At 37.5% G+C, this 123367-nt stretch overlaps 3 protein-coding genes and 1 long non-coding RNA gene across 6 annotated transcripts; 2 read left to right on the forward strand and 2 right to left on the reverse strand.

Moving 5' to 3' along the window:
- Positions 1-820: 820 nt before the first annotated feature.
- On the reverse strand, positions 821-6621 carry slc39a1 (solute carrier family 39 member 1). Its single transcript, XM_081359682.1, has 4 exons — positions 6257-6621; positions 5310-5440; positions 4922-5227; positions 821-3193 (listed from the first exon to the last, which is right to left on the reverse strand). Exons 1-4 carry the CDS (start codon positions 6369-6371, stop codon positions 2840-2842), a joined length of 906 nt encoding a protein of 301 aa, XP_081215808.1. The 5' UTR covers positions 6372-6621; the 3' UTR covers positions 821-2839.
- Positions 6622-11866: 5245 nt separating this feature from the next.
- Positions 11867-27637, forward strand: LOC308687273 (stereocilin). Its single transcript, XM_081359666.1, has 30 exons — positions 11867-12003; positions 12360-12504; positions 12588-13721; positions 14543-14567; positions 14668-15163; positions 15633-16505; positions 16621-16683; positions 17170-17295; positions 17650-17816; positions 17900-18086; positions 18170-18285; positions 18365-18497; positions 18578-18760; positions 19455-19493; positions 19568-19738; positions 19853-20002; positions 20546-20604; positions 20804-20927; positions 21300-21382; positions 21467-21602; positions 22737-22933; positions 23072-23162; positions 23241-23400; positions 23478-23647; positions 23729-23884; positions 23975-24117; positions 24209-24357; positions 24463-24560; positions 27199-27346; positions 27528-27637. Exons 2-30 carry the CDS (start codon positions 12441-12443, stop codon positions 27614-27616), a joined length of 5730 nt encoding a protein of 1909 aa, XP_081215792.1. The 5' UTR covers positions 11867-12003; positions 12360-12440; the 3' UTR covers positions 27617-27637.
- On the reverse strand, positions 14590-31499 carry LOC308687285. Of its 2 annotated transcripts, none has more exons than XR_014029723.1 (4): positions 31206-31499; positions 28408-28482; positions 27104-27250; positions 14590-16451 (listed from the first exon to the last, which is right to left on the reverse strand). It is a non-coding gene; the product is annotated as an uncharacterized lncRNA (long non-coding RNA). The 2 variants fall into 2 exon arrangements; XR_014029724.1 differs by lacking the exon at positions 14590-16451 and adding an exon at positions 22531-24364.
- On the forward strand, positions 29663-120638 carry furina (furin (paired basic amino acid cleaving enzyme) a). Of its 2 annotated transcripts, none has more exons than XM_081359676.1 (16): positions 29663-30159; positions 34065-34389; positions 71704-71802; positions 79485-79580; positions 83941-84069; positions 84152-84228; positions 94935-95023; positions 99658-99830; positions 102623-102835; positions 106391-106491; positions 106856-106959; positions 107214-107331; positions 111471-111650; positions 111741-111865; positions 114185-114313; positions 117311-120638. In XM_081359676.1, exons 2-16 carry the CDS (start codon positions 34213-34215, stop codon positions 117928-117930), a joined length of 2430 nt encoding a protein of 809 aa, XP_081215802.1. In that variant the 5' UTR covers positions 29663-30159; positions 34065-34212; the 3' UTR covers positions 117931-120638. The 2 variants fall into 2 exon arrangements, with proteins under 2 accessions (XP_081215802.1, XP_081215803.1); XM_081359677.1 differs by lacking the exon at positions 29663-30159 and adding an exon at positions 31589-31634.
- Positions 120639-123367: the final 2729 nt, after the last annotated feature.

Below are 123367 nucleotides of genomic sequence, written 5' to 3' on the forward strand. Positions count from 1 at the left end.
TGGTACTGCACCCAAACAAAGTCTTACTGAAAGCTAATTTTTGGAGAAATCAACTTCAAATTTGGAGGACAGCTTGTTTAGATTTACAGCTTTGATAAATTTAAACAATTTTTGCTTTGTTTTGGAAAATATATATTTCAAATAAAAAGGAGCACGCCGACTTTTTGGGACTTTAGCTTATTCACCGTATTCCCCAGAGTTAGATAGTTCCATACATACCCTTCTCATCTCCGTGCGTGCCGTAACTCTGTCTGACGTATCCACCGCTAGCCTAGCTTAGCACAAAGACTGGAGGTAAACGGCTCCAGCTAGCCTACTGCTCCCAATAAGTGACAAAATAACGCCAACATTTTCCTATTTACATGTTGTGAATTGTATAGTCACAGCATGTATAAATAACAAGGTCACATGAGACACAGACATCTTCTAACCATATACATACTGGGAACTATATTCTCAGAAGGCGAAGATGTGGAAGGGTAGAAAGGAGCTGAGGAAGTATGGAGGCCATGACCATATTTACTTCTACTTGGGCGGAGTGATTAGCGCAACACCTGAAAGCACCGTTGTTACTTCCGTCAACAAAACCAACTTGACTAGCTAGCTAGTAGCGAGCAAATCACTCCGCAGAAGTAGCAGTGCTTCGCCTTCTGAGAATATAGTTCCCAGTATGTATACGGTTAGAAGATGGCTGTCTCTTGTGATCTTGTTATTTGTACACGCTGTGACTATACAAATCACATGTAAATAGGAAAATGTTGGTGTTATGCATAATCTGCCAAGTGTCGTCTTTAAAAAGAGACCAAACTTAAGTCTGTGCTCCAAAGCATTAGATTTATGATTTATTTAAGTTGGAAATTTCATTTTCAGGTCCATGCACAAAAAGTGAATTATAACTTAAGTATAAATAGAATTTAGTACAATAAAAACCCCTAAAAATACTAAATATGAAATAAAAAAATATTATCAAACTAAAGTATAGGACAATCATTTCATTGAAATAATTTTTTTAACAGTACCAGTGGGTCAAATAATTTTTTTAATTAATTTTAAAAAGTGCGACTTTTAGACCTATAAAACTTATGAATAAAATCTTAAACCTATGTTTATAATAAATATACATTTTTCTAGTTATGCCAAGCTCCACTTCATCAATATATTTATAAAATATCAAGGGGCCTGTGTTTGGAATTGAATACTAGCATACTGCACAGTATGCAGAGTATTTAAAAAATAGTATGTGAAACGGTATGCAATATGCAGCCATATGCTAAACAGTTGTAACATAATGAGTGGCACCCAGTTATCATCTGGATCTGGAATATAAAAGTTGCATTTTTAATTCAGTTAAAAAAAACAACCCAAAAGAGATGTATATATTATGGGTTCATTCATCACACTGGGAAAGGTCGAGCACACTACATGGTGGGATAGTTTCTCATGCAGTATGTTCAGGATGTATGCTGTATAACTCATTGCATACTGAAAATTCACATATTGCAATAAACATATTATATACTGCAAAAATAGTACTAGTATTATAACATTTTTAAACAGTCAATACTTTACCGACGTATGTAGAAGTCTATCTAGACTAGAGGCTAAATCTTGTATTGCAAGATAAAGTCATGTTTGAACCATGTTTCAGATCCTATATGCTTTTCTGCTACTCCTAACAAAGCATGTTGAGACAGAAAGCAAAAAAAAAAAAAAAAAAAAAAACTTCTCTCAGTATACCTAAACATTAACTTTCAAGATTTGGGGGTGTTCACACAGAACTTGTTTTTCCATTCCACTATTTCCATTGTTTTTCAATGTAAACGCGTGCTAGGCGAACATGTTTTTTCATCTTTTGCAGCATCTCGTGCATCACTCTGCAATCTAAAAGCAGCGCTCAAGTTAAAATAAATTCAACTTTTAAAAACACGTCTTTTTTCGTTCCACTGCCCTTAGTTTATAACAGCAAAAACACATTCTGTGTGAACCGGCCCTTAGTGTTAGTGTTTGGTAATGACATTTTAAGCACAGAATAAGTAGCATGTCATTTGTTATTTCTCTTTCTAAAGGCACAGTAGTCTACAGAAAGACATCTGCACTAAAACAGCATGCTATTTCCACTAGTTGGAAATGCATTATTTAATGGTCTAAATATTCTTCATAATCATACATTTAATATGGTTAAGGAACATATACATGTGTGTTCTTTAACGAACACACCACATTTGATCCCATTTTACTGTGGAATCTCATAAAAATGTTTTATATGATCAAACTGTTCAAACATTTGGCTGTCTGGAAGATTTACTGTGTACAAGAAATGTGGCACATAAAGGGGGAAAAACAGTGTGTATACAGTACACAACAATAATAAAGATTAAGAAATATGGCAGTTAATGTTCATAATGTATGAAAATAGTATTTTAGTATTTAAGTATATATACATGTATAATAGTATTTGATCAGACAACTGGTGCTTTTGTGGATAGTGTTATGCAAGTCAAAGAAAAAACAATTCCACTGATAAAATCTGACCAGTTAAAAAAGTTAAATCAAGTTAAAGTAAAAATATTTATAAAAGTCCCAATTTGCATGTGAGATACTGTTCTTCAATGCTGAAATCTGGTCAGCAAAATCATTGTTCTCCACTATAAAAGTCATTTAAAACACTTTTTTAAATTGATTGTAAAATGATCTGGTAAAAGTAAAAAACTTTTCGCTTGTAAAAAACAAAAAAAACAACAGACTCTCAGTTCCTCTATAAAACAAGCAAAGTGAAGCTTTCATTTTCTTGAAATCATGCGCAGTTTGGGAAGTCTCATTTCTGGCCACAGGGTGTCTTTCAACCCAGAAAACTCAAACCAGCCATTATTGAGAAGCCACAGAGGATGAAGAAAACTTTGAGCAGTGGCCGCTCAGGGGAGTTCAGTTCATGGGGAAGGATCTCTAAGAAGGTGATGTAGACAAAGGTCCCGGCCGCCAATCCCTCCAGCACGGCCTGGATAAAAGCACCGTCCTCCAGCCGAGCCTCGATCACTAGAATGCCGATGGCAATGCCGAGAGGAGACATCACAGCGAAGACCGTCACGTAGAGCAACACCCACATGGGCTTGACCCCGCTCTGAACCAGCTTCACCGACAGACTGAAGACAATGATGCTCTTGTGAACCAGGATAGCAATGCAGATCTCCAACACCTGAGCAGAAAGAGGAGTGGAGAAAGTGAAACTTGTCTTTGTTATATATTCATCAGTATACATAATTCTAAAAGACTTTCCTTTTTGGCAGATGTCACCAAGCCCTCTTATTTTATAACAAACCTCTCATATTCGGACATTCTGTTACATATTACAAAAGTAAAATGGGTTGGGAATTCTGCCTTGTGCTGACTGCTGACTTTGTGAAGTGTAATTTCTATGCACCAATTACTAGAAGCAAAAAAGTGACAGACAAGCACAAGCTTAGAATAAAACAGAACGATATCGATATCGAAGACTAAAACTATTGGTAAAAAAACATTTTCGTAAACTGAAATAAAATAGACATTTTCAACACAAATAAAAACGAAACGAAATTAACAACAGTTACTGAAAAACTAACTGAAATAAAATAATAATTAGCATAATAATTTGCATAATTAATAAGCTCTCATCCTGTACCGTTAAATCATGTTTTTCCATTCCACTGCGCTACTTTATTTTTCAATGTATGACCGTTGCGCTCGAGTCTCGCGTCTTTTGCAGCGTCTCGTTCATGACACGACGCTCTAAAAACGCGACAAATGTACATCTATTTGTCTTGGCCTAGCATGTCTAGCCCACAAATAGATGTACATTTGTCAGAGTAGACGTAAACTAAATGTCTGGGCTGAATAGAATACATGAATATGAGTATAACTATGAGTATATGATATTAAAAGATGCAATAGACAAAAAACATTAATAGAATCTATGAATAATGTTTGAAAGGATTAATCATAAACCATAAAATAATCATATGCATATTTTTTTCTTTTTCTTATACGCCACATTTAACGATTAAAGATTTCATCTTTAATATGAATGAGTATGAATGACTAATTTTTACTTTTAAGTTTGTTCGGTTCTTTGTTCGATCTCAAACAATTATTTTATTTTTACTATTAAGCGATTTGTACAAGAGTTAACTGTAAACTGCAAACATTAAACTGAAATAACTGGAATTAAATGTCTTTAACTGGAGGTGTTCTGTTAACTCTGCTAAACTAACACTGAAACTAAAGAACCAAATAGAAATGTGTTCAAAAAATAAAAACTAAACTATAACTAACAAAACCATTAATGAAACTAACAAAAACTAAACTGAAATTTATAGGAAATTTGAAAATGATATTAAAATAAAAACTATTTTAAAAATGCAAAACTATAATAACCTTGGTGTGGACGTTAATAAAGTTATCTTTATAGTTATCGTTCTTGGTGTGAACGGACCTTAGGAACATAACATGCTCCAAAAGTAAGCAGCAAATTCTGCTCCTTATTTTAAACTTATTTTCCATATCTGCTCTGAGTTTGGGTTGCTTAATATTGTAATTTTACATTTGTACTGTATATTTTCATATATTCTGTACCTTTAAATATTATTTTGTGTTCCTAAGATAAAAGAAAAAGTTAGTCATACAGGTTTGGAACAACGTGAGGTTGAATAAACGATGAACGAATTTTTATTGGGTGGGTGAACTGACCCTTCGACATTTATCCAGAGATGTGGCATCGTAAGGACATATCAGGACAAAACCCTACAAACACAGCATGATTTTGAGTCGCAATGCTAAACCGGACTGTAAACCTTTGAACCTAAAACTTTATCAGTTTTCTAACAAGGTCAGCACAGTGACTCAACACACGGAGTTGTCTTGTCAAACAAAACTAAACTCAATAAATCACCTTAGTGTCTGTGGTCTGCAAGCCAATGGCCAAACCCTCAAACACAGAGTGTAGAGAGAGAGACAAGAAGAGCATGAAGGAGCGGAAGGACGAGTGCGCATAAAAATCCACGTGGATGTGGTGACCACTCCCCTCCACATCATTCAGCGAGGCCTGTCCGTGGGCATGACCGTGACCCGCGGGAGCTAAAAGAGGAGCCGTCTCCTCATTTCTGCGGCCCTCTGTGCAGCTCAGAACCATTTTCTCTAAGATCAAGACGGTGAAGAAGCCACACGCCATGATGAACTCTGCAATCGGGAAGCCCTCCTGCAAGATGGAAACATGGAATCAACATATTGATTTTAACAGAACAACTCCATAACTGATATAAATAATTCAGTGAGCTCACATCAAGGCCTTGTTTTTGTAGCACTACATGAATGTCGGAGAGGTAGTCAGGGATGATGTCTAATAAACAGGCGGACAGGAAGACGCCTCCTGCGAAGCAGCTCACAAAACTCAGCACGGCTTTGTGGATTGCTGGAAACAAAGAAAAACACCAATCAAAGTCACGTTACATTGATTAATGGTGCCGCTGATTGACATGAATGGTGCAATATTTCTCTAATCACTCCTTTTAGCTTATCAGTCAAAGTAAAGCAAGATTCGCCATAGGGATTTTAATCAGGAGCCCAGAAATAATTAAAAATACATCAGCTGATCATTTTATTTACTCACAACCTAAAGTTGCATTAGGCAGAGCTTAGTCAAGAGTTGATGACATTTCACTCAACTATAATTCTGATAACTCATAACTGTGTGAAAACCACATCCTTTTCTGGTTGCACAAGCAATTAATTGTGACAGATGTGTCTGAGGTAAAGCCTGCAATCAAAAGAATACATATTTAACAAATTCACAACACATTTGGGTTACTATAGATCCCTGTGGTCTAAATTCATGTTTAGTGGCAGTTTTTGCTTGTTTAAGCATGTTCAAACACCAGTTTCACTTCCACTCTTATGTAGCCTACATCTGTAATATGCGAGTAAACTGATATGTACGTTTAGAGAAAACCTCAGCTGACTCTCATGTGTTTATTGTATAAAGCTGAGCAAATGCCTAAACATAAGTAAAATCCTTATGGTTTGGTATGTGTATTGAACCTATAGTGAATGGGCATAAGCATTCATACATAAACACACACTTATCTACATGTGAACAGATTCGTGACATGCATACAGTACATTAATACATGGCTGTGCTGCGATGAGGCGACAAATGAAAGAAAACATCATGAATAGGACAGTAAAAAATCGATGACAACACCCCAAAAGGACTTAAATGATTATTTACCTGTTCCACTAGTGTCTTGAAACCATTTCATCCGCGCTGGGATGAAACCAAAAAATAGAGTTAAGAAGAGCAGCCCAACCAGCGCTCCCACTTTCACCTGTAGCAGGTAATCCATCTCGACAATGTAACTCAAATGAAACTAAATGTAAACAAACAGTAGAGAGAGGACAGGCGCCTCTGCCAAACTCTGATAACTAAAATATTGGTAAATGTTCTAATGTATAGCGCTGAATGATGAACCCCATCATTTTGATGTTCATGATAGTTTAGCGGTTCATTCTGATCAGGTTTAACATCACACGACTTGCCAAAGCATGTTTTATCAGCCGTTCGTCCCGCCCCTTGTTTTTATGACGTATACTTCCGGCTTGATTAATCGCTCAACGTTCAAACTGAACGTCTATAATGCTACTGAAATATCTAGATATATTTAACATTTTAAATAAAAGTATGACTATTAATGTATACATGTCTAAAATATAATATCTGAGGGCATTAAAAGAGCGTAGTTTGTTTTTTGAGCCGCCGAGCGCCCCCTGTGGGAAGATTATGTTACTTCACTACGAGAATATTTAGTTATTTCCACTTCTTCCAGTTCAGTGCTTAGACTGCATGGCATGAGCTGCGGTTGCCGGTATGACTAAACCACACATGACTGCCTTGTGACTGAAAAAAAAAAAAAAAAAAGTCATATCAGCATTGATGTCAAATTAAATTGCTGCGTGAGTCTTATATTTATTTTACAGAGGAAATAGAGAAGTTGCACAACTATTTTGTTTGTCAAAGCCTGAGTTAGTTAGAACAGTGCTCTTTCAAAATTACCTTAGAATGGCATGGCCTTTGGGGCCCAAATGGGGCCATTGCAGGCAGCCCACAGTGGGTTGCCCACATCAAAGGAGAACTCCGGTCAATTTTAACATTGAGCTCTTTTTTTTTTTTTAATTTGGAGTGCTGTCAGTACAGAGAACAACGACAAAAATCGGTGTTGCTTACACCGTGTTATCCTCTTTTTAAAATTTGCACCCTGTTGACTTCAATGGGGCAAGTTTTAAACCTGCTTTTAGCCTCTTAACATCCTTGATGTGCCATTACAAGTGCCCAGCCATTGTGAGTGATTCCTTCAGAGTGATCACGGGTGAATCTGACTGCAGTAGATGTGAAAGATATGAATAAAAGTGATGTTAATTCAGCCAGCACACATACCTGTATTTACATCCTGTTTTCGGTCGAAGTCCACAGTAGTCGATTGTCGAGTTCACGCGCGTGATCAGGTACTAAACCTATGCGCGTGGACCACTGATCTATATAGAATGACATTATCATATCATAATATCATTATATAGATCAGTGGTGTGAACTCGACAATCGTTCACTCTGAAGGAATCACTCAACACTTGTAACTTGTAATGACACATCAAGGATGTTAAGAGGCTAAAAGCAGGTTTAAAACTTGCCCCATTGAAGTCAACAGGGTGCAAAAAAAAAAAAAAAGGTTAACACGGTGTAGGCAACACCGATTTTTGTCATTTTTCTCTGTACTGATAGCAGAGTTCTCCTTTAAATCCTCATGGAGACCCAAACGGGCAAAACTGCTATGGGCCCCGCATGGGCTAATCAACTGGGGGCCTGTGTGGGCTTTCTGTGGGCAAGCCCAACTGTGGACTTGTCCACAGAAAGCCCACATGGGACCCCCAAAGGGTTTGCCCTTGCCCACACTGTCCTACAGAAAACCCACACTGGGATGTTTGCTGGGAAATGTATTTTTAGGCTACAATATTTCTGGTCATCGAGTCAGAGCAGCGCTTCCACAGTGCTGAGACTTATATCGCTATTCAGTCTGTGCATAATGGTGGAGGGATTTTTTTTCTCAGTAACTCTACATCGATGTGCCAGTAGGTGGCGACAAGTGACTGTTTCTACGAGTGAGTCATTCTTTGTGTGAAGTGTGAGTGAGTGAAACTTTACGACTGTGTCCGAAATCAACAGCCTATACCCTCATTCACTATTCTTTACATACTTCACTAATATAGTTAATTGAGGGAGTGAGTAAAAAACGAGTGAATGAATTCGGACACTGAAGCTGCGTCTCAATTCATGCATCCTTCGAAGGACTAGGACTTCGAAGGGTAACAATTGCGCTTAAAATGTAAGTTGCTCAACATTTACTTGTTTATGAAGCTGTTGAATAGAAGCAATATAAAAATTTTAAGTTATCAAATATTTTCTTATAAGAACATCTTAATTTTTTTAATTGACAGGCCCTGGTGTCTGATTGTAGCTAAACGAACGAGAATGCTTTGTCAATTCAGAACTTTACTGATTGAGATTTTACAATGGGAAATCTTAATGATGTCCATATTAACCCATTTTAAGTAGCAAACAGAGATCCTTTTATTGAATGTAAAGTGTGTGATATAATGACATTAACATTTACATAATATGTTTTCTTAATATAAGCATTTACATAATGTTTTCTTAAGAGAATGTATTATGTAGCCAGTGTTATGTTGTAATAATACTTAATATTTTAAACAACCCAACAAAAGCATTGTATACTTTTGTGGATTTAAGACAGATTAGTCAAGACGTTAATCTTAACTTTCGGAAGCTATTTGTGATATTTTTAAGAATTGTAATTCTTATTAAGTTTGTATAGCTGTCTTAAGAAAACAAATAAGATGCTCTTGCTTGTGTCATACTATTTAGTAATATTATTTTATTGAATTTTCTTTCTTCTGAAAGTTAGTTGATCTCTTTCTGAATGCCCAAGTTTGACCTACAATTGCTTGAAACCTCACAAACGAAACATATAGAACCTACTACTTTTCCTGTAATGCGCTAAAGTTATGAAATACATTACCTGCATCTATCAGGGATGCTGCTTCTGTGGATTGTTTTAAGAGACTTCTTAAGACACATCTTTTTAGTCAAGCTTTTTTAATTTGTGTATTTTTTTATATATATATATATATATATATATATATATATATATATATATATATATATATATATATATATATATATATTTATTTTTTTTACTGCAATGTTTGATTGTTTGACTTTTTTGTTCTGTATGCTGTAGCGCTTTGAGTATATGAAAGGCGCATTATTAATAAAATTTATTATTATTATATTACTACTAGCTTTTGCTAGCTAACTTGCTAGCTTTTTTCCACAATGGAAAAAATGGTGCTAGAACAGGCTTTTTAAAGTATTATGTAAGCAGGAATTAATTGTCTCAACCAGACATGTGATTCAGAGATGTAAAAATAAGGACCTACACATGCTGGCACATGCTGTTTGTCTGACAACACATTATTTTGGGGAACAAAAATATGAGATGCAGAGGAAAATTATATTTCAATGCTTTTGCATTTGATTGCAAAATATTTGTTTTCCCAAGGAGCTTCGCTCGCAAAGGCATTGAAATAGGCTATAATCTTTCCTTCCATCTCAAAGCTTATACTTTACATGACCATATTTACTTGATATTTTCCACATTGGACCAAAAGATGCTTTAGTACAGTTAGTCTCCCACATGGAAATAACCTATATAAACATATATGTTTTAATATAGGTTTTGATATAGGTTTTTAATATATGTGACATACAATTGGCCGTTTTCATATTATATGTACATATATGCACATATGTACATATATGTGTGCATACATGTACCTATATAGGTACATATATGCACGTATATATGTGTGCATATATGCACGTATATATTCACCTATATGTTTACCTATATGCACCTATATGTTTATCTATATATTAGTAAAATTATTCAAATCCATAGCTACTAGCAACATAAATAAAAACCCAAAATGTAGAAATTTACATTATTTATTTACTTAAGAACAACCAAATAGTACAAGAACAAAAATAAGACAAAAAACTGAACAGAAAAAAAAATAAAAAAATCTTTTTGATCTTCTCAGCTCCGTGAGCTTCGATTTGATAGATGTGCCTATCTGAGCTAGGCATCATGTATGACAGTTGCCAAAGTGAGATATGAGCTACAAAATGACCAGATCCTGCCATGAGCTATATAGGAGACATATCTTGTATGTACATATAGGGCTTATATGTGGATATAAAGAAGCAATACAGGAGACCTATATGGCCTGTATATACACATATATGCACCTCAATTTTGCCTATATGTGGCATATATACGCATATAGGCAGCATATATATTATCATATATGTATATGCAGCATATATGTGCATATAAACTGCATATAGGTTTCATATATGCGCATATATCCTCATATAGGTTCTTTCCATGTGGGCTAACATGCCTGAATAAGTTATGATAGACTTAAGCCTTGAGTTTGTCTACATTAGATCTGCGAGCTCTTTTAACTGTTTTTATTTTTTTTTACAATTCACAGTTATTCAGTTAGACAGCATGCAACAAATACTTTTTTTCCCCTTAGCTATATTTTTGAGCTTTGTTTTTAGTCATATGCATGTCAGAGCAAACAAACAAGCTGACTGCTTTGTGCGATTTGAGTGGAGTTAGTCAAAGGCATGAGGAGTAAAGTTTCTCATTTAATATTCCTGCAGCCAACCGAGCTCCATGCTGCCGAGTGACCGCCGCTCCCTCAGGCATCAATAATACAAGAGGAAGTTATTGTTCCGCTGCAGGCGACAGCAACACAGAATTAAAAGGCTTGTGGGGAGGCTGTGCTAGGCCTTTCACTCAACCCACTCAGGTTTCAGATGCTGTAGACAGGCCTCGGACAAGAGAGAGATGATTTCAAACATCAGTGAAGGGCCTGATTGTGTGGCCCTTAGGGACACTTTTGTTTTATGACAGCTGTAGGCGACCTGCTGGCTGCCACATAAGAAAAACAATACCCATGAGGACAAGGGTACCATTTTATGTCAATGTTGGCGCAGGTGAAAATTACCTCATGAGATGTCAGATTGAGCAATAAAAAAACGGCGTGTAGTGATTCAGTCATGATTAAGTGCTTTATGTAAGCTTTTAAGCGGAAAAAATGTTGATACAATTTTAAAAAAGCACATCAAATTACTAAAATTTTAATGGAAACTGATTTTAAAGCTAATTCAAAATATTAACAGATACATTAATAGTAAATAAATAATACTAAAATAACACTGGCATGTATCATTATAACCATACAGAATAAGTGATATACATTTTTTGGAATATCACCATCAAAAGAACTATTATTCGATTGATTGTTTATTATGCAGCCAATGTGCATTATCTATTGTATATCTACTGTGCTCCATTTTAGCCTCAGTCAAAGTAATGACCTACCTTTGTTACTCCTTTAATCTTAATTACTATGAAATTGCCTTGTGATACAAGAGTATACCCTCTTAAAGTTCCTTGGCCTTTCTCTTTTCTCATATTACATGCCTGAGCCTCTGGCCTCTCACTCCAGCACACAGTCAGCTGGCACATGATGGGACGATGTCGCTGAAACATGAAGCTTTAGCTTTTGAGGATCCAATTGAATCTCAAAGACTTGGAGGGGGAGCGGATCAAAAAGTGACAAATGCTGAGAGAGAGAGAGAGAGAGAGAGAGAGAGAGAGAGAGAGAGAGAGAGAGAGAGAGAGAGAGAGAGAGAGAGAGAGAGAGAGAGAGAGAGAGAGAGAGAGAGAGAGAGAGAGAGAGAGAAATTAGCTCACACTCGCAATCCTAGAGACATCCAATCTATTTTCACAGATACGGACAGGATTAAACAGACACAACAGCTTATATGTAAGTAGCTACTGAAAAAAAATCTAAAAGTGTTTTACAAATGTAGACAATGTCAGAATTGAATGTTTTATTTTTCAAGACTAAATGCATTTAGATAAGTATTACAAAAACCTTTTTAAGTCTAATTTGTGATATCCACATTTAATTATACTAATTAAACGTCTTGTTTTTCAAGACAAAACTGAGAAAGAACAAATTGAAAATAATTGTTTACTATTTATTGTTTTAGACTTGGTTTAGACTTAAAAGTGGCAAACTTTTCTTTGTGAAAGTTTAGCCAAGTGACAGTGGATAGTCATTAAGATTTCATGTGCACTCCACAGTGTGACACTTTACTCTCTGAATGTCTCTGTCAGCTCCTAAAGGAACATAAATGCAGTCTTACAAGGACAACAAAATGACTTTGTCCGTGCTAACTTGAGGCAAAGGAACTTAGGATGGGCAAGTTGGGAATTGTTGTGATTTTGCTTTTACTGGAACAAGTATCAGCCATTGCTGGAGGTAAGACAATTCTGGCTGTTGTTGGTACAATAAAATCAATTTGTTTCACAGTCTAACTTCACTGAATTTTCCTCTCATGTTAGCGAGCAAAAAAGAGGACCAGAAGGAGGCGATTTTAAAAGAGCTTGTTGAGATATGGAGGAAGGGTGGAAGATGGAGTCCACACCGAGCACAGCCACCAGTAGAAATCCAAAAGGATCAACAAATTCATTCCATAGTGAGGAGCATTATGGGAGGTCTCAAGTCTCTAGGTGTCCTGCCAAGGAAAAGCACAAGTCTCCCATCTTTAAACAAAGCCTTCGATCGAAACAGGCTGTCAGGATTCCTTTATAACATCTCCATGTATCTGCAAGAGATGAGCGCAGAGATAGATGATCGTCAGCAACCTTTTAGTGATGACCAGTTTTGGGAGAACCTGCTCTATTCTCTTCTTCAGACTGGAAGGGAAACATCTCTTGGAATATGGGATGGGAAAAGTCCCCCGCGACCCACCTTCAGACTCCAGGATCTGTTTCTGTCGCTCAGGGGAAGCCCACATTGGGATGGACTTCTTGGGTTGGTACAGAGCATTTTGACCCTCACTGAACGCCAGCCTCAAAAACCCATCTTGACTTTTGTTTCTCAGAATTGGAAGACCATCAGCGCCTTGCTTGAAACTGTTCTTCAAGCTATGGTCAGTGGGACGTATGGCCAGGCCGTCGCAGGTCTCCAGGGTTTCATCTGTGTCCTGAAAGGACGAAATGATTGTGCCTTTAACCTAAGCTGGCTTGAGCAGTTCATCAGCTTTATGGAGACCAGGAACTGGAAACCTGTGGTCAGTCTACACCCTGTGAGTGTGGAAAACAATCAAAGAGATTCCACACTCTCTACAGGGCGTTTTAAACCCTTCTTCGTGCCACCCGAGGTGCTTCGTGAGGAGCAGCTCTTGTTGAACAAGTCGGGCACTGATTCAGAGAGCCTTGCTTCTATGCAGGCACTGCTTCTTCAGGCTTTGTCAAGGTCAAACGCAGGAGAAAGGGCAGCACAGTTCGCAGAGCGTAATCCCGCCCTCCTGCAGGGCTTGGATAACCTCAGACATGGATTTCTGCACAATGTTGGCCGCAGTGTGTATAGTAATCTGAGAAGAAAAGTGTCACATATGACCAAGGCACTGCTGGATGATGTAAGCATCATGGTGGGTGAATCACAGTACAGTCATCATGGAAGATGTTCCGTAGGCAAGTATAGTCCGGCTGTTTTTTTAGCCTTTAACAGGCTCTAGCACAGGGTTTCTCAAACTCGGTCCTGGAGGGCCACTGTCCTGCACAGTTTAGCTCCAACCCTGATCAAACACACCTAGCTGTGAGTTTCTAGTGATCCTGAAGACATTGATTAGCTTGCTTAGGTGTGTTTGATCAGGGTTGGAGCTAAACTGTGCAGGACAGTGGCCCTCCAGGACCGAGTTTGAGAAACCCTGCTCTATGGTGCATGTAGTTAACCTGTAACATTCATTATCTAATGAACTTGGATTCATGATCTCCCTATCTTGTTCTGTCTGCAAGGCCTATAAGCCTTCAAACATCAAAACTTTCAAACAAGACTTTAAGCATAATTTTAAGTTCTTGACAAACTATGCTTATCGAGTTAAAAATTACAGCCATCTTTCCATTTCATTTTGATTCTACTTTTCTACATACAAATTCAAATTACAGTTCTGCATCCTTTTTGCTACTTCAATTCAAACGTAAGTCATTTAATTTTAAAAAGCAATCTCAATTATATTCTAAACGTGGCACAACCCTGACTGAAATCACAATGGCATTGTTAGTCACTAACCAGATCTTCTATAGCCTGGATAATTTCCTCTGTCTTTTATGCTGGTAACCGTACTCTCCTGGTATTATGTGCACAGCTATGCTGTTACATCAAGGCCAATTGTATAATACAGTGCGTGGCTCTCCATTTTCCTCAATTAATCAAGTGTCAGTGTTCAGCGATCATCTGTGATTTGTTTCAATAATCTATTCACCCATAACTTTTCCATTGTTTCTTTGTAAAGGTGACCTCAGGCAGCTAATATTGTGGTAAGTGTCACAAGAATCAGAAACATTTCTACTCATTTATTTCTAAGTGTATAAAGAAGATTATCATAAATTAACAGAGTTTTTTGTCATCTTTGTACAGGGGAATTAGACATAACTTGACATGGAACGCTCAAGCGATGGGTTTCAGGTCAGATGGTTTACCCAGAATGCCGTCTTTAATGACCTGCCCCTCTCCAGAAGAAGAAACAAGGACTTTGAAACCTCAGCACTCATCTAGAAGGCCTAAACTTCACAAATCCCAGCTAAAAGTCCATGAGCAGAGTGATTCAAACCCCTCACTTTCAGCAGAGATTCTAGAAGCTGCCTGTAATGCCTCTATCCCTGGTCTCACTGGGGTCTCAAATTTTACCGTCTTCCTCTACTGCAATCTTTTTGATGGAGAGGGTGGCTCAGAGGACTCTGAAGTCAACCATTATGGGGTAGACCTGCACGCAACCTGCTCCGATGCTGCTTGGTACCTCTCGGCAGCTGAGGAAGATTTTCTTTGGGCTCACGTTTGCAGCGAATACTTCACTCACGAATTTAACAAAACAGTGTGTGCCAACTCTACATTCTGGCTGCAACATGCACATAAGGTAAATTGAGCTACATTTAGTTTATGTTTCCGGGAAAATTCTGTCATCGTTTACTCACCATAACGTCGTTTCAAACCCATAAGACTTCGAAACACAAATTAAGATATATTTTAAATAAAACTTGTCAGGTTTCTGTCTCTCCATCGAAAGCACAGGTAATCCAAAACGGTTTTGTGGTCATTTAGCGGTTTAATCCAAGTTTTGTGAAGAGACACGACCCCTTTATATGATGAACAGATTTAATTTAGTCTTTTATTTTCATGTAAACAGTGTTCAACACACATACATAAAGCACTTCACATATAATAAACATGGAAGCTCAAACGGATTTGCTGCGTGAGAGCCAATGAAGTTTGTTCTAGTGTGCGACACACAAGCTGTGTTGGTGCGCTCAATGTGTGTGTGTTTATATGTGATTAAACACCTAAATTAAATCTCCCTGAATTGCTTTTCTGTGAAATTTTCTCAGGTAGAATCTACAAGGGATTACCATTACCTCAACCAGTCAAGTATTGATGACCTCTGTCTTCAGCTTTCCAACGATGTTTCTGGGGGATCTCCTCCAGACGCCACCGAGGATTGCTTAGCACTGCTAAGCAGCAAAACTCTAACTGCCCAGGATTTTAGAAGGTGTTTTCTGCCCAATAACACAGCCCTTATTGCCTCTTTGTGCGGAAATGAGTCATCTCAGATGCCTCAAGATGGGAGCTGGGCGGCGGAGTACTGCTCCAAAGTCTCTTATGGTGTCTACATAGACAACTGTGACTTCTCAAACTGGAAGGCAGAGCAATTTATGAACTTCACCGCCCTTGAACTTTGCAGCAGTAAAGCTGGTTTGAAGGACTCTATTTGCAAAAACACCACACTGTACCTAACATTAGTTCTAAAGCTGCCTTCGCTCTTAGATTACTGTTTGAACTCTGAAGAAACACAGGGCGCCAAGTGTGTCCTCCAGAAGCTGTTTGACATGCTGCCAGCACCATATGACTTTGACACTTCTCAACTTTGTGTGAACCCATTTCCCGTTCTACAAGAAGCCATTCATAAGCTCACTCTATGCGAAGGAGTAATGGATGAACGTACGGGTTGGTTGGCTACAGTAAGCTATGTGCTTCGAGTGTTGGACTTTGTGGTAGGGCTCTCAGCGGGTTTGGAGGAGGGAGAACTGGAGGTGCGTCAGGGCCTGGGTCAGGCCATTCTTCTGTCCAGCCTCCAGGACAATGCTTCCTTCTGGGCCACTCTACGGCCAGACGCATCCTTAAGTGTCCTTCACACTGTTGCCGTCTACCTGAAGAGAGAGCAAAACTCTACCTTAAAAGAAGACCTTTTAAGCTGTTTCAGTGTATGTCTTGCATTGAAAAGTTGCATAACTTCCAATGCTAGTACAAGTAGTATTTTATTATCATATTACCATGCTGCTTGATGCATTCAGTTTCAAAGTCTTTTCTCCCCAGCAGCCTGTCCTGTGGGATCTTATTCAGAGGGGAGGCAACTCTTCTGCTTTAAGATTTTTAATGCAGGTATAACTCATTATCTTGGATGGTAACTTACCTAGTCAGTTCAACCAAAGGGGTTTCAAACTTTTTTTATTGCAAGAGAGTCCTAAATGTTATAATCCCCATTTTTAAAATATGAAGATAGCTATAAATATGTTCATGTAAAGACCTATTTTTAATATGTGAGAAAATTGTGTGTGATATAAAGACATGTTGACTCCATAATTATCATTTTGCTAAAACTAGAAGAAATTATTAAAATATAATAAAATTTCAATATAGTTATTTTACATTTTTCTGCATAACCAAGTTTGAAAACCCTTGAGTTAAACCCAATTAAGACCCAACATATAAAATATAGTTCTTATCACTTTCCATACTGTTGTTTCTTGAAGCTAGTTTGTAAGAAGTTAATAAATTAAACCCTGTTACAGATGTTTCTTGCAAAACTGCACTATTTTGTCAGTATACATTTGTCAATATCTAATGCTGACATTTATATACTCCAAGGAGTATCTACAGATGCCTAGAGAGAGTATTCGCAGTGTAGTTCTGTCGGCAGAAAAAGATGCTGTGAAAAGATTCCTTTCCCAAGTTCATCAGAGTTGGGATCAACTTCACGTGGAAACTATACAGGTGAACAAAAACATTATTTTACATGATTGAGCTCATTTTAGATGTTATTCCAAAAGAGTGAGATCTGGACGAAACTGATAAGCTGATAATTTTCATGTTATGGCTGAGATAAAGTCATATAATGTTCATTTCAAATTCAAATGATTTATGAAGTGAATTAAAATTCTGGCCTATACTGATAATTTGTTTTTTGACAGTAAAACAGTAAAAACCAAAATCAAGTAATTTTTTTGCATTGCAACACTATAATGAACAGTATGACTTAACCAACAGTATCAGTTAACCAATATAATACCAATTTATCATTTATCCCTACTTAGGAGTTTATGTACATTCAACTGGTGTCATTCACAGGTCTCTCCAAAAGAACAAGAGGCCATGGAAACCATGACAGCTGCTTTCATTCACAAGTTTCCACGTGTCACACCAGAACTTTTCATCGACCTTTCCCAATTTATACCATACATGTCTGTCTCTGACATTATGACCTTCCCTGCCTCTCTCATGGTCAATGAAAGTGTGTAAGTGGATCATACAGAAATTATATCCTCATAATTCAGTTCTCCACATGTTCATGATTTCAACTCTTGTTCAATCGCTCCAGACTGATGGCTATTAGGGATCACAGCTCTGAGATGAAGTCTCCACAAAAACAAGCCTTCGTAAAGCGCCTGTTGCAGTCCAGCGAAGCTGGAGATGTCCCTACATGGCCTCCATACTTCCTCAGCTCCATTCTACCCTTACTTCCACATCTCCCAGTCAGTCACTTTCAGCAGCTCACATCTCAACAAGTAAGTAACGGCTCCTTCAGGGAATCCTACTTTTTTTCCTTTTACTATTCACATGCTGAAAGTTACATCTGAATGTTTGACAGCTCATGCCCTTAATGGAGATGCTGGGGAACAGCAGTTTGGATGCCACAAGGGGGCACCATGTACTTCGTTCTGTCTTTGGCAGGGGGAAGAACCTGACGAGTGAGAACATAATGAGGTACAGATTCAAGTTCAATATCATTTGACATTAAATAACAAGTACAAAACAAAACAAAACACCATGTTTCTCACAACAGGTTAGGAGTTCTTGTATGTTACCTTGACTCTGAGGACTTACAGCTGCTATTGTCTTCATCAAATCTCTCACCCATCCTGTGGCAGCAGCTGGCTCGATGTGTGTCAGAGGGACACGTCAGTGGAAGTGGCAGAGTGAGACTTTATTTTTTAGATGTAATGCATTGAATAATAATGTTTGAAGTGTAATTTATTTAGATTTATTTTATCTGCAGCTGTCTCACTGGCTTGGAATGGCCCTTAAATCTTTAAATGCCAGCATCTTATCAGCTTCGGCAATGGCCTCATTACATGGTATGTTGCCACAAATGGGCGCAACATTTTTGGAGCCGTTGTCCTCAAGCGAGTTGTTGGATCTGGTAACTCTGCCAGACATGCCAACTTTCCCACCTGCACAGGTAAGCATATTAGAATGCAGGGTTGTGCAATATTCAGAAGTGAATTGAGAAGGCCTTTTAAATTCCAATTCAATTCCTGAATTTGAACAACAGGCAGAATTGTAGAATTATATAAATTTTTAACTTGACAAGCAAAGTTTGTCAAGACAGATTGAATTATGGATGAAAGACAGATATATACAGATAGAATGACAAATAGATAGAACAACTAAATGATGTATGGATGGATAGATAGAGTTCTATTCCTTTTCAAATTCCAACTCATGAATGAACTCTTCACATTTTCAGAGTTTTCAGAGAACGGAAACTACAACAAATATTAATTTTGCAATCCCATTTGATCCAATTGCAAAATTTTAATATCTAAAATAGCATTTCTATGACTTTCCAAAAGTAGAAAAAAAATACAGAGAGCTTGATTACGGTGGCCATGGTAATATAACGCAATGTATATTGTTATAAATGTACATCGAAATTTTTTTAAAATATTAATATAACTTTGCTAGATTTAAGATGTTAGTAACTGTGCAAACACATCATCACATTCTGTGAAAAGGGTCCATTGGGCAGATGCCAATTTCTCAATTCTGAATTTTGCACAACCCTGATAGAATGATATTGTATTTAGTCACTGGAAGTGCATTACATAATTTCACCCATATATTATAACTATTTTCCATTTCTTTAAATGCAGGCATTCCAGATACTGAACAAAATAGCAGAAGAAACAAATGTAAGCTGTATACCAGACTAATTATGATACTTATTTTAAGTGAGTCTTGTGTTCACAGTCTCAATCCTGTTTAGTTCAGTGCCAACACACTCTGCAGATTGAAGCCATTGTTCCTGGGTCTGGGGCCTTCTTTCTTGAGAACGTTGGTTGTACCTGAGTCTACACCTGATTGTCGGTGTTGGAGTTCCCTGCTGTCTGACCTGCAACCTGCTCATCGAGCGATGGTCTATTTTGCACTCCAACAGGTTTGAACTTCTGCTTGTATTTTAGACTAAACAATCTCCAATTTGCCATTTGTGCGTATGCATTAGATTTGGTTTGGTCTGTTGGTGCATGAAAACATTTTCGTTTGTTTGAAGGCTCTGGAACGCACATCTGTACATATAACACAGCAACTGCAGTGTCTTCTTCCATTCGTCTCATTGAAGAAATTAATGTCAGATCTAAATGGAGAGACAGTTCTTCAACACATATCTCTGTATAAGCATATGCCCTGGTCTCATCAACAGGTACAACCCTAATTTCATACCTTTGGTTTTAGCAAGCTTGCTTTTTTTCTAGTTCACAAACTCTTGTATTGGATGTATGAAAACAGACATTTTGTAAGCCTTCAGCTAACACTGTCCAGAGGCATCAGACTTTGGTAATGTTAAATGTAAATTAAACATATTTGATTTACATATATGTATTATTTCGCCCCTTAATTGCATAAAAGCATTTTTAGGAAATGATGTAAGCACTTGGTGTTCAGTTCTAGCACACTGTACATTACATTCAGTGCCCTCTACTGTGCTTGCCAGACAAAGCTGATCTCAAGTTCTTTGATGGCTTATTTGTCATGCTTCAAAGGAGCCTTTCAGTAAATTAATAATCTGAGCCCCTCTACTGTCATCAAGCAAATTGATTTTAATGTGGTACAATAGCCTCCACCAGGCAATATAAATTAATAATCACCCACATTAAAGAGACTTTGTCTCAGCCAAAAGTGTATCAGATACTACCTTGAGGGCGATCCAGTTTCTCAGACTCACTTGTTGTATTTGACACAACAGGCTCAAATGCTGTTCAAAATGATTCAGCAGACCGTAAACATCACAAGAGAGACACTACTGTAAGTCATAACAAGCATTACTAAACTTTATGATTGTTGAATGGTCAACTAGCCTTACCATCTATTTGCTTTGGAAATTCATGCTGGTCTTTAGTCTGGAACTAAACATCTATAGCACAGATATTATGCATTGTCTTTGGATTTGGATTGTTTTGAAATGTAATAACATTCTTACAAAAATGTTTATTTCCCACTGAAGAGATTTAGGTCGTATTGCAGGTGGGATGAGCTGTGATTGGCTGAAGCTATGGGTAAATGAGTCAGGCTTCTCCGAATTGTTGCAGTTCCTCACTAAATTGCCAGGAGGACTTCGATCTGGTTTGGTAACTAAGAATATGAGAAACAATCTTTTTAATATACACAATACCATTAAAATTTACACAATACATGACCATCAATGTAAAGCAACTTTAAAACAATCTGTATTGTAAAAAGCGCTTTATAAATGAAGGTGACTTGACTTGACTTAAAAGCCTTTGCTGTCCTAATGTAAAATGCAGAGTTTATAATATTTTTGATTAAGTAATATAACTGTATAATCAAATGATTTAACATCGCTCATGGTACTTTAAGTAATTTGCCTCATTTATGTTTTTCATTATGAAAGCATATGACTCAACTGAAGGAACATTACCATGTCTGTATTAGACATGCAAATGGAAAGAAAATAAAGAATTGATGTTATGTTTCAATAGAGGAAATGCATTGTGGTGGAGCTACGGAAACAGCCCGATATTGATCTAAATGACTTGGACCCCTCATTTGCTGCAAGATTACCGTAAGATCAGCAGTTGATTACCCAGCATCTCATTTGTTCGTTCTTTTACTTGCAGGGTCTTATTGATGTATTTTTGTCTCACAGGTTGACCATGATGGAGCACCTGTCTAACTCCTCATTCTTAAGTGTTCTAGACTATGTTCAACAACACTTTATTGACTTTCTGCAGCTACCACGACACAAGCAAACGGCCTTAGCTGAGAAAGCTGTCGATGTACTCGTAAGAGCGAAATCATTGCAGTTGTTCAAAATTTCATGACTGAATCCAATGCAGCGGAGGAGTTTTTAAAAGCTTCACAGTGACCCAGATGAATGTGATCTCATCCAGTTACTGTTTTAGGTGGACAAAAGTCACCAAATGATTGTTTTCATTTTCAAATAATTGAAATCCAATTTTATTGTTGCAAAATGCAGAAATGCATTTCCAAAAATGTGGAATATATATGGATGTGGTTTGGATGGCTATTGACTACCATTCAAAAGTTTGGAGGGGTTTTTTGTAACATTTTTGAAAGAAGTCTCTTATGTTTGGAAGTTTGTTACACCACTAAATAAGTTTTGAAAATTGTACTTTTTATCTCACAATTCTGACATTTTTCTTGCAATTCCGATTTTTTCCTCAGAATTGCGTGACATGAATTCACAATTGTGTTATAAAGTCAGAACTGTGAGATATAAACTCGCAATTCATAAACATAAGAAATGTTTCTTGAGCATCAAATCAGCATATTAAAATGATTTCTGATTGATCATGTGACACTGAAAACTGGAGTAGGCTAATAGCTGTTTTGCTGTTTTATTACAGAAATAAATTAAATCGTAAAAATAGAATAAAATAGAAAACAGCTATTTTAAATTGTAGGACTTTATAACTTGAAATTGCAAGTTTATATCTCACAATTCTGAAAAAAAAGTTAGGATTGCAAGTTATAAACCCGCAATTGTGAGTTATAAAGTCCTACAATTTAAAATAGCTGTTTTCTAATTTATTCTATTTTACGATGTAATTTATTTCTGTAATTGCAAAACAGCTATTAGTCTACTCCAGTTTTTAGTGTCACATGATCAATCAGAAATCATTTTAATATGCTGATTTGATGCTCAAGAAACATTTCTTATTATTATCAATGTAACATTGTCAAAAATTATAAATGTCTTTACTGTCACTTTTAATAAATTTGATGCACAATATTGCGTAAATGCTTAATATTTCAAAGAAAATCTTACTGACCCTAAACAATTAAACAATAGTGTAAATCAAGTAAAATATGCCAAATAACCATGTTGTACAGACTTAGATAATATAAATTGTAATCAAAATTCCTACTTTCCATCCTTTTGTCTCCATTGATAGGGCATCTCTGAAGACGGTCTCACTGGGTCCTACATTGACATGCTCGGCCCTCTTCTGCCGTTCCTGGACAGTGATGTGTTGTCTCATATGGACAGAGAGGCCCTTAAACTACAACTGGAGGAGCTAAAACAATATTGCTTTCCCTCTGACACCTTCACACAAATATCAGCTTTACTTACAGAGAGGAGCATGCTGGGGTGAGATAAAGTTGTTCCATTTTCATTTAGTTGACAACCTCTTTGTTCTGTCTTCAACTGCAAAAATGTAGTTCCTCATTGAGCAAGCAAAATACATCTTTATTGGGAATTTGACAAAGTCCCTGTTGTTTGCAACAGAGAACCAAAAACATGGACCGTTGGGGATGTTGAGCATGTGGGAAGACTTCTGTTCACCCTTTCACCTCAGCAGATAAGATCCCTACCACTGGTAAAGGGAAACACATGCCTATCCATTCGACCAATGCTCAGCTTTCATCACATTGATCTTCAAAATTTTTCCTTCAAGGTTGATTTAGGTAGAGACACAGTTGAACAGGTTCTGATGAGCCAGTGGCTTTGGAAAAACAGTGAAGTGGGAAAGGCTTGTTTGGACCTGAAAGGACTACGAGAAAAGATGAATGGTCTCCTCCACAGGATCATTAAAGGTCAATGGTGGATGAGAAGGGGTGAGTTGTGTACAGAATCCATCTGATGTTATTTGTGACCTCTTCGGATTGGTAAATCATATATTGTTGCTTACTAGGGCCCATCCCAAGCTGTGCAGACATTAAAGGGACATTTCCCTCGGCCTGGAGGTCCTATCAGCTGAATCGAATGAAGAGGAGGGAGCTGAAGACATGTGTTGAGTTCATTGGTCAGGATGACACACTTGACGCAGAACAACGTGAAGCACTTTGGATGGAACTCAGACCAGTTAAGCCGCTTGTGCTTGTCCAAATGCTGTTGTTCAATGATTATTCAATGTTTTTTTTCACACAACAACTATCATCTTAGGTGTATAAACCAGTGAAGCAGCTTAAACCAGAGCAGGTGTTGGAACTGGGTTGCATAGTGACCGAGATGGGGGAAAGAGAGCTACAGGCTGTCAACTTGTCCAGTCTGGCGGTGGTGGCCCATCTTGGAGACCTCAATGGGTGGAGCACAAAGAAAGTATGTTTTTACAGTTGTTCGGATTAGCCTGATATCATAAACAGGGAAGATACTGTACTTAACTTCTATTTTTTATTTTTTATTTTACAGATGAGAGCAGTTGTCCTTGGCATAATGAAGCGATTTCAACGGAAGCCTGAAGAACTTGATGTAGTGGAGCTTGTTTCCCTTGGACATCTGCTTTGTGGCTTCAGTTCCTCTGAAATTTCCCGTCTAGATCCTTTCAACCTAAGGTCAGTGGACAAATCTATGTACACAATCCAAAATGTAATATGATTCACCTTAAAATCTTTGAAAGCATTGTGTTGTGTTTGTGCCCATTAGTGTGGCCGCTTTGTTTCTGAGGGAGATGGTACTGCCGTGTTCTGAGCAACAGACCGAGGCGCTGACGTCACGCCTATCCAATCCTCTGGGCTTCGGTCCAGTCAGCAGCTGGGGCTCTGAGGTCTTCACTGAGATTGGAACTTTGGCAGGTACTGACTGTGGATTCGATTACAATCGGTTCAATGGACAATATACACATGCCAAAATGGGCAGGCTCCTAAAACGAATAAGACAAATTGATTCTCTGTCCTCAGCTGGTCTGGAAGATATGGTATTGTCTGCACTTATAAAAGAGCAAGTGGAAGGACTGACGCCAACAGCAATAACCTTAATACCTCCAAGAAAACTGTCTGTGAGTGATGGATATTTATGCTTTCATTTATTTTCTTTCATTTGGCATCCTTCTGTCCATTGTTACACTTTAATAGTTAATTAATCATCTACAGTAACAACCTTAGTGAGGTAGACTACTTTATGTATGTTTTCTCTCATATTTGTCGTATCTGTCTATTGTCAATAGTTTAGAATTGTTTGAAGCATAGATCATACAGAAGTCACTTTCAAGCAGCTTTTTCTTGGGCAACGAAACAAAAACACACAACAACCCTTTGCGAAATCTGCATGGGGAAATCCTAATGCGCAATTCTTAATCGCATGGATTCCTATTAAAATGACTGTATTTCATCCGCAAAATTCACAGAAAAACGGTAAACACTTTTAGAAAGTTTGTACGTTAAAACAGTTCAATTCTTCCCATCTACAGCGCCCCTGCTACAGCCATATACATTCAGATAAATGTTTAGGCCATGGTTTCACATAAACTCTTTCCCCACCATTGACGAGTTCTGTCATCTTCTATGAGAAAACACTTCCCTGACATTGATGAGATTTTTACGGCTAATACTGTTATAAGGTAGGGGGCGCTATTACACATCTCCTAAATGAGTACATCTCTCCAGATCAAAACACAGGCAAAGAAGCAGCAAAATGAGTGATCTCATATGTAAGCAGATGAATATGAAAAATAATGCGATCATCAACAATAAACAGCATAAATTTCTGAATGAAATGTCATCCCAGGAAGTTGTATAGGACTGTGCAAGGTCTAGGGGTGTTGATGGACTCGATCTACTCCATCTGTGTTTTGATCATAGTAATGAATCTGATCCAGGTGTAGTCTTTGACAAAAACGTGACTTTCTCAGCTTTTTGCTCAGAATGTTGCTTTTTTATGAAACTTATGAAATATTCATAAAACAATATATTCTGGGGGCCATGAAATTTTTGTGAAAATGACCCAAAATGCTGGCAACTTAAAAAAATAGAAATGCTAGCTGGAAAGAGTTAGGATGCCATGTCTGGATTAAAATAGCCCCACAGGTCTGGAAACTCATGCATTCTGTTGTTTTTGAATGCAGTTACGTCTTATGAAAATACCCCCTAAGGCCCTATTTACACATGGTTTACTACGATGCGTTTTGGGCGTTCGGATCACAAGTAGACGAGGGAGACACATTTCCGTTTACAACTGGTGTTTTAATCTCTATTGCCCACTTTCAACCACTTCTGTCCTGATTTCAAGAGGAGGGTCTATGGGTGGGTAAATCTATGGGCTTTTTCCGATCTTTTGATCTAATGGACAAAATTAGCTTGCGTAATTTACATATGAATACACGACCAGAGACAATGGAAAAACATGCAAAGAGCAGCAGCTTTTGTTTCTGTTCCGATAGCCGCAAAACCACAGTGAAGGCGTGTTAGAAATCAGGAATGGTCAGAGAACATTGTGCTTGGTACCTTTTTCGTCTTCAAACCAAACTTGGGTCTTCAGCCGACAAAGTTTAAATCCCATGCTTCCCATCATGTTTACTCATTAAGTCCGTAGGTGGACTTTTGTGTCTGTTCCTGTTCAATCGCATTCGACCACATGAGCGTCTACACTACAAAGCTATCCGATCTAATGCGTTTTCGACTACCTCTGGAAGTGGTCGAAAGTTTCAGACCCCATTTACACCTGTATTTAGCGTTGTCCACCTGTGATCCGATCAACGAAAACGCATCTTAATACCAGGTTTAAACCGAGCCAAAGAGAAGCATCTGAGCAGAATCAGGTGAACCCCAAACCAACATAATTGTGGAGGTCATCCTCCAGTTAAAGGAGAACTCCGGTCAATTTTAACATTGAGTAAATTTGGTGTGCTGTCAGTACAGAGAACAACGACAAAAATCGGTGTTGCCTACACCGTGTTATCCTCTTTTTAAAATGTGCACCCTGTTGACTTCAATGGGGCAAGTTTTAAACCTGCTTTTAGCCTCTTAACATCCTTGATGTGTCATTACAAGTGCACAGCCATGTTGAGTGATTCCTTCAGAGTGATCACGGGTGAATCTGACTGCAGTAGATGTGAAAGATATTAATAAAAATGATGTTATTTCAGCCAGCGCACATACCTGTATTTACATCCTGTTTTCGGTCGAAGTCCACAGTAGTCGATTGTCGAGTTCACGCGCGTGATCATAGGTAACTAAAACTATGCGCGTGAACTCAACAATCGACTACTGTGGACTTCGGGCACTTGTAATGACACATCAAGGATGTTAAGAGGCTAAAAGCTGGTTTTAAACTTGCCCCATTGAAGTCAACAGGGCGCAAATTTTAAAAAGAGGATAACACGGTGTAGGCAACACCTATTTTTGTCGTTGTTCTCTGTACTGACAGCACTCCAAATTTACAAAAAAAAATTAAAATTGACCGGAGTTCTCCTTTAAGGTCAATTACTCGATTAGTTGGTTGGTGGGTTGTTTAAGCGACCCAGCTGCTAGCTGTTTTTTTAAAAAAAATATACAATATTTGTACTGGGCCTTAAAGGGCATTTATGTTTCTTAGATGACTTACCTGAAACTAAGAGCTTCCAACCAAAGATCAACGTAAGTAAGATCCCGAATCTCTGCCAACAGTTGTTCATCAGACATGCGTCTCATTATTTTCAGGTGGTATTCAGTGCCACGCAGCTGTCTTGGCTGAGCTCTGAACAAGCGTGTGCTGTGACAGAGGAGCAGTGGGCAGAATTAGACAGTGAACAAAGGCAAGCACTTGGCATGGCCCAGTATGAAGGCGAACTCATGCTTGAGCACAGAGGTAAGCAGTACCGTTCTAGTTCAAACCATTCTTTTCAGATGATCTTAGAACAGCTTAACCTCCTGTCATGCAGTTATTTTAATCCTTAAATAAATATATCTTGGTAGTTAGAAAGGATTGCATATAGTTGTCAGTAGTCATAACTCTGTCATTTTACTAACCAATATATTTGTCTCTGCAGGCAGGAACCAGGCTCCATCGTTATGGTTTGCCAGCAGCTTTACAAAATGTTTATTACTTTTTGTCTGCACATTGTGGATTCTATTATAAAGATTATTACCTATAAGGATATTTATTTGTTCCTCTTTATTGAATTCTTACTTTTATAATTAAAGGTCAACTCAAGCACAAAACTAACATTTTACATCATTTACAAATAAATTCATTCGTGCATGTTTACATTTTTTTAATGTTTTTTTTTTTGACCTCACAACTTTTTTTTTTTTGAATTCACAACTGGTCCTTCCGGTGAAACCGACAGACTTCACTCTGATGATATATGCAAGACTTTTCCAATAATTTAGTCTCTTGCATGGTTCTATATACACAGATTCATCTGATTCAGTAATGCACAAATAAACAAGCCAGATTCTCTTTTTTTCTGTGCACTATATGAAAAAATGCATTAATTTTAAGTTTATGTCCAAGACTTTTCCAAACAAATCTAATAAGAATGTTTCTTTTCATAATTGCAGACAGAACTGTAGCTTTTAGATAAAGGGCAAAATCATTTCAAAGTTTCTAATGCATTCATAATGATATACAGTTAGCTACGAACTGTCCATCTACATAATGAATTGTCAGTCCATTGAATTGCCTTTCACAAAGATCACTGACAAATAAAACAGCTTGACCTTTGGTCAACAAAAGAACGATGCTTGAATATTACAATTATGACAAGCAAGAAGGGAAATATGAAATATACACTTTGAAACGTGATCCCAGTTGACGTGACCATAATGAGTTTGGGCTTCAGGAGCTTCATTATCTGGATCATTAAGTCAGCTGTGGTTAGATGTTCCAAATCTAATTGATGGGTGCGCGAGAGAGGAAGCACTTACCCGCCTAATTTGCATTCCAACTTGAAGGGCTGCTTTTCATCATCGTACTCAAGGAGTGGTGAGACTGCTGTTGTGCTTAATAAGAAAATTAACATATTTAATTTTTGTAAAAAAAAAATTAAAATAAAAAAATACTCAAGAGTTCCATGATCAAGTTTATGTTAAAATAAAGAAGAATTATCAAATACCAGTTGTGGTCTATTCTGCGAAGTTCGAACACAATCCAACACGTTTTAGGTTTTAATGTGAACTGCGCATGCGCGTTTACCCCCGCAAACGTTGTAGCATAAAACAGCACATCCATACAGAATAATTTTTTTTTATATATATTTTCCCTTTACAGCTTCCCCAACCTTCCAGACTACACACACACATATTTCTGGTTTACTATCCTTGTGGGGACTCTCTATAGACGTAATGGTTTTTATACTGTAAAAACTGTGTTCTATCCCCTTACACTAACCCTACCCCTAAACCTACCCATCACAGAAAACTTTCTGCATTTTTACATTTCTAAAAAAACTCATTCTGCATGATTTATAAGCTTGTTTACCCATGGGGACCTCAATTTAGGTCCCCACTGTGACACGAGTCCCCATGAGTCTGTGTGCATTCAGGTTGAAGTCCCCACCGGGATAGAAAAACAGGTACACACACACACACACACACACACACACACACACACACACACACACACACACACACACACACACACACACACACACACACACACACACACACACACACACACACACATATCATTCCTATGTCTACATTTTTCATGTTCCTATCATCATACATGTAATATAAAATCAATCAATTAAAGCATGAAATTATATTAGTTGGTTTTCTTTTATCAACATACCACACTTAAGTAAACACGGGGTGCATTGGGTCACATGGGGATAGATGGTAGATGGTATAATTACATAACGTGAAAAACTATCAGTTTATTACTTTTTTGCAGTGAATGGTTTATTATGTGCTTCGTTTTCCTTAGATAGTAGGCTAAAACATAATTATGTAAGTTTACTTCAATTTGAATGGACACAAACCAGCAAACTTTTAATAAACATGATATAAAAATTACATTCAAATCATACAATATTTATATTGTAAGTACTTTGATTTTTTATGTATATTTTTTTAATATCGCGTTTTTAAAGTGAACTGCGCACAGGTTTCCACTAGATGGCGCCAGAAAACCAAACACCGCGTGACGCGCTCAAGTGGACGCGTCCTGACGTCGCTTCTCATTGCGTATGTGTGTGACGTATTTCCTGAGAAGCAGTACGTAGACATATCTCCAGTACAGTCCCCTGGATAGATGTGTATTTTTTTTTATATCTTGTTTGTTTACTTGATTCCGCCGTTTTGAAACGTTCCAGCATGCGTACGTAACTATGTTGGCGTATCGGCCCAAAGGTGGCACAGACGAACCGGGTCTCAGTGATGCCTTAGCGTCGCGTTACGTGCGACCGAGCGAGCAAACCTATCGCAAAGTTTCCCTATTGTACAGTAGATGAGTGCGCGTGGAGTTTAGGACAGTCCAGGTCGTCAGGACATTTCATTCTGTCCTCTTGACAACACTACTTCGTCGGTCTCTTGAGTTTGGCTTTGTTTTTGGGACTGCATTTGTCGTCAGTCAAACACGGAGGACTTTTCGTCTCGTCGTGTCCGTGGACAGGTTTTACGTTAGTGGATTTACGTCGTGTCCTAGGAAACGGAAGATTAGACGCTGATGCTGTTGAGGTGAGATATTCATTCAGTAGTAGTTATGAAGTAAACAAGAAGGTGGTTTAGGCTTGTGACTTGTTCCGCACTAGAGTAACGTTAAGTAGTCTACAAACTTACGTGAACCACATACGATTGTTTTATAACTAACTAACTTACCTCTTTGAATGCTTACCTTCGTCTGAAAACAATATCATGTTCTATTGTATAGACTTATTTTTTAAAAAGACACACAGCCGCTGCATACATTTATAAATAAATTATAATATCTTTATAAATTAAACATACAGTTCCACCTAAAAGTATCTGGACACTTAATAAAACGTAATTTCATTGCGATATGGATATTAATTGGTTTCATATTTTATTTATTTTTTAAAACAACACGAACACATTTTACATTCAACACATTTCTCAATTTAATTTATAGGTTATTTAGATTTTAAATGAGGACAAAAATAAATGATATTTGGACAAGTTATGTTAACATTTTTGTTGTCAACCTCACTAGTGTTTGCACACCTAAAATTTGTGCATGCTGTTTTTGTGCTTTTTTGCTTTTTTGTCTAAAACTTGCATTACAACTTTATATTTTTATCATTTAGACTTATTTACTGCTATTCATATTATTCATTTATAGCTGTCTTGTTGACAATAACATGACATGATTGTTTTTGACAAATAAAACAAGAATAAAACTAATTAACTAAGAGTTGATTTTGATACCTAAAAGTCCAGTTGAATAAAAGTTAAATTACAAAAATGTCTCAGAAAATTAGTTCTGAGAAAAGCATAATTTGTTTGCAGATACCAACTGGTTTGATCTTTTGCTGTCTAATTCAGTTTCACTCTTTTTTTAAGTGATTATATACCATTTGGAAATGGTCACACAGTCATTTATAAATGTGTGCTGTTGTTGTAAGGTGGAGCGTTCAACTTTTTAAATATAATTTAAATTATTTGTATCAAAGTAAAGTGCTGTGATCCCGATGTTAAAGTTGTCCTGTTTCTCTTTTTATTTTATTCTATTAGCCAAAAAAAAAGAAAAAAAAAAGTGATCATACTTGCATTCTTTTTCCTCATGAGACTAATGTTTCATCCATTACCAATCCCAGTGTCATCCTTGCCAGGAAACAAAAGTTTGCCTCTTCTTTGGAAAAAGCATTCACTTGTGTTTTGAAATGAAGAATGGATTGCATATGTACAGCTGTCAGATAACATTTAGATTCCCTTTAATTCTCAGATAAAATGGGCTTCTAAAAGTCCCACAAGTTGCATCCTGTCTTGAGTTTTTCTTTCCCAAGTGGTCCGCACTTACTGTCAGTCGTCTCATTGCCGGTTTCCTCTCCCTGTTAAGTGTTAACCATGTTGTGATGTCATGAGTGGGTGTACTTTGAGATCAGGGCTGGCACAGCTTTAAATTGCTGTCAGGAAAGTTACGCACTTCTTGCTTAACCTACTTAATCTGGGTTAGACACACGTTCAGTGCTCAAGTGAGTATTGTTTTATTTTCTTCTCTTCACCTGATAAAAACATTGTGTAGGGAAATGTGACCTGGAGTCGATTGCTTAGTGATAGAAATTTACCGTCCATGTGAAGAACTTGCTTGTAAACAGATTTTCGTGTGAATATTTATTTATTTTTTCACTTTTTTTTCAATAACTGAAGGTTTTGGCAAAAGGTTGTTTTATGTGAAATACTGGTCTTAGAATATGAAGACTAAATTTGTTTATGCATGTGTAGTAAATTGATCTTTATTTGACTCGGTTGTCAAACATTTTGTAGCAATAGTTTTGTGCTCTCATAAACAGTGTTTGGTGATAAAAAAATCTGCTAGCTGTTTACTTTACAGTAATGCTCAATTAGTCTTACCAAACTCGTAATACAATTACAGGCTTTACGTATAGCCTGAATTCTGTCATTTGGGTTGTTTTTCTGTGTTGTGCTTTCAAATCTGAACAAAAAAAGAGAAAGAAATGCAGATTGATTTACTAATATAAGCATATTTTTAATGAAAACATTAAGGCTACTTAAAACAAGTATAAAGGTTTTATACAGCATTTTGATTTTTAAATTGCAAAAGTGTTTTTGGGAAATCTTGTGCGTTTCAGAATTTACAGTATAATTTATTTCCTGATGGTAATGAGCAAATTTGTGGTAGAACAGGTAGTGCGTCTGACTCTGGATTTCAGTGAAATCTACTAGTGTAACCCAGCTGACTGCATTCTTTTGACATTGTTATGGTGGGAATGACACTGAGAACCTATCAAAAAGCAGGTAAATGGGGACATGTCATTTGAGTCAACGTGGAAATGTGCTCCACATTTGTTAGGTAGAATAATAGAGTAAAATCTCTTGTTGTTGTTTTTTTTTTTTGCCTTGACGTCAAACAGAATGAAAATGTGAGTTGTCTTATCAGATCTTGGGACAAAATTTCAATTGCCCCTCGTTTAACACAAAAAGAAGACATATTGTCTAATGAGACTGTGTAACAAGTGTTTATGTGATTTGTAAAATAGGCCATTAAGGGTGTGGACAGAATCGCTCCACCTACATTTACTCATCATATAGTTCTGCTGAAGCGAACCAGACTTGTTTAGAGCAAGCAAGGGTTTTTATTCTTATTTTTTTTTGGGTTCAAATAAAGTGCAAGCCAAACTTATCCCACCAGTCACTAAAAAATGGTTTCCGAAAAAAACTTTTCTCTGCCTTTAGACGAATGAATGGACAAAATGCAGGGTGAACTGAGTACGTTGATTTATTCCCTAATGAAACGGTAAGTTTCTAGCAAGTTGAGCCTCAAGTCAACAAGAATCTTGCATCAGAGTTTGCTTAGTCATAAGAGAGGAGAAGCAGAATGATGGTTTTGAAGTGAGACAACAGTCGGTCACTGAACATGGACGTTGATTAATATTTCTGTGGAAGAATAAGTCAACTGTGCTCCCTCCCATCTTTGGATAAGTGGTGGCTTACCAGCAAACATGATGACTTGGCAGTTGGCACATTATTTATGGAAGTCAGAAAGCTTCCATTTTTTTTTTCGTTTTCAGCGAAAATACTTTGTTGGCTTCTTTTGATGATTGTACAGTATTAATGTCTTATTGGATCTAAAGGGGAGTTGGATAGCGATTAAATCACTGGCGGTTGCAGAAATATATTTACTGTTGCTTATTCACAGGCATTCATACTCGACTACAATCCAGCTGTACCAGGCGGCAGATCATGTGACATGATGCTGTATAGTTGCGTAAATTTTCTGTTGCTCAAGTCACCTCAAATTGTCAACTCTATTTGAAAACAATTACCTTGATCCCTCCAAATCTCTGCGTAACAGTTCGTTGTTATGCGAAGGAGGCAGCGGGAACCGGCGAACATTGAAGACTTTAATAATAAAATAAACAAATACAAAATGATTTTTGTCCTGCTCGCCACACTCTGTCAGTGTGAACACCTTTTAATTTTCACTGTCAGACTTTTTTGGTACTCTGGAAAGGTTTTTGGAAAGACGTAGATGTTTTATATCTAAACTTGGACACAGTCACCTTTGATAACCGATCACTCTAAATTGTAATGTAGACATGCGTTTTACTTGAAACAATATGTATTGTGAATAAATGCGAATTGAATATTTTGTCTACGATCTCAGGTAGACATAGAAAAATATATACTTCACTCCCTCACAGCCTTTTTTACATTTGTATTTAATAAAATATATGACTATTTAAGTCCTTTAACTGATTGAAATGAAACCCGTGCATTTTCACCGGAACATTTTGTTTGGGTGTCCTGTTAATTTTTAATCTAGCCTAGTTAGTCAGTTCCACAGTATTAAAGCTCATCTGTGATTCATATCCTCAATTATTCTCTTGCACCTGCAACTCAAATGACTCATTCTGCAATCTTCCATCTTTTTCTCTCCCCAGGTGATTCCTGAAGCGCTCCGAGTCCATCTCTCTTCCCCGGCTCCGTCTCTGCATGTGCCCGGGGCAGCACAGATATAGCAGTGGGCCGCTGTGCTGACGGACTTGGTGACATTAGGAACTCCTGCCTTGGTTCCCTCCATTGTGTCTAATGGATCTCAGGCTTGCCTCATTGACGCTCTGTACACTACTGATTCTCGTGACCTCTGGGCCACAGCCATCCATTGGAGAGAAGGTTTACACCAACGCATGGGCCGTCCACATCACAGGGGGAGAGCAGGAAGCTAACCGGATTGCCAGCAAGCATGGCTTTGTAAACCACGGGAATGTGAGTGTTATGTTCAGACAAGTAATTATTGTATGTTTGGCTCGCTTGGGTTGGGTGGCTTGCTCATCTATGTGCATCCATGTTCCTTTTTGAAAATGAAAGGCGTTAAGGCCTATTGAACTGCTTTTATTTTTAATGATCAAGCCGTTTGGATTTTCTGAGCAATATGGTGTCATATTGCTCATGCTCCGTCCACAACCACTGACGGACTGTCCCGTATTAGCATATATTTCCTCTCTCGGCCATTTGTGTACTTTCAGCCAAGGCATCACTTTACCTGTCTTGTGTCGACACCCCCCACAGAAGAGAGGGTCTCAAACACTGACTGTCCACTTGACTTTGAAGAGAACTTTTAAAGCTTGCTGCCGCTGCACCATGAGATTCTAATTAGTAAAGATGCAGATTTGTCCTTTTCTTCCTCTCACTTCTTCCCCCAATCTGTAGAACTCATGAATTTTTGAATATTTCCTGCATGTTACGTCTGAATGCTCTGACTCTCTCTGAAGGAATGCATAAAACATCTTCCTCTTTCTCCGGTTGTCATTTGATATTCTCAGCTTGTAACATGCCCTTGACTTGACTGTAGACTCGTGTGGAAAGCGCTGCCACCTCACTTCCTGACCACGATACAATTTTTTTTTTTCACATGCAAAACTTATAGGTTTTGTTTCGATTAGACAGTTTTGCAACTTCCTGCTCTTGAACAAAACTGATCCGATTTTTCATTTACCATAAGTAATTGAAAGCACATTATAGTAGTCGGGAGTCAATTCATTAGGTTAGATGATTAATTTAGATGTATATTACAGCCCACCCTCTAGTAATGGGTTCACTTTAAAACGCAAACAGCCCTGTGTCCAGATGGTACTGTAAAGCCAGGTGATGAATGGATCCTTGCACGCATTGTCGGGAGCACTGAATATGCTGCGGTTAGTAATTGCTGAAAATGAATGCCTCAGGGTCCACGCTGGCATTCAGTCCTGTATCTCTTGAGAGATGAACTAATAACGCTGCCATTTTTAGTGTTGCGAGGCAGCGTGTGTGCGCAGCTTTAAAAATGCAGCTTCTATGCTCAGGTTTATTCATGATGACTTGTCACTGAGGCTGTGTTTACACTGCAAGTCTAAATGCACAGATCTGATCTTTTGACCATATATCCATTTCCACTTTTGTGGTCCTGCCTGTTTACCTTCACTTTAACACATGACTGGTATCTGATTTCTGTTTACATTAATCCCCACCCAAAATGATTCTGTTGGTGATCGCTTTACTCTGCGACATGGTTGACTTTCAGATTTTGAATGTCCTTACTAGAATTATTTATATAATGGTATATAATAGTTGATTGGCCATGATTATTTACCAGCATGGACTAGTTAAAATCTGACTGAACGGATTTAGTCCGGAAAATATTGGTAATTTTCGTTTGTTTTATCTACAGTTCGTTTAGATTTATATTTCTCAGCAACAAGGAGATAAATTCAATGTATCTTATCTTTCAGTAGTGAAGCTGTTTTATTTATAAAATTCACGAGGCAGAGGTTGAAAACCAGTTTCTATGCTCCTGAATGGTTCTGTGTGCGTGCAATTTTGCAACCATATATAAAGTTTCGACCTCAAAAAAAAAAGCTGTGAGTTTTAGTGCGAGCGCATACAGGCTCTCCTGCTTCATAATGTGGCATTAAAAAGTTATCTTTGTGGCAAATGCGTCGCCCTCGCCTCTTGTGGTGTCTGGGAATTCCAAGGGGAACCGGGTGTACGTGTTTAGACGCAGGTCAGATGTTCTGATATCTGATATGTATCTGATTTAAAACCACATTTGGAAGTGGCTCAGAACGTGCCAGTGTAAACGCAGCCTGAGTGATGGTTTCGCAGCTGTCAAAGTGCATTACTACAGGCATATTTCTGCTTTTATCATTGGTAGAACTGGAGTTGGTTTTGTAGGACCAGCCAAGGCAGGCATTACTATTTATTGCCATTATTATTACTATAGCCTACTATTTAAAAGCTTAGTGTGTCCATAAATGGGTTAAAAATCCCATAGACTTATATTGAGCCATAGAGACTAGAAAGTCATATAGACTTGTGCATGGAAGTTTTATTTTGAAATCTGTTTCTGATGATCTTCATGATTTTCTTGGAACTGGAACCAGAACCCTTTGATTCATGTTAAAGAACTAAACATGTAATTTTGATTTGCATTATCATTACATTTAGCAATTTATTGCCGGAGCTTTCTTTGAAACTGTTGGTTATAATCGTAAGAAGGGGAAAAACTTGAAGCCACAGGATGCTTTTGAGCTTGAAACGGAGAATGTTTATGTTGGACTGTCGAGCTGTTATGGATCACTGTAAATCACCTGTGATCTTTTATAATAAGATTGTAGCATGGTTTTTCTCACTGTGAGACCGCTGCAGCTCCGCAGAACAGAAATCACACCTGGCCGAGCCCCAGACCCACATTGTGTGATGAGACATGCTGACAGCACTGTTGGCAGAGTTTGAAAAGCGTATTGTTTGGTTACACTAGTGCCGTGGGCTTAACGTTTTTAACATGTCTCATTTGTGTTCCAAGTGGAGGATTTCTTCTACAGACAGAGAAAAGCTTCTGATTTATCCAAACAGTACCTGCTCTTTTTCTTGTGCATTTGAAGATGCTTTTGTGTAGTTTTTTCCTCTCTGTTTTTCTTTGGTGATGTAATGAGTGGTATGAATAAGCCGTTGATGTGCTCTCGAGTGTGAAAACATTTAACTTAGAAAAATACTTTAGAATTTCCTTTCGAATTTTTTTCGGTTAAATATTTAAAGGGATAGTTCACCCAAAAAGGAAAATTACCCCATGTTTTACTCACCCTCAAGTTGTATGACTTTCTTCTTTCAGACGAACACAATCAGAGTTATATTAAAAAATATCTTTGCAATATCATTCCAAGCTTTATAATGGTAGTGAATGGCGGTCCTGATTTTGAAGTCCAAAAAAGTGCAATTAAAAAAGGGTTAATAAAAATAAAATAAAAAAATAGCTTGAATGTAACTACACCTTGCCTCATTTCGTATATGATTGATTACAAGGTAGTTTGCGACGCATTTTTGAGAGTCTTTGGTTCAGTGCAGTTTTAATTCAGTTTTAATGCATTTGCGGTTAAATTATAAACACCACATGGACATATAAACAACATTAAAAGCTTGATTTTCAACACAGGGGGACTTTAAGTGAGGCGATGTGACTGAGGGAAAAGAGTGAAATAATAAATGAGATGACTTGGCTATGTTATTGAGGGGTGCCATTATTAGATTTATGAAGAGAAGCTGTGAGCACGGCAAAGTCTGCAAAGAAAATGTGGGTTAGAGGTGGATCCCTTTAGGTCCTGGACACCATCCAGATACATCATCTCATTATTTTCCTGGTTGCTTGGTCAGGATACATTTTGTTACCTCCCCTGTGTTTGTAGTTTAGGCAGCCGTTGTGACTCGATGGTTTCACGGTGAAGTCTTTAGGATTGTCTGAGACATCTGTTCCATTTTAGTTATCTTTGCTTTCATTCCCTCATGATCATAATTCACAGACGCTCTAGGGCCAAATCATGGTGGAATAGTTTTTTTTTTTTTTTTTTTTACTTTTAATGTAGTATGTTGTAGATGGCAACTTTCCCATGAAGACCAATTATGAATCCCACCCAAAATCACTTTGAATTGTCTGTGAGAAATTCCTTGTTCCATTTATTTTATTATTATGTTGATGGAAAACAAGGGCTTGGATTACCAGAAATGAATTTGTTTGAAGGATTTCACAGCTGGGAAACCAGACGGATCCTTGCAGGTGTTTGCGCTGATGTGGAGGGAAAGCAAGATCCTGGGCTGCAGCTGAAGTTTTATGGCACGCAATTGTGCCAGGACTACAAGGCAGTAGATTTGCTTCAAGGCAGAAGTTGAATTATAGGGACTTGCTCAATATCATGATAATGTGCCTCTGTAGTTGACTGACACAAAATGTAAACAAGTTACTTTTTTAACTTCAGTAATGCTGTTTAAAAATATTGGTAATGCCCTTAAGATGATGTCGGATTAAAGATGATGTCAGAAGCATGTATGAAATGAATTGATAGTCAGAAATGAGAGAAGTGTTCTAGTTTGTGAGTTTATGAGAGTCTTGCAGTTGCATTTAGTGCCTTGCCTACTAACCTACATCCTGCTAGCTTACAAATTAATGTTCAAAGCCAAATTTCACTAATTCATACATACAGTCCTGCTGTTTGCTTTCTTCTCCATGTTGTGCTTTTTACCATTACTAAGAGACTCATTTAGTAGTTCCCGTTACAAAGGCTGTGTTGTTTTTCTAAATGAGGAGGACAGCTGATATTTCTAATGTTTTATTTACAGACAGCTTTTTAGTCAAGCTAGCACATCATAAGCTAACAACAAGAGAACTTTTGAGTTTGATCAGTTGTTTCTTGATGAGTAGCCTAATCATCAGATAAAGGATAGAATTGAACTGAATTGAACTCGGTTCAGTTTGAATTAATAATCAAATGAGAAATACTGAATTGGTGTGCTTTGATAGTGGTCAAAACTCTGACCCAGTTTGTTTGCTGGCTTCCATGACTGCAATGCACTGGGTGTCGAAACACTATTGGGAAAATTGGCAGTGGGCGGAAACACACAGACCAAAAAAAAAAAAGACATTCTGATATGGAACGCACATTTCAAAGTAATTGTACAATAGCATTGTTTTTCAGAGAAGCCAGTTTGTGAACTTAGCATTTTTCCTAAATATCTGCTAACATATTATGGTATTCTTATGCTTTAGAACAGTCAAAAAATGACAAAGCACCTCTAAACATCAAATATGTTCAAATTGGCTGCCGTTGTGTGAAGTCACGCAACGTTCTCCCTTTCAGTGTGTACAGACCAATTAGTTGTCGTTGGGAAATTGTCTTGACTTTTCCAGACTATTTTTATTCCATGTCACTTGAAGGCTTTCATATAATGATGATTTTGTTCTCGTAATGTCTTGCTTGTTTGCTTTAACCTTATTTCTGTGTCTACAGCACAAGATGCAGGTTATATTGCATCTGGATGCAAAGGTTATTTTACCCCATTACCTGGTTTACCTTCCTAGAAGCTACTTCATAAAGAGAGGATTGCGGAACTTTAAAAACAAATCTTGTCTTTTGTCCTCACAACCATAATACTATTTTGCAAAAGATTTTTTACTTGCCGTCCCAATGATTTATAGCTTTTGATAGGTTCCCATGCCTTTCTTTGGAACTGTGGGGATCTTGAGTCAGAAAACAGCACTTGCCACATTCATGGGAACCGCAAACATGTTTCAAGCTCGCTGTTTTTTTCTCAGTAGCTGTCGTGGTGTTCTACTGTGGTTCATGTATCTTATTTAACCCTTTTTAGCTTGCTCAAATTCCTTTCACTCCCTCAAAAATGTTACAATGAAAGATAATATGAAGGCTTAAGGCTAAAAATTACCCAGAAGGAAAGAGGAAGAAAAAGCGCATAATTGGCCCCCAGAGAGTTTAAGCTGTTGAGAGGAACTGGCTCGTCGTAGTCCATGATAGTCCAGACTGACACTCTTCAATAGAGTTGTCCAGGTATTTCCTTTCCTACTCTCCATTTTATCTAAACCGTTTATTTAGTGAAGTGGTTTATACTAGACTTTAAAAAATAGATTTCCATTTTCTCAGAAATCCATTGTTTTTCATCACATTGGTTCAAAGAGGTGTCCTTACAAGATAAATATTGCATCACAATTCACTGTTTTGTAACTCAGCATGTTGGTGCAAGTGATTGTTGATAAGTTTTTAACTGTCAACTTGCCTTCTCCGCAAAGCACAGCAGAAAGAATGAACCCTTAAAGCTAGGGTGTTGATTGCTCTTGATTTGAATCTTTTTGCCTTTTGTTTTTCAGACATATAAGAGTGTATTATTCCACTCCATAGAGTCTGCTTCATTGTCTTTATGCCTGTTCTTTCCCCTATGGCTCCCCACCGCTCCCTGTAGACAATCACACCACAGTTGGATATTTCTAATGAAAGCTATAATGAGCTATGAACATTGACTTGTCTTTTATGATAGAGGAAGAGTGAGAATTGAGGGTGAGAATACTCTTTTGACTAGTCAGGTTTTTCGGGCACCGCAAGCATCAGTCTTAACTCTGGTTGATTTTCTCAAGACCACAGTGCAAGATCTTTAACTCCTCGAGTCGATAGACATTGACGTATCGATCTACATGCATGTGACTAGTTTTATTCATTTGTTGTGCTTGTAGAAACAACCTCTTTTTCCTCTGCTTTTTTTACTCTTTGATTAGAATGAAGTTCTAGCCTAATTAAAATGTGAATTTTTTTTGGTTTCTTGTTTTGAAAACTAAAAATATTTACATACTTGAACGATTACCCATTGATAACAATAAAGTTTAATTTTATTTAGTTGTCTAATTAAATGACTTTACATTTTAAATTAAAATGTATAACCAATTTAAATTAAGATTGTTTGCCTGGTTGCGCACAAGCATTGAAAGATGGAGCAGAACATCAGAGAGATTTTGGGGTGGACTCTTTCGACTACTTAGCCTATATGATTAGTCAACACTTTTCTCTAGTTAGGTTGTCGGGCCCAACTGAACACTTCAGTTTCAGATCATATGATTCTGAGCAAGTTGTCATGTGCCATCCCCCTCCCTGACATCAGCTGGTTGTATCATATAAACTAGCTGTGGAAAGCAGTCTACTTTTAAGTGCTTCTAGTGCTACCTGTGTAGTTCAAGCTGAAGTAGCCATAAAGCCTAAATGTTCTTTGTAATAAAGATCCCACCTCTTAAAGAGTTGGTGTTTGTTTGAAAGCCAGCTACATTTCCAGACAGTATAAAAAGCCAGTTTGTTTTATAATGTAATGACGTAATGCAAAACTCAGTGAATTTATGTTCTTGAGCAGCCTCGGGTGGTGTGTTCCTGTTTGGAAGGCTTTCTTACATCTGTTGACATCTTTTCACACATCTTAAGCCCAAGCGTCCTGCCAGACTGTTAAAGACCCACAACAAGTCATCTGCAATGTGTCTGCTGCTGCTCTAGTAATTAATCGAGTTCCCCTGAGCTAACGAAGGACTAGAAGGGCATTTTGTTTTGTTGATCATTTATTAAAAGTGTGTTTTGGTATTTTGTATCATTTTTTTTTTTGTATAAAAAAAATTAAAGAACCCATGCAGTTTTTCTTTTGTGTTGACTCATCTCCTATTGAACACGAAGTTTGCCCATGACTTCTAAAATTAATCAGAAGTTTAGTCTCAGTAACTTGTATATATAATTTATAATACTGCAGAAGATTTCTTTTTAAATGAATGCTGTTCTTTCAGATATCCAGGTTTCCACAAAAATATTAAGCAACAATAATGTTTTCAACAATAACATGTCTTTTGATCATCAAATCAGCATATTAGAATTATTTCTGAAGGATCATGTGATACTGAAGACTGTTCATTTTTAACATATTTGAAAATAGAAAACTCATTTAAAATTGTAATAGTTTTTCATAATTTTTGTGATTTAATTTTTTATTAAATAATTGCAGCCTTGGTGAGCAAATTATATTATGGGGGAAAAAAACATTAAAAATGTTACTGACCCCAAACTTTTGAATGTGTATATTTCCTTATTTTTCAAAAAATACTATTATTTGCATAATATTTGTTTGGTTTTTAACATATAGGACAGGCTATCGTTGTCTCCATTTTAAATATTTAGAGCTTTGATCAATGCAGTCTGTGTGTTACCAAGTTGAAAAATGATCTGACTTGAATGATCCAGCAAGACACTTTTAATATGTAGGCTAATGTATAAGACAGTATGCGTGCACTCTAATTAAAGTTGGCTAATGTTGTGATTTCAGAATGTTTGATTGTCTTTTGTATGTTTGCTTCTTAAATTTTTTTTTTGTGTGTGTGATTTCAGTATTTAATGGATGATTGGATTTGTCTAAATGTTTTTCAACACTCCAGATTAACACTGTTTAACTGGTCAAACATTACAAAGTTTATCAAAGATTTTCTTGTAACACATTTAATGAGCAGATTAGTTGAAGCTAAATGGTTTGTTTTGAAATCAGGCATAGAGTTGCTCTTGCCCAGTCTGAAACTAAAGGAGAAAAGGATCAGATTTAGTGGTTTTGTGGAAAATAAGGTTTCAGATTTGTCCAGTATGTCAATACTGTACACTGATAGTCCTGAGAATCTTGACTACGCCTCATACTTGCAAAACAAGCTCTAACTTGAGGTTGCAGACAACAGCAGGGTAATGATACAACAGTCTGGGGTTTGGTCTGGTCTTTAACCACACCTCGACACCTCCACACAAAACATCTCCTTCAGTTTCAGAGAAATTACACCCCTGTTATAATAAACCATTGTTGCAAACCTGCAACCGGGGTGAACTCTCTCAGCATGACAGATTTGAAGCGACACTAGCAGAATCTGATCGTTCTTTTTAGCCATGTCCTTTGCTGTGTTGCAGCTTCAGCAGCTGTCCAGAGTGAAAGATAGACTCGAGAAATGGAAGCGGAATCCGTAACCAAAGCCAGATGTGTTTAAGGTGTGAGCTTAATGTCCTTTTTTTCAAGCATTGTCACCCTGCCTCCCTCTCCGGCTCGGGTTTCTCCACAAACCGTTTAATTAAGACATGGCATAGTTCGACATGGTCGGATAGAGTGAGATTTCATTAGATTGTCTGCATTTTTCCCCCCTTTTTTCACCAAGGCCTTGGCTCAATTTGTCAAGGCCAAGCTCGTGTGCACGCCATGCCCCTTGGCCTGTCACAGAGATAAATCATCTGTGAACGGATAGGAATTGCTTAAAACAAACGAGTTCTTGAGCTAGACTAAAAAAAAAACAATGTCTTGACATTGTGCTGGGCTTGTCTAGAGTTGAAGGTGCTTGTGCTTCGTCAGTGTAAGGCCAGTGATGAATTTTGAATGATAATTTATTGTCTATAACAAAAGCTTAGAGAATGTAGTATATTTGGGAAATATAGAAGCAGAATGGTAAATGTATTCTTGATCTTGGTAAGAGAAGTTGAGTTGCCCTTAAAATGTTTTTACAGCCAACTGAACACTTCCTGTAATATCACAGATTCACTTCCTACAGGAAGGCTGTTTCAAAAGGTTGATAGCAGTCTTATGTTGACTTTTAAGATGACCCATTTTAGCTAAATCATATAGCAGCATCATGTGTATCTTTCATAGAGAAGGCATTCTCAGAATACATTCCATCTGGGAAAGAGTTATCCAAGAATAATGAAGCTAGAGAAATGTTGTATGCTTATGTTAATGTTTTTTTTTCTTTTTTTTTCTGAAAGGTCTAGTCTAACAGACCCAATTTACCCAATACTTGTGTGTACTTAGTATTAGTACTGTATTTAGTTATTATAGATAGGGCAGTTGTTGTCTAATTTTTTAGATAGTCAGACTGGTAGCCCGAAGGTCACAGGTTCAATTCTCAATACCGACAGAAAATGACAGAGGTGCCCTTGAGCAAGGTACCTAACCCCCAATTGCTCCCCAGGCGCCACAACATGGCTGCCCGCTGTCCACGGTTTGCAGTGTGTGTGTGTGTGTGTGTGTGTGTTCACTACTCACTGCTCCTAATGTGTGTTCACTAAATGGGATGGGTTAAATGCAGAGGACAAATACAGAGTATGTGTTACCATACTTGGCCTTCACTTCGTCAAATGACTAAAAAGACTGTGGTAAGTGGACCTCTGACTCGCTAAGATGACATGCTCCCCCCAAATATAAGTATATATGTATTTTTTACTTTACACTACAGTAGTCAAATTTCTTCACTGGCAAGATATTAAACTCTTGAGCTTTTATTTTGGTGGAAAACTGCTGATACCAACAGGTATACAAATGCTTCTTTATTACAAATAGTGAAATCATACTCAAGCATGTAGGACATTTTGCGAATATGAAATTAAAGAGTAACTTCCCCATGTCGCGTTTCCTAATGCACTGTAAACTTGAGTAAACCAAGCCACTATGATAAGATGTAAACGCATGCAGTTACATTTTTTTAACTGCTAGAGGGCCAAAAGTTACATACTGTACCTTTAATTAAATTACAGCTTTTTGCCATATAGCCATTTTGATTTTATCTGGATTGACAGATGGCTCAAAACACAGCAATTAATATCTTTTATGATATTATGAGAGTGTAAAAATATTTTCAGTTCATTATGAAACTGTGGCAGGACAGATTAGATGGGTTACAGTCTAGGTAGTTAATGGGAAACACTAAGAAATATCACAATATTGGCTTGGCAAGATGCAGTGTACAGATTCACTTGTGAGGATGCATTTCAGTTATGATTCTATCTTCGAGGATGTAGGCTGTATACGGCAAGGAACCTGGGTTTGGTGCATCACTGTCAGTGTTTCCTAACATTTGTCCTTTTCTTTCCACTCAGTAAAGACATTCAGTTGCAAGCATCTGCAAGCCCAGGTGTGTGTTTGTGTACTTTTGCGGCTTATCAGGAGTTATGATTTTGTAATTAATTCTTTTGCAATAAAAGCATTTTAGTGTTGCCCAGGGCCATCTAGCTGGTAATCACACTGGGAGACTAGAGTGGAATGTGAGACGCTCTACATTTATACGGAGATTAGATGTCACAACTATTTTAATTGAAGCTTTCAAATTTGAAGCGTGCGAAGTGTTTGTGCATTACCGGACTAATGCCAAGATATTTAATTTGTGCTGCACTCAAACTTTGATGTTGTTATATGATAAATCGATGCTGCTTGGTTTCAGAAGTCAAAACTGCAGTTTTGTTTAGCTGAAATCACAGCAAATGAGCATTTGCATTGCAAATGAGCTCACTGACATTGGGCATTGCTTAAAGACCTGTTTGTATGAGACTGTTTTTGAAGAGAGGTCCCAGAAGAACAGGTGACCTCTGCGGAACGAACTCAATTAACAAGAATTTGCATTTACAAGAACACATAATGCGTACCCAAAAATTCATTATTACACAGTGCTTGGATGTTTTGAGCCGTGCTCTGATTTGTATTCCTTCCGTTTTAAGGTCATGTGCTAATTTTATATGTTGGTTAGCTAAATAGGCAAACTTTTTATAAATCAGTACTGCATTAATGTTCTTTACTTTTAAGTTTGGGGTAATTAGGAACTCATTTACAAGAAAAACTAAATGCTTGTATTTGCATTTTGGAGATTTGCTTGTGTGTGTGTGTGTGTGTGTGTGTGTGTGTGTGTGTGTGTGTGTGTGTGTGTGTGTGTGTGTGTGTGTGTAACTCAAAATCAATAAGTTCAAAATGCCCTGTTGTTCTTCTAGCAATCTCAGAGTTCTTTAAGATGACTTTAATATTCACATGGTAATGATGCTTCTTAAAAGTCATGAGCTTTCTGATAAACTTTGAACTTCATGAACTCATTGAGAATGCAGAATAATTCAGAAACAAACATTCTTTAAAAGTGCACCTAATTACTTTTTAATGGCCAACTGGTATCGTATCTAGAATGCAAGGTCAGTTCTTGAATTAAAACATTTGCTTTACAAATTTCATTAAAATAAAAAAAGAAGGGATGCACTAGTAGGATTTTTAAATGAGAAAAGTTAAAAAATACATGCATTAAGGTATAGTAAAGTAATCAAATGTAAAATAACACTGCATATTCTTCACTGTATGAATTATATTAATCCTTATTAAAGTTATTCGGTCAAAAGCAGTGAGCAATCTTTTTTTTTTATTAGCATTGATTAGTAATAGTAATAGGCTGCTGTCATTTTAAGACCTCAAGCACAGATCCAATATGCTGATACTGTTAGACATGATTTTTATTTTCACTTAAAGGCACAATATGTAACTTTTTTGCTTTAAAAATAGCAGAAATCACTATATCTATGTTATATATTTTTTTTAGTTGTGTACTTACATTATCCCGACTGTTTCCAACAACTTTCAAACCAGGAGAAATTTTAATTTAACTTTAATTTTAAGACACGGCACGTTTCTTTATTTCCGTTTTGTCGCAGTCAATGGCGTCATATCCGCGTTGTCCCTGGTTTCCGCTCGTACTGCCATGGTAACCAGAGCCCTCTGATAGTAACCAAGGCGACAGACGTGGACAATGTAGTTCGCAATGTCTATTTGCACGCTGTTGTTGTTTCGTTCAAACATTATGGACCATGGCAAGCAGACTTTGGTTAAAAAATTAGAACTAAAACGAGAATCAATATCAGCGCGGTGTTTTCGAGATGCCGAGAGCTCCCATAGACAGTACATAAACGAGAGCTCCACGTCCGAGACTTCGACCGCTCCTACATGTACTTTATTAAACAGGTGAGCACATTTACATAAAACTAATCAATGTTATATAGTTCAACAATGATAAAATGTTATAATATGATCTGTATGTTATTCTAATGTTGATCTAGCTTACTGCTAGTCTCATACAGACAAACTAACACATAAATTTCAACACATTGAAATGCAGTTTAGTGTGCTAGTGTAATGTTAGACCAAGTGAAACAGCGCTGCGTTACCTCACAAGTTTAATTTGTCTAATAAACTGACCTGTGAGTAGTAATTCTGCACTCGCGTGTAGTTTGGTAGAATGAAATGTCCATATTCCTTTTATATCCGCGGGACTCGCGTCACGTGTGGAGCTGATAGCTGTCTCTTAGCAATCCCGACCTGCTTCATATCACAGTTATGATAAAAACATTGATGTATTCACTCATCCATAAACATTAATAGATCGGTCGGCTTGACGTTGACAACAAGATCCATAATTCTTAGCAAATGTTGCGTCATCAAACTACGCCTTTGTTATTGTAAGAGGTTAGCGACCCCTAGCGGCGAAAAAAATGACATACTGTACGTTTAAGACATAACCGACTTTACTCACCAAAGACGGGCATGGTGGCATAATTTTGTGTGAATTTGTCCTTTTAAGCGCAAGAACACATGAAAGAGAACTTAATTCAGTATTCATGTGCTAGATACACACACACAACATTTCACAGCAAGCACAAAATTGAGTTCTCTTTTGCGTCTTCTTGCACTTGAATATTTAAAAGGCTCAAAAACACATGCATCATCACGAAAGTGAAACCATAACCAGAGAATGTACAGCCAGAGCCACTTCAACCAGAGCCACTGGTTAAGCTGCTAAAGGTTGGTACGTTTTTAATTTTGGTTGTAATTTAGTATTGTAAGCAAATTGAAATGAATGTACTGGACTGCAGCATGTTTGTCTAACATTGCCCACTATGAGGTGGTCTGGATTGTTGCCAGTGCACTTGAATTAATGGGCAACGTACGTACAAACGTATTGTTTTTTTTTTTAGTGTGGGGTTTATTTTGTTTTGTAGTGGAGAGCGGTCTGACATGGAAAACATTCATCTGTTATTCTAATGGAGGGAGACTGACCATAAGAGATAACAAACTCCTGTGTGGGGAGGGGGGAGGGGAGTTCCTGGGTGTTCACAGTCTTTGGATGCCTGCAGTAGATATGGAAGAAATGAATCCTATTAATAGTAATTGAATATTGACATTCTGCAGTGCTCTTACATTTAGCGATCAGCGTAATACTTGAAAGAATTCAGGAGCTCAGCACTGAGGGGGCAAACCGGCTAAAAGCACTTATTTAGTTCTTTTGAAGTTAACTAATGAACAGGATATTCAGTAATTTTATGTAGTCAGGAAGTGGCTCGATATCAACAATAAGTTCTTCTTTCATCTTAATTCATTTGTTTTCTTTTCTGCAGTTCATTTCGCCAACCAATTTAAACTCAATATTGTTTTAATACATTGTATGATCCAGCTAATTAAGAAAGAATTGTTTATCTTGGTCAATTTTCTTTTTCATTTGAGATCATAATTGGCTATCTGATACTAAATTCTAATTTTTAAACCAGAATACAGACTTAAAGTTAAACAACAACAAGATTTGTGCGTTGTCAGGAAACAGTATATAGCCTATATCTTTCTCTATAGGCAATGAGTTATACAGTATAATGTGGAACTGACATGATTCCTCATTAAATTTGAGTACTCGATCTTAAAAAAAACCATTGACTGCAATTTACCTGTCGTATTTATCATCATCATTTTATATAATTATTTGCTATTGTTAATTTGTATTGGATATATGACATAAGATATTACATCGGCCATTTGATAACACTCAATGTCGGTCGACTGCTAACATTATGGAGACCTGCGGAGTGTAATTCTGTCCTGAATGGGGTGCATTTTCCTGGAAGTTGGTTTTTAATGTCTACCCTCATAATCTCTATCTGTCTCTATCTATCTATAAATATGTGCGTGTTTATGTGTCTTCTGTTTCTAACTCCAAGTTGGGGAAAATTATTCCAGCAGCTTTGGCTTGGCTTGCCACTCTTTGGTTTGGAGTTTTGAATTGCTTCTTGGAGATTTCAATGCGAAAAGAGCACTGATATTGTGCTTGGAACAAATTGCTACCCGCTGTTTGTTTTTCGAAGACAAGGCTCGGTCTGAGGCTCGCTCTCCAGACGTATGAATCTTTCTCTACAGCAATAATAATCAACAGAAACCATCGATTAACCGCACACTATGAAGTCATGCAACAGGGACTGGCCACCTGCAGGACATTTATCTACTTGTCTTGGCAAAAACCTCAGATAACACTAGTCTCATTGTGATGACACCAGTGACGGCAGCTTAATTTGCTCCTATTTTGGATTATGAATCCTGGTTGCCGTATGGTACACCTGTTTTCTGCTTGTCAAATCAATCATCTTGCCTTATGCTCACATTGTGTTTGAGGTAGTCAAAATGACCAAAATGCAAATGCTCACCCTGCTATTTCTTTTAGTGTCTCATGCAATGTGCTTCTCATTTTTAAGTTAAAAATAGTTAATCATTTAGTACTTAAAGGGGTCATATAATGGTACATGCACTTTTACAAGTTGATTGCACTGAAATGTCTGTTGGCAGTGCCTGTACACAACCATCCTATCATGATAAAAATCCATCCAGTGGTTTTGTTTTAATCTCCTTATATGTTTGACCCTCTCTGAAATCAAGCCGTTCGATATTGTGACGTCATAAGATCGTACGCCCCTCCCGCTATTGAGATTGACAGCCGTGTTTCAACACAAGACCCGCCCTGAGCGAGCTGTGACAGCCGTCATAGTAGTCCGCCATTGTTGTTATGCTGGAGTAGAATGGCGTCTAAGCGATTGTGGTGTTCTGTTCTTAGATGTAATAAGGAACACAGCAGTCATTTGGATGTTCCTAAATCCGAGCCGTTGAAGATGCAGTGGCTGAGTTTTGTTTTTGAAGCGATATGCCCAAAGGATTGACGCTGGGATTCCCTCACGGGGATTCCCCAGGATCGTCCATGCTTTCATGTTTGCGCGAATCATTTCACACCAGACAGCTTTACAAACGAGAAAAAACGGATCGGTACCAACGTGCTCCTGCTGAACCTCCAGAAGATGTGAGTGTAATGTTTTATTAACCTTTATATTAGTATTTATATTAATCTTTGCGAAATTTGCCAGCCTTGCTGCAGGCTTCACGATGAATGCGTCTAAGGTTTACACTCAGGGTACATTACAGCATGTTTTCTATGTACGACATTCTCAATATATTTCATAATCCCACGTTTATAATGAACAACACGTGGTTATTGTGTTAGAAATGGTGTATGCACAGAACAGAGGGGCGGGGTGAGCAAAGCTCGTTATCATTTAAAGACACATGCACTGAAACGGCGTGCTGAAAACAGAGCTGTTTTTGACCAGGTAAAATGAGTGTTTTCTTACAATACTAATGAGAATTTTTAATTAAAGTATATTACAAACTTTTAATTTAGACCCTAAAGAATCATATTAGCTTGTACAAAAATGGCATTATATGACCCCTTTAACATTAATTATTTTAACGGACCCTTTTCAGATTTCCGCGGGTTCTCAGAAGCGGAAGTCGCCATAGTTGGGTAAACTTCTATGTGTTTCCATTTGCTCCAAAATAGATTTGCGATGTTGATAACAGCAGAGATGCGTCATCACAATCTGCGGAAAAAGGTCCATAACGGGTTGTGTTCCGTTACATTTCATCAGTTGTATCCCATTTAGCTGGGTTCTATGTGTACGCCCCCAATCATCTCCAAACGCGTTGAGCACTGTTGGTGTGCCAACTCTAACAATACTGCCTAAAATGCAACCAAACCATTTCATTTTAATTGTCTGAATACATAGGTGTGTTTTCATAATCAGTCATTGCTTTCTCTATTTAAGTCCATCCCTATTCAGGCCTATGCAGTACTATTGGTTATGTGTTTCTGTGTAATGCCTAGTTCCTCCGAGACTTCAGTAACCTTGAATTAAGGTTAAAGCTTCAGTATCAGAAGAATAATAAGCCAGATCTGGTTTGTTAACCATCACGGGTAACCTAATTTTCATAACACATGAAATTTTAACCTGCTCATTTTAATGGATAATTCACCCAAAAATTGAAATTTCAATTACCATTTACTCACCCTCATGTAATTCTATACCTGTTTGATATACCTTTCTTTCTTCTGTGGAACAAAAAGTGTATCAGTATTTTTTTCCTCCATATAATGAAAGTCAATAGTCAACAGACCTTGATTGACCCTGACTTTCACTGCAAGAACAAAAAGAATTGAAAACTTGTTTAATGTCTCCTATTACATTTACACAGCAATGAAACAACATGATGACAGAATTTTTATTCGGGGTGGACTTTCCCTTTAACAATTACAGTTCAGTTTATGGGACTCTAACAAAAATTGAATTTTTGAGTTGAATATGAAATGAAGATGCCCTTTTTCTCTCTGTCTGGCCCCCCCAAAAAAGTGTATGCATTTATTTTGTTGGTAATAGGAATTGAATGATTGAGTACAATTTCAAATGTTCACCTCTGCCTCAGCTCCATCTGGGACCTGTGGCAATTATTTTAAATTCAAAAAAAATGTATTTGGCTCAGCGAATAGCTCAAGGGTAAGTTCGCCAGGGAACACTTGACCGCAGCGTCTCGGACAGGAAACTTGGGCAGGTTATAATTGGAGAGCCCCAGCAAGCCAGATTCACTCGCGTACGCATCTTTGTTGACTCGTCGGGATCATGTCCAGCCTACTCCGTTTGGGTCCTCCACAACTTTGGTCCATGGTACCAAACCACACGGTGTGCAATTACGGGCATGTGGAAATAGCTGAGCTATGTTTCGTCTGGGCGATTCTGCAACCAGTAGGCTTTTGTGTACAGAACACAGCCGACCACTTCTATGGCATGGCATTGAATTCGCTTTAACAAAAGCTGCTAGTAACAGCTGCACTGCAATAGGAACCCACTCGTTAAGCTATTTTGTGCTTTTTAAGTTTAATGTTTTGTTTGAGGAAACACTTGGATGTTTGCGAACTGTTGTGAGGCCAATGTCAGACAAAAGAGATGTTTAATGGTGCTGGGTGGTGAGTTGTTTAGTATGCTGTCTAATATTTAACAGGAGCGCATTTATCTCATGCAACCCTGACGGTAGTGCTTAAAGCAGGTCCAGGAGCTGATGTTTATTTATTAGATCCCGCAATGTGATATTAGTCGCTCATACAGGGATCGTAATGGAGTCCATGTGACTCGTTTTTATGAACTTCAAAGAGCTCCCCGTGGCCTCTTGTGCTGTCATCTCTCATCACCAGTCAGCATTGCGTCCACGTTGACCTGCGACCTCAAAACTGTCGCCATAGTGACCGTCTGACCTTCCCGAGCTGCTACAGAAGTTGGGAGTGGAAGTGGCCTCCGGGGAGGGAATGGAATGTTCTGTGTTAGAACTGAACAGAGCGGCGCAGCCTAATCACAGAACAGTATGGGATCATACGTGCACCTGGGACAACTCAAGGCTGCACTTACTTTTACTCTACACAGATATTTATAAATTGCTGATACTGTAGAAATCGCTATAAATTCCTAATGAGAAACACTCAATGAAGGTTGATGTATTGCTTTATATTATTTTGGGTGTGGTTGGAGGTTGCCAATTGTTTTTAGTGTTAACATTGTTTTGGCCACATCTTTGTTACAGACCCATTTGCAAAGCTGTTTAAACAACCACCAAAATGAACAGTAGCAATTGTGTGAAGAAGGGATCGTCCCTTCTTCACACAAATTACATAATTGGAAATTACATAATTGGGAAATTATTGGGAATTGAGAAAAGTCACTTAACTGTCTGTAGAGGAAATAGTTTGATTACGTGATTGTGCAAATGATGCGTTACATTTTTGAAAATCACAGGCAATCATTTCCAAAGAAAACTGATTTCGATAAGGATAAAGAAAGTGAAGGAAATGAGGGATGTTTGTGAGACTTCCACTGTCTACTTAAGACGCATTTATTAGTAATTTTGAGTTTTACACAATGTAATAATCAACCAGAGCTGCATCAATTAGATATTGCTGTAATTTGCTTTATAATGTGTGCTCTTTTTCAGTGTTCTTTTTTTATTTATTTAACGTTCATAAGTTTGGAATCAGTTTTTTTTTTTTTTTTAAGAAATTCATTTTATTCAGCAAGGATACATTAAATTGATCAAATGTGACAGACATTTATAATGTTACAAAAGATTTCTGTTTCAAATAAATGCTGTTCTTTTGAACTTTCTGTTCTTCAAAGAATCCTTAATAATAATAATCTGAAATTGCACCAAATCAGCATACTAAGGGCCAGATTTACTAAACAGGGCAAATTAGCGTGAGACCGCAATCCCATAAAAGCGCCGATGGGAGTGGAAAGTTCTGTGCGTGATCTTCTGACGACCCACAAATTAAAGAACACAGACTCAGCCGGATCATTTCCATAATGACCAACACAATCTACCAAGAGCAGCGTAAATTAGCGTCTGGTTTAAGACTTGCTTTTTTTTGAGGCGTTAAATAATGGCACAAATACCAGTGAATTGACGAGCGCAAACCTTAGTAAATTGTGTTGCGTGATACTCCTCCCATACATTTTGGGTCTGAAAGGGGAACTCCTAAAAATGCATATGCAATAAGGTCAGCCACAAAAATAACTGTCCACGCCTTTTCAGCGCTAAATTTTAACTGCGTGTCTTTAGTAAATACGGAGCGTATTTTTTTTTATGCCAAAAGAGGCTTTGCGCTTGTACAAGCTGTTAGTAAATCTGGTCCTATAATGGTTTCTGAAGGATTATGTGACACTGAAGACTGGAGTAATGCAGGAATAATTTATATTTTTAAAAAGAAAAAAGCTATTGAAAATTGCAATAATGTTGCATAAGAGGCAAATATCTTTCTGACCCCAACATTTTGAAATATAGCCCAGGTGTCTGCATTGCACATGCTTATGTTTTATAAAACTCAGACCAGATGACTTTGAATCAGATATTGTCTAGTCTTTGATTAGATTAGTGTCTAAGAAACTATTTATTTTTTTATTTTTATGTTATGGTTTTGAAATTTATAAGCATTAAAGTTTAACTTCTATATGCTGGATGTATTTGTGATTTTGTGATTTATTGAACATTTATTGAATTTAGTTAATGCCACCATTTTGCCGGCAACACACCTTAAATGTGGTGTTGTCCTCCTTTCTAAATCCCTTTTACTCAGTTTTTAAAATATCTAGTCGAACGCTTTTACTTATACACCGTGGGGATCTTTTTTGACAGACCTCAAAATTGTTCTGACCCAATTTGCAGTCTTTTTAAAGCTTTTTTCCTCTGAGTAATTTCTCATGACACTTCAATGTCAAGTCATTTTTTCCTCCTAATGTTGGCAAGTAATAAAACCTGTATGATCTCTTCAAACTGGCCTCATTGTCTTGTCACGGTTTGGCAGTTCTAAATAATAACCTATTTGTTTTTATGTCATATGATGCATTTCTTATTTGTATTTCACACCTCCAACCTCTTAGATTGCTGTGGTTTTTATCAAATGCTGACACGAAGTCACAGTCACAGCTCAGAGCTGCTCTGCTCAAGGTGTTGAATGGCATTGCTGGAATCAAGAGCATGTGTTCCTCCTTGAGGCGAGATGTGTTCTTAGGCGAGTAGCAATGTTTCCCAAGGTCAGAGAAGGTTTGATTTTGCTAAATGTTCATTTCAGTTGTTCTGCCGAGTGTTTCATGATGTGACTTTATCAGATCTTATATTGCATGATGTTATTATTAATATACTAGCTTCAAACTTGGCTTCTTTAAACAAAATTAGATTCCCAGTAGGGGTTGTTGTGGCATATTATTTATTTGTAATTTTATTGGAATTGAATGCAATAATTTTCACACCATTTAAAAATAATCTCAAATTGTTCTCTTTTCACTTTCGCTTTTAAATTCACAATCACACATTGCCTACTCTATATGCGAGTAGCCTATTCTGTATATGGGAGCGATGGCACATTTTACAAGATAAGATTAATGTCAATGATGCTCAGTATCTGTTGCGCAACAAATCCTCTGCCTTCGTCCTGTCAGTCATATCTCCTTACTCTCGTCACATGCTAAGTGAAATCTGATTTCTTTGACTCTGCAGCCTTTGCTGTATATGGAGCAGAGTAGACGCTTTCAGTTGCGCAACTGAACAAAATGGGTTTTATTTCTATAAAAAAGCTAAATTACACTGAGGTGGTGCCGAGGTGGCCAAGTAATGTAATTGGTGTATGGCTGAACACCGTGTAACACCGGTAACACAGTCATCCTCAGCAAGCCGAGTGTGAGAACAAAATGGCATTGGTCATTCAATTGATGGTGACCCGACTGCATTATGCTGTACCTGGACTTGGAGGGCATGCATGAGGATGGACGAGGCACAGTGCTGGATTTATGGCAGCAGTTAAAAGGAACAATTAGCTTCAGATGTGCCATATCACGAGCTTCCAGCAGTTTATTGTCCATTCATTTTGTTCAATAAAACATGATTTCCAGCCAGAAGTAGCATCTGTTAGTTTTTCCATTGTAGCAAATCTTACCTACTTCTTGTTTTCTAATAAAATTTCATGTTGGAGGCATTGAGTGAGCAAATTTAATCTTGAATTGATTTTCACAACTATATTAGGCTCCATGGGATCTGTGAGTTTTGTGTGCCATCTGGAGTATAGGTGCCTAGACTCCTCTTACTCATTCAATTTATTTATTTATTATTTTGAGTCATATTGTGGTATGAGCATGCATAATCAAGTGCGTGAGAGAGACTTATTATTCAGTGAGTGGGTCCTAACATCTGACGGACTGGATATTGCAGACGCTGGTCTGTTGTGGTTTAACATCACATACTCCAGTGGGTTTTTTCCCCTTTGTCATTCTCTCTGTGTGCTGAAAAAGTGATGTCTGAAGTGAAGGCTGACAGTGTGGAATAGTTGTGTGTTTGGGCATATTTTGTATAGGCCTCACTGACCATTTGGTTGAGGCAAGTTCAGGTTTTTATGATATCTAATGTTCCTAAAGATAGATATGAACAAAGATCTACTACGTATCCTGTCAATGTTTGTGTGTGTGTGTCGATGTACATATGCTTGTGTATTAGGGGTTTAACGGTTCAAATTGCTCACGGTTCGATTTGTATCGGTTTTAGGGTCACTGTTTTGGTACGGGAAAAAAAAGAACTACTGCCATAAAAATAAAGGAGAATAGACTACAGCAAAGATGCTAATGAAATAAACTGCTTTTCAGGAAGGTCTAACAGTAGTTTTTAGATACAGAATTTGAATAAAGTAATCAAATGTAAATGTTAGTCTTCTGTCACTTTAGGACATAATGCACGGATTTAATATACATAAGCGCAACTTCGCAAGAAGACTTGAAGGAAATCTCAATTTAGTTTTCACATGCTGTCTGAGATGCGGCTTTCCATGTGGGGCCTTCGGATGTGTGCGCACAGAAAACTTCTCACGCAGCGCGCGCTGGTTCTTTTTCGCATCTTCTTCCGAGTGTTTAAATCAGCAAGGCTTAAAAACACACAAATGATCAACTTTTGTGACGACGCAGCACTGGCTCGATCGGGACAATGACAGTTCCGTCACTGAGTGCCTGTTTAAACACAGAAGGCAATGTGTGCTGTTTTGGTCTCACCTGCGCTCTCACGCTATCAATACCCGGGTGATGACAGCATAAATGACTGGCCAAATTAGAGCATACGCCACATACAAAGTTTACAAAGAGTTACTGTTTTGTTCACATCATTTAGACCATCGCATCAGGGTTGTCATGTATTGGTAAAACAGAATGTTCCCAGAGAGCAGATTTATATGACTCAGACGGCGGCTCTATCAGCGGCTTGTCTCCTATGCTTGCCATGCTGAACTGTAACACACCGGCACATGAGGAACCGTCAACAACAGATTTACATAGGCCTACTAACAGTTAATTGGAAAGCTACTCTCACGTGAAACTCTTGAGACGCATTGACAGAAACACATTAGCGTAACTCTGTCCGTTTTACGCAGTTTTTTTTCTTAAAAAAACCCACACATATTATAGATGCATCATCAGATTTCAGATCAACTGTGGTGCAAGTGTGTGCCGAACCATGGGCAGACAACTTATCTTTGTGGGGACTCTCCATCGACATAATACTTTATTGTATTTTTAATTCTGAAAAGGTTTTATTATTTATGAGTACTTCACATCTCTATTGTAGATCCTTTCTCATTAACTTCTGATCTCAAAATGAATAATTATTCAGGGTTTTTCCTGGGTCAAAGATGGTCTTTGGTGGTGTCGGACGGACAAGGTCATCTACACACACAGTAAGCCCAGTACTGACAAGAAATCCAAAACAAATGCAAAGAAACCGTTTGTAATATTAACTTTAAATAATCACAGGATCATAATAATATCAGGGGATCATAAAACAAATTGCTTAGAACTACTTTATAAATATCTGTACATTTATATGTAAAAAATCATGAAGTGACTGATTTGAAGTGGCAGATCTATTATTTTGCATTTACAGTCCAAGGGCCCTATTTTAACGATCTGAAACGCAAGTGTCAAAGCGCAAAGCGCAAGTAACTTTGTGGGCGGGTCTTGGCGCTGTTGCTATTTTCCCGGCGGGATAAATGACTCTTGCGCCCGGCGCAAATCTAAAAGGGGTTGGTCTGAAGTAGCTTCATTATTCATAGGTGTGGTTTGGGCGTAACGTGAAATAAACCAATCAGAGCGTCATCTCACATTCCCTTTAAGAGCAGACGCGTTTGTTCTAAAGCGGATTCCTATTATAACGGCGGATTTGCCAGGCGCGCACCAGGAGCGGTTCACAGCGAGGAGAGCAACGCTGTCGTCAGGGACGTTGGGGATGGAGAAACACACCCAAATTAACTTCGGTTAAAAAGGCGTATGATAATTTGGGTAAATGTGTAAGCTAGATGTATGCTTTTATAATAAATTGTCTGTCTGTCTATCTATCTATCTATCTATCTATCTATCTATCTATCTATCTATCTATCTATCTATCTATCTATCTATCTATCTATCTATCTATCTATCTATCTATCTATCTATCTATCTATCTATCTATCTATCTATCTATCTATCTATCTATCTATCTATCTATCTATCTATCTATCTATCTATCTATCTATCTATCTATCTATCTATCTATCTATCTATCTATCTATCTTAATAATGTATGATTTGCAAAAATGAAAACTGCTGCTTCTGTGTAGATGAGAGAATCAAAGTGTATGCACGTTGTGCACACGCTACATTGATTATGGCCAAGCATGCGCCCTTAAAATAGCATATGAATAACATGCGCAACGCGCCACTGACTTTAAACTATTTTTTCCTGGTTAGTAGCGCAATTGTTTTCTAAACCTGCAAAATAGCATGAAGGAACGTTTGCGCTGGAACACGCCTCCTCTTTGCGCTGAACCGCCCCCGGGAGCGCAAGTGTATTTCTTAGTTAACCGACGTGCTTCTGTGGAGGGAAAAGCGCGCTTTGCGCGGGTGCAAAATAGGAATGATACATGCGTCGCTGTACAAAGTCAATTGCGCTGGGTGCAAGATAGGGCCCCAAGACTGAATGTACAGTTCATTTGAGATAAAGTATCAGATTGTTTTGTTCCATCCATTGCTATTGTCACCAATGTCAATCGGATTTAACTGCGCATTTAAATATGGCTGTCAATCCAGAAACTTTGCAAAGTGTAGTTTGCAGCATGAAAAATATATATTATATACAGAAAGTAAGGAAAAATCGCTGCCGATTTATAATCACTGAAACTGTCAATTACAACACAAGGTGCACTGCACAAAGCTGCACTTTTGGGTAAACTCCCATTATAATCAATGAAGCTGTCTATGCTGTGCAATGAATTCTTACTGACATTGTTTTTATACTTTTTAGTTGGTTATAATTAAAAGATTTACGAGCGTGCAGAACCTGCGCTGAACAAACTCTTAAACACATCTGTTTGACCATTGCATTAACGTGCTCACGTGTCTGTGATTGACTATAAAGGTCAACACTGCAAAAGTTGTAATATAAAAACCTTTGACACTCTTCACAAAGCGCTTACTAGCCTACACAAACGCTCATGGGAGCGTTTTAAAGTGTTTTAAAGCAGCCGGCTATCAGTGAATATCGGTACTAAAGAACAGAAGGTATTGTCATATTAAATGATCAGATTATTCTTTGGCGGGACAAAGATTCAATTTGGCGGCTGTCAATATTTTCAGTGCTGAAAAAACCCTGCTATTTATATTTCATTATGATCACATTATGTGTCTTTTAGTGTTTTTGTGTTATTATTACTTTTTTTTAATAGAAAAAATGTAAATTTAAATAACTATTTAATATGGTCCATTCAGTGCTATTCAACATGAAAGTACATAAGAATTTTAATATTCGCTTGTTCTCTGACACTTTACCATTCAGGTGACCCGAATTTAAATTAACTTTGATGATTTCCTGACTCAGCCCTCCACTTTTCCATATTGTTATCTCTGACCTCTACGCTGTCCTTTCAATGAAAGTGTCAAAAGCCTTAAAATAAAATTAAAAATAACTTTTCCACTTTTAAATGTAACAAGCCTATAGTGAAAAAACATATGCCAGAAAAACATGACACATTTTTTATGTAATTTTTCATCTTTAGTATGGGATTTGAAACAGACTTTATTAGTAAGGGTGACGTTCGTAGACATTCTGACCGTAATATATATAAACTAACATGTCAAGACTAAGCCATGACAAAAGAGTCCGAAAAATCGTTTCATGCCAGTAATTTCATATGGTTCATTTATAGGTACTCAGCCATCCCTAAGCACAAGTTATCATACTTCAACTCCAGCTTTGCCTTTTTTCCTTCCCTTTCATGTTTCTTCAGTAGAACTGCATTGCATTAATGTTCATCAGCCAAGCAGTATCTTCTGTCCTGCGTCTCGTTTGGATGTGGGTATGTAAGCTTTAGATGTCACTGTGGCATCCTAAATCAATTACTGATTTTGATATCCATAAAGAAATCCCCTGACATTTATTGCCATATACCAAGTCTAGTCTTTTGTAGGGTATATATTGATCCTAGGATCTTTCAGCTGGCTCATGGCTCAGAGGATGCAGTAATGTGTTTTTACAAGGGCAAATCTGTCTTTACTTCATGTATTTCCAGTGCCGCCACAGTCAGTGAGATAGAAATAAGTCTGTTCCAAATTTTATGAGCTGAAATCATGTGATTGAAATGCACTTCAAATGTGGCAAAAAAAATAAAAAAATAAAAATACACCTTTGTAGGGCACCTCAAAGGCCATGCCAGCCGTGTTGTATGTTGGTTAAAAAAAAATAAAAATAAAATAAATATATATATATATATATATATATATATATATATATATATAATATAATAAAAAAAATTATTTATTTTTTTACATGTATATTTATTACTTTAATTGACTGAAACAAGAGTAGATTTATAGTTAACTCTTAACTCAGGTCGTCTGGCATTCATTGAGCTTGTCACAATGCATTCTGGGATTGCCATCTCTGTGAAGGATACATCTGATGCTGCCTTAGATTTCAGGCATAATTATTTTCTTTTCAATCATTGTTTTCAACATTTGATAATAACAACAAATGTTTCTTGAGCAGCAAATCATCATATTAGAGTGATTTCTGAAGGATCATGTGACACTGAAGACTGGAGTAATGATGCTGAAAATTCAGCTATGGATCACAGGAATAAAAAGCAAGTTAAAATATAATAAAATAGAAAAGGTATTTTAAAATGTAGTAATAATTTTTCAGAATGTTACTGTTTTACTTTATTTTTGATCAAATAAATTCAGCCTTGGTGAGTATGAGACTTCTTTAAAATGTTGCTGATTCCAAACTTTTGACCGGCAGTGTATATAACGTGTGTCTTAAATGTCTCAAAATAATCTTATTGATGTCAGTTCAGATTTCTGTGTAAAAAAAAAAAAAAAATTCTCCATAAGAATGTAGGCAATATCATTGTAGCATTACTTCAGTGATTTATTACTGCGTATGGTAACTGTTTTCACCGTCACCGTGATAATTATCTTCAGTCAATCTCAAAGCTCAAGTAAAGTCTCTTAACAGACTATGTGTTTTTTTTTCCGGGCTACTCTTTCACGTCTTTTGATGTGACTCGGCCGTAGACGTCTGAGATTAATTGTTGCATTTTTTTCTTGAACACCTGAGCAATCATATTCCCCTGTCTTCCTGTAATTGGGCCAGAGCCCAGGAGGGAAAACCAATTGCGTTTCTGTGCAAATTAATTCACCTTTGACCCTGGCTTTCAGACACTTCCATTCTAGATGTATCAACTGAGAGGTCTCGTGGGCAACATGGTCCTCTTAAAAAAATAGCACATCCTTTTGTTTTCCACAAGTGCAATTGCTTTAGATATTATTTTAATCACCAAATGACAATCTAATGTTTTGGTTTTGTGAGACAGGAGACACAATTTGTATTACAGGGCAAGTCAATCTGGTTCTAATGAGAAGAAGTGTTAAATGAATGACTTTGCTTGCGTAACCTGGTCTTGCTTCTCACTTTGATTTAATGTTCGGAGCCTATGGTGAAATCTCTTTGAAAGTCCATGCTTCGGGCATTCTTTCAGCCTCCTCCGACGCAAATAAGAACCATGTGTGCATTTCGTTAAATATGCAGCAGACTGCAATTTAAAAAAAGACCCTCCAAAACCTAAGATAATGTTTTTGTTTTAGTAGGCTTAGATAAACTAATCGAGTGCTGTTTGCGAGACAGAGATGCAGCATTGGTTCTCCTGAGTTAGGGAAATTAAAAGAATTTGGAAAGAATAATAGTATGCATATGTTGAAGAACTCTTTCAGAAAGATTGTAAAGATGTTGTTTTTTTTTTCTCCCAAACTCTCTTCTCCACTGGAGCAGGGTGGTGCCGCTTTAGTGAACTTTTTTTTTCTATTCCTCCTATAGCATTTAAGCCTGGAGGTCAGCAGCGGCCCGTACTGCAGCTTGTTGACTTGCTGATACACGGCGCCGGTTAATGGTGCGGCTCGCGATCCATCTGCACCAGCTTCTCCGGCTCCTCTGAAAATAAAGATTAACTTTCCACTGCTCTTGCTCGCTCTGTTTGTGTTTTTCCATTGGCTGTAGTAACTTTTGGAAAAGGTGCTTATCCAGAGCTTTGGAAAACAATTTAGTTACTGACTTTGCCCCTCTATTCTGTCGCCTTCACGGGAACTTGCAGCGTTATAGCCGTGATTAATGTCGCCCATGGTCTAATGGATAGCGTCCCAATACCCCTACAGTTTCCCTGCATGGGCTTTTTTTTGCAGCGCTCCCTTAAAAGTCTCGCTGACGACGAGGAAGCGTTAAATGAGGCTCCTTTGACCATTGAGGTTCAGTTTGTAGATGCCAAATATTTTTTATGCTTCAGAAGTTACTGCATACGGCGTTTATTTTTAAGACACCATCCTGGAAGTTCTTGATTCTTTGCTGTGTCATGAAGTGCTAGGGTCTGTGGATTCATTTTTATGACTGACAATTTATGGTACTGTTTTCATTACAACAAACTTAAGTGCTTTAAGAAAGTGTTTTACATCTTACTTATTAATGAGATTTGAGGTTAGAACTAACCAAGTTAATATTGGCCTTGCCGGATTGTTGAGGAAGAGGCATGGTATTACTTTATCTAGCAACTGTACTTACGATTTACGACAGTAAAACAAGTGGAAAAAGTCTTATAAATTTACTATAAACTATATAAAGAGACCAGAATATCATAGAGACTTAGAGGTGGGCCCTTTTGACTTAGTCAATAGTCAGTGTTACGGTGTTCAGCCGCACACCGATTACATCATTTTCCCACAGCAGCATTTTGATTTATTATAGTAATAAAAGTTCAGTTTAGTTAGAGAACAGACACTACAATTAAAAACTAAATGCGTTTGCTCAATTTAGCGCGAGCCGAACGAGAGTCGCAGCACAGATCAGCAGCAGGAGTCAGATTTCATTTATCAGCATGGTGTGTGCCATGGTTATTCGTTTTGTTAATAAAAGTTCTATGTTAACATAAGCAAGTTTGTCATTGTACTGTTTTGTTGTGTTTTTCATTAAGAAAAATAGTGAACCCACCATTCAAGTAATTGCCGCCCGAATTGCTGTTTATTGCCCCCCACCCCCAGTGATAGCGTTATTACATGTGTTGTCACACGTCGATTAACCGGTGTATTATGGGTGTTTTTAGCCTAACAATTGCCTGCACTCTAGCAACCGCATGACAACATTTCAACTAAGGTATTGGTTTTGTGTTTTTTAGTTGCTTAATATTGTTGGCGTCTTAAGAAAAAAAAAAGCAGTCTTGTTTGCCTCATGGGATTTTAATTAAGAGTCATTATTGTATTTTTCACACTCCATAAAAGGGAGCTTCAGTGCCTCAATCAGGATGTAAAGTATTAAGCTTAATTTCTGAATGGACAAAATTATGCCATTTTTCTCATGATTTGATACAGTTCTTGAAACATTTAATTCATATTGCAGGTGATGCATGCAAATCTGTGATGATTTACTTTTCCTCAAATATAAATGCGCTTTGCTTTTCTTGGCTTAACAGGAACTTTTCAGAGACCACAAATGAAATTTGCTACTTCCTGTTATGGGTGTAGTCTGTATGGTTTGTATATATCGAGATTTTAATATGTAAAAACGCACTCAAAAAGCTCAGTGACATTTGCTTCTTTAAAGAAATGAAACTCGCGTGTTGTTTCAAACCCATATCTGTCTGTCTTTTCAGGAAAACAATGGCCACTCTTACAATAAAAGTAAAGTTGGGGGCTGCCAGTGCCATACAAATATCTTAAAAATAATGTATACAGCTATATTCGACTATGCACTACGTTCAAAGTCTTCTGAAGCCATACAATAACTTTATGTGAGGAACAGACAGAAATTATACATTAATAATTGCCACCTCTAAAGAACAGTTTTATTATTAGAAATCAAGAACCAGATTAGTTTGATTTGTGAACTAATAATTCTGATCAGTATTGTGAACTGGATTAACTGAACATTTGTGAATCTTTCTTTATCAGAATTTAGGAGAGTAGTTATAATAAATTTTTATTATAATGAATTTTAATACATTCAATTTATGTCTGTTAATCACACAAAGCTATGGATTTAGAAAGCTTTGAATATAGTGTACTTGTATTAGCTATTTTTATAACACTTTAATGGTGCTTTTTTTGTTGTTATAGTAATGTTGGTGCTTGACAGCTCCAATTCTCTTTCTCTTTCACTATATTGAGTCGCCCGGATATACTTCAACAGAATCCTGCTCAGTCTTTAAAGTAAAATAAAGAAATGTATCAAAAGATATTGCCTTTGGTGTTTCTAACCACACACACACACACACACACACACACACACACACACACACACACACACACACACACACACACACACACACACACACGGGTTTGAAACTACATGAGGTTGAGTATCATCTCTCAGTTTTCATTTCTTGGTGAATAATTTTTTTTAAGATTACATTTATTTGCTCCGGTACTTTTCCTGTTGAGGAAGGAACACAGTTCAGGTTTTTATTTGCCATGCAGACAAGGGTCCTTTTTTTCCTAACAGCACTGGTTTGTCTAGGTTTCATCAAGGTAAAAATTATTATTATTATTTTTTTTTTCGCTTAGACTTGGCCAAGCTTCGGCTACTGATGTTTTCATCTTAGACCGAAGTCAACCCAAACCTAAAATTGAAATCATTTCCATAACAATGTGCAGTATCTAAACAAGCTTATCCGAAGGTGAGATTGAAGACAAATTGTAATGGATTTGCCCCAAGTCTAGTGACGTAAAGCGGTTGGATACTGGAGCATTGACGTCTTTCAGTGCCGTTATGCATTTTCTGGTTCTTGTCTTTCACACCTGTAAAAAGGGGTTTTCTTGTCTGTGCAAATCTTTTTACATCTTCAGCAGGTTGTGGTTCGCACATTAGCTGCCGCAGAGCATCAAGTCTCATTGTTGAACACAGGGAAATTCTTTGGTGAACCTTCTAACATGCTGTTCCATATTACGTTGATAATTTCACACATTTGTTTATTGATTTATTTTTCTTTTCTTTTTTTTTTCTCAGTTCATTCACAAAGGGAAATCACCTATAGGGAATGCATTGCAATTTATTTGAACATCATCAAATCACTTCACTATGGCTCATTTTGAATAGTGTGTCATAGTAGGCATGAAAGCAGTTGTTAAAGCATGGAAAATGTGATGTCAACTCACTTGACAGTGCAACATGGATATTATTTCTCTGGAAAGGTTATTGGTCTGTCTGTTTATGCCGTTATAAAACCAAGATGTCAAATTCATTGCCTACCATGGGCTGTTTCTATAGTAACCATGGGTAGCCAGGTATGAATATTTCTTTTTTCGCTCCTCATCTTGTCAATGCCCTCTCTATCTTTTTTTCCCTCCACAGGACATTTTCCCAAAATCTCTCTTTAATAATGCATGAGTTGAAGTAGACCTGTTATGTTTGGAGAGCTCTAGTTGGTTTTTCTGGCATAATTGATTAACCAGCTACTAATGTGAAAACCTGAATGCACAGATCGGTTTCCAAAAGACGAATTGTTTTGCTTTCAGTGGAGCCATATCCATTGATCAGGTTTAATTGATTATGATAGGTCTTGCAGATAAGTTATCCAGAGCTTCTCCAAAATATTCATCCTTTGCTTCGCTTCACCTCTAATAGAACTTTAAAATTATGAAGAACCTTAAGTTCTTGTAAATTGCCCCATAGCCCTAAATTATCCACTTAGGAAACAACTTTCAAGCAACCCTCTACTCACATTTTGGCAATAGAATTGCCATTGGCTTGTAATTGTTTTTTAGTTTACTCGCCAGACTGATATGAAATGGCACAGCTTAACATAAGTCAATCAAGCATTATATTATAATATTATGATAATCAAGCTTTATTTAATGATAGAACTTTAAGGTAATAGTAAGGTAATAGATGAGCGCCAGCCAATGCATTAGTTCCGCCCACTACTGGAGAAACCTGCATATCTTCTGCTTGTTCTTAAAAGATGAATAATTCCAAATGAACTCCATTATTCTGACAGGAAAAGTCTCTCGCTTCCCTCTCTCTTTTAGTGTACGTGAGAAACATACAAAGCGCTCTCAGCAAAGCAACGACGAGTTGTGCGCATTCGCACTAGAGTTTATGAAACGTCAAATACTCTGCGCATCCATTGAGATTAATTTAAGTATAGTACAGATCGCTTGACGGTGAGCAAAACTCTCAAGCACTCAGTCAGTGTTCAGCGAGTGTAAATATATCTATGCTAAACTTATACTTAGCCTCTAACACACACACTGGCAAGTAAAATCTTAGAATTTATTAGCCAATGGCTAATGGTAGACATTATTTAGTCGCCCAGAGTGAAGATTTAGTCGCAAATGCAAGTGATTTACTTGCATTGTAGAGGGTTGTCAAGTCAGCTCATGGACCTGCTTCCAAAAAGTTGCTATTTAGCAGTGCTTGCAGCCTGTTTTTTTACAGCAATGAACTTCTTAAATTCAGCTCACCCAGGCAAGAAGCAACCCATATCTTCCCCTAAAAGGTTCCTTCACAGATTTAGACATTTATAATTTTTCTTTTGGCAGCTGTGAGAGTTTTCTTCTTGGTCCATCTCTAGGGAAGGTACCGTGCAGCTGGAACCTCGTCTTTTGGCCATCTTCATAAATCTGAATAAAGCTAGCAGATGACCTCAGCAGAAAAAAATAATGCTAATAATCTGAAGACGATGTGCGGAGATACTCTTCACTGGAGTATCACAATTCATGGCTCGACCCACCTGGAGTGTGAAGCACACCCTTAATGTTCCATGTTCACTTACACCTGGACTGGGATCTGCAGGGACTATTTGTGCGGTCTAATTTTCCCTAAATGTTGTTTGGAAGGTTGGTGGACTCAGAGAAGGGGCTGCAATTTTGATTGATGGCTGTGGTGATTCATCAATCCCTGGCTGAGAATAGCTGAAATGAGACTCAAAATAAGTTAGAGAAAGAGGAAAAGCATTATGAGTGAAGTATAAGAAATTAAGACATTCTGGTATAAAGGAATAGGAGAAATGGCAGGGATAGAATAGAAAGAGAAAGTGACAGATCTGTCAATAAGAAGAGACTACAATTACATAGTTTATTTGAGGATAGATTATAAAATGCACTACCAAAAAATTCAAAATTCATTTTTTAAGGAATAATTTTACTCAGTAGGGACTCATTAAACTGATCAAAAGTGACAGTAAGGGCATTTTATAATGATACATTTAGCGTTGGCGAGCATAAGAGACTTCTTTTAAAAACATTCAAATATCTTACCGACCTCAAACTTTTGAACAGTATATTTAAAATAAAATATGTATTTATATTATTACATTTTTATATCTCGTTTTATATTATATAGGCTATCTTTTAATGTTTTGTATCTATTTGTATTGTAAATGCACTGACATAAAATTGTATTAAATAACCTTGGTTAAAAGCTTTGGTTGACCATTGCTGCTTTCCACGATTTTTCGCAGCATATTTGTCCTTCTGGTATTAAGAGAAACTGCTAGTTATCTGTTGTTTTCCAGCGTGGGTTTGGGCTGCTGCTTCAGCTCCAGTGAGCACCGCTGACGTGGGGTGTGGTTGGGTCTTAAGACTTTATATAAACATGGACAAGCACTTTTTCTAACCAAAAGCTGTAAATGGGGTATAACCTTTTTTGGTTGATGTCACTGGTGTCATAGAGTTTCTCTGAGATGTCCTCTTTCAGTGTTCTCTGTATATACGCTCTCATACTTGCCCTAGTCCTCATTAAGTTTGTTAGTGGTTGTTTGCGTATCTTAAGGTCATGCTCATTACAAGATAAATTACACTATTAAACTCTGTTTTCACAGCGCTCCCTTTCAGTGTTGATTCACATAAATGCTGGAACAACTCTTGTCAGCAAATGTTTTAACCATTTCATGCTTTAGTCAGTGTTTGGTCTAACAGTTTTACATTAAACATTAAGTCATATCATTTTTTTAATGAGTGGTGCTTCATTTGTACTTTTCTAAAGAGTTTGTTAGACTTACTGTGTATAATTTCTGACACGTCTTTGATGTTAGTTTTTATAATGTCAAACAGTTGCTGTGTATTCCATTTACATTTAGTATGATATCTTTAGATTAGTATTTTTGTGTATATTCTCATCCTTTGTCAAAGCTGTCAGTAGATTTTGGAGATTAGATCCAGATAACTTGTGACCATAGTTGGCTTTGGGAAATGCACCCCGGGCCAATATTTTGATGCTTTATGGATAAGTTGGACTGATGCATGGTTGTGATGCACATCCATAAAGACTGATTTCAATTGCAGACATATTGCTCCATTTGCTCAATGAGTCAGATGGATTGTTCCCTTGATTTGTAATTGCTCTTGAAATTATCACAAATTTAGTCTGCCCACAGCCAGCTCATTTTCCCACAGAAAACGTCCGTGTTTCCTCCACCAGCTTTGGCTTATCTACAACTTGCCGTTTCCATTGTTTTATTCTACCTACTAGTTAAAGTTCCAACAGCTGTACGTGTGCTTGCCTTCATTAAAGAGAAGATGGCAAGGAATGTTAATGGTAGGTTCAAGCTGATGCGAGGCGGAGGCTAATTTTAGATAATAGCCCTAATTTGTGTGGGATACTGTGGACCACTCCTGGTCTGTGTTATATGGTCTAACCCCTAAACTGAGGTCACTGAGTTCAGATTTTAATGTCAAGGAAGTAAGGGAGATAATGTACATCCAGTCGGTTGTTATTGCAGAATAAACCCGACAGGATGATCAGGACCACAATGCGGAGGGGTATTGCATCAGCCTGAAGGGGTTTATTCTGCAATAACAACCTACTGGATGTACATGATCCCGCTTATTACGCGGATACTTGCCACTTAAGTAAATGATTAGACATGAAATATTGATCTTAGTCTAAATATTTTATTAGTTCTTTAAATGCAAAGCTCCTGGGGAGAGATCAGTTGCGAGCAAGCAGCAAGTTCAAACTAGGCGGACATATAAAGGATACGGTACAGTCAGATCATTACACGGCATTTTGCCACATAAATAAATATGGGGATAAGAAATGGTAATCTGAGGTGAAAATGTTTTAAAATCATACCTGTTTGTTATCTTATAATCCAACAGTGTCCAAAACAATAGTTGCAAAATGGCAGCAGCTGCGTTTGTATGAAACAATAGAGAGCGAGTCCGCAATACCGAATGACATAAGGAAATAACTCTACACAAAATATTGATTTTTAATATTTATTTGCTCACTCAACGCAAAACTTCCACGAGGAAAAAAACTTTCCTAGCACTGACTTCAGTAACCCGGATGAGCCTGTGTTATCTGTTTTCAGGGGTATGTTATACCCGAATCAAGTATTCCACAGAGCTGTGTAATAATACTCTTTACATGCCATTATTATGTGGTTATTGCATGCTAGCATTACCTCAGCGTCTTGGCTAATACTCATGTAAAGCTTTTAAATGCAAGATTTACAATGTTCTTTTTAATTACAGGTCATACTCCTTAGTCATAGTTGTAAGATCTCAAGTTTGTGTAACCTTTTTCTCATATGCAGTCCTGGGACATGTCTGAATAAAGACTTTATTTTCATTTCATATTTCATTTAGTTTCGTATTTCATTTTATTCTAATAAATTATTAAATAAATAAGTCAAAGCTTAATATATCAGATTGTCTTTTTTATTTTTATTTGAAAAAAAAAACTTAGATTAAAGATTATAATAAATTAAACGCTATAAGTAACTGGATTGCAGATTTATCTTAAATTAAGCTTTCAGTTGGTTTTTAGTTATTGATTAAAAAATGTATACATTTCACATAAATTGAATTACAAAAATAAATCTACCTTTATCATTTTTACAGTAACAAGTTTGGTTATTGCTTGTGTTTAAAGCTAGCTGCTTTTCATGTTGGAATAATTTCAATAAATATATTTTTTTTCTAATAATGTTCACTAAAAACAGTGCCTCTAATGCTTTAAAAGTATAATTGGACAGCAATTTGTAGCCCATCTGTGTTACGTCTCTTAAGAATGCAAATCATGCCATTAACAATGTTGCATGCAAATAGTGGGACTAGCTATAATTTTTTTTTGGTAATTAAAGTAAGTTAATAATTACAAATATTTATTCTAGTGTAGTCTGGTCTGAGGAGTAGAGTTGAATTGTGTAGGTTGCTTCCAGACATAAGGAACGCATTTTGCAAAGGCATGCCAACTGTTTAACCAACACTGATATCATTTTCAGATGTGGGTTGTAAGTTTTAGTGTAGATATAAGTTTTTTTTTCTCCTCCACATGCCTTTCCTCTTGCATGTTTCCAGGCAGTTGAGATGGTTGTCTGATGGTGGTCTGATATGACAAGACCAGCATATCTCCATCTGCGCTCCCCTGTGCCCTGGAGCCGCTGGATTCAGGCCTGTCTGAGATTGATGCTCATCTTTTTAGGACTCTTATCTTACAATACACCCATACCCATCCTCAATCTATTTTCCTTTGTGACTAACAAAGCTCTCAGAGCACTGCCTGTTCTTATTACCCATCCCTCTTTGGTTATCTTTTCTTGCGATCGATTCTTGTGTTATTTTCTGTCATTATTGTTCTCTTGTTAACCACAAGACGTGCCAGGCTCTAGCTAACATTCAATAAATGTGTTTCTTCCCTCATTCTGTCTTCCATCTCTTTGGCTTTTACCTCATTTAAGGGTTTTATTTTTACCCCTGTTTGATGCTTTCAGTGTTTAGAATGATTTTTACTCGGTCACCGGTTGTCAAATTTGCTTTGTCAAGGGCTTATTGACTCACTGGCTTTGTTTGGATGGAGATGTTTGCATCACTGTAATCCGGTCTGTATACTGAGGACGTCATGGAAGAATAAATGTTGAGCTGTTGCCCTCGATCCTCCTGACAGGGGTTCCTATTACATGTTACCGCCCTTCGAATAAAGAATGACTTTTTGCACTGCGCTTTGCGAAAGTTGTTTTGCTGTACCTTTGAATTTATTGCTTAAAAATATAGTTAAAATTTGGGTTGGTCTGTGTGTAATTCACTACTGGTTTCCTGCTTTAATCAATCAATGTGTTTAGTAACTGGTCTGTACAATCGTTAATGTTTCTGGTCTTGCAAATAGCACGTGTCTGAATCTATAGCATGACAGCTTGAACCCTGGCTCACTCCAGAGTTTTCGCTTTCATCAAACGGAGAGAGAAATCGATCTGCACCAGTGCCGGTTTGATGACACTGGCCCTCTGGATGATCTTGTCATGTGTGATTGTGCAGTCAGCTGACAGGAGATTGACTCGTTCAGTGTTACTTGTACTTGAGGCTGTTGGACATGTACAGCTGTGTGCAATGCTTTTCTCTCTGTTAATATTTCTTCCATCTGGATCATTAAGGTCATGCAGAGGTCCAAAGCTGGGCTTCGTACCGATGATCTGGAGTGGCATTCACTTTCATTTCAATTTTGTGTTACAGAATAGACTGAAGCTAATTGTGAACAAGCGGACATTAAGACACAATATTTAAGTCTTTGATTTAAACTTGAATGTATAGTTCACCCAAAAATGTTGGAAACTAGATTTTTTGCAATGTTTAGTTCTTGCACGTACATTTTAAAACATTTAGAGTCTGCAAACAAAATGGCTGTTTGAATTCCTGGAAAAATCTGTAAGTGGTGAGCTAAATGTAGCCTTGTGTTTTTTTTCCTTCCCCTCAGGTATTTGGAGATTATTATCACTTCAGGCACCGCAAGGTGGTGAAGAGGTCTTTATCAGAGCACAGAGGAACACACATTCGTCTGCAAACAGAACCCCAGGTATGTGTGAAATGTAGATTCCGGAACCGCCTCAGAACAGCACCCCCCAGGAAACTCAAAGGCTTTATTGACCAAGCCTTGTCTAAATGAGATGTAAAAAGCCAAAACACGGAAGCCATTGATATCTGAATAAGCCTGATAGAGAGAGTAAAGAAATGAGTGAATATTATGTTGTAAAAATACACAATTTTACACACATAACACACAAATATTATGTATTACAACATTCTTTTTATAATTGTGAAACTAAGAAAGTTTCTTAATTTGGACCCCTTCTCATTAAAGTTTCTCCTTTTTTACACACCATTCATCATGCTCAATAATGCAACCATTTTATTTTAACATGACTTTGCTTGAATAAATGTTTTTTGGGACCAACATTTGGTTCCTAATCTAGCCTATCCCCCCTTTCTTTTTAATTTTGATATTTAATGATAATTGTTACAAAACAAATGGCATTTTAGTTATGATCAAATTTGAAGAAATAGAGCATTTCATCATGATTTTTGATTAAAGGGTTGCAACATTTGCTGACCTCATATAAAATTAATTAGGGCTGCATGATTTTGGGGAAAAAACTGACATTGTGACATTTAGTTTTTCTACGATATATTGCATATAACAGTTTCACCAGAAGAATAGCTCTATTTGGAAAGAATTAATAATTGTAGAATGATTGGGATGATTTTGTAGGGGAGTGAATCTGCATTGAAAATAATAAAGAAATAGCATAGATAAATGCAATAGAACAAATATACAAATTAAATAAACAGTGCTTTAGTCTGTTTTCAAGTATGTCTAATGGTATTCAGGTACATAAATAACACTGCATAGGCTTCACTGTATAAATTAAATATAATTTATCTTTGTTAAAGCTTCAAAATGGTTTTGTTTCTTTGTATTTTGTTGTTGATTAACATTAATGACTCAGACAGCAGTGGTTAAATTAGGCTGCTGTCACTTTAAGAGCTAATGCATGGATCCAGTATAATAATATGTATCCATTTTCTTTCTCAATTGTTTACATTCATGTAAGCTATACTCTTTGGCATCTTTGTGCGCTCAAATTATTTAAACTCGCTTGAATGTTTAAACTGACAGGACCTAAAATCGTGCGAATGATACATTTTTACTCTATGATGATCAAACTTTGCAATTAATCCGAGAAATACATGCGGTTTGAACTGTGCCTGATCCGTAAGGATCACGTATGAACTACGATCCTTATACATGCCATCGCACATTCTGCGAAGTTACTATCGTGAATGCACACATCATGATATCAGTGCTAAAACGATGCATCACGCAGTCCTAAAATTATAGAAAATACAACAATTCATATAATATTTAGTTTGACCTTATGAGGTTGATAATCAACATATTATGAAGGTTAAACACATCCTTCACTGGTCTTGTAAGAATTTCTGCCTCTAATTTGTACACTATTCATGGAAAGTGCCTTGAAGCAAGTAAAGTTTAAAGCGAGCAAGTTATTTGCTTTGTGCTGATTTATGACATTGGACTATATGACTATATTTTGCTGTGTACCCCTTTTTCTAACTTTAGCCTAGCTTCAGCTAATAGGACATTGCATTACTTTGGACATTCGCTATTGCCCTTGATGTTTTTAAGTTTTTGTCTGGTTCCTCAAAGACCTCATTATATTTCCTCAGGGACTCCAACTAGACCCAATCACTGTTGGGCATGTAAGGAAGCACCAGGACCTGCACACTCAATTTTCAAGTCTTTCATCTTTGTTATAATTTCACTGACACTCTGCAGCACACTCTCTTTTCTTTTTCTTTCCTTAGATCCTTTTTTTCTTTTCCCAACTGTTTCTAGAAACCTTGCTTTTTTATGTTCTTCTGTTTGAATCGTCTACTCTGAATGTTGTTGTGAATCTTTCCGTTCACATTCACACACTGTTTTTGTAAAGCTTATATATCACAACTCCTCAGTTTCCTCCCCTGTGTACACTGCTTTTAAGAACACCGAATAAAACACTTTCGGTTTCTCTTGTCACAGGTGTGAAATACGAGGGTTTAAAGTTGCGTTGCTCACGATGCGTCGACCTGACATCTGCGTTCGTTCAGTACAGCCTTAGAATTTGTCGTTCACCGGCCTCTCTGATCCAAATGGCGAGTTTTGAGGAGACATGAAACACAAACCCTGCAATTTTAATGCCAGAGGAATGCTAAGGGCTAGAAACCCCCTTAATGGAAATCACTGACTGGACCCGTATGGCTCATTACTCAACTTTTAGAGGGGGGTTAAAAAGTCCATCTTGTAACATGGCTGCAGCGCCACGCTCCATCAGCGAGAATGGCCTCCAGGAGCAAAGCGACTTCCCTCGAGATGGGAAAGCACTCCATTGTCCAGTGTGCAGAAGTGATGAGGTGTGTGAATAATAAACCCAGCTGGGTCCCAACACAATGAAGGAGAGTCATCGCACGAAGCCTGTCTGATGTCAAATAAATTTCCAAAAAGTTTCTTTTGTTCATGAACACTCAATGATTAGTCCTTGAGCTACGGTGATGCTGGTTGTCCACTTAAATTTCATGCATCGGATGCATTGTCAAAGACACAAGTCTTTTGGGAAGTACACTTTTGAACAATCTGGTAAATATCTATTATAGCTTTTCCCATGCTACTGCCACCTTATGATCAATCGTTTTTTGTATTCCTCCTTTGTCAGTCACTTTTGATGAACGCATCTGCTGAATTTTAAAAATACCTTTTTTGTTGCTGGGATTGTCAATGCTCGCTCGCCAAGTGAACCAACACCTCTCATTCTCCAATGATTATGTAAAAACAATTAGTGAGCTGTAGTGTTGTCAAATTAAAATTTTAGCTGCAAATATTTATCGTATTTAAGATAAAAATGCTAATTGAAAAGTAATTTCAATTAAAACCATGTTAAAAAAATTATATTAACAGTGCAATAACAGTAAGTAGAAAAATCTAGAAAGAACAATTCTAGTGTTTCAAATAATCCAGTCATAGACAATAATATCGGGGAGTACACTGCTTGCTGAACATCAGTAAAATGAAGTGCTTTACTAACATTTGAATTCATTCGCCAAATGCATCTTGAACCCTTAAAAGAATAACCAGACAAATACACAACGTAAAATAATTTAGCAATTTGCTTCTGCACGAAATGATGGGAATGCATCATGAAAGTGAACTGCACTAATGGTAAGTCACTTTGTAAATGTGCTCTTTTTCTACAGTAGCAAAGTACGTTCAAAACCAAAGCATAAAAAAACTATTGTATTACAGTAGTGTGCTCTTTGTAACTAGTATTTTGGAGGTTTTCACAACAAGGGCAGTTTTCACTTTTTTTAATATATCTTTAAATCAATACGTAAAATGTGTGAATATATTTGGTTTCATTTTGTACTTTTATTTGTATATTTAATTTTAGTCTGAGCAAAATTGATTGATTGATTTCTCAGCCCTTTTGAGATTGTAGGATTGTTAATCGTCACTGTCGTTCAGATAGCAGCAGAAGATTGACTTCTGGCCATTTTGATTATGCAAATGACTAGAGTTGTCATGGTACAAAATTCTAGTAGTTGGTACTAGGGATTATGTTGATAATCGATTAATCTGTTGAATTTTTTCTTAGATTAATCGGATGAAAAATCTAAAAATTGAATTAAAAAAATATTATACATAAAAAAAGTTTTAATAAAAAAAACCCTCATTATTTTTATCAATATTATTCCTCATCCTCCCCAATACTGTCCTCCAAAAAATGTGTAATATAAAGTTAATGGTAATGGTAAGTTAAATATTGTGAATGCATCTATGTAGGCTGTGCTGTACATAATCAAAAAAGGGTAAAAAAATAAAAATCTAAACCTAAAAACAAATGATTTCTTACTCATTTAGAGCAGAACTTAAAACAACAATATTAAAAAGGATAATAAACAAAAGCACAACATTTTAATTTGTATAATTATATTATAAATATTCACACATTTTATATATTGATTTAAAGATGTATTAAAAAATTGAAAACTTTTATATTTTATATTATATTATACATTTAAATAGCCTTCACATGTTTATAACATTGTTTATAAAAAGATCAAATGAAAGTTGCAATAAAATGAAGGACAAAGAAACACATCCACATTACATAGAACAAGTAGCAGGTCAGTTTGCATTTTGGATTCAGTCGCACATTTAAATACCGTTGTAAACTGTACAGTGCAGTGTACTGAGCAGCATGTAAAACAAAACTTTTTGTTTTAATAGAACTCATTTTAATGAGCAATACTGTCTACACTGGATGTGGCACAATGCGACACGACACATGTCCGACAGTGAACTGATGCCCTGTTCTATTTCTGACGTACTTCAAGCGCTCGCGCCACTTGTTCTTACTGAGATCTCAAGCTCCCACTATAATCAAAAAAACTGTCTACACTGCAAAACGAGTCCTTTTATTTGCATCGTGTTTACACTTTGTTATAATGAAAGGATTCGCGGGCATGCAGAACTCTAAAGTGTGCGGTGAACGAAAACTCCAGTGTTTTGAGCGGATTGGCCATTGCGTTCACGTGCTCAACAGATATATCTGTGATTGGCTCCAATGATCAATACTTCAAAAACATGTTGTAAACCAAAACCTTTTGACGCTCTTCACAGAGCACTTACACAGATACACACAGGAGTGTTTGAAAGCATCTGCCTATCAGCGGCTACCGAATATAACCAGTACTCGGTACTTGGTACTACCAGCTTTTAAAATGTCAGTACGACTTTGTACCAAAGTACCAGTACTTTTGACAACCCCACAAATGACTATTATTGTGACAGAAATCGCTCCTTGTGAAGTGAAACCTGCAGTCATGTGAAGATGTTGCTCTTGTAAAGCATGTCAGTCCTGTTGCTCTCAGCGGGTCCCTGTGGCATTTCCCCTGACTGCCCTGCTCCACTTCCTGTTGTTGAATTCTTTCGCTCCCTTTCGCTCTTCATGTTTAATCTCAAACAATAGTGACTGTTGTCAGATTTGGAGTGCTAATTACTTTATTTATACTATACAGTCTTCATGCATCATATTTTACTTGACCTTTTCATTTGTGCAAGTTTTAAGTAAAGTATTTTATGTCTAATGAATTACATATTAAGAAAAAGCACTCATTAGTCTTTATGGCTAAATGTTTTGTGATAATATGATTTCAGCAACTGCATTTCAGTAGAGGTTAAGATATTTCAGATCGCTTTGTTTCATCTTCAGCTCTCTCTCTGTTCTGTCCATCACTCAGTCCATCTTCATAGCTTCAGAAATGCATTTCATATTTCTGAGTCTTTTGGCAGCATTCATATTCTCTTTGAAACACATTTGGCTCAAGTCAAAACATCAGAGCTGTCACAGATGTAGCAACATCAGTCATGAGGTTATGCATTATGCATTGCATTGCCAACTGAGTACTGGCTCTAATTGAGCTTACTTTCAGATGAGGTCGGTCTTAAAAGTTAGAAACGCTTATGTGTGCTACTTTTTTAATTACCGTATTACTCTTGCTAATTAATCAGCTAGGGGGAGAGTGATACAATGTTTAGACAACATGTCTCTCTTCAATAACTTGCCAAGCAGACAGCCTCAGATATAAAACCGCGTTCCTATCCGGCACTTTTTTTCATGCATTTTCTTGGATCTGCGTTCCAGTGATAACATCAGTGGGTTTTGAACTTTATCTTACATGTTCAAAAAGATCTTGCGACAAAAAGTGACTACAAATATATCTACTCCAAAACTTAAGGGACTTGATCATAAAAATAAGTTTTTATCTGAAACTTTGAAATGACAAACGTTTATTTTTATTTAACATTTATCTTATTGACTTATTGGAATTTTTGAATTTGAAATTAAATTTTGTTTTGACTTTTCAAAGATCAATTGCGTACGGTTATGGGTCACACGGCAAAGTTTTAACCTTGAAACATTAATAAATCCCTAACTCCAAGTATACGCCACGTTAACAGTGATGCTTGCCTTCAACAACACTAAAATGTTTGTGGAAATGTTTGATTTTGTCAGTCAAGTCAAATAAAGAACATCTGACAACATGACCTAAACTTTGAACAGCCGTCACTGCACAAATAATTGGTTAATTATTAACGAATTCATCACGGAGAAAGCAAATATACTGCAATTCTGTAGTTTACCAGAATATCATGCTCAGATTGCACATAAAATGTTATCATAACAACTTGACCTTGAGGAAAGTTGAGTGGTGGGTCAAGTTGATGTGTCCTGATTCGTCTTTAGGCCTGTGAAGGTCCCAACTGGCCCGTCATTCATTTTTCTTAATATTTACTTCACTCTGCTGTCACATGTCTGTCCATTTCATCCACTTTACAAAAACTCATTCTAGACAGTGAGCAGTGAGCTCTGGCGTGAGCAACACTGAGCTGTCAATCACATAATCTGCCACCGTCTGCGTTTTCTGCCCTGCTGCAGCAGTCGCTGCCCCAGAGAAACAGCTTCCCATCTTTCAGCAGGCCTCTCTGTCTTTGTGTTGAGTGGAGGAGGATTGTGAGGAGATGGAAAACAGGACGGTGTCTGTCAGCAGATTTCATCAGCTCTTATTTAATGACATGAAATCCAAATTGACCAGATTTACTGTAATGTTTCTGGTCTTATTGCACACGTTTCGTCGTTACTTGCTATTCTGCCTTATTCTAAATGGTTTTAATATCTTTCATCAAAATGCATTAGCTTTAATTTTTCTGCAGCCATTACTAAGGCTGAATGGCCTTGGAAAAATTATAAAATCGAATCCAATCATATCCTGACCTACATTAATGTAATTCAATGTTCTTATAAATATATATATATATATATATATATATATATATATATATATATATATATATATATATATATATATATATATATATATATATATATATATATATATATATATATATATTATATATGATATAATAAATGAATAAATAGTATTCTGTTTCACACAAACATTTCATGTTACAGAAGATTTTAGTATTTTAGTATTTTAGTTTTAGTATTTTATTTCCATGTTTAATTGCATTGTAAAGATTTGGTACCATTATCATGACTGTCATGTATGTTCCATATATATATGTTCCTTGAGGGTCACACACACACACACACACACACACACACACACACACACACACACACACACACACACAAATCCAACCCTTAACCCTTCCAACTTTTAAGGGGCTACTACTTAAGGGCTTTCATTTGTCCTGTTGTCGACAGACTCAAGTGCGTTGAGTACATCAGAAACTGAACACGCATCTGTGTACTGTATCCAGTGTAGACAGCATCAAAGATTATAACCAACTACGGTGCGATGATTAGAACTATTCGTCGATGTCTTGTGTAAGCTGTGTAGGCAGGCATAATATGCCAATGTATTTGCCTGTATGACTTCCCAGATCCTGCAGTATAAAAAAAACAAGCTGATTTTGGAGCTTTAGTAAATGAATGCTTTGTTTATAATGAGGAGGTACAAAGACCTCTTATGTCAAAAGATCAAGGCAAATTTGATTTCTCATGTAATGACCCCTTTAATTATCCATTAATGATTCTGGATCTTTAGAACTGAACTGATGGGAAACCTTGGAAACAAATACTTCTCGTATGACTCTGACTGTTTGTTTGTTTTTTCAAGGTAATGTGGGCGGAACAGCAGGTGGTAAAACGAAGAAAGAAGAGGGATATTTACAACGAGCCGACCGATCCGAAGTTTGCACAGCAGTGGTACTTGGTGAGTAAATAGCTCATCGGTTTCTTTGTGTGCATACGTGTGTTCACAAACTGTTTGTTTATTTGGAAGCACTATACCTCCCGCTCAGATTGGATGGTCTGGGTGGGCTGTTGTAATGTTCTGTTTGGATTCATAGAATTCTGTTCCTTTTGCCCCTATTAAATGGGACGTTGTGTAACGGCGAACTTGTTGCCATTATGGTCATCCGGTGGAGCTTAAAGTTTAATCAGCCGGTTGTGATTTGGCTCTTCGGAAACATTCCAGAAGTGCTGGCCTTCACTTTCCGTCAGTCTTTATACATATCTTCTCCTGATATGCCACTCACTATTTTAAAGTGGCCGTATTTAATTTGTTTGTGAGTGAGATGTTGAAATGATTTATGACTATTTATAGTCACACATTTTTGTTGATCTAAATTCATTTCATTCCAATTGAAGATTTTTACTGTTTGTATGCAGTTTAAACTGCAATTTGATGAAAATACACATTTTCATGAGAAATGAGCAGCATTTAGAATCAACACTACCAAAATAACAATAACACGTGAAGAAAGCAATGCTCTGAGAGTCACTTGACTAAAGAAGTGCTTGATCACCTGCTTCTTACTTGAAAACACAAGAATTCGAAGCAGCATCCCAATTGCATCTGGCATAAATATTAGCTGCCTCCTCAGATAAATTTCTGGATGAAAGGATGTAACAAAGATGGGTGAAAGAGGGGATATGTTTGTGATTGAAAAGATTACATGGCAGTGACTGATCAGCCTAAACATTATGACCAGTTACGGGTGAAGCGAATATTGTTAAAGGGGGGGTGAAATGCTCATTTTCACTCAATCTCCTGTTAATCTTGAGTACCTATAGAGTAGTATTGCATCCTTCATATCTCCAAAAAGTCTTTAGTTTTATTATATTTATAAAAGAAAGATAGGCTGTACCGAGTCTTTCCGGAAAAAAACGAGCGGCTGGAGGCGGGCCGTGTGAGCGGAGCTAAAGCTGTGCTAACGCGCCGAGCTAACAACACAGAGACATTTGAAGCAGTTTTACTCACCGCCCGGTTCCAACGCACGACCGCGAACCTTTATCATTGTGACTGCTCGATCCTTAAGCATTAGACGATCTGCAAATCCGTCGATCTGGGCTTTGTTTATAAAACAATCATCGTCGAAATGCAGGGAACAAACAGTCTTGCACAACTCCATCCACTGGTCCCTTAACGCCGGGTTCTTTGGGAATCTGTGCAGGGTTGTCTTGCCCTGGCAACCAAAAACCCACTTCTTTGGTGACACTGACTTCCCAAAAGCCGAACAGAGCGCTTTGATGAGGTACTGCTTTCGCTCTCTTCTCTCTCTCTCTGGTCTACAAGTGTGCGCGTGACCTTCCAGGAGAAGTGCCCTTAGGACCCATATAAGGAAATTCCGCCACATCTGACGTCACACATGCCCATACTAGAAAAAAACTTTCCGAAACTTGTGACAAACCTGAAGGAGTAGTTTTGGAACAAAAATACTCCTTCAAACGTACAACTTAATTTTTGAAACTTTGTCCATGTTTAGCATGGGAATCCAACTCTTTAACAGTGTAAAAAACTCAGTATGCATGAAATAGCATTTCGCCCCCCCTTTAATCATCTCCTAACAAGGCCACAGATTGAGGTCTAGGTAGATTAGATGGTAAGCAAACAATCAGTTCTTATAATCAACGTGTTGGATGCAGGAGAAATGCACAGGAATAAAGGTCTAAGCGACTTTGACAAGTGCCAAATTGTAATGGCAAGGTGCCTGGGTCAGACTATCTCTGGCTTGTGGCTTGATCCCAGCAGTGGAGAGAATTTACCAACAATGGTCCGAGGAGGGACAAACCACAAACTGGCAACAGGGTGTTGGGCCACCAAGGCTTATTGTTGCTCAAGGACAAGGCTATCCCATCTGGTCCGAGCCAACAGAAATTCTACTGTGGCACAGGTCACACAAACTTTTAATGATGGTTATGGGAGGAATGTGTTACAACACCCAGTGCATCGCACTCTGCTGCGTATGGGACTCTGTAGCCGCAGACCAATCAGAGCACCTATGATGACCCCTGTCCATCGTCAAAAGTGCCTACAATGGGCATGCAAGCGTTGGAACTTGATCTTGAGACCAAGTTCGATCTACAGCGACTCCACCTCACAAAATTCAGGTCTTGAAGGATCTGCTGCTAATGTCCTGGTGCCAGATACCACAGGACACCTTCTTGTAGACTTCTTGCCTAGTGCTGTTTTGGGAAGCATGCGCAGGGCCAACAGCGTATTAGGCATGTGTTCATAATGTTTTGGCTGATCTGTGTACTTTTCTATTATTATCTTAGATCTGCTCCACCTCTTTTAATTGGATAGAAATTTCATTTAGATTACACCAATTCTTCTTTTTTCCCACGATTGAGGTGTTTACAAAGGCTTTTTTCATATTGAGCTATTAGTGAGATTATTATCATTATTAGACTCCATGTAAATGTACCTCATGGGATCATATGACCATTTGTCAAGGTTGGAAAGCTTATGATTCAGTTAAAAAAAAAATTAAAGATGGTTTTAGAGTGCTATATTTCAACTCTGATACTATAATAATTCATGCAGTGTTTGACTGTTATTTGTAATGTTTTTCTCATAGTCTCCTCTTATTTTTCTACTTTCACTATTACTAAAACAATGACCATTAAATGAATGTGCACTTTTTAAAACCCTCATGCATAACTTAAAGATCTATTTTCAATGACAGTAGTGTGTGTGTGTGTGTGTGTGTGTGTGTGTGTGTGGTTTGTTTGTTTAATATGAATATATTTATTTGAATATATCTGTATTTATTTATTTAACTAGTTGTTAAGGTTCCCCCAACACCCCATATATGTTTTTTTTTATGAGAATTCTGAGAATCGTTAATATGTGTTAAGTCATTGCTCAGCCATTTCTTCATTCAGTGGTGATTCACCAGACCCGGACGTTTTGTTCCAGCTAATGAACCAAGAAGACAATAGATGCTTTTTCTCACATCATTTTGAGGAATGTCATGACTTGGAAAAACCCCACAAAAAAAACAATAAAATTGTACTCTGAGCTCCAGTCCTTTTTCAACACATTTTTTCCCCCATCTTTGTGGCAATCAATCATGTTTATCAGTACAACGGGTAAAAGCCACTCAATAACATTTCCGCAGAATGGAATGCTGGGAAAGTTGACCGAAGGTTATCAACTGCAATTTATCAGCCTCACCGCCATTATAACTGGACCTTTGAGGCGAGATTGCATCATTTTGCCTGATGTAGACCTAAGAAATAAACTGTCAGTTCTCTTCGTTTGACTTGCAATCCCAGGATACACAAGAGAATGTATAATTTTGGGGTCATCAGAACTTAATGCGCCTTACTGGCTTCAATTTCTCCCTGCAACCACCCTGGGGAGCAGAGCAGTTACACTGTGACCAAGAGGAGATTCAAAGAGCCATGCAGAGAAATAAATTCAATTTTCTGCTCAGATAAACTCGGGTGGCCACGCTCATTTCTGCACTGGAGTGACACACGTGTGAAGTGGGGTGAAGTCAGATCTCTTTGGTCAGACAGTGGTTGGCTGTACCGTCACCCTCACAGCGCTTTTTGCTTGGTTGTTCGACATTTGCATGTGTTTGTTTTAGGGATGCACCGATATGAAAAAGTACGTTTTAAAATTAATTTTACACTCCTATGGCCAACTTTCTTGATCAAAAAGAAAAAATATATTTATTGCCATATAAATAAATAAAACAATGCCTAAATAATGCAAACAAGTCATTTGACAACATTACGTGTAATTAAAGAATTAACATGTATATGCCATGGATAAATAAAATGGAATAGCCTATGCATGGGCAATAATTAAATTAATTATATTTATGCAACATAAACATAATATTAGAAAAACGGCTTCATATTATTTTATATATTAGTTTGTGTGGAAATAACATAAAATTGTGCGACATAAAACTAGTCTAAACATTACAGCAAAATCTCTATCAGTTAACACAGCAAGAGAACCACCAGAAAACCAGAAACTCCAAACCTGAGGGTACAGTATGTGAAGGGCATTGAGTGTGTCAGGGCATTGCAATAACTGAGACAGGATGTTGTGAAAGCATTTACTAGAGTTTCAGCATCTTTCATGTCTAGTACGGGACGCCATGTGCTATTGAGGTGACTGCAGTCTGCAGGCTTGAACTAGAGAGCTGGTTTGTGCTTCAAAAGTGAAAGATAATCCTCAAGCACAGGTTGATGTTTGGCGTCAGCTGAATAGCTAGCCGGAGAGAAGTGGCGTCTATGCTGATCTGTTTTTTTCCCCCTGTTCCATTCAGTACAATGAAGATCATCGTGACCTCAACGTGAAGGAAGCCTGGAAGCAGGGCGTCACTGGACAGGGCGTCGTCGTGTCCATATTAGATGATGGAATTGAAAAAAACCACCCAGATTTGCTTCAAAACTATGTGAGTTTGAGTAAACAACCATTTCCTTTGACATAAAACCTAAAACAAAATAAGTTCACTAAATGTTCCCTCATATTTTCAGGATCCAGATGCTAGCTATGATGTTAACGATGGCGACCCAGACCCTCAACCTCGATACACCCAGCTCAATGATAACAGGTATTGTGTACAAGATAACCAGTTAACATAACTGACTGTAATTTACTTGATGGAATCAAACCTAGTTTAGGTCCCCATTTGCAAACCCAGTGACTCATGGGCTGTTGCAGCTCAAACTGTTGTTGTTTGTTTTTCCCGTCTTAGCCATCACTGTATTTTGTGCCTAGGCCTGAAGCTCCTGGCATAAAACCAGCTGAAGTATGAATACTACTATACATTTACTGATTTACTTAATGAGGCCAAAGGTTTCCCCTGCAGTGTGGAGATGGGCACAGGAATACACAGCCTGTAATAGTGTGATTAGTGCTGTTGCCGTAGCCCATTTATATTGGACAGGAACTGCTTTTCCTAATGAGTTTTTTTGCCTACCCAGCAAGCAAATGGTACCACTATAATTTTCAGAAATGCAATCTACAATAATGATTTTCGTTCATCATTCATCATTATTCATTTATTGCATCATTTACTAATTTAATGGTGTTACACATGATCACTCTTGGTCAGATGCAGTTTACTATGTAAAATTCCTGCAAAAAAAAAACCCCAAAAACTTCTGCAGTTTATGTGAATTGACTCAGCAAGATGCAAAACATACAACAAAAGAAGTTACTTGATATATTAGTGCACATTCAGTGACATTCACACTGACAGCTATTCAAAAGTCTCTGTACTGTAGCTGGCGTTCCTACTCGGCTGCATGCTGTTTTCTGTTCAAGTTTATCCTACAGTATGTAGGGTCACTGGGTGTGCTGGAGCTAGCATATCTTCCAGCCGAAAGCATATTTTTTACACTAAATTAAATTCATTTATATGTAATACTCTTGAGACAAGCATGCAGTTAGTAGTAGGCAGCAGGCAACAGCTTTCACTGGATGCTTTCTGCATTGTACGTTTTGTTGCTGGGAAATTAGTTTCTTTGTGATTGATGTGTTGTGAATTTAGTTCCCTCTGTGGATTGTTTTGTTGCCTTGGTAATGGCTATTCACTTTACTGGGTGTTTTTTGGCCTAGTTCATAAATCACTAGGGATTTAGGTTAAATTGTGAAGAATGTTGGTGTTGAGAACGGGTTACTTTAAAGGAGAAGATTCTGTCAGTATGTCAATCTGAACCTGTAAGCTTTTTTCTTTCTGTGAAAATCTCCATTTAGACACAGTTAGTCGTGACCTTGGACTTTCAAGCTAAAAAAAACCTCGAATTAGTCCATGCGACTTGAGCGCTAAATTCCTGGTCTTCTGGAGTCATACGATAGTTTTGTGACAAATCAAAAATAACACCAAAATAACCAAAAATGTACCTCCGCTGCAGCTCGCAGTTGTTGTTGTTTTATTTGTTTTATGTATAAATATGCGGCATATTTGATTTGAGAGCTGCATTGGAGATGAAGATAATATTTGAATAATCAATGAAAAAAATGAATAAATAGTTTGGGTTCGGTAAGGTTTTTAAATGTTTTTGCTGCCGCTTATGTTCACCAAGGCTGCATTTATTTGATCCCAAAATAATAATAATAGTAATATTGTGAAATATTATTAAACATCTTAAATAACCATTTTATATTTTAATATATTTTAAAGTGTAATTTATTCCTGTGATGGAAAAGCTGAATTTTCAGCATCATTACTCCAGTCTTCAGTGTCACATGATCCTTCAGAAATCATTCTAATATGTTGAATTTATGCATATGAAACATTTCTTATTGTTAAAAATGTTGAAATTGCTTAATGTTTTTGTGGCATCCATGATCATGTTTTTTCAGGATTCTTTGATGAATAGAAAGTAAAAAAAAAAAAAAAAAAAAGATTTTTTTGAAATAGAAATGTTTTGTAACACAAATGCTTTTACAGTCACTTTATGGCTTTAATGCATGCTTCATGAATGAGAGTAAAAAAACATTTTTTTTTAAACCTTACTGACCCCAAACTTTTTAACAGTGCTTTTATATTGTTTTTTTGATTCAGTTTGTGGGCAATATAAACTTGTGGTCATTCTATGCAAAAGATCTGTATGAAGATTTAAACAAGGTTTTTTTTTTTCCATGGAATAACTAACAGTATACAAATTTGTAGTGAAATGAAGGTTAGTCAATGATGACAGAACGGTAATTTCATCAGGTGAACTATTCCTTCTATTAATTTCTGTCATCACCACCCCTCCAAACTGAATCAAATCAATATTTATAAAACAAGACATTGTTATGGACATCATGGCTAAACTCTGTTGCCATCTAATGAAGAGTTGAACTCTGGTCTGTCCTTATTTCACTTTGGGATTTTCCTCTTTCGTCCATTTTTTTCTTTTTTTCTTTTTTTTTTTTTAGGATACCAGCCAAAGAGCCGTTTTTATCTTGAGGCTAACCATGATTGGTGATGACAGGCAGAAAAGCGTATAGTTACGAGTGGGTAGAAATCAATGCTCTTGGGCTGAATGGCACAGCTTTGTAGTCTTTGGAGGGGCCGTCCCGTGCTCCTCTAATGAAAGTACCCCACAGTGTAGGTCGCGTTGGCGTAACTCCTATAATGGACTGTAATGAAATAACATCTTTGGTGCTAGATGAAATGTGATCAAGTTTGACTTTAAAACATTTCGTAAATGATTTTGCAATGCAGAAACACTTTCCTAGTCACTATAAAGCATTAAGGATCAGTTAAAATGTCTCTATCTGATAATGCAAAGACAGCAGGAGATACATTAGTAGCAGTAGTACAACAGCAGGAGCAATTTTGCTCGTCCTACACGTTATTTAGCTGCCATGTTTTCTTCTGACCCCTGCTGTGAAATTCCCCTTCTTCAATCCACAATTTTTTCAGATACCCATCTCTTCTTGTCGCTTTATTCCGCTCTGTTCTAGCACACTGCACTCCAGATAGGTATTTCACCATTGCACTGATCTTGTCTTTGCATCTTATACCACAGAACCACAAAGCTGGTTTCAGGTTTGCAACAGTAGCAGGGAACCTTTAGTAACACTTTCTGTTCTCAAGGCTTGTGTGACACCAACCCTGTGTGTGTGTACGTAAATAAGTGCGTATGTACAACACAAAATCATTGCACATGCAATTTAAAAATTTGCAATTTTAAATGTGCAATTGTTAAGTTAAAAATCATAGTTAAATTGATGATTTTAAAATGCTTTTAATAGGTAACCCATTTCTTATTTAGTTTAAAAGCTCAATTTCAATTAATAGATTCATATTCTTATTATTCTTATGACTATTATTGGATAAATATTACTGTTTGTAGACTATGTATTGTTTTATTGGTGCATGTACAGTACATGATAATAGTTTCTTACATTCATTTTTTCTATCTATTTTTCGTTTTACTTAAAACATTTCAAATCTTGGCTTTTATTAATGCTTTTTATCGGTTTCGGAGCTAAATTATAAATACAGAAATGTTTTTCTATTTATTTAGATATTATTTGTCAAATATCTTCAAAGGATGATAAATATTGAGATTTAACCATAGCCCCCACCCCTAGTGTTTGTATAGTGCATTTTAGTGTGCTTTTCTCAGTGTCAAATCTGGATTTTTTGTAAAACATCCGTTTACCAGTGCTCTAACAATCCTCGGCTGTGTTATAAAGTGGATAAATAATGCAGTTCGCATTTTGAATTTTTAAGTGCGTTTCCACGGAAGTGGGGCAGGTTGAGTCAGCGCTCTGTTTCAGAAGAAACCTAAGCTGTGGTGAGAAGTGTTGGAGCCACATAAAGGCCTTTCTTTTCATACTTTCATCTCTGAAGAGCTCTTTTCCGTAAAACAATTATTGTTTTGTTTTTTTGTCATTTCTGTAATTTACCTTAAAATTATTTTTCAGATATTTTTGTCTACATTGTCTGTGTATGATAAAATTAAAAAATGATATCATTCACATATATATATATATATATATATATATATATATATATGTATATGTGTATGTATGTGTGTGTGTGTTTGGTGTTGATCTATGTACACATGCAGATGGATGTCTTTACCATGATTGAATCTTATCTTTTTTTATATAATTCGTTGTATTTAATTTTCTTATCTTTCTCTCTAGATATCCGATACTCGTATCAGTTGACTATGCCAAGCACCTTAATACATTAATTACTCTCATGTGCAGTTCTGTGTTGACTCTTACCATATGTTAAAAATAAAATAAAAAATTCAGTTGGCTTTGATACAATTACAGATTGAGACTGAGTCTCAAGCTTTCCTCTGCACTTAAAAATGTTCAGCAGTGAGTTATAGCAAAGATGAACATGTATTAGAAATCATATCTTTTCATGGATCGCTGTCTTCAGCAATGCAGTGCTTTATAGGCGTTTGGCACAACTTTAGAGACCCGTTCTCTCAGGGTGTAATCTGATCAAGATCGGCTCAAAACGTGTGCTGATAAAACATCAGAGGTTACCATAACACACAGTGTTGTTTGGTGTATTAAAACTTCACATCTGGAAATGCCTTTTGTTCAGACAAAGGCAGGATGAAGTATTCCCTCATATACAGTTCCCACAGTTAATGTGTTTGTACTAGCCAGTCAAGTGAGTTTTGCTTAGCAGCAGCTCAAAACGGACTGTATACTTTCCTGTCCTGTCATTGTTAATTCATCAGGCACTATATGAGAGAGAGGACAGAAATATGTAGTGTTAAGTCAAGCAGAACAGCTCTGCTCTTCCATAAAATCATAACTCGTAGAGGATAGTGAGCCTTCCGTTAAAGATTCCGCTTGACGGCCTCTAGACTTGCGCCTGGTTTCTCTCCCAAGATTAAAACACTGAAGCACTCCCCTGGACTTATTTTCCTGAGCCTCCGATAAAGCCAGCTGGAATACTGCCTAATCCAATTTTAAGATGGTTATGAATACATCTGTATTGAATGTATTAAAACACTCAGTATGTGTAACGTGGGCCTGCTAATTCAAGCAAAACATGCTGATCTTTCTGCAGGAAACCTTTTTAAACATCTTAATGTCTTTAAATATGATATCCAACTATATTTTTTCATTCACTTCTGGTAATCTCCAATTTACACGGCATATCATGGTGTTTAATATGGTGAGGGTTGTAGATGATAATTTGCACTCTGTAGAAGCTTCGTTTAGTTAAAAGTGGCTATATGTATAATTCAGAAACCCTTGTTATTAGCGACACCGCTGGCCGTTAAATGAACTGCATCAAGCAACTCACTACTCGTGCACACATACATTTTTCGTAATTTGCTCAGAAGTAAAAAAGATTTTGGAAACGGCTTTGCAGCAATATACTGTTAACGAACATCTAGGCGTTGTTCACACTGGGAGCGACATTTAGATGAATATATGTGCTGCGCACTTTCCTCTCAATAGCCAAATAAACACAACAAAAATTAAAATTACACTTATGATAGTTTGATGAAGTATATCTGAGACTATATACTGTAGATCTGACTATGTGAGAATATAGTTTGAATTAATCCCCTTTCTTTGCATGACACATTGACATTACGGTACAGATTATCTATTTTGGCATTATCCCGAATATTGTGTAAGCATTCATTTTATGTGTCATTGAACGGAAGAGAGGTTCCCGGTGAAACCGGCCCGAGTCCTTCACATTAAACAGGCTTTCATAGACAACCTAGAAAGTCAGGGAATTGGTGTTGTTTTTTAAGTTTCATCACAAGCTGTTCACACATTGGCAGTACAATAAACGATTAATAAAGCCGCTTTAATGTGAGAATGCTGGAACATTTTCAGTGAGGAATCCTTGTCAGTTATCAGAATCTTTTATTTATTTATTTTCTATAAAATAGTGAGATATTTCAGTCCTTTTCAAAATTTTAATTTGTAGGTCAAAGAGGCCGTATTAAGACAGTGTGGTACCCCTGGGCACTATACCTCAAAGCCGCCGCAAACCCCCCCCCCCCCCCCCCCAATTCTCAAATGTAATTGACTAACTTGTCCAATTACATGCATGTAGGGATATGAGCAGTGAGCACTATATTCAAATGTCTCAATTCAAAATGTACATCAATTCATTGACAGCGTCAATTCACGTTTGCCCAAAAAACCTTCATTAATGTCCTCTTCCTCACCCGAGTCTTCCTCGCTCCTGTCTCCCCCAAGAAGAATATCCTCATTCGCCTGGCGGTCATCGCCGACACCTAGTAGGCTAACATTAGCAGTAACGGTGCATGTCCACTACAGCAGCAAAACTCCGCTCAGTGCCACTGGCAGCGCTGTAACATCTCCGCTTTGGTTACAAGTGTGTTTAATCGAAGTTTTTTTCAACACACGGACAGTATAATCATCAGCGATGCACGCGATTACATTTAGAAATAGACAAGATTTGTTTCCAAATGCACCAAGCAAAGATCCTTTCAATTTTATAAACTTTTATAAACCCAGCCAATATAATCACAATGAACACATCCAAAATATAATCTTTAACACATATATAACAACTGCAAAACCACTCAATTGACATTCGTCCATTTTGGATTTAGATTCATTTTCTGTAGCCGTTAAAAAAAATTACACATTTGCGCGTAGGCTACTTGTGGACCAACTCAACTCTGACAGATTGGTAATCTTTATTTATTTATAATTTATTATTATTGTTAAATTAGTGTTCATAAACGAGTTATGTATGGTCTTTCAAGAATTTCAAGTTAATAATATAACAATTTACGAAAAATATTTTTAAAGCTTGTGTCATGTGGTGCCCCCCTAGTGGTTGTGAATGGTTGGTGCCCCTGGGCACTGGCCCAAGTGCCCTTATGGATAATCCGGCTCTGTCAAAGAGCAGATACACACTTAAAGGTTTATCCAAAAATATAATGTATGCACCCTCATCTCAATCCAAACACAAGATAAGTAATTGAATAAATCATGAAGTCATTAATTAAATGGACAAAATGGCATTTTTGAAATGTCATTTTATCCACATGAGGGTAAATGACAGATTATTTAAATTTTTTGTTTAAATTAACCCTTTATTATCCCTTTCCCATCACATCTGTTGTCTTTACATGTTTTGCATGACATTGCACTTCTAGCAAAAGCTATTTAAAATATAGTTCCAATTGGCTCACTCATTATCTCTTCCATATGTAAAGAATAGTTTGCTTGGTTGCGTCTACAAACTTTTTGGATGACTTCCTGTGGAGGAGATGCCAAACAGTCATCCAGCCCAGAATAATCCTGTTCTTATAAGAACTGAGCTGTATGTCAAGAGCAGTACGTTTGCAGGTTTGAATCCTCTCAAGGTTATATAAAGGTCCAAACCGGATGTCTTAGTAAAAACGCCTGTGGTGTTGGAGAAAGCAGATGGTCTAGCGTGTCCTACATTGACTGATTTTCTTCTGTTATATGAAGCAGAAATACAGCAAATCAGCATATTAGAGCGATTTCTGAAGGATCATGTGACACTGAAGACTGGTGTAATCATGCTGAAAATTCAGCTTTGTCATCAAAGGAATAAATTACATTTTTACATTTGCTTTCAAAAATATTCACAAAGAAAACGGTTAATTAAAGTCGTTGTCATATTTCACAATAATTACCTGTTTTTTTAGTTTTTAGTTTTACATGTTTGATAAGTAGTGTAAAATGTGTTTCGACTTGCTCATTACTGGGCTCACACATAACCTACAGTTTCAGAATTTTATAGAAAACTGCTCAGGTTTCCGCACGATTCGAGTTCTACACATCTGCCTCTTGCCTGCTCATTTATGAGATGTTTTGCCTAATTTTATTATGCTTTTTCAGCTGCCAGTGTAAAAGTGTATTACTCTCAGCTCTGTAAAAGTCCGTTTAAATCAGCAGAATTTTGCCGAGATTTTTTAATTTTTGTCCTCCCAAAATCAGTGCAGGAAATGCAATGGTCTGCACATTCCTTCCGGACCTGCTAGATTCAATCTGAAATGGCAATAAAACTCTTATATTTGTCCAGGCTTTACATCTATCAGACAGCTCAGTAGTGGCATATCTCACTCTCAATCTCAACATCAGAAACCTGCATCTGTATAGCTTTAAAGTGAGTCAGCATGGGGGGAAGGCAATGCAAGGTGTCTCACCAAACTAAACCTTCAGCATTAAACCATCCAGCCACGACAACAGCCCATGAATTTGGATGCAGTCACGTACAATTATCACGTACACAAGAACAGCACTTTTCGAGGTTCAAGCCAGAGGATAATTCACAGTTATTAAAGAACAGTGGTGGGTTGGGAATTGAGAAATCCCACGGTTATAATTTAAGCTACTGAAATCTATATCTTGTTCAGGTGCATGGGAGACGCATCGATTATCGATAGGAGTCTATTGAATCACATTTTAGTTTAAAATGCATTAGAAAGGGCAAGTCAGGTTAGTGTCACTACATTGCTGTTCAGTCAGTGAATAAATGCAAATGCTTGCAATATGTCTGCACAAATTCAGTCATCCAGTGCATTTGCATTGTAGAAATGTGTCGAGGAGCATCTGGACTAGTTTTTCATTTTGAACATGTCACTCATCCATGCATCATTGGGGACAGTTGGAGAATGGTGAACATTTACCACATTTATCTTCATCAAATTGTGATGTTTTGAGACAGGCAGATTGCCAGTATATGTATAGTTAAATACAAATTAAAATTGTGTAATGTAAAGCAATGTTTTGAAATAAATAAATAATAGTGTAGTATATATCAAGACTCCATATGCAAAAGCCGCCACCTCCGTCAATCGATGATAGATAACGATATTGAGCGAATGCTCTTCGCACATAGTGTACGATCATCAAATACTTTCGCTTCAAACCCGCTAAATCCCAGCCTCAGCCCATTCAGAAATTCATTGTACAAGCAAAAGCCTCGAAGTTCAAAGAACCAATCAGAAGATGCTAATCGAATCATGTGATTTCAAGATGAATGATGGTGTACATATGAGCTGCAAGTTTTTATCCAGTTTAAAGAGATTTTTAACTAAACAAGATGGAGGAGTGTGATGAAATGGATGAACCTGTGGTACTGTAGTTTCAGTCACTGGCAAAAGGAAACATCATCAACCTCGTAATTCTGTCCGTTCTAAGGCTAAAGAAAACCGTTACAGTGGCAATGACAGGATTTTGGGAGTAGCATGTAAACACAACAGTGTTTCGTGTGATACTGTTACTCTGACAGAAACGGACATAAGCTACATTAAAGAACAGCTCTATTCTTTCCATGATAAAGTGAAACATGACGCCGACTTAGAGGTTTTTGCAAAAAAAAAAACACACACAAGGACAATCAAATTAGTTAAATACTAATGAATTGACTTAGTGGCATTTCAATAACTGACTAATAACCTTTTCATTGCCATTTAAGTGAAGTTACTGAACCTAAACATAGGCCTGATAAAAATGCTTATTTAAAAGAGAGGTTTTTGCATCTGAAGTCTTCATATGTAATGTATGTATAAAAGTTAAATAAACATATGAAATAAAAAGAATATTATGTAAATATTTTATTTAACTTGTATATACATCAAGTCCACATATTTTGTCCCACAAAGATTTATCACTAAAATGTAAAATGCAATATAAATGATGATATTTAATCGTATTTACGTCATGTGCACACTTGTTTTGTAATCTTGCATTCACTCAAACAAATACCCTCTTGTAATTTTAACGATCCGCAAGCTTGGTTCCCATAAAACCTCCTCCTTTTGGATGTAATCTAGGTCCCATGATCCTCCTTATTGCAGGACTGAGTATGTCTGAGACATTAGCCTCACTGATCGCATGCTTGCTATGAATGGACCGATGACTGCAGGGGTTCTCCTGGGATTTCACTGATCCTTCCTCTGTGCTGTTTAACTCTGTGTTTAGCCTTCATTGCTCTCTTGACTTTTATATGTTTGCTGACCCGGCAGATTATTGTGACACAGACGCTGTGGATTTATGCTTGAATCCATCACCGTCTCAGATGCTTGGATGTGGTGCAATGAGTGTAGAATCTGTTTGTTAGTAATGTCAAAAAAAAAAAGTTTAGTTGGAGCTACAGTGCAAATTCAAACAAGTTTAAAATTTGTAGTATTTCTTCTGTGTTGAAAAGGCTAAATATAATATTAGAATGCATTTGGATAGTGATCTAGGACACGTCTCTGCTCAGTCTAAAATCGTTGAGGTTCTTTAGCTGGTTCCTTGCCTTTGGTCCTCACTCATTTTTATTAAATGCATACAGCAAGTGGCATTTGCACATTGTCACAGGCTGTAATCTTATTCCTAAAAGCCACGGTTATCAGTGTGTCCCCTGCTATCATATTTAACAGATAGCCGCCTGTTTTACAGCAGGACTGAGAAAGGAGCTCTTCACACATGCAAAATAGCTATGAATAAGTCCTGCGGGATGAGAAGCTTCAGTCACCTGCTGTGAATGAGGATTAGGGCGTCTTTTTGCCCGCCCCTCGTCATCAGCACTGTAGTTTGATCCTGTTGCCAGCCGTCTTTGGCAGTACTGAGAATGTTCAATTCATGAATTGCATTCCTTCATTTATGCTTGCTCCTACTTTCTCTGCGTGTATAAAATGCATTACATTTAAATGATTTTTATTTCAAATTTGTATTTAACTCTTGATACATTTTGGTTATAATATTAAATTACATTTTATTCTGTTATGCAAGGGAATATTTTGGGAATAATGTTTTGAAAGTGTACAGAAAAGTCATCATTCAATCTCTATCTCTCTTCTTTTTATTCTTTTTTTGAAGACACGGGACACGTTGTGCTGGAGAAGTTGCTGCTGTTGCCAACAATGGCATCTGTGGTGTCGGAGTGGCATACAATGCCAAGATCGGAGGTGAGTTGGTGTATTTAAACATACATTTATCGTGTTTTATCACGTACAGTCTATTGTCAGCACACACCCTGCCCTTACTAATGTTTGAATTGCAAAACACCTCAGTGAAGCATCCAATTAGCTTTGCATTCAGATTAGCCCTGTCTCTGTCCATTAAACTGTATGATAACTCTTCCTCCTCTCCGTACTGAGAGCACTTCAGAAGAGGAACTCCATTAGTGATGGCTTCATGAGCTCAAGTGGGACAGTTATCACAGGCTCCAGCACAGGTCCCTTTGCGCCAACGATTTGGACGCTAGCATATGTAATCCTTTTAATTGGCTGAGGTGATTTTATCCTTTTCGGTGCAGATTTTCTGCTGTCTACAGGCTCTTGGACTCAGGGATAAATGTCATTGATAGTGTTGTTGATAGTGACAAACGCTTTTCACACTCTCTCCAAAACAATCTCACTTTAGATTATCAATATGATAAAATGCTTCACTTTACTGGGTAAATTCACTAAAATATGCAAAATGTCATTATTAATTGTCCCCCTTATGTTGTGCAAAATACTGTTTGACTTTCTTTGGTTTAACACAAGGAGAATGTTAAGCAGAATTTATTTACTGCTCTTCTACAGTACGATAACTTCATAACGATAGCTGTTCATCACCAAAAGCTATCATATGGCTGCAAAAGAATGATAGTACACAAGCTGTATGAACTGTTTAACATTTTTTTATTGTGTTTTTTTCATGGGAAAAAAAATCACATTTGTTTGAAACAACGTGAGGTTGAGTAAATGATGACAGAATTTTCATTTTGGGTGAATTAAGTTTTACCATTTGATAGCACATTTGATGAATGACACCACAGAATAGATTATGTAACACCTTTATGTTTCTGTTTATATAACATGTATTATGAGGTCACACTGGCTCTATACAGCAGCAGCCATTATAGCATTTTTAAGCACTGACTAATCAAACAACATTTAGGTTCTGTATGTTTGGAGAGAAATTGCTTTTAAAGACACCCAGGAGATTTTGGTGTTTTTTTATTCTATTTATTTTAAACTTTGACTTTGAAACACACAGCACTCTACCTTGTATGTTTTTTCCCATTTATAATTTTTGCTGGTGATTGTTATAAGAGGTGTTCACCTAGCATCACTAAAGCAATGACCATTTTGTCAGAACCTCTAGTTTGCATGTTTTGTTTAGTTGTCTGATGTTTTTCCCCTACGGGAGAATTGCAATCTCCATTTTACAAAAAAATAAAAAAAAGTGATTCTCAATTTATCCAGAATCGTACAGCTCTAATGCATCATAAAATAACAGCACACACCTTTCCTCAAAAAATTGCATGATTTAACGTATCACTCACGCCCATAATACAAACAGGGTGCAGGGTGACTTGCATTTAATACTTGCGTTTAGGGATTTGAACGAACCTCTAAGAATAAGCTATAGTAAATTACTAGTAATAAACGCAAGTCACCCTGCGCTGATGTGACACATTATACGTATGAATGATACGTTAAATCATGCAATTTTCTGACAAGAGGTGAGAGTTGTTATTTTATGATGCAAGATGCATTTGAATTTGATGCAATTTGGCTAATTAAAATGGGCAAAAAAGGAGAACAATGGCAGGATTTTATATTCTCAAAAACATTTCTTAAGAATGTTCTTATCTTTGTTCTTAAGTTTGTTCTAAAGACAAAACTTAAGAATTTTAATTCCTGAAAAAATGCTCTTAAAAATCATCGTAAATAACCCATTAGAGTTATGATAACCTCCACCTTGCCTTAAATAAATTCCCAAAGGTATGATGTTTAATACATTTATTGAGTTGTTTCAAATATTAAGCAACACAACATAACACTAGCTATATATAATACATATTAATATTACATTGGATCTGCAAAGCGAGTAAAGTGACTGATCGAGATGGATGTGCCGAATACCCTTTCGGCAGTTTTCATTGGTTTGATCAGCAAGTCTGCCATACAGTATGAAAACACCAAAGTGCGGGTGGGTGGGCTCTGTTGACAGATCTTGTTTTTTTCAGGGACTAAATATATGCTACATTTCAAATCTTCCCTTTTATGCAGAAAGATAATGCATTATGGGTAATGTGTATTTCTTTTCTGTCAGCTTTGTTTTTCTCTAAAGCAGCTGTTTTTGAATTAGCCTCCTAATGAGAAGCAGTGAAGGATAAATCTTCCTGGGCCCAGTTTCACCTTCAATCCAGGGGGAAATCTTTGCTTAATAAGCAGCAGATACTTATAATATATAATATATACACACACATACAGTGTGTGTGTGTGTGTGTGTCTATAGATGCCTTATTAGCGGTTGTTTCTATGGGCCATATTGTAACAGTCAAAGCCGGTCCGTGAACATTCGAGAGCAATTTGACTGAGCGTCTGCAGCCGTATTTAGACACATGTTACTATCTATATCTGCAATAGACTTCAGCAGATGATATTATAAACTAACACAATACAAGACAAAGGCATCAGCTAACACGACATTAAAAAGTTACCATAGTAAAAGTTAAAACATTAAAACGTACCATAGCAAAAACCTGTAATAGTGAGTACTTAAAAACACAAAGCAATACATTTTCACCAGTGAAATGTTATCCCATTTCTGGGATGTTGTGGCATCATTGATTCTTACTGTGAGTGACGACACGCTGAACGATTCCAAGATGCCGGGCGTGCCAATGTGTCTGGACTGGTCGAATGTGGCACCGATGTATTTATGGCAGATACTACTTCTAATGTACCATGGGGACAGAAGGCAGAGAGAACTGGAGGTCTTTGGATAGCTGACCCATAACATCAGCCCAAACTGGCAGGCAGTGCTTCTGCTAGAGGAAGGCTGAATGTGGAGATGGCAGCGCACTAGCAGAGATGGCACACAACACGGCTAATTCCTCTGCCAGAACTCATCAAGAGAGAATATTGTTTTGAAAGATTTAGAGTACATTTGTTCAAATTTGCTTTATAAAGAATAAACCTGAGGTTTCATGTTGCATTTTTGAGGGGACGTAGATTATTTGTATTTACCAAGTCTGAATAAAAAATTCCCTTCTTTTGTTGCCACAGTGCGTCCGTGTATATCTGTTATGCCTTTCTCATTTCCTGGGAAGTAATCATAGCCAGCTCTCTCTTTGTCCTGTGGGGATATTTGGGACTTTTGGAATGCAGATATGGCATAGTAACATAGTCTTTCCAAGATGCTGTGCTGTATTTTTCTGTAGTTGTTGTCGGTTTGTTTGCAGTACTGTCTGCACCAATGCTCTCAGATTGCTTTGGAAACCCTGAAAGGACTGAACTTTTGTTTATTTGCACTAACCCGTATGAGGGCAACCTTGAGTAACCTCGCCCCCTTGTGTATCAAAGGAGTGATTCACATTGTTTTGAAGATGTTTGACTCTGATTTCTCATCTTTACCACTTTAAAAACTAAGAGCTTTGGGCAGAATGTGCTCTCTTTTTTTTTTATTCGAGGCTGAGATAACGTTCTGATGCTGGGATCACAATAACTCAACACCTCTGACATTTTTGGACCAAACGCTCTGGCTCGTTCCCAAACCCACAATTCGGTTTAAGATTCCCTTTTGTACAGGGAAGTGGAAAAAGATAAGATGGTCTCCTCTGTTGTGAAGCATCTGTGAAGGGATGTTTGAAAGGGAAGAATGTAGCCGCTTGTCACCTTTGAATGAACTCCAAATTCGAACACGAGATTGCATACACTCATCCTTTTACTTTTAAAAGAACTTTTATATGCAGCACTATCTGTTTGTGCACCTCGTTCCTTTCATGCTGCAAGTTATAAACAGCAGAAATATCTCTATCAGATGGGGGTTTTAGTAGGGTTATTCAAAGGTTTCTTTGTATTCAGCTTTTCTGTATGTTTAGTTATGTTGCATAACTATTTGATATGTTATTTATTTATTTATTTATTTTCAGTTAGGACATTAAATTGTTCAAAATGAACAGTAAAGACATTTATAATGTTGCAAAATAGTTTTATTTCAAATAAATGCCGTTTTTGTGAACTTTCTATTTATCAAAGGATCCTATAAAAATGTATCACAGTTTTCATTCAAAGGATTTTAGCATTGATAATAAATGTTTCTTGAGCAGTAAATCCGCATATTAGAATGATTTCTGAAGGATCATATTAAAGTAGGAAACAGTTTTTTAAAATTGCAATAATATTTTACAATATTACTGTTTTTACTGTATCCTTTTATCAAATATATATAGCCTTGGTGAACATAAGAGACTTCTTTCAAAAACATTAAAACATGTTACCAGTTCTTAATATAGCCCTCTGTAGCATTTTTTTTTTTTTTGGCATCTGAATTCTGCATTTTTACTAATATCACTGTAAATCTACATATTATGGAATCCATTTCCCCTAACATCCCATCTAAATGTGAAATGCTTGTAATGGCCATCCCCTATCATGTGGCAGTTTTCACAACAATTCTTAACCTTTTATCATCTCATCTAAATAGAGGTATTACAATAATCATTGCAAAAATAATTTAGTATTTGAAGTATTTAAAGTATTTGTTCATAATTTGCTCTCTGTCCTATGCTTTAATGTGTATGATGTTTTGTGTTTTGCAGGTGTGCGTATGTTGGATGGAGAGGTCACTGATGTGGTGGAAGCTCAGTCCCTTAGTCTCAACCCAAATCACATCGACATCTACAGCGCCAGCTGGGGACCCGAAGATGACGGCAAAACGGTGGACGGACCTGCAAAGTTGGCCAAAGAGGCTTTCCTACGTGGTGTATTAGAGGTTTGGCATCTCTTTAATCTCAACTTGTTGCACTTTGTCATTTAGCTGATGATCAGAAACACTATTCTTCACTTTTGCCTCATTTTATTTTATGCTGGAAGGCTATTTATATCCCTTCTCTAAAACTTTTACACCTCTCTGCACATTAGAGTTAAATTGGCTTGTATTACTGTACCTTTAAGACTTATCTGAATAGTACGTATATGCAAATGTTAGTTATTAAAAATGAAAAAGCTGTCATGATTTACTAATTTTCTATTTAGATTGAAAAGAGATCATTTTTACTTCCTTTAGAAGGGACTGAATGCTATGCAAAATAATTAATTACAAAAATTTGAGGCTGTTTATTTATTTGTAAACCAAAGTACCAGTGCTTGGTACGAAGTCTAATTTTTTCATTAGGGTGGACTAGGCAGGAAGTTTTGCTCTGTGAATGTCTACATAAAACCCATTTCAAAAGAGCAAAGAAAAGGTCCTGTTTTCCATGACTTGTACAATTGCTTCTGTGACTCATGAGCTATTTTCACTGTTTCCTGCCATTATCTACATCAGTTGGTCTTTGTCACAAACAGTAGATGTGCTTTCATTGATATTCTTGTGCTGAAATGGTCCTATCTGAGCCTGTATTTGCCTCTAAATCTTGAACTTTTACCAGCAGCGTCATTTAGAGGGTAGAAATTTGTGGTTCAAATTATTATTTTTTTTCTTATTTGCTTTGAAGTTAGCGATGTCAGGGTGGCTTTGGAAGGGATGAACTGTATTTGATATTGCTACACTTCATTTGCGAGTGCCTTGAGTCATAAAAGCACTTACTAGTCAGAGTGAAGTTTGTTTAATTTAGAATGTCACATTAAATGGCAATTCTAACTGAGACATCTTCATGCAGATTTTCCAGAGCGTGAACAGTATTGACATTCTTAATACCTAATTACTTAACGCCATTTGAGCTAAACTGCTATCATGCGTGGGGTAACGGAACTGCATTAGTTTTAGCCCTTCACTCACACACGAACGTGCACCGGGGTTGTAAAACTGGCTGTCGGCCAATAAAAGGACAATGGAAGAGAGTCGTGCCAAGATGCTACCTACTGCATTGTCTATAGGAGCAGACTTTTTATAGAAACATTATGGGAGACGACTATGTCAGATTGATGTGCATCACTTAAAGGGATAGTTCTTCCCAAAAATGTCAATTCTGTCATCATTTACTCACCCTCATGTCGTAGCAAACCACTATGACTTACTTGTTTGTATGGAACACCAAAAACTGACAATTTTCGGATTTGTTTGTTTGTTTGCTTTTTGGCTTTTTTTGTTGTTGTTGTTGTTGCTTTGTTTAATTTTTACAGTTGAATTATTAAAATATTCTCTTTTGAAGATAGAACGTCAAACAGGTTTGGAATGACATCGGGGTGAGTAAGTGATGAAAGAATTGAAGTGAAGAAAATTCACGTTCATGGAAACATGTAAGCTATGCATTAAATATTACAACTGTGTAAAAAGACTGTATTTCATAGTCTAAGACAAAGATACTATCATTAAACAGGCCCCTGAATGGCATATTAAAGTTGGTTTAATTTATCATTGGTCAACAGCAAAAGCGTTGTGACAACATTTTAAATTGTACAACAAATATTTCAAAATGTCCTTTGATATCAGTAGATTCACAGCATCCGCTGACATATGGGGAAACTCAAGTGTGCAAGCGCTCAACCACAACTGCTTTACTTATTTTAAAATGATCACTGTCGTTCTTTTTTTCTCCATTTACATAGTTTGATTATCCCTTAGTCGGTGTTAAGATACCACTTTAATATTCAACAATATTCAGAGGTATTTATTGATGTTTCACTGTAACCAGTGAAAATATAAAGTTTTAAATAGGTGTTAGAGATACCAAATATAAAAATCTTTTTTTAACCTATTACACAGAATAGCACAGTGTTTTTCCCATCCATATTTATTTATATTTTCTAGTCATTGTTACATGCGTGTACTAGCAGTCAGATTTGTTTGGTGAACAAGATCCATTTTGTGTGGGGAAAAGGCCAATGCAAATGTGGCTCTGGTCTGTGTAAACACCCTCACTGAATGGATGCCCACAATCAAGCAGGTGTGTGCTGTAACCGAGAGCAAACTCTGAAAGACGGAGCCAAACGTTGCACTGCAGACTTTTATTTGGTGCATTGTTGAAATTGTAAGGTACAGTAATGACCGTAAAAAAAAGACAACGATTAAAGGTATCGAGCAAACAGCATCTGAATCTAATTATTTGCACTGCTGCCCTTTCCTTGTGGCAACATGGTGAAATGAAAGTCGCGGCTATTGAAATATGCCTTGTTAATGTGGTGCGTGCATTTTTCACAAGCTTATTATCAGTTCTGACAGTTTGCTTTTGTATTACTGTGCTTCATCTGAGAAGCAGACCACAAGAGCCCGGTGCTGTTTGTGTCTTTCATTTGCGCATGAAAATAAACATGCATGATAAATGACTTGAGAACATTAGCTTTGTTCCACAAGGTCCTTTCAAAATCATCTGGCCTGGCAATCGAAACCATGATAGTGCTTTTAATAGTCCATGACACTGAAAATCCTTTCTGGGAGACAATACTTTCCAGACTCCACTCATCACAAATAGTATCCACTTGTTTGAGTACTGTCCCCGGTAATCCTTCCATCTCAGACTTGGCAGCGCAGTGCTCGAATCTGGCTCTCAACATCTTAACGGCATTTGATTGGGCTTGCATGAAGGGAAATGCATCTGAGTGACTGTTTCTTCTCCCAAATTCTAGGGCCGCGGAGGACGGGGGTCCATCTTCGTGTGGGCTTCGGGGAACGGCGGCCGCGAGAAGGACAGCTGCAATTGTGACGGCTACACCAATAGCATCTACACGCTGTCGATCAGCAGCAGCACGCAGAACGGCAACGTGCCCTGGTACAGCGAGGCCTGTTCGTCCACCCTCGCCACAACCTACAGCAGTGGAGGCCTCAATGAGAAACAGATTGTGAGTCTCTTTCTCTCTCCGCCTCCAGATAATCAGCACCAGTTATCCTTTAATTGAAGAAGTGGCATAGCTAATCTAATCCAAAAATAAAGGATCTGAAAACAGTTGGAGTTCTGAAGATAAACTGCCAAGACAATTTATTAAGAATTGTTGCAGCGTCTTTAAAGTTCTTACAGGCTTTTTGGCTGTCAATGAATACTGCGGTCACTAGTGAGGGGGAAAGATAGAAGCTTTTGTCTTCATGGCCCTTTAAGTGCTTTTCCAAGCCTTACTCTGTTTAAAAGCCTTAAAAAACACGGATGTTCTTGTGAATCAAAACCATAACCTCTAACTATCACACATGGTTTGTGTTTGCGCTTAATGATGATTATGTCAAGCATCACAATTTTTATTGTTTATACTTACAAACCCCAGCTCCGAGCATTTCACCGTGTCCTCCTAACCAGACAAAGCGACAAGCCATAAAAGTTACAGTATCTCTTCCTTGTAAATCAAATTGTGCAGCATGTTAAGGAGAGGTGTTCTATTACTTTAAATATCATACTTACAATTTTGGCCTGTCAGATGATAAAATTGGAAAAAAGGTAATTGGAAGACCATATAGAGACCAGAATATCATGGAGATTTTTAGGTGGCAACTTGATCCTGTAGGCAACTACCCAGGGGCCAGATTCACACATGTTCTAAAATATTTCCTCAAGGGTATCTTGTTTTTCTTAATAATGAAATGACAGACTTTTGGTGATTTCAGATTGTATGGCGGTTCTTACCGAAGACTCGCAAATCAACTCAATGCCATCGTTTTCCACTGCTTGGAGATTACTGTAATAATCTAAATAAGCACACACACTATTTTTGTTGTGACTGGCTTGGCGAGCGATCAGTGTCACCATTTTTAATGTGACTTGTTTAAATAGTTCTTTTTAAATAACCTGTCTCAAGACGGACAGGCTATTGCTTTCATTTGCCCTCCGTCTTTCTTGCGTCTCCTGTGTATGTGCTGAAAATTCTGCCGTAATTTGATCAAATTACACATTGCTGGGTGTTCGATTTTTTTAGAGTCACTATTTGCTTTAAAAAGTCTTTTAAAGTGTCAATGACGTCATACATATCGTACAACCAGAGATACTGCTTTACGGCAATCCTTCAGTCACTTTGGTGCGTTCGCGCTCTGCACTTTCTTTTCACTCGAGGCATCGACAACACAGCTGACACAGGTAAATACACGTGCTAGAAGAGTTTTTGTTTTGTTTGTTTCTGGTCCCGCTTCGGATGCCACGATGCCATCAAGCGGTATCTCTGGTCGTAATCAGTCCTTCACTGACCAATCAGCGTTCATTAGCAGAATGCTAGCGTGTTATGGGCAACAACAACTCAACTTGTAAGAAATCGAAAGGACATAAGTACTCGTTCATTCAACTTTCGACCTATAACCCATGTTGAACTTGCAAAACCTACAATCAAATCTGAGATTTCTTAACGGCAATCAGGTGAAAGAGACAAATTTAGCCGTCTAGCCCCATAGACTCCCATTCATTTTGCACTCATGGGTGATCGCCCCCAGTGGAACTCTGGTGGAACTACAACCAAAATTCGGTACAATAGGACTTAATAGGGAGTGGGAAGGCTCTCCGTAGACGGGTTCTGGTCCAATTCTCACCATTAACTTACTTTCAAAAATGACATTTGCCTGAATAAACTCCTAATTACTGCTTATTAATAGTTAGTAAGGTAGTTTAGGTATTGGGTAGGATTAAGGGATGTAGAATTTGGTCATGCAGAATAAGGCATTAATATGTGCTTTATACATACTAATAAACAATATCCTAGTAATATGGATGCTAATAAGCAACTAGTTAATAGTGAGAATTGGACCCTAAACTAAAGTGTTACCTTTATATGTAGCTAGTGTTATGTTGTAATGATTACAACAATTGAAACAACCCAATAAACTCATTAAACGTCTTACCTTTCAGAATTTAAAACAAGTTCGAGGTTATCCAACTTAATTAATTACGATGGTTTTTCAGAGCTTTTCATGAATATAAATTATTTCACATCTAAGTAACATCTAAGTAACCCCAAAGCAACACCCTGGCATAGTGTCGATGGCATTTACATGAGCAAGCAACCCTTTCGTGTTCTTCAGAAAATGTTCAACTCTATTTTCAAAACATGAATATCCTTGTGATTCAAAACAATACCTCACTGTCATAGCATGAAATTTTCTTTTGCTCCTTTTTCGGTTTTGTTTCCTTACCCGGCTCAGTGCCGACCGAGGCACACACCCAAGCATTGTTTTCATAACCGGCTGTGCCTGACTGAGTCATCCATTGTCCAGCATTCAAGACACAGACACTACTGTTCACAATGGAGGTGTGCTTCTAAAGGACAGAAGCCTGATATAACCACTGTTTTCCTTGCAGCAGAGACTCTGCTAGGCGATATCCCTCTCCTGTGGTCTCCCACGATTCATTTTTAAGTGTACAAATGCTGAATTCTCCTGTCATCGCTCCTGTCATTCAGACTCTGCCATTTTTAGCAATTAGTCACGCAAGGAGGTCTGTCGCAGTCAGTGCACATCCTATGATGCCTGGCTTTTTAAGTGTCACCCATCAACCCTTTTGTGTTTGAATTTGTCTAGCTTTGTCTCAGCTCTGTCTGTGTGACCCTGAGGGCTTAAAGATGCTGCGCTTTTTACCCTGAAGTGTCGAAAATGTCAAACATTTAACTGAACCACCTGGGTCACTTTACGGGCTTAAACTAAATGATTTTTTCTGAAGAATATGTGATGCTGCTTGCCCATGCAGATGCTATGCTGTTGTTTGCTAAGGCATTGGTTTGCAGTTGCTAGGAAGTTCTGGGTGGTTGCCTACCGGCCTGAGTGGAAAGAGCCCAGTTTCCAAGTCTCTATGAAAATCTGGTCCCCAGTCTGGGTTTTTTTGTTTTGTTTTTTCACATAATTTGTCTGCTAAAATTGAAAGGCGAAAACAGTCACATCAAAATCTGATACACTAAGTGTTATGTGTTTGTTCGAATCCCTGATTGTAAGTAAGATCAATAATAATAGAGATGCTAGACACCATTAGCAAGATTGTTAAAGGAGTCATAAATGGGAAAAAGTTTTCCCTGATTTTTTGACACACTACCGGTCAAACGTTTGAATTAATTAAGGTTTTTAAAATTATTTTTAAGATCTTATCATCTCTTATCATCACTAAGGCTGCATTTATTTCATGAAAAAATAAAGTAGAATGTGATGTAAATGAAGTCCTTAAAGACTTTTTTGTTTGACGAGACGCACGTCTCTTTAAAAATGGTGTGTTTAAACCAGAAGGCTAAAGTCATTGTAGAAAATGGCATTTTATTACACAAATATGACAGTTTTTGATGTAAAAGTCCTACTAATATTATAAGTGCACCTCAGGATAAAATAATTTTGAGAAATGCAGTGACTTCATTGTCATGTTGGTATTGTGTTCCCTTCTGGAATAATTCGATTTTCCCATCATATCAGTGATGTGAAATGTTGTCTCGCTCTATTTCCTGTTTCAGGTTACTACAGACCTCAGGCAGAAGTGCACAGACTCCCACACAGGCACCTCTGCCTCGGCCCCACTGGCGGCAGGAATCATCGCCCTCACCCTTGAGGCCAAGTAAGTCGTCCGAGGCGTGTTTGTTCTGTCCTCGAGCGAGGTCATATTTCTTCCAGCTCTTTGAGTGACCGGAGGCTTTTAAAATAAAATGGTTACTGGCTAGATTGGCAGACTGGAATTAACCTTCAAATTCTCATTTGAATCAAATGCATGCATTGAGCGGCAGTTTTTACTTATATAGTTTTAAATGAATTCATCCTCAACAATATAACCTTTATGACTCTACCTGTAGCTATCAGTGACCTTTCTAAAAGGGCAGAAGAGATTATCTTGGAGAGCTGCGAAGCATGCAGGCAGTTTTGAGTTTCGTTCCACCATGTATCTCACGTTTGAAAGACACTAACAGTTTGACTTCTCTCTGCAGTAAAAACCTAACCTGGAGAGACATGCAGCATCTGGTTGTGAGGACGTCAAACCCTGCCCACCTCAGCACCAATGACTGGAAGATAAATGGAGTGGGTCGCCGAGGTAAAAGCCCATCTCGTTGCTTTTCATTGCTCCCTCCCTTTTCCTTTCCCTGCGGTTTTTCTTTCCACTTTCCAGCTGCTTGAACATTTTGTGATGTAATCGATAACATTATCATTGGCTGCACCAATCTGCAAACAGCTCTGGATCTCTTAATGATATCAGCCTCTTTTATTCACCTCTTTACTTATAATGTCAGTCTTTTAAACTGCCTTTATAGTTACTTTCAACAGTATTGATTTTTCTCTGTCTTACAGTAAGCCATTCTTATGGATACGGTCTGCTGGATGCTGGGGCTATAGTATCTCTGGCAAAGAACTGGACAAATGTTGGACCTCAGCAGAAGTGTGTCCTTTCCCTGGTGTCTGAGCCCATGTAGGTTAAACCCTCTAAACTAGATCACAGGCTTAAAGGGGTTGGTTCACCAAAAGAGGGCAATTCTGTCGTCATTTTCTCACCTTCATGTTCATCCAAACCCATAGGAGATTTTAGACCGAATGTTCGCTCTGCTGTTGTCCATAGTGAAACCATCCAGTGGCCAGGGATTGCCGATCTTTAAAAAACACACAAAAAATACACCATAAAGTAGTCCGAAACCAAGCTTAACATGTTTAGTCTTCATTCACTTTCATTGCATAGATAAAGGCCTGATTTTTGTGGTGCAGAAAATGCAGACGGAATCTCGGAAATATAGTCTTAAAAATTTTGTATTTCGTAGAATTTGAACATTTTTGAATGATGTTAATCAAAAATACTTCCGATTCCTGGTTTAGTCCAATTATCAAACCACCAAAAAAAATAGATTAGAATTCCATTGTAACATCATTAATGCATTTTGATTTAATCATTGCAGAGTAAAAGTTTTGTTTTATTTATTTTTATTTTGAATGGTAGTGTTTATGTGTGATATTATTAAAATTTTATTTATTTTTCAGTTCAACCCCCATTGCAAATCAGGTTTATTGGCAAAATTTACAGACTTTCAGCTGTTTGCAATGAACAAATCGAAAAAAAGTAATTGAAATAGCTCAGCACAACAAATGTTTCAAGTGGTTTCCCCAAGTTCAAATGAAAATGCAACTTTTAATGATTTCTAATCATTTTGAGGGGAAATATAAGTCCTAAATTACAAACAGCAGTGTGAATGTTCTGCAAACCTAAAAACTAATTTTGTCTTCCAAGGAAGGACGTCAGTTTGAAACAACATAAGGGTGAATAAATTGTGCCAATTTTCATTTTTGTGTGAACTAAACCCTCCATACTAGATGAAACTGCATTCTTAATTGATTCTTCACTAACATGTGGCAAACTGAGGTTCTTTGGTGCACACAACTGGGATGATGCTTTAAATTTAGTGCTGCTAAAAAGGTCATGGAGTGCAAGAGGAAACAGGAATAAGAAACGAGGTGGGAGCGAACCATCACTTTTGATGGTCTGTCACATTTAAATTTAGAGCTGGGCAATTTGAATGATACCTCAATGCATGAGACATCTCCACGCCTGCAGAGCATGTTTTTAAGAGGTAATGACTTGCAGATAAGCTTGTTACATCCACGTTCGTCACACCATCACTGCTGACATCTTGGAACTCAAGACGGACCCTCAAAGTGCTTCTACTCCAATCTCGTCCTCTCACTCAGCGTATCATGTCTGTCTCTAAAAATTCACCCTCTTTTTATCCCTTCTTCCAGTTATCCTTTATGGTTCACCAATGTTACGGAAAGATCAAGGGGTTTTGGAGCAAAGCCCAATTTAACATGCTGGTTGCAGAAGTCACAGAGCAAAGTGATTACGGGCTGCCTCACTTTGGCTCTGCCGTACGTTTCTTCATTTTTCTGCTCGCAACATCTCCGACTTGAAGCCTTGCACAGAGGGGGTTTACGCTTCATTCCTCATGGACTTGTCAGAGGCTGTAGCCTGTCCTTCTCTCTCTTGATTTAAGCTCTTCTTCCTGTGTTACCATGTCTCTGGTGAGCAGGGCCGAGCCGCTCTAAGCTCCTTACAGGATTGGGCTTAGACTGCCAAAAGCCTACTGGCTCCTGTAGCGTTCATTGGTGGCACAAGTCTTAACCTGGCTCAACTTTTCTGATGTACCAGGAATGTGTTTTGCACCCTTCAATGTTGTAGAAAAGGTTTGATACAGCATAACACTCCTGATTCAGTAAGATATTTTTATTTAAAGTTAAAATACTAAAAATCCCAGTTTGAGTTGCGGAGTCAACAATAAGTCAATATTGTAGTGCTTTCAAAACATTGTTTAAAGATTAAGTATGTCAGATTAACATATTGTAGCAGGCAGAGCCAATGGGGGTTTAGCTGCTGTGGGACCACGTGACTTTAGGCTTCTTCTTTTTTGGCAAGTAAAAATAAAAGCGTATTTTAAAAAATATGGTTGCTTGTTAGGAAAATCTGACAAGCAACTTTGTTTCTTTACACTTATGGTCGCTAAAAGTAGATATATGGTTCGAATTAATTTTATTATAAATATATGGCTGGCTATTTTACAGCTCCCCGTTAGTGCTCTTGTCTTTTTCTCCAAACCTATTCTGCAGAGGATTGTTTTATGCCCTTCCGCTTTGTTGCAGTTTGCTGCAAATTGTCGATTTTTTTAAATTTACTTCTGTTTGTGCTTTTCAAACTCAGTTTGGTTTCAGCTTAATATGTTGCAGGCTCATTTATTGATGATAAATAATTGATAACATTGATGATAATATAATAGTATTGAGCTTGTTGTGTTGGGCTTTATTTTGAAGCTGCGGTTGCTTATTTGTCTTGCAAGAGTTGGCAACACTGACCATGACTGATGCATTGCATGCGTTACAGAAGTGCAAGTCAAAAATCAAAGATAAAACGGGTTGTTAACAAGTCCAGGTTAAACAGACCATTGTGCTGCTATGCATTAGGAGTGGTGTGCGAATGGGGCATTTGCAAGATTGTTCAAAAGTATGCTTTGTTTTTGTATTTCCACTAAATGCCACTAAGTATCGCAGAAATTACATACTTCACCTTTAACTTGTCAATTGCTGGTGGTGCGCGTTTGGGAAATAAACACCTATTGGTCCAAACAATTTTTGGAAATTTGTTAAAGGTTTATGCAAAGTAATAGTCTCTTAATGGATTTCAGTGAACCCCAGGGTAACTTACTATTTTGAATCATGTGGCTTTGCATGAAGATGTGGGCTATTGCTTTTATATAAGCTGTTGAACTAACAGTTTTCACCTGCTGGATGATAAATAAAAATATCTAGTGTTGTGACTGTTTACAGCTTTATGGTGGTTCTTGGTAAAGAATTTTTTGATGATCCTACACTGAACTTACAAAAGTTTGGGGTCAGTAAGATTAAAGAAATGAATACTTGTATTCAACAAGGATGTATTAATTAGTTGCATGAAACTGATCAAAAATGACAGGATTTTTTGTAATGATGTAAAAGTCATATAAATCTGTTCTTAAGAACTTTGTATTCATCAAAGAATCCTGGGAAAAAAGTCAAGGTTTCCAGAAAAATATTAAGCAGCACAAATAAATGAAATAAAATAAATGCAGCTTTGGTGAGCATAAGAGACTACTTTCAAAAATCTCACCGACCCCAAACTTTTGGACAACGGAGTATGATATATGCGTAACTATTTGTATTTAAAGGGTTAGTTCACCCAAAAATGAAAATTCTGTCAGTAATTACTCACCCTCATGTTGTTCCAACTGCGTAAGACCTTCGTTCATCTTCGGAACACAAATTAAGATATTTTTGATGAAATCTGAGCCATGTCTCACTCCTCCATAGGCTGCTATGTGACCGAAACTTGCTGGCCCAGAAAAGTTATTAAAAAGATCGTTAATATAGTCCAAGTAACTCCAGTGGCTCAATCTTAAGTATATCAAGCGACGAGAATACTTTTTGTGCGCAAAAACAAACAAAAATAACGACTTTATTCCACTATTTATTTCCTTCTCTCTGGACCTCTAGTTGGTTTGCGTAGTGTTTTTGCGCAGCGCGTCTGTGTTACACGTCACCACGTAGGCTCACTATTGGCCGACGCCGGTCATGTGTGTGATGCGTGATGACGTGCAACACAGACGCGCAGCGCAAAAACACTACGAGGCCCAGAGAGAAGAAAATGAAAAGTGGAATAAAGTCGTTATTTTTGTTTGTTTTTGCGCACAAAAAGTATTCTCGTCGCTTGATATACTTAAGATTGAGCCACTGGAGTTACTTGGACTATATTAACGATCTTTTTAATAACTTTTCTGGGCCAGCAAGTTTCGGTCACATAGCAGCCTATGGAGGAGTGAGACATGGCTCAGATTTCATCAAAAATATCTTAATTTGTGTTCCGAAGATGAACGAAGGTCTTACGCGGTTGGAACAACATGAGGGTGAGTAATTACTGACAGAATTTTCATTTTTGGGTGAACTAACCCTTTAAAAGTATAACTTTCGTTTTTTTTTAACTGTCAGTTCTTGAACACTTTTTGCTTAATGACTTTAATCCTACTATTTGCCTGTTTTTAGGAATATTGGAAGTCATTTGGTGATCACAAAAATTGTGGATGCATGTACTGGGACGGCCAACTTTGTGAACTCATTAGAACATGCTCAAGCCCAGCTCACCCTGTCCTACAACCGCAGAGGAAATCTGGCCATCTACCTGATCAGCCCACAGGGCACCCGCTCCACACTGCTTGCACCCAGGTTAGCCACTGAAACATCCACTCTCATAATACTTACATATAACATTGCTCTGTGATGTGAGCAGCTTCACACATTCTCTCTCTCTCACAGACCTCACGATTACTCCTCTGAGGGCTTCAATGACTGGGCTTTCATGACCACCCACTCCTGGGATGAAGATCCTCGTGGAGAATGGACGCTGGAGATCGAGAATGTGGCTGGAACCACCGACTATGGTAACATCTCGTCCATCTATTTTGCTTTTTTTTTTTTATTCCATTTATGCTCTCGATGCATTGAGCTATGGTGCTCATACAAGAGATGAGTCAAATCCAGCATATTTTATTTGGACCTCCAACATGCCCTGATGTCACTTTTCCCCCAATGTTTTCCAGTCTCTTTTCTACTATACACTTCTCTGCTAATAAAAAACATGCCAAAACTACAATAAAAATGATAGTAAAAATCTAATACAACAAAAATTATAATAAAAAGGATATTAAAATTAAAAAGATAATAAAAATAAAATAGAAAAACATAATCCTTTAACATGATTAAAAAGAGTCAGACATAGATTTTGGTCAGAAAAAGTCTTTTTTTATGTCTCCCAGTGCGCCGCATTTCACAGAAGTGTATGGAGTATCTTCTCTCCAAATCCGCCTGATTTGCCCAATCCTGTTGTCTTCCTCTTTTATGTCACAGTCAATTTGTCTTCCTTCACCACACCCTGCAGTAAATCTGATTAATTAAATCTAGCTAAGTAAATCAGCGGACTGAGTTTTTCCTCCCTCTCCCACTATCACACTCTCCAGCCGCCCTTGGAAGCTGTAAATATAGAGCGACTTCCAGCCAAACCCCATTCTTTTGTCCTGCCCAGACACTAACATAACTGCTTTATATCTGGATTTAACGGACCATCAGTCCAGTGCATTACCTAGTCCATTTCTCTTTGTTGCTTTAAGAATTTACAGAGCTACTGACTTTATTGTACTATAGAGACAAAATGGGCCATCAATCTAATGCATGTCGAAGCGATGCGGCACCACAGTTACTGAACGATGATGACAAGAACATTTTGTGTGCTGTTGCACCGTGATGTTCAGATTTGTATCTTCTGAGCGATTCATGTTAGTGGGCACAAAACGAGCAATAGGTACAGATGATAATCTACAATCAGGCATTATTTCAAAATAAAATGGTATTTTTCTGTAAGAAGGGTTATTGAGTAATTGAATACAAGTGTAGCATAGTAATGGAGTTTATTTTGCATTTGAATAATTTTGTTCTTAAGACATGGCTACTTCAGTAGATAAATAAATAGTTGCTTTTTAGTTGTCTTTTACCTGTGACAGTGGTCATTTATGCAGTTTATTGGTCATTGTACAAAAACCTCTGAACGCAGAATGCTGTTATTGACCAAAAACAATTTAATATTCCAGAAAACCCTATGTTATTCATATATTATGTATTAGAATCTTAATTATAATTAAAGCTGCAAGCAGCGATGAAAAGAACCTCTCACCGGGACCACCACCACCCTGGCTTTTGGAAAACAGAGCACGGTGGGCAAATATGCATTTAAGTAGGTAAATATAGGAGGACTGCATAAAATTCGCTTGTATTTGCCTACAGCTGGTGACGCGATGACTAGAACAGAATTTTGGCATGTAGATGTCTTCAGGCTGGGACTCTTATTAAACGTGAAGTTTGGGGCAGTTTGGGTTACAACGTCCTATTTTATTGCATTAATAACATGCATTATCACTTTACTAAGTGTTGCTGGTATGTTTTAACATTTTGCTAAAAGTCTTATCAAACATGTCAAGTTTGGGGCAAATTGGACATTGTTTTCCAGTTACAGCAACTTCCTGTTTCATGGCGAAACATCGAAGTTTGTCAGGCCGCCAGGGACACGCCCTTTGACAAAAACTCAAGAGCTTCACAATTTAACATCGCAAAGGCCTTAAGATTACACTCACCTAATTTGAAGATGATCCGATTAAAACTGTAGAAGGAGTTTGTTAAAGTACGATGCCTAAAAATGGCAAAAACTGCATAAAAATCGCAGAGGAAATTAAAAATGGCTGACTTCCTGTTGCGTTTAATTCTCCAAGGGAATTTCTTTTAGGTATTGGGACATTACATGTATGTGCCGAATTTCGCGAAACGTAGCATGAGGGGCGCTTCGTTGAAATTATATAGGTGGCGCTATCGAGCCGTTTTGCCACACCCATTTCTGAAACCCATATCAGATGTAAATTTTCGCCAGTTCCGACGCGTTTGCAGTTTCATGAGTTTTCGAGCATGTTTAGGCCCTCAAAAATGCGATTCATTTTGGAGAAGAATAAGAAGAAACGGAGCAATTCCGAGAAGGTCCTTGCATCATTAGTGTTTGGGCCCTAATAATAATAATAGACGGAGCAATTCCACGAGGACTTTTACTGATTTAGAAATATTACAGAGAGAACACAGACATGATGATTCACAATGTCAACTCTTATCATTTTGTACGTTTCTTGTGTACACGAGTCAGACTCTCTTTCTGTCTGTTTTAGGCACTCTGACTCAGTTCACACTGGTTCTCTATGGCACGGCTTCTAGTTTATCCGGCCCTTCGACAGCTGACTCCAGCCAGACCGCTGACATCAGCTGCAAAACCTACGACCTCAGTCAGATCTGCACAGGTAAGTGTAAATGATGGTGAAAGTGCGCCCCCTGTCAACTACTACTGGGATTTACTAGCTTTCCTCTATAACTCCAGATAGTTTTCAGGTTGCAGACTTGATTTGTCAGAATGGTATAATGATACACCTTCTGTATTACATTATGCACATTTACATGCATGGAACACCTAGATGACCTATTGCATTTGCAAAGATGTGCAGTAAACTACACTGCACGATATCTTGACTATTTTATTTGCCATCCAAAACATTTAGACATTTTACACAAAATGTAATTTAAAAAAACAGACTTTTTTTTTTCAACAACAACAACAATGTAGCATGCTACTGTTTGAAATGTTTGTGCAATTCCTTTTGTTTCACATGCTTTTTTTTTAAGAAATAAAAGGCAGTATAAAGTGTATACTGCTCAGTATGCATTAAGCTGGTTTTCCATTAGGAACACAACATTTAATTTTGTTGAAACATTAGACTAGTTGTGTGTCGACTAGGGTTTTGTCCATTAAAGCCTGGAACACACCAAGCTGACGCCGACGAACTAGCGCTGATAAAAGCCAACTGTGTTGTTGCCTCGCTTTGGGGTAAAAAGCTGCACTTGAACACACCGAGAGAACTACAGCCGACTGGCAGCTAGAATGCGCTTTCTGCGCTTGCGTGTAAATGAGACAACTGTCTGTTTCTGCAGATAAATTCATCTGTATTCATCATCCAAACAGGGAAACCAACGCTGCAGGCTGCAGATACACAAACCATAAACCAGGGTTCCTCGAACTCGGTCCTGGAGGGCCACTGTCCTGCACAGTTTAGCTCCAACCCTGATCAAACACACCTGAGCAAGCTAATCAATGTCTTCAGGATCACTAGAAACTCACAGCTAGGTGTGTTTGATCAGGGTTGGAGCTAAACTGTGCAGGACAGTGGCCCTCCAGGACCGAGTTTGAGAAACCCTGCACAAAGTAGTGTGTGCTTACCGTTTTGAATATCAATGCTGCTAAACACTTTCTTTATTCCACTCCGCTCGTGTTAATATTGAAATATTCGCTAAGGAACACTCTAACGTAACATTAGAACAACCTTCTATCTGTACCGTTTTGAATTTGCTCGCTGTTTTGCTATTATTCTCGTGCACTGACTCGTTCACTAAGCTGAACAGCAGTTCAACAATCAAATTGATAAACTAATCAACAACTGACTTCAACATTGATAATAAGAAATGCTTATTGAGCAGCAAATCACCATATTAGAATGATTTCTGAAGGATCATGTGACACTGAAGACAGGAGTAATAATGTTGAAAATTCAGCTTTACATCACAGGAATAAATTACATTTTAAAACATATTAAAATAGAAAAACAGCTGTTTTAAACTTATAATATTTCACAATTTACTGAGTTTATTTTATTGTTGATCAAATGAATGCAGCCTTAGTGAGCTTATGGGACTTTTGAATGCTAGTCTATGTTTTTACAAAATGTTTCTACTAATGAATTAATAAATAATGGGTTGTAAATGTGACCCTATCTCCCCAATAATTTAATGCTTTAAAAATAAAGCTATAAACTTTACAGCTATTTTTATAGGTCCCTTTGCTTGTCTTGAGTGTGTTGTGCTGGTCATGTCTTAGCTGTTAAATTGTGTGTTCATAACTCCATCCTGGATTTAGTTCACAGTGCCAGCTGCATTGGCAGCCGTGTTCAAGGCAGCTGTCCAGTTTAGCCTGTGGCCATGCCCCTCATGTGACCACTCACTGCCAGCTCATTCTTACACACACACACACACACACACACACACACACACACACACACACACACACACACACACACACACTTACTTGACCCTACCACTTCTCTTTCAGCAGTTTTCCTCCATCAGCTCTTTCCTTTTTCTCTCCTTTGCCATCTCCTCCTCTCCTGTCCTTCTCTAAATGATGCAACCCTAAAAGGGCCTTATTAATGCTGAAAAGATAGTCTTCATCTCTTTATGTGTGTACTGTGATGGCCAGAGGAGTGTGTAGTTGATTTCTCTCCAAAAAATCTGATTCTCAAAGCCTGTTTACACTTAGTGTAATGCAGTTTAGACTTTTATTCAACCTGGCTTATTCTGGCCAAGAACTGTCCACTTAAACCTGAAGAGACCATCTGACCGACACGTAGAGTAACCAGTGGCAGTTTTTTGCGTGCCATATAAGAACGGATTTATCTACGATAATGCCCCAACTTTGACAAAACGCATTCTTTATAAAGCACTCTTGACAGTAGTGTTAATTTCATCAGCTATTTATTAATGTCAGTCCTGTGTCAAATGTCCTTTTTAGGTTTTATCATATTTTATGATAATTATTGAGCATTTTAGTCTAGTTTTAATCAATGAAAACTAGGGGTGTAACGGTTAAAAAAAAATGTGAAATTCACGGTTCGGTTCGATACGACACGGTGTCACGGTTCGGTACGTTGTCGATACAGCAAAAAGGAAGAAATGGCAGAGAAATGTCCTTGATTTTTAAAAAATATATATTCAAATAAATTGTATTTTTAAATAATTGTGAGTTTTCCTACATCTTGAAACTTTTAGTTTTAAAAATGGAGGTAATCTTTGAAGGTTGTACTGCATACCGAACCGAAAGCATCGTACCGAATGGTTCAATACGAATACGTGTATCGTTACACCCCTAATGAAAACTTGGTCACATTTGCACAATTATTTCTCTCAAAATTAAAATCGCAATGATTGTTGTCATTTGAGATTTTTTATTTTTTTTATATATATTTATATATATATATATATATATATATATATATATATATATATATATATATATATATATATATATATATATATATATATACATACATATTTTTACTTTTCATTATTCGTCAAGTTGATTTTCTGTGAAATCAACAATACAGTTTAGACTTGTATTCAACCCAGAAGAATTTTATGCCTGTACTGAAGCGTTTATAAGTGATTAAAGTCTACTTTTCTTCCTCCTCATGCAGAGTGCAACCCCGGGTTCTACTTGTACCAGAAGGGCTGTGTTAGAGACTGTCCAGCCGGATTCACCCCTGGCACCCGTTCCACCTTCCTCTCCAACAATGAGGTGTCGTCCGTCCTCCACCCCACCTGCCTGCCCTGCCACCCCGTCTGTCTCACCTGCAGCGCCCCCGGGTCTCAGGACTGCCTCTCCTGCCCACCTCACAGCCACCTGGACGACGTCACCGGCTCCTGTCTGCATCAGAACCAGATCATGCGCGAGTCTCCGGACGGAGGACTGTTTCAGATGCAAGGTGACGGCTCGTCCCCGAAAAACCACGCCGAGCTCGCCTCTAGCCTGCCTGTTACCGTGGCGGTGCTCAGCTGTGCCTTCATCGTGGCTACGTTTGTGGGTGTGTTCGGCTTGCTGCAGATGCACACGCGCAACCTGAACAAACTGCAATCTGCCGAAGCGGGGCCGGGATCCGGATTACTGGTCGGGTTCGGCTTGAACCGCACCGCAGTTGCCTACAAAGGCATCCCAAATGTTTGGCAGGAAGACGAGGGCAACACCGAGTCTGAGAATGAGGAATTCGAGATCCACAACGAGAGGACTGCCTTCATCAAAACACAAAGTGCTCTTTAACTCTGTTCCTCCCCTCTCTAGCCTCTACTGCACTGTTGTCTCTCTCTCTCTTTTTTAATGTGTTTTCATTCTGGGGTTCGTCTGAACATATCACACTTTTGGGGCATTTTGGTTTGTTTTTCCCACCTGTCTTAGTTATATTGAGCCATGATTCACCTGGGCGTTGACCTCTCGGTGCCTCAACATGGAAAGCTTCCAAACGCAAGCGACGGGGACGAGTCGAAACTACAATAAACATGACTATTGTTTGGTCTCTTCCTCCTGCCTAGTGAGATTTTAAAGAAAAAAATAAGATTGAAATATTTGCATACGAGAAAAACAAAGCTTATCTTTGAGTGAGTGAATGGGTGAGTGAGTGAAACTACATTTATATGAAGTCAGTCAGTGCTGCGGTGGGTCGGATCCACTGGCTTTGCGCAGGGAGCCTTTTAGAAGAACATATCACTATTTCTACATGGTCAGAGATGGAGAGGAGAGCAGCATGTTGTCTTACACATATTTATAGAGCTTACTACTCCCCCTAGAGCATCTGCATTGCTGAATTCATGATTTTTCTTTTATGTAGGCCGTTTAATGGAATGCTTCTCTAAAAGATAAAACCTCTGTCATTATTTGCTAACTTTTTAACCCTCATGTCATTGCAAACCTGCATGACTTTTTGTCAAAAGTCTAAATGCTTTGTATCCGTATCACCAAAATAAAATAGGGACTAGGGTGCAGATCTCTGCACTATATTCTCAAATGTCATTCACTTCAAATATGGCTCATCAAAATGTCAAATTCATGACGTCAAACCTTTATATTTGGTGTTTATATTTAATGTATCATATTTGAATTAAACATGAGCAGGAATGGCATTTGAAACAATGCACGGATGTGCAGGAGAATATTATCAGCAAATACCGACTTAAATCTCAAAAAATGTTTCTCATGTAAAATTAATTTGACATCAAAGACTCGATATATATATATATATATATGTATATATATAGTGCACAAGTTTTATGGACCACGTTTCCGGTGCTTTTATTGTCTTTTTTGATGCTCGACAGCCTCTATCCTCGTTTATTTTGTGAAAAATTTGCTCTGGTGATTCTACAAAACGACTTTTGTATTTTATTTTAGCAAGATCTCATGCAGGTTTGAAAAGACACGAGTAAGTGAATATGGTAAATATTTAGATTTTTGTGTGAGATATGACTGTATTTAGGGAAGAAACTCTGATGTCGGCCATCCTCTCCAAGTCAATTTAATTCTGTCCTCCAGTCAAGGGTTTGAAACACTAGAAAAGGTCTTTGCTAAAGGCGCATCCTGAAAGGACCTGGCTTCCATTTTGTCGTGTTATAGTGATTATATATAGAGATGTTAGAGGTTTTGTTCTGCACAGTATGGGTGTCTTTTTGAAATAAATCAGAGAAAGGGCTCTAATGAATACCAGATATCAGTTAGGATTGGTGCGTTTTATATGCTGAACAGTCACTTCATCAGGTCATTTTCTTTGCTTACTACTGTTTATTATTAGTCATTTGCTTGGCCTTGTCAGCTGATCTGCAACTTTCCAGGAATATAGTAGTTGTTTTTCAGTTTTTTTTTTCTGAATCACATATTCATGATCTTACATATGTTTGTCATATGCAGTATCTTTACGAAATGACAATGTTATCTATCAAATCTGTGCAATACAGACCCAACAGGGTTATGCGATGTTATGCTGATGGAGTTGGAGTCCGGCTTTCTTTTATCATATATCATATCAGTGATTTGTGATAACTGGGGTGAGCATGATCAGCCTCTCCAAACAATTGTTGTCACACAACAAATAGATAAGGACAGTGGCCAGTCCACAAACAACTTGCACCATCCTCAGCCTTGCCTTTGTTTAGTTGAGTAGGGTAACCGAATTTTAATTTTTGTTTTGTTTTACACTATCGATGCATCATGGCTTATAATGAAATGTCTTGTTTATAGTGCAAGGTCTGAAAACCAACCGAACATTTAAATTTCAAGGCCGTTAAATAACGTGAGATTTTACATTAATGTTGACCCCGCTGAGCTCTTTCACCCCCTGCGGTAATGATTTGGTGTTTTGTGTTTTGGAAAGCCTTAAAGTGTGCAAAGGCATGACCAAAGACCACCGGATGAAAATCTGCTTGCCTTAGAGTGATGATAAGACCTGAAAAAAACAAAAACTTTTTGTTGAAGATAGTTGCAGTTTTAAATTGGGTCACTGGTTTGACCATACACATTTAGGAAATGCTTAGAATAGGCTGTTGAATGACAAATTTAAGCAGGTTGGGTTTTGGACAAAATGCTGGTGTTGTGACAACAGTTCTTGCTTAAACCACGCGCAATATGCTTTCACCCTGATGATTGTGTTGTGTTTTAAGAGCGTGTGTGTGTGTGTGTGTGTGTGTGTGTGTGTGTGTGTGTGTTCAGACTCAACGAGAATTTTCTAGACTCATAGGGTTTTTTTCACCTTTTTTTGAAGAGTCAACTGTTGCATGTAGATCCCCAAGTAGAAAACACCAATCATTTATATGACTACCTGAGACGGGACAACGATATAAAAAAAATAAGGCCTATTTTTGTACTATATATGGTGCATTGTCATTTACATGTAATTTAAAGATTATTTTGCTCTTTTTATTTAATTGATGTCAATATGCGAATTAAAGATTATACAAAAAATAAAGATCTATGCAAACTTCATCTTTGTGAGCTCTTTATTGCATTTTCTGTAGGTCAGACAATCTAGTAGTCCACAGCTTTAGTAGTTTGTGTCTGAACAAAGGTTTTATAATAATAGTGGCTAAATTTAAATGCTCTTGTCAAAGGTACATGTGACATTTTAAAGGTTTCCAGAACTGCTTTGCTAAGACAGGTCTAGCATCCTGTTGAGGTTGAAGTGTGGCTTGCAATGTCTTCAAAGGGAGGATTTTTGTACAAAAAAAGTGTTAAACAGAGAAGTGTAGAACAATTTACTGGTCAGCGCCTTGGCAATTATTCTAAACGTGATTGGAAAATCCAATGAAAATATAGACAGAACGAAACTGCCAGTTTTGCAACAAAAGTGGACTTCCAGACGACTTCCCTCAGTTTGTACAATGTTACATCAGTGGTGCAAAATGTGTGTAATCCTCAGCAAAACACGCTCACTGAAATAACTATGATTCATCGTCTTTTTTTGACCAAAATATTCAATCATGACTGTGGTATGGCCGCTAGATCTTGCTATCTGATGTGAGCATTTCTTATTAAAGCTTAGTAAAGCTACTAAATTATAAACATATATATGGAGTCAGATAAGTTTAATTGGAACTAAATTACTTTGCCACGCGGAAAAGACAGTTACACGCAGAGACCTTCACCCGTTCTATCGGATACCGCCATTGGACCGATTTAGCTTACAATTCCAACATGTACTGTGACATTCTGAAGCAGAACATGATGCCCTCCCTTCAGAAACTGGGCCGAACGGCATGATAACGACCCCAAACACACCGCTAAGGCCCTGATCACACCTGACGCGTTTTTCAGGTTCGAAAACGCGAGGTGCACTGCACTTACCATCACACAGAACGAGCAGTGTGCTGCGTTTTTTTATGTTGCTAGGCAACCACTGAAACAGCTGTCCTGTCAGTCAAGTAAACGTCAGATCTGCCTTTTATTACTTTTATTTACTTTCTGTTAACATTGTGATAGTTACGGTTCGTGGAGCATACCTGTCAACATTTGGATACCAAAATACGGGAAATCTGAACGCGCGGGGGTGGGGGGTGGGGGGGGGGGTTTGGGGGAATGGCGGGGGGGATGGGGATGGCAGAGGCAGGCTAAATAGACGTTAATTGCGCAGATATTAACATAAATAAATACATACATACTATCCAATTAAAATAAACATAGGCCTAAGACTTATTCATGTTTCTTTATTTATTTTTATCAATTGCAACAATTAACTACATTAATTAATCACGATTAATTGCCATTAAAAAAACTTACATTTTATAATGTAATAATTTCACAATTAATCTCCAAATTAATGTAGAAAAACATAAAACAGTATATTTTAAATATTTGTCTAACAGGTAGGAAAAATATACAGAAATTGAAGTTATAAAACAGTTTGCACTGCATACAATTTAAATTGTACATAGATTAATCCTTATTAAAGTAAAAAAAAGATCTTTAGTCAAGAGCAGTGAGTGCTTTTCTCTGTTACCTTTGTTCTTTGATTAACTTTACTGACAGAAAGCTTTATTGGCTACTGTCTCTTTAAAAACAGTCGCTGACGGATCTTACACGCGTCTCATTCTCTCACAACTCTTTACTTTCATTTACGACTTTTTTTTTTTTTAACTAATAGACTGCTCAGACTGTTCTTATGAGGATACTCGACAAAACGGACATTTTGACATAATTGCGTGTGTTAATGCCATCTCTCTCATGTTCATCCATCCTCGGATGCTGCTGATCTTTGCGCGATTTTTTCCCCCAAACTACTTCAGTGGAAATCCCGCCCTACAGCCGATTCTAAAGATTTTATTGGTCATGTGAATCACAGTACTGATTGCCTACACCAAACACTGACCCCTAAACCTACCCGTCATTGTAACCTTAACCAATGAAATTAGCTGCAGGGCGGGATTTCCGCTTAACTGGTTTGCGCCCTTTGGGATTTTTTAAAAAAAATTATAGAAAGATTACAAATACGGGAGAAATACGGGAAAATATTTAAACGGGATGATAGCGGGATAGCAATGTAAAATACGGGAGAATCCCGGGAAAAACGGGAGGGTTGACAGGTATGTCGTGGAGTCGTTAAACTCCTGGTAACCCGCGAGAGCACCACAAGTTTATCCTCTATCATCGCACTCTCAGGGCGTTCAATCAACTGTAGCTTTCATCACTAAAACGGAAGGCCCGCCTCTCCATTCACTCGATTGGACAGTGGAAAAAAACGCGATGACGTCGGGCACTTTTTCCGCTCGGAGTTGCTTTTTTTTTCAACTTCAAAAACGCGAGGCGCAGAACGCTCGCTGCCATAGGAAACCAATTGAAAACAGGCGCCTCTCACTGCAAAAAACGCGTCAGGTGTGATCGGGGCCTAAGGTGACAACTGCCTTGCTTGCGTGATCATAGGTAACTAAACCTATGCGCGTGAACTCGGCAATCGACTACTTTGGACTTCAACTGAAAACAGGATGTAAACACAGGTATTTGCGCTGGCTTAAATAACATCATTTTTATACTTATCTTTCACATCTACTGCAGTCAGATTCACTCGTGTTCACTCAGAAGGAATCACTCACATTTTCTGTGCACTTGTAATGACACATCAAGGATGTTAAGAGGCTAAAAGCAGGTTTAAAACTTGCCCCATTGAAGTTAACAGGGTGCAAATTTTAAAAATAGAATAACTCGGTGTAGGCAACACCGA

This window comes from Scardinius erythrophthalmus, assembly GCF_964197995.2.
Source record: "Scardinius erythrophthalmus genome assembly, chromosome: 2".
Classification (NCBI taxonomy): Eukaryota; Metazoa; Chordata; class Actinopteri; order Cypriniformes; family Leuciscidae; genus Scardinius; species Scardinius erythrophthalmus.

Coding starts and splice junctions, on each gene's coding strand:
- LOC308687273 (XM_081359666.1), top strand. CDS start 12,441: ATGGGCAAGTTGGGAATTGTTGTGATTTTGCTTTTACTGGAACAAGTA. Junction 18,761..19,454: donor CAACTTTCCCACCTGCACAG/GTAAGCATATTA, acceptor CTTTAAATGCAG/GCATTCCAGATACTGAACAA. Junction 23,648..23,728: donor TTTGGATGGAACTCAGACCA/GTTAAGCCGCTT, acceptor CTATCATCTTAG/GTGTATAAACCAGTGAAGCA.
- slc39a1 (XM_081359682.1), bottom strand. CDS start 6,371: ATGGATTACCTGCTACAGGTGAAAGTGGGAGCGCTGGTTGGGCTGCTC. Junction 5,441..6,256: donor TCAAGACACTAGTGGAACAG/GTAAATAATCAT, acceptor CTTTGTTTCCAG/CAATCCACAAAGCCGTGCTG. Junction 5,228..5,309: donor TACAAAAACAAGGCCTTGAT/GTGAGCTCACTG, acceptor TCCATCTTGCAG/GAGGGCTTCCCGATTGCAGA.
- furina (XM_081359676.1), top strand. CDS start 34,213: ATGGATCTCAGGCTTGCCTCATTGACGCTCTGTACACTACTGATTCTC. Junction 84,229..94,934: donor ACCCAGCTCAATGATAACAG/GTATTGTGTACA, acceptor CTTTTTTTGAAG/ACACGGGACACGTTGTGCTG. Junction 106,960..107,213: donor AAATGGAGTGGGTCGCCGAG/GTAAAAGCCCAT, acceptor TCTGTCTTACAG/TAAGCCATTCTTATGGATAC.